We start from the raw sequence: 144,179 nt of genomic DNA, 5'->3' as shown, positions 1-144,179 counted from the left end.
AGCGCATTTGCTTTTCTGTAAAGTTGATTTAACTTACTTTTGCTTTCTTTTGATAGTTACACTAGTATTGTTTAGCATTTTAATACTGACATGGAAACTAAGCAACCCTGACAATCCTTAATGTAAACTTGATGCTTGGCTGGTAAACACTAATGCAGTAAATTAGTTAATGATTGTTATCTATTGATTTTCACTGAGATGAATAAATAAGAAACTACTTTCCATGCTCTTCTATACAGTAACTTTGCTCTCTTGTAATTCTTTGTGTAAAAGGTACTGACTGCAAATGTGGTGTTGCTACTTTTGCTATTGCGACAGTGAGCCCTTATGTATGTAGTCAGCTGATATTTTTTCCATTTCATACTTGTGACAAACACTGACGTAAAAGAGATACATATACACATTGAATGAAAACTACAGTACGTATACCCTGGCTGTGCATTGGATGTCTATGAATACAACATTGCCTGAGACACTTGAAGTTCTTCTGGCTCAGATAATTAGATATATGAATATACATAAATATTTTAAGAGTAAAGGAGATCACGCACCAAATAGCAAAAGTGTTGACTTGTCGACAGGTGGACACAAATTGTTTCCTTTCTGCCAGAACTTTCCTACTATTTATATGGATATTTTGTGTATCGGTATTAGGTTCTGTCACTATAATGTAGAACAACTCAGTTTTTACACACAGGCCTACACCCCACTTTCTCCAAAAAAAATGTGGCTCTCTCACTTAATATGTTATTGCACATTGATAAATTCTTCTGTAGAGTATGAGTTAACAAGCACATAAGATTTCAGTTTCTGTTTAAATCTAAATTTATATCTGTTGGTTTCTTGATATTGTTGGTTTAATGAAAAAAAGATTTTTATGGCTGAATACCTCATTCCTATCTGTGTGTCACTTTAAGGCTGAATGAAGGGTAGTTTACTTTTCTAAGATTGTATTTCAAATTGTGATTGTTTATTGACAGCAAACTTCATAATGAATTAAATGCACTAACATGTAACAGGGATATTTACCCTAGGCTGTGACTAAGCCAATTTTCTGCAACATGCTTTCTTCCAGGAGTGCTTATCCCCCCAAGTACACAGTAGAAGTTCAGTGAAATTTGAAAAGTAGGAGAGATATGCTGGACGAAGTGAAGCTATAATGGTAGATCGTGATTTGTGCCTGGGTAGCTCCATCAGAGCATTTTCCGTGGAAAGCAAAGTTCCAGGTTAGTGACATGGTCAGGCATGCATTTTTAATCTGCTAGGCAGTTTTGTATCAACATACACTGCTCTGCAGGATGAAAGATTAATTCTGGATGACATTGCCTACTTTATTCTGTTGATGGCTGTGTGCTTGCCATACTCTTCTCCTAACTAGTTAATTCAAATTTAGTATGAATATTTTCACTTTCTAACTGGAATCTTTTGCCTCAATTGTTCACATTTGAGTCACTGGGCTTTGAGACATATTCAGAAATGTTCTGTCATGCATTAGAATCCTTTGGTGTCTGTTTTAGGTCTAGAAAAGATATTTTCACCTTGAGAAATATTTGATTTACCATCAAACGTTGTTTAATGACTGCTAAACAAGTTGGTTCACTGTATGTCACTGGTGATCCTCTATGTGTAAACCTTAACCCCACTGCACATTTACTTTATTGTTTGTAATCCAGGCATCCAGGGATCGTCTTACAATGGTATAGGATTTGTCATCATAATACAGTGAAAATAAATAGCTCAAAAATATACATACACTCAGAATATACAGGGTGTACATAAAGTCCGGGAATACTTTCAGTTATTTACTGCACAAGAACCAAACATTGTACAGATGTCATACATATGTCATTTTGAAGAGGAACTCTGAAAGGTTTTTTTTTCCATGTATACCGCTGCAGTGTAGTTTGATAATTTGCTGATAGTCAGCGCTAGTTGCAAACGTGAGGAGTTCAGTTCAGTTCACTTCATTTCACTCGCATATTGACGTCTGCTTCTCTTTGCTGGGCACAAGCAACCTGTCATAACGAGTTTGTTGTGCCAGTGGTAAATGGCCTTCCTTGTTGGAGGCTTCTTACCGTGCTTGGTTCTAAACATCTGTTGAACAGCTGTAGCACACTTGCTTTTGCCCAACTCCTACTCACAGAAAGATCACTCCGCACTTGAACTTGCCATGTTTGTGCCTAGTGCTGACTATTGGCAAATTACGAAACTATGCTGTTGTGGTATAGATGGGAAAAAACTTTCAGGGTTTCTCTTCAAAATGAAATATGTATGATATCTGTTTGGTTCTTGTGCAATAAATGATTGACAGTGTTCCTGGACTTTATATACACCATGTATAAGTATGCTTGAAGAGGATAGGACAGGTGGTCGGCGATGGTCTTCATGATGGACCCATCCTGGTATCAGCCTGAAGTGAGTTAGGAAACCCAAAATCAGGATGGCTTGATGGAGCAAGCTCCAGCCTCTTGATACCTCATTTGGTTGGCTTTTATTGTACAGTGTTATTTTATATAAAAACAGTTTCGTTCTTTGTTGCTGCACACTTGAAGGATTCCCACTGGTGATCTGGAACTGTGAACTTGCTGCCATACCCCTCACACTGTCTCCAGGTTTGTAAACATCTAAGTCCAATACACTAGAAAAATGAGTCAGCATCCCCTGATGATGAGTGAAATGTTGAACTGGAGAGACTGACAAGATGTTACTGTTATACACTGTAGATCTTGGCACATGATTTACCTGCAAAAGCATTACAATATTTTTCTGTGACATGGTGATGTAGTTATTCCTTTTCATCATTAACTACTACGCTGAATCCTCTTAAGTGATTTTTGATTGTGCAGTATGCAGTACTTTTAAAGAACATTGTAGCTGCTTTTTTTATTTATATGTTTTAGTAATTCTTTTCATCTCCTTTGGCAGCTCATAATAAAATTTTATCCTCAGATATAAATCACTGTTTTGAATTTTTTGTTTCCTTGGTAAATGTAAATCCAATTGGCTCTTGTTCCACATTATGTATAGAGCTATTAGTGAAGTATTTAGTAGGGTATTCTCTGATAAGCTAAACATATTAGTAGAGGTACTCACTTGGGTCTATAGGAATGTTTGATATGAGTTGTTGGCTTTGGCCAGTGATGTTATGTGAAAGGCAGCTGTCATGTTACCTTATGGTGCATATAATCACCATTTTGTTATTAATTGTGAAAACCAATGAATGGGGAGGGGGGGGGGGGGGCGGACAAAGAGAGAGACTGGTTCTGGTGACCCACTGATCCATAGTTGCCTAATGTGACAGTCATTTTCCCTCTTTGTATGTTCAACATGAATTTACTACATACTGCCCATTTGTAAACATCCTTGAGAGTTTCATTTGCCTTCAGTATTAGAAGGCCCAGTGTTTTATCTGTGGCTATAATGTTGCTGATGACAGCAAATAGAATTTTTTCTCTATGTCTTATATTGTCTGGAAAGTCGATGTATGTTAAGAACAGAATTGCAGCCAAAACAGTGCCATAAGTACATCTATGTACATGTGTTTCTTAACTGACAACAGTTTTACTAAAAACTGACTTCCACTGACCTGTGAACTACTATTATGGTTTGGACCCTATTTTCCAGACAAGACTGGAAACACTTGTTTACTATTTCACTAACACCTAGTGTGGCTTGTATGTTTAGTAACATTTTATGGTCAACAGTCTAACAATGTGCCTGCAACACAATTGTCCTTGTCAAGAGCTTCAAGCACCACTTTTGTGAACTTCATTAAAGAAGTTGTATTTATTCATGTATGCCTAACTCATTAGTCTATTCTTTATGACTGAAGGCAGCAGTGAAACTGGCCTGTAGTTTCCAATTCTCTCCACATCACCTTCCTTTAGTAAGGACACAAATTGTGCATGCATGAAGTGCTCTGGAAAAATACCTGAACTAAATGACTCATTTGTTATGTATGTTAATGGGGCTTGTATGTGCTCTGTGCATGTCTTAATAACACGAACTGGAACCTCATCTGTACTTGGTGAGTTCTGTGTTGTCATCACGACTTCAAGCTCTGTTGTGGAGAGCATCACTGTTCCTGCTGTGTAAGTCATTGTGGGTGCTACATGGGTGTTAGGAAGATTTTGCTGAAATTTTTCCACAATAAGAAAGGGAGTCCCTAACAAAATTTTCCAGTTCCTGAGGATTTTCTATTCAACTTTCTCTGATTTGACTTGTATGTTGTTATACTTGTATGCCTTTTCCAATTTCTTGTTTTATGACATCACGCAATAATTTGGTTTTATTTTCACCATTATATATTTTGTTATTGATTGTAATGATGCAGTGACAACAGCTCAGCCGTGCTCATTTTTGTGCCACTGGTTACAGAAGCTATCATACTGAGGCCACCAGTTACATTAAAAGCCCTGTCCCTATCCAAGCTGTTCCCCGTACCACCCACTGTCACTACCTGATCAACTTTAGTGAAATCCTTACACAAAAGCCGCATACTTTCAGTTACGTGATTCAGCACTTGGTTTGAAAATACAGATACTCCTCCCTGAACTTTTCTTGTAATGGCTTCCATCAGTTTGCAAAATCAAGTTAATAGCTCTTGTGTTAACACGATAAAGCATCTGCAGAAGATATGCTCTCCCACTCTTCTTGTCCTGGGTAGTAGCAGTTGGCTCTTGCATGGTTACATCTGTTCTTTCTACCTGCAGGTTGTTTGTCCTCCCAGATTTAAGTACCTGAACTTCTTTCTGGAATTGGAGTCCCTTTGTCAGTTTCTGAATTGGTTTGGGAGGCCTTCGGCCATGCCTCCGTGCTGGCCAGGTTTTCTCCCTCCTTTTATTTTACATTTTCTTTAGTCTTCGTACCATTTTGTTTCGTCTTTTGGTGTGCCATCTTCCCCTGTGTTTGTTCCCATTGTTGAATGATGGGTTTCGGGGTGGATCAGCGGTATTGCCTGCACTGCATTGCGCGTAGTGCCTCTGGGGCACCTCGTGCTCTCGCTCCTACCTCCTCCTGTTCTTTACTCTTCTTGCCACCTCAATGTTCATTCTGCCTCTTTGTTAACCCAACAGGACTGTGCTTTTGGTGGTGGTGTTCCTTAGTTTCTGCCCCCTTGGCTCGTGGGACCAATGATCTTCCCCTCTGTCCCCCTACCATCCACCCCACCCCCCCCCCCCCCCAGGGGGCTCACTCACTCACTCACTCGATGAGGTAGCCAACAGGTAGCCAATCAGTGTGGTGGTGGGACCCTGTTATCTACCCATCTGGCTGAGCCCTGCGGATCTTAATGCTTTTGCTCAACTTTGCGATGTCACAGTGTCCATTACTCCTCACTAGTCTTTGAGTATAGTTCAGGGAGTCATTTTACATAGGGACCTTATCCTTCAAACTGATGAACTCGAGGGCAATTTGGAATGACAGGGTGCTCATTCTGTTTGGCAGGTTCAGAAAGGTCGTAAGGACAATCACACCGATTCCGGCACCTTTACTCTGGCTTTTGAGGGAGATACCTTCCTGGAGAAGGTCAAGGTTGTGTGTTATTGATGTGACATGAAGCCATATGTCCCACCATACATGAGGTTCTTTCAGTGCTTGCATTTTGAGTATGCGGGTTCCCGATGTACGGCGGACCCTCTTTGTGGTGAATGTGGACACCCACTCCATGAGGGGAGCCCCTGTGTTCTACCACACATGTGGGTTAATTGTCACGACCATCACTCTCCATGCTCATGTATTGCCCAACATACAAGGAGGAAAAGAAGATACAGGAGTAAAAGTCCCTTGATCATTTATCTTACACTGAGGCTTGTCAGAAATTTGACAGACTTCACCCTGTGTTGATAACTTCTACCTTTGCCTCTATTGCATCTTTTCACCCTCCTCCATCTTCCTTACCCCAGTCCCATCCCCCTTTCCTCTCCCATTCCTCTGCAGTTCCCATGCTCTCCCCTCTGGGTGCCACACCCCCTCCCTGGCCGAAGAAGTGTCTCCTTCTTCAGCACCTATCAGTGATGGGGAAGTAGCAACAGCATAAGCCCCAGAACTAGACTTCCCCCCAGAGGTGCCATCCCCTGCTTGCAATCTTAAGTCTGACCTCTTATTTATGGATGTCATCCCATCCTCGTTGGTGATGGATGTTGGCACGATTGGCTCCAGCCCGTATGCCTCCTATTTGGCTACCTACTCCGTGATTATTCAATGGAACTGTAATGGATACTACTGTCACCTCTCAGAGATGAAATCCCTTAATGCCTTTTACTCAGCAGCTTGTGTCATTATCCAGGAATCTTTCTACTGATGCTCACTCACCAACCCTTTGTGGGTTCAGTGATTTCTGTCAGAACTGTTTTTCTCTTTGAGGGCTTCAGAACTGTTTTTCTCTTTGAGGGCTTCTGCTGGTGTTTGTACATTGATTCATGTGGACATCGTTAGTACATGGATCCCACTTCACATGACATTGGAAGCAGTTGCTATCTGGGTACACTTGGACTGTGTGGTCACTGTTGCAATCTCTATCTTGTTCCTGATGAGCCACCTACACCTGCTGCTCTAACTGCCCTCCTTCAGCAACTCCCACCGCCCTTTCTCCTTCATGGGGATTTTAATGTCAGTCACCCTATTTTTTCATCTTGTTCACCAATTTCTTGCAGACCATGACCTGTGCTTTCTTAATGATGGTTTCCCTACTCATTTTAGTGCTACACGTAGCACTTTCTCTGCCACTGATCTTTTGCTTTCTTCCCCTCGCCTTCTTCCTTCCTTACACTGGTCGCCATCTGATGACCTCTCAGATAGGGACCACTTCTCGTTGATTCTCTCATTCCATTCCTGCCTCCAGATGACCAGGTTACCCCACAGGGCCTTCCATCATGCTGGTTGACTTCTATACACTTCCCAGGTCATGTTTACACCTTCTTTAAGTTGTATTGATGAAGTTGCCTGTGATCTGTCCGATAAGATAATCTCCACTGCTGGTGTTGCCATTACCTACTAGACAGGCCCTGTTAGCCATCAGCTAGTTCTGTGGTGGAGCATGGGCACTGCCACTGCCATCCGTGATTGTCATTGCGCTTGCAACATTTTAAGTGGCACCCGTCTTCTGCTGAATTGTTATCTTTAAATGTCTTTACACTGAAGCCCTTGACTTAATCAAACAGAGCAAGTGAGTGTGTTAAGGGTATGCTTTGTGTCTCTAGATTATTCTGTCCCTTTGTTACGGGTGTGCGCTACACCATGCACCCTCCAAGGTTGTCAGCAGCAGTCTTATTCCGGACCATGCACTTCCAGGTGGCCTTTGTACACATCTGTCACTACTCGCAGAATATCTCGCGACCTGTTGTCAGCATCAGCCTCCTATCCAGCTGCCTTCCTCCTCCAGAAGCAGCAAGCTGAAGGTTCCCACTTATGTTTTACCCCTTGTCAGGCAGAATCCTACAATGAACCTTTTAGTGAGCTACTTCTGGACATCTCTTCCTTCCTTGATTCAGCCTCTGGTTCTGATTCAATCCATAATCCATTGCTTCAACACCTCAGTCCTCCACAATCACAATATCTCCTCTGGATGTTTAACCATGTTTGGCTCCAAGGCACTTCCTCCTCTCAGTGGAGAGATAGTATTGTTGTATGTGTCCTTAGGCCTGGCAAGTATCCATTGTTCCTTGATAGTTACCAGTAAGTCAGCCTGACAAAAGTCCCTTGAAAGTTACTAGAATGGACAGTGGCTCCTCAGCTCATTTGGGTCTTTGAATCTTGGGACCTTTTGTCTCCTTACCAGGGTGGCTTTCGGGAAGTACAGAGTCTGACCGATCATCTGCTTCAGTTAGAAACCGCAGTTCAGCAGGCTTTTTCTCAGCACTGCCATCTTGTTGCAGTTTTCTTAAATCTTCGTAAGCCCTATGACACTGCTTGGCGCCATCACATCCTCCATACACCCCACGAGTGGTGTCTTGTTTTTTTTTTTTTTCTTCACAAGTTTGTGTCCCACTGGTCGTTCAGAGTTCAGGTTGGCACTGATCTCAGCTCTCCACAGACCCCAGAGAAAGGCATTCCACAGGGCTCTCTATTAAAGTGTCCTCCTTTTCTTCATCACTATTAATAGACTTGGTGCCTCTGCCAGACCGTTGGTCACCCCTGCTCTATAGGTGGGTGATTCCTGTATTTTGGCTGACTCCCACTCGGGAGGCCTCTGTGGATTGACAGTTCCAGGATGCCATCTGGTGTGTTTCGAGGTGGACACACTCACATGGATTTTAGTTCCCGCTCCTAAAAGTTGAGGGTGGTGCATTTCTGTTGCCTTACTGTTGTACTCCTGATCCAGAACTCTACCTTGACATACAAAACCTGACTGTGGTCCTCCACTTCCGTTTCTTGGGTTGTCTTTTTGGCAACAAGCTTACTTGGTTGCTCCATATCCATTATCTAAAGGTTGGCTGTTTTCTTGAACTCGATGTTCTTCGCTTCCTTGCCCAGGCCTCTAGGGGCGCAGATTGTTATGCCCTTACTGGGCATTAGTTCTGTCTTGTCCAGAGTGTTTGTCAAGTTTATGGATCAGCTGCCCCTTCCACGCTGCTCCTCTCAAACCTGATTCATCGTCCTGGTATCCATTTAGCCACCAGTGCCTTTAGCACTAGTAGTGTCAGAAGTCTTGTGGCTGATGCTGGGATCCCTCCCCTTTTGGTTTGGTGGTCCTAGCTCCTGGTTTCCTATGTCAGCACTATCTACTCTTCCCTTGTGCGCCCCTCCTTTTCTATTCTTTTTGTGGTTTTGAGCCATTGCCCTCCTGCTGCCTGCCCTTGAGTTGTTTTACTGGTTGGACTCTGCCTCGCTTCTGTCCGCTGTGGGTTCCAACTCCCCTCCTTGTCCTCTTCCCCACATTATATCCCGACCACCCACCTTCAGTTAGTTCTTCATCGCTAGATTTGGATGAGTCTATTCCAGGGTCTGAAAACCTCCCTCCGTCCCAAGGTATTCTGTTATCTGTTCCGAACACTCTTATGGGATCTTCAGGTTGCAATTGGTTTTTTACACCGATGGCTCTAAATCTGCTGATCATTTGGGATATGCCTTAATGTCTCCTGTTGGCACAGAAGACTGTCTCCGGGGTGCCACATGTGAGGTGTTTACTGCATAATTGATGCCATCTATTGAGCCCTCTGTTTTATTAAATGGTCCTACTTCTCCCGAGTTTTGTTATGTATGGACTGAGTGACTAGCCTTCAGGCTATCGCTTGGTGTTTTTCCTGCCACCCCTTGATCTCCTCCTTCTCCAACTTTCTCATTGATCTCAGTGATGCTGCTTGTTTGGTTGATTTTCTTTGGCTTCCTGGCCATGTAGGTATCTCAGGCAGGAACTTACTGATTGTCTGGCTGTGGGGGCGGCCACCTATCCCCTGTTCTCCGTGACACCACTGGGGAGAAGGCAGAGGGCAGAGTTTTTGGCATTACATCAAATCCCTTGTCGCTCAGTCATCGGCTGACTGTTGGGAGGATACTCCACACTCTGATAAACTTCGCACAATCAAGGATTCTCCCACCATGTGATGTTCTTCCCTCTGCCTCACCTGGTGGTATCTACCATCCTCTGCCGTCTTTGTATCAGCCATACTAGATTGACCCGTAATCTTTTACTATGCAATGAGGCGCCCCTGTTTTGTAGTTATGAGCGCCCCCTCAGGATCATCCATATTTTGGTGGACTGACCCCACTGTTTGGCCTTGAGCACTAAATTAGTCCTCCCACCTTCCTTGTCCAGGGTGTCAGCAGACAACCCTCACATGGTTGTGTTTGTCCTCGGTCTTCATCACGAAAGTGGTTTGTCCTCTAAGGTTTAAGTCCATGAATTTTCCACAGGAATTGGGAGTCCCTCATTTTGCATTCGCATTGGCCTTGCCTCCACGCCGGTCAGTTTCTCCACTCCTTTTCCCTTCGTTTTGTTTGACCTTATGTGGAGTTTTTTCCCCGTTTTCTTGTGTCCTTTTCTCCTGGTGTTCTCCCCAATGTGTCATGTTCACGGTATGGTGTGGGAATTGGGAGGCACTGGTGGCAGTGCTGGTGACCCACCGCACTCAGCGTTTCTGTGGCTCTCTTGCGCTCCCCATTTTGCCCCACATCCCCTCTTGTTCTTTCCTCTTGCTGCTGCCCTGTCGTACCTTTTACCTCTTTGTTTGCGTGTTTTCCCTTCCCCTGGATTGGACTGTTTGCGTTGTTCCTCCCTTGATGTCTGCCACCTGCGATCATGCGACCGATGACCTTACTGGTTGACCCCCCCCCCCTCTTCCCTTTTACAGTCAGCCACCAAGCCACCTCCCCCTGCAGGTCCGGGTGTTAGAATAGGCCCGAGGTATTCCTGCCTGTTGTAAGAGGCGACTAAAAGGAGTCTCACACGGTTCGGCCTTCATGTGATGGTCCCTGGTTGGGTTTAACCTCCATCTTTCGTAATTTTTGCGAAGAGCGAGCCAATTGGGAAAGAGTGCCTTACATGGTGCATCGTGTCCATCATGCATTGAGATCTTTAGCCCACTTTCTCGTCAGAGCATTGCAGTCCCGCTCATTCTCCATCTCTTGGGCGAGGGCACCTTCCTGGGTTCGTTTTCCACCATGCACTATGCAGTGTCGTTTTCTGCGCTGACAACGACCATGGAATTCTTTGCACCTCATATCCAGCATGGTAGTCAGTCCATTGTGGTGTGGCCACCATGTACCCTCTTGGTTGTAGCCCTCTGACAACACAGGGATCACTGTGTTGATGCCTGCACCGTTAACTCCCCATGTATGCCATGGAGTAGATGCCCATCTCCCTGGGGCATCGTTACTTCCGGCAATGGCCACCCTGTCAGGTGGCCCTTGCTGAGGCTGGGTGGCACCCATGGGGAGGCCCCCTGGTCGGATTGGGTGGCATCAGGGCGGATGACACACCATGAAGTATAGTACGTCATTTCTTGCTGGTGGTCCGCCGCCAGCAGTCTCTAAACAGGCAAAATCTAACTTCAATGCTAAGAAATATGACCCAAAATCAGTCCCCTCCCTGGCCACACCATAGGAAGAATGTCAGGTTAAGGATGGCAGTGAAGCTTATTCGCCCCGGTACCTCGTATGTACGAGCGTTGATGGAGAATCTTTCATATCCATGAAGCCTCAGTTTTTTTGTGGAGCATTTGGAGGACAAGTTTGGGGAGCTTGCCCAAAATGCGCTCTGGGTCTGTCTCGATAAAAGCAGCATCCTCTGCCCAGTCATGGGCATTACTCGCTTGTGACAAGTTGGGGGATGTTTCTGTTACCATCACGCCCCATAAGAGCTTAAATATGGCCCAGGGTATTATATTCCACAGGGACCTTCTATTGCAGTCTGACGATGAGCTGAGTGCCAATTTAGAGCAGCGAGGTGTTCATTTCATCCGGCACGTCCGTCGGGGCCTGAGAGATAATCAGGTTGCCAGCCGTGCCTTCATCTTGACTTTCGAGGGTGAAACATTGCCCGAGAAGGTAAAGGTGGTGGTCTGCTGCTGTGACGTCAAGCCATATATCCATCCCCTGATGCGGTGATTTAAATGCTGGAAGATCGGCCATATGTCTTCCCACTGTACTTGCAGCATCAAATGTCGAGATTGTGGACATTCATCACATCCCGATACTCAAAGTGCCCCGCCTCCCATCTGTGTCATCTGTGGAGAGCATCATTCACATTGCTCGCCAGACTGCAGGATATTACAGAAAGAGAGGGAAATCACAGACCATACGACTATAGACTGAGTGACCTACCTTGAGGCTAAGGGGAAAATTAAACTGCTATATCCTGTGGCTATGACCTCCTCTTACGCCGCTGCTATGAGAACATTTGTCGCCCCATCAGATCCTCACATTCCTCTCGCCTCTCTCAAAACCAGAACACTACAGCTGCCCCCTTGACAAGGGGGGGGGGGGGGGGGCACTTCCTGGTGCTCCCACACCACCTACTTTGGGAGCAACACCCCCCCCCCCCCCTCCCGCTCCCAGCCATCGGGGATATTAGTCCCCACTTTTGAGCCGTAGAAATGTAAGTCTTCTTCGGCTCCTCTAGGTAGGAAGGGGTCTCTTGGGTCACTCTGTTCCCAGGTGTCTGCTAGTGGGAAAGATGACTCCCTTCAGTGGCTGAAGAGCCCAAAAGTAGCTGGTTGTAGGGCTTCACGCTCATCCTCAGTTCCAGAGACTGAGCCAGTGAAGTCCTCCCAGCCAGAGAAACCCAAGGAGCATCGAGAGAAATCCAAGTAGAAGGTCCCCAAGACCAAGGCAATTGCAGTGGCACCCACACCACCGCTACCTACAAGCTCTGCATCTGTAGATGAGGTGGAGATTCTGGTGTCCACTGGGGACCTAGATCTCGGTGGACCCTCGGACACAATGGATATAGACTGCTCAATCAAAATGTCGTGGGCAGCAGGAGACTCTGAGGCGTAAACTGCCTCATTCAATGTTCCATGCCTTCCCAGTCTCATGATCATGTAATCCTCCAGTGGAATTGCGCCAGTTTTTTCCACCGCCTGGCTGAGCTACGGCAACTGTTAAGCTGTACACCTGCTTTCTGCATTGCCCTTTGGCAAACCTGGTTCCCGGTACTGCGGACCCCTGCCCTCTGTGGCTATAAGGTATACTGCAGGAACCATAGCGATTATAATAGTGTCAGGTGGAGTTTGCGTTTATGTCCTAAACTCAGTCTGTAGTGAACCTGTGCCACTTCAAACCCCTCTTGAAACTGTGACTGTCAGAATAAGGAAGACACACGAAATAACTGTCTGCAATGTATATCTTCCTCCAGATGGTGGAGTATCCCTGAATGTATTAACTGCACTGATTGGTCTGCTTCCTAACCCTTTCCTACTTTTGGGAGATTTCAACGCCTGTAACCCCTTGTGGGGTGGCACTGTGCTTACTGGCCGACGCAGAGATGACGAAATTTAACTGTTTCAGTTCGACCTCTGCTTCTTAAATACTGGGGCTGCCACACATTTCATCGTGGCTCATGGTAGTTACTTGGCCATTGATTTATCAACTTGCAGCCCAGGACTTTTCCCATATATCCACTGGAGAGCACATGTTGACCTGTGTGGTTGTGACCACTTCCCCATCTTCCTGTCACTGCCCCAGCGTCAGGCTCGCGGACGCATGCCCAGATGGGCTTTAATGGCGTGTTATCTATCGACGCAAACGCGATTGCCGAGCACTTTGCTGAGCACTATGCTCGAGCCTCTGTGTCGGAGAATTACCCCTCAGCCTTTTTGCACTCTCAAACGGCGGCTGGAAGGGAAGTCCTCTCTGTCAGTACACGCCACATGAATCCTGTAACGCCCCATTTACAGAGTTGGAGCTCCTCAGTGCCCTTGCACATTGCCCTGACACAGCTGCTGGGCCAGATCAGATCCACAGTCAGATGACTAAATATCTCTCATCTGATTACAAGTGACATCTCCTTGTAATCTTCAACCGGATCTGGTGCGATGGCGTCTTTCCATCGCAATGGTGGGAGAGCACCCTCATTCTGGTGCTCAAACCTGGTGAAAACCCGCTTGATGTGATAGCTATCGGCCCATCAGCCTCACCAACGTTCTTTGTAAGCTGCTGGAACATATGGTGTGTTGGCGATTGGGTTGGATCCTGGATTCACGCGGCCTGCTGGCTCAATGTCAGGGCGGCTTCCACTAGGGTCACTCTACCACTGCTAGGGTCACTCTACCTCTGATGTGTCCCTCGAGTCTGCCATCCAAACAGCCTTTTCCAGACGCCAACACCTGGTTGCCGTCTTTTTTGATTTACGAAAAGCCTTTGACACCACCTGGTGACATCATAACCTTGCCACATTATGTGAGTGGGGTCTCAGGTGCCTGCTCCCGATTTTTATCCAAAATTTCCTGTCGCTTCGTACTTTCCGTGTCCAAGTTGGTGCCTCCCATAGTCCCCCCCCCCCCCCATATCCAGGAGAATGGGATCCCACAGGGCTCTTTATTGAGTGTATCTATCTTTTTAGTGGCCATTAACGGTGTACCAGCAGCTGTAGGGCCGTCTGTCTCACCTTCTCTGTATGCAGACACCAGTACTGGTGTTGCTGAGTGGCGTGTACAGGGAGCCATCCACAAGGCACGGTCATGGGCTCTAGCCCACAGTTTCCAGTTTTCGACCGTAAAGTCGTATGTTACGCACTTCAGTCGCCCTCGTACCGTTCATCCAGAACCAGAACTTTACCTTAATCATGATCCACTCACGGCAGTGAAGACATATCGATTCTTAGGATTGGTTTTCGACACGTAATTGACTTGTCTTCCTCACCTTCGTCAGCTTAAGCAGAAGTGCTGCAGCACCTCAATGCCCTCTGCTACCTGAGCAACACCAACTGCGGGGCAGATCGCTCTACGCTGCTGCAGCTCTACGGGGTCCTTGTTCAATCCCACCTTGACTATGGGAGTGTGGTTTATGGTTCGGCGGCGCCCTCAGCGTTGCGTTTACTCAACCCAATGCACCACTGTGGCGTTCGCCTAGCAACAGGAGCTTTTAGGACGACTCCAGTGACCAGCGTCCTTGTTGAGACCGGAGTCCCTCCATTGCAGGATAGGCGTGCACGACTGCTGGCCAGTTACGTTGAACACGTTCTTAGTTCTCCTGTGCAACCGAATCACGTCTCCTTTTCCCACCGACGGCGGTTGATCTCCCGCATCGGTGGCCCAGGTCAGGGTTTCCAATTGCAGTTTGTGTCAGATTCCTTCTTTTCGAACTGGAGTCCTTGCCTTTGCCACCTGTACTTGAGGTCCATTCACGTACACCTCCGTGGTCTACACCTAGGCCGCGGCTTCGCCTGGACCTTTGACATGACCCTAAGGACTCAGTTAACCTCGCGGCTCTCCACTGCCACTTCTTTCGATTCTTGACATTTACCAAGGCCTCAAAGTGGTTTACACCGACGGCTCTATTGCTGATGGTCACGTGGGTTTCGCGTATGTCCATGGGTGACGTATTGAACAGCATTCCTTGCCCGATGGCTGCATTGTTTTCACTGCCGTGCTGGTGGCTATACCTCGTGCTCTTGAGCACATTCGTTCATGCCCTGGGGAGTCGTTTCTTCTGTGTACTGACTCCATGAGCAGCCTACAAGCTATCGACCAGTGCTACCCTCGTCATCCTTTGGTAGCGACCATCCAGGAGTCCATCTATGCTTTGGAATGGTCCGGTCGTTTAGGGGTGTTTCTCTGGACCCCATGTCACGTCGGGATCCTAGGCAATGAATTTGCCGATAGGCTGGCCAAACAGTCCACGCGGAAACCGCTTATGAAGACCGGCTTCTCTACAACTGAGATGCGTTCAGTACTACGCTGCAAAGTTTTGCGGCTTTGGGAGACGGAATGGCATAACAGCACGCACAACAAACTGCGTGCCATTAAGGAGACTACGAATGCGTGGCAGTCCTCCATGCGGGCCTCTCACAGGGACTCTGTGGTTCTCTGCCGGCTCCGCATTGGCCACGCTTGGGTGACACACGGCTACCTCCTGCGCTGTGATGACCCACCTCAGTGTCGGTGCGGCGCCCAGCTGACAGTGGCCCACATCTTGGTAAGCTGTCCTTTGGTTGCCCTGCGACGGACTCTTCAGTTACCGGACTTCTTGTCATTAATTTTAGCTGACAACACCTCATCGGCTAATTTAGTTTTACGTTTTATACGTGATGGTGGGTTTTATCATTCTATATAAGTTTTAGCGCATGTCCCTTGTCCCTTTGTGTTCTCCACTCTAATGCTTTTAGGGTGGATGTTTTAATGTGTCGCGGAGTGGCTGGCTTTTCCATTTTATTTTCGTAGTCGGCCAGCCACGGTCATCTGCTTTCGTTTTTACCCCTTCTACCTGTTTCTTGCTTCTCCTGGTGGTTTTCTTTTCCTGTTCTGTCCATAGTAGTATTGGTTGCCCTTCTGCCGTTCTTCTGGTTTTTCCTTTCTCCTGTTATTGTGCTGTACGTCTTCTTTCTTTTCTTCTTTTCCTTGTGCAATTTTACCGGGAACAAGGGACCGATGGTCTCGCAGTTTGGTACCTTCACCCCCCCCCCAAATGCTCCCCCCCCCCCCCTCTTTTAAACAAACCAACCGTACATCTTCCTGATTTTGATCTCTTGTATGGCTCCACCAATGCTGTATATTCTTAGCCTTCTTCAGACAAAGAGATTGAATTTCCCTTCTGTCCCTGCCTAAGAATAAAAATATCATTGTATTCTGTTCTACATTATCTAAATTTTTTCCAAAACCTCGAAAGCAGTGTCTTGTTTTGCTTAAATCTACCGTTTGCTATGAAGCTATGTGGTACAGTTGCTATTAGTGTGTTTCTGCATCTCCTGAAACCAAACTGAACCGCGCAGTCTTCTTGCCCTTTCCCTTTTCAATTCTTTGCTAAGTTGCTCTCGTGAGTACTTTTTACGTACGCGACTTACTGTTGGCAAATGTCAGAACATTCTTCAGCGAAGTCGGACCCAGTAATTTCTGAATTTTTCGGCAAACTATAATTATATACCTTCTCTTCTTTAGGGGGTTTTTCCGCAGTTTTTGTTTCGTTAAGTTCTCCTTTTTTCCAAGCACTATAGAGAATTTTCTTTCCTGTAGAATAATTCCCCAGACATTCCGTTCGCATAGGCGCCGCATTTTGCTAATTTTGGCAGTGTTCCAAGGTTATATTGCAGAACTCGATAGTCAGTATTTGGATCTCGGTAAAACTGTCTTATTATCCTTGAAGTTACACGCGACTCTGCTTTAGCGTTTCGTATGCTGTATCAATGGCAACAAGTACTATAGCGGCTACTTCGTGGCAGTAATTAAAGTATGTAAACAAATTTTTATTCATGCTATTTGCGTAATAGAGCTTTTATCTGGGTCGTCTTTATCTAAAAAACCTAGGTCGTTCTAACCCAGGACACTATCTAAACTTGGCTTGACGAATTAAAATTCATGGCTAGTTGTCATACCGAACCGGGTTCCATATAGTGCAGTTGAGAAGAAAATTTCACAAGTATACGACATCTAGTTTTGTAAAAAAAAAAAAAAAGTCAGGTTCGACATCCACGTATTGTTTTTTACTTATGCATGTACATGGGTACTCCACAAGCCACCTTGCGGTGTGTGGCAGAGGGTGCTTTGTGTACCACTGCTGTCACTTCCCCGTTTTTCTGTTCCAGTAGCGAATAGTTCGTGGGAAGAACAATTGACGGTAAGGCTTCGTACTGACTCGAGTCCCTCTGATTTTATCTTCATGGTATTTTCGCGTGACCGACGTAGGAAAAATCAGTATATTTGGTGACAGTTCTTGGAACGTACGCTCTCAGAACTTCAACAATAAACCACACCGTGATGCAGAATGCTGCTCTTGCAGCGGCTGCCACTAGAGTTCATCATCTCTCTGACACTTTCGTGCTTACTTACTAAATGAACCTCTTCTCTATTTCCTTTATCAGTACTGCCTGGTACGGATCCCATACCGACGACCAGTATTAAGATGTGGTCGAACGAGTTTTCTGTAAGCTACTTTCGTTGTTGGAGGACATTTCCTGAGGATCCTTCCAATGAATGTCTGGCATCTTCCTCACTCGTTACTAATCTTGTGTGGTCGTTCCACTTTGAATCGCTCCCCAAGCGTGCTCCTAAATATTTTATGGAAGTAACCGCAATTGTATAATCATACAATGAAGAGTCTCCCAGCGTATGTATACCCAACATGTTACATTCATGTTGAGGGCCAATTCCCAAGCACTGCATCTTGCTTCGAACCTCTGCAGGTCTTCCTGCTTCTGACTGCAATTTTATAGCGTCGCGACTGCTCTTTATACACTGAAGAGACAAAGAAACTGGTACATCTGCCTAATATCGTGTAGGGTCCCCACGAGCACGCAGAAGTTCCGCAACATGACGTGGCTTGGACTCGACTACTGTCTGAAGTAGTGCTGGAGGGAATTGACAGCATGAATTCTGCAGGGCTGCCCATAAATCCGTAAGAGGATGAGGGGCTGGAGATCTCTTCTGAACAGCACGTTGTAAGGCATCCCAGATAATCTCAATAATATTCATGTCTGGGGAGTTTGGTGCCAGTGGAAGTGTTTAAACTTAGAAGAGTGTTCGTGGAACCACTCTGTACCAATTCTGGACGTGCAGGGTGTCGAAATGTCCTGCTGGAATTGCCCAAGTCCGTCGGAATGCACAGTGGTCATCAATGGATGTAAGTGATCAGACAGGATGTTTACGTACGTGTCACCTGTCAGAGTCGTATCTAGACGTATCAGGGGTCCCAAATCACTCCAACTGCACACGCCCCATACCATTATAGAGCCTCCACCAACTTAAACAGTCCCCTTCTGACATGCAGGGTCCATGGATTCATGAGGTTGTCTCCATACCCGTACACGTCCATCCGCTCTATACAATTTGGAACGAGACTCGCGCTACCAAGCAACATGTTTCCAGTCATCAACAGTCCAGTGTCTGTGTTGACGGGCCCAGGCAAGACGTAAAACTTTGTTTTGCAATCATCAAGGGTACACGATGTTTCGTTGAATAGGTCTCACGCTGACACTTCTTGATGGCCCAACACTGAAATCTGCAGCAATTTGCGGAAGGGGCGCACTTCTGTCACTTTGAACGTCGTTGACCCGTTCTAGCAGGATCTTTCTCCGGCCTCAGCGATCTCGGAGATTTGATGTTTTATCATATTCCTGATATTAACGGTACACTCATGAAATGGTCGTACGGGAAAATCCCAACTTCATCGCTATCTCGGAGATGCTGTGTCTCATCGCTCGAGCGCCGTCTATAGCACCACGTTCAAACTCACTTAAATCTTGATAGCCTGCCAGTGTTGCAGCAGTAACCGGTCTAACAACTGCACCAGGTACTTGGCTTATGTAGGCGTTGTCGACTGCACCGCCGTATTCTGCCTGTTTACATATCTCTGTATTTAAATACGCGTGCCTATACCACTTTCTCCGGCGCTTCAGTGTACAACAGCATCATCCGTAAAAAGCCTTATGGAACCTCCGACGTTACCTACAAGGTCATTTACATATATAGGGTGATTACGTTTAAAAACCTCTGAAGCGACGTAGATGACGCTGGGACAAGTAATTCAGTATAAGACACATGGGGCCACAAATATTAGGAAATACTGCAAAAAAAAAAATGACAAATGTTGAACAAGTGATGTCGCCAGATGACGTGTACGTCGCAGCACGTACAGTGGTTGAGCCTATCGATCTGTCACACCTGGTCATCCCAACTCAAGTTAAGTATTCATTTCGTTTTGGCTACGGGCCTACGTGTGCAACTTGAGCGCGTGGGGTTCAGGGTTTGAGTCTTGCGTCTGGCAGGCAGTGCTTTTTTCATTGCGCTAGACAGTTAGATGATTACATTGAGATAAGATTTATTATTTTATTTACCTGTCTCGCGGTCTCCGCTAGTTTATTGTGAAGTACAGTGCAAAAAAAAACCTACCATATTGCGCCACAAATAAATGGCTACAAGCTTATCAATTTAGACGTCACCATTAAATGGACCTAAGTTTTCTTTGTCAAATAATACCTGTAAACAAAAAAGTACGAAATGTAAGAAACACAAAATAAAAACAGTTTTGCGTGGTTACTGCGGGAACAGTAATTCTGTAACTTTTTCTTTTACAACAGATCAATCTTACAGATGGTGTTCAAAATTTGCACCTTCGTGGAGCGACGTTTAGCACTGTCCAAACGCGGAGTGTTGGATCGAGAATCCCAACCGCTGCACGTACAGCGAGGCACATCACCTGGTGACAGATGTTCAAGATTTATCACCCACTTTTGGGGTATTTCCCGACATTTGTGGCGCCATGTGTCTTATATTAAACTAACTTGTCGCAGCGGCATGTACGTCACTTCGGATGTTTTTTCAATGCTAATAAGAATCACCCTATACACTCTTACGTTACTTTCATGTCTGAAGGCTTCTCTCCGTTCAGAACGACATGCAGTGTTCTCTTCGCTAGAAACTCAACCACACACGCAGTTGTTCTGATATTTCGTACGTTCGTATTTTGTTCATTAGGCGGCAGTACGGAATTGTATCGAATGCCACCCAGAAGTCAACAAACGCCACGTGTACCTGAGCGCCTCGGTCTACCGCCTTTCTGGATCGTATGGATGAACAGAGTGAGCTGGGTTTCACACGAGCGTTGTTTTCGGAACCCGTGTTGGTCCCTAAATAGATTTTCGAGCTCCAGAAATGTCACAATAAAAATATGCGCCAAAATTCTACAACTGGCTGACGTGAGAGATACAGGCTTATTGTTTTGTGAATCTGTTGGACGATTTCTCTTGGAAACGGGAATAACCTGTGCTTTTTTCTATTTATCAGGAACACTCCTCCAAAGACGTACGGGACGCTGCTGCTAGAAGAGCATACTCTATGTAGAAAGAATCGTATAGGTATCCCGTCAGATCCAGTGGCCTTCACTCGAGCGATTTCGGTTGTTTTTCTATCCTGTGGTCATTTGTTTCTAATCGGTCATTATGTCGTTGATGCGACGGCTTAAAGGAGACACTGTATTGCACGATCTTCCTCCGTGAAACAGAAGACGTTTATTATTTCGGCCATTTCTGTGTCGTCATCCGTTTCAGTGCCATTATGGTTACAGTGTGTCTGGACAGATGGCTTGGAGCCTTTTACAGGATTAACATAAGACAAAGCTTCTTAGGATTTTCGATCAAATCGGTGGACAGAATTTCTTTCGAATTAGTTGAACGCTGCACGCAGAGTTCTCCCTTCGCTAATTTTGTACTCGTTTAATGTTTGTCTGCGAGGCCGTGGCACTTTTAAATTGGCCGTGAAGTTATCTTAGCTTTCTTCGCGGTATTGCAACACGGTTGTCGAACAAAGGCCGGTCTTTTCCATTCTCCAAAACTCTGCTCATACCTGTCTAAAGCGCGGTATACAGTGCTCTTAAACATTTTCCATTGATACTCGACGTTGTTAGCGCTGAAGATGAAATTTTCGTGCTGACAGGTCAGATAATCAGAAATCTTGTATCTTGTCAGAAAGATCTTCGTATCTGTCTTTGTATTCCTCTTTATAGCAGTATTCAGCGAATCTGTAACGGCCTTATGAAAGCGGATTAGCGAATTCCCTTTCCATGCTGTGTCGAAAAGTTCGGGTCTGTTCGCACCAGCAGGTCTTACATATTATCTTCACGAGTTATTTCTCTGATCAATTGCGCAAGGTAATTTTCGGATAACAATTTCTCATGATTCTCTGCCCCCACTATCCGTCCTAATCACTCGAGTGTCCCAGTCTGTAGCTGGTAAATTAAAAATCTCCTCCTAAAACTATAGCATGACCAGGAAATTTACGCGAAATATTCTTCCTAGATTCCCCGCAATTGTTCTCGACTACTGCTGCTGCTGAGGCAAGGGGTCTATAAAAGCATCCGACGGCCACGTTGATCCACCTTCAACACTTGTTTTCAATCAATTTATTTCGAATTCGGAATCTGTACTAACCTCACTAAATTTGTTGAAGGACATACATGTAAGATCTTCGAATTCACGTGTCAAGCATTTTGCACGCCTTGAAGGATGAATGAGACAAAACTTTGCTCGCAAAACTATAAATTTGATGCTGTGGTGTCGAGTTCTTTAGATCATGCAGGATCTGAATCCCACTACAAATATTTTCGAATCAGAATGTGTTTTAGAAACCGGGAAAACGCAAGATGTGAATGCTTTCATTAGTCCTATGCAAAAGGTCGTTGATGTTTTTGTTGTGTGGCTGGTAGGCTTTCGCGACGTCCTTCGTTTTGCCGTCAATATAATTTTATGTTTATTTTGTTTCTCTTACCGTCTACAGGCGCCGGTGGTTTCATCAAGAAAAATGGGCAGCGTCAGACATAGCTTAGTATCCGCCGGCAAGTTGGCCCTCACCCGGAGTTGCAAAATACATCACGGTAAGTACCGTACTTAATTACTGTTATTTTTTCATGAACTGGCTATTCGTAACTCTTACAGCAGAGCTGCAGATGGTTCTCGGTGCACTAGTCGAATGTACCGCGGTGAATGAACTTAAATCTAGCGCGCGGTCTTGTACAAGCCTTTCCTGATCGATGCCAATGGGAGGTTTGCACATATCGTCTTACAGCAGTCTTGTTCAGGTACCTGCAGACGTGTTTCCTACGCCGTTTCGCAATGTGTTTGGAACCTTGTTCCATATTAAGGTCTGTGACGCACACTGGCAGCAACGGTTCTCGTAGTGTTTTCGCACCGAGAAGCCGCTTACGCACTGAATTTGCAATTTCAACAATGTTTTTGGCTTCTACTGGGTGGCCGATGTTTCCAACATGTTTCGAAACACACAAACGACTGTCCGTGGCAGTGTCGGCACAGATCAAACGAAACGTTGTTTCTGGCCAGCTGCCGCACCATCTTCGCTGTGCGGTGCTACTTGTGTTTATGTAACTAGTTGTGCTTTCATTGACAAGTAATGACTCTGCTCCGCAACCAGTTGGAATGAAGAAGTTGATAAAAACTCGACGAAACACACATTTAACTAGATTTTTTTCATTTAGTTACATTTATACAAACCTGTAGAACTTTCACCAGTGATTCAAAAACTTAAAATCTTATTGCGTACATTTTCGGCCCACGACGCCGACACCGTTTTCTTCGGATCTTTGAATCATAGTGTATTAATAGTGCAGCGCCACACGCCAATGTATCGTCCGTCACTAGGCGTAACGTGGCAGACGATGCGAGTACTATTACGAGAATGGTGGTGGTTATGGTGGTGTCATCGTTGGTGTTGCCGTCGGCGGTGGCTCGACAAATAATAAAGATATGTAGTAACTGGCACATAGCCTTCCGTATTGAATGGCTCCAGTGGCCACCTGTAGCCAAACATCGCCACCCGACAGACAGATTACTAGCAACAGGGTTACACTCCCTTGGTCAAATGGCTCTGAGCACTATGGGACTCAACTGCTGTGGTCATCAGTCCCCTAGAACTTAGAACTACTTAAACCTAACTAACCTAAGGACATCACACACACCCATGCCCGAGGCAGGATTCGAACCTGCGACCGTAGTAGCAGCAGCGCGGCTCCCGACTGGAGCGCCTAGAACCGCACGGCCACCGCGGCCGGCTGTTACACTCCCTTACCACGGGAGACACCGGACAGAGGTTTGGAATTTAATGCATGACTTCGTCGTAGACTCTGATGATCAGAAACTGTGCGCAAAAATTGGCAATGAAAATGTTTTCACCACGGGGTTTCTAACCGGCTCTCTGGAGTCTATCGCACAATCGTACGTTAGCGACCTTAGCTACGGAGGCAGATGTGTGTCGTGGTAATACACGGGATGTGCATACCGCAGGATAAGTCTGAGTCAAATTCCGAATATACCATTCCTATTTAATCTTCGCTAGTTTTGCCATCATTTGAACGTGGCACTTACGAATAGACGTCACGAAGGCCTCTGTTACGAGAAGCTAGTTTGATAAGTATTGTAAAAAACGAAGAAAAAAATGTTTCATAAACAACTCCCTACTTCTCGACAGTGTCCTTTGAGGGAGAGATATATATGTATACTCGTAACAGCGTTTCTCCAGCTTTGTCATCCATCGGGAAAAAATGGTTCTGCCAAACTCTGCAAAATACTCGCTCACTGAAATTATCACTTTCTCATTTGACGATTTTTTCCCCCAGCAAGCCAAAGTTTCAAATTAGGGAACAGGAAGAAGTCACTTAGGATTAGAAAGAAGTCACTTGGGATTAGTTCTTGTGAATAGGGTGAATGAGGAACCGATTCAAAGCCCAATTCATTCACTTTCCACAACGTTATCGCTGATCTGTGGGATGGTGCATTACCTAGTCTTTCTTCAGCCAACGCAAGCTACAAACGATCCAACAATGAAGCATAATCGAGTCCAGTTGTCGTTCTGCCTTTTCCAAGTAATCTGTTAGGATTATTCCTCTGGAATCTCAAAAAGCATTAGCTATCACCTTACCAGCTGACAAAATGGTCTTTGTCTTCTTCGGTGCACTTTCACCAGCCTTTGTTCTGACTGCCGTTTTGACTCAGGTGTGTAATGCTGGATGCAGGTTTCATAAACAGTCACATATGGGCGCAAAAAGTCCTGCGGATTGCGATTAAACACTATCGGGCATGGTGTTGAGATATTGTCGGATATGCCTTTGGTCGACTGTGAACAATCGCAGCACCTGCCTCGCACATAGCTCTTCACGGCCAATTCTCCGTGCAGGATACTATGCACTCGCTGAGTTGAGATGTCTACAGTCTCATCAATCTTACGAATATTTATTCTACCGTTTTGCAACCATGTCATGGATTTTTTGAGTGGTTTCGTTTGTCGTGATGATGACAGCTGGACGGCCAGAGTGCGCTTCGTCTTCGTTGCTTGTCCAACCAATTAAATTCACTAATGGAAAAGTAAATGGTCTTCAGTGATGGAACAGAGCCCGCGTGAACTTCACCCAATTCTGTTTTGATCTATGCAGCAGTCCAACCCTTCAAATGAAAATGTTGAATAACAGCATGAAACTCGACTTTCCTCATTTTCATTCGCAACCGACAAATTGACTAATGCAGACGACTGTCAACAATGAACCGTACGCTTTAAGTTTCCCCGTTCATTTCAAATCCTACTCACTGCCTTGCCTCGCTATAGACGAGCTGTTAAATTTTAACTACAAAGTAGTAGAAATTTCGATATACAGTTGTAAGCAATGCTTTCCTTAAATTTCTTATGAAAAGGTTTAGTCCCTGAGATTCCATTATCAGATCATGTTAGCATTGATTTTTGTTCATGTAATCTTTTTCTCAGGAAATGTTTGATATTGATTTGCAGTAGTACGCGTACAACGATTCTCTGACTGGTCAACATCCTCGTAGTTCCTTCTGTCGCAGTGAATTTATACTAAATAGAAATATAAAAGAAAAGCATTTTAATCATGCAGAGGAACAAAATTACTTTAGATGTGTATCCAGCACAATGGTCGAATTTCAAGTCGTGAACGAAATTGTAAAACGGGGCAGTGAGTGTGAATTTATGAGTTTGCTTATGATTAATAGAAGTTGACTTATCTTAAAAAAAGAAAGAAAAAAAAACTTTGCTAACAATCTTTGAGAGGTAGGTTAATATCCTGAAGAGAGTGTGTCATAGTTTTCATGTTAAGACTTCATCAGGCTAACGAGAAATCCAGAAATGAAAGGGGAGTCAAGAAAAGGAAAACAAACTATAATGAGATGAAAATAGTAAACAACGAACACCTCACAAAAATCTGTACACATTGTCGGAGAATTCATAATACCAGTTTTTGTGATGGAGTTGAAAAGAGTGGTCCGAAGGATAGAAGAAGAATTAAGTAGGAGAGTAAAAATGATTGCAGTAGTAATTAACAACGTTATTATTGCACTTGGAGCTCGAGCACCGCCTATTTTATGGCCCATAAACGACTTAGAAGTTACTATGCAGCTGTCTGTAGTACCACTCTCCGCAACCGATGTTGGTGACACACGCTTGGACATTATCAGCAAAAGGTAAGCCGAGCTTAAACTCGGTTTACCTTTTGCGACACCTAATATTCACTCCATTGAAGTAGTGATAGGTGGAAAAGCTTACGAGACACAAGGAAAAAAAAAGGGAAAAACGTGAGATGGTACAACTATTGTAGGGTCTGCTACAAGTATAGTTGATGGAGCTATGATGGTACAATTACTGTGTTGGTCTACTAAAAATATACTTTATCGGAGCAAGTGATCTTTCGTGTAATATAGTATAGACATTATTTTCGTATCTCATGTTAACAAGTTCAGCTATTAATCAGTCATGACATGATATGACCTTGGCTAATGACTGCTGTCCGTGACACAGGGTAAAATTTTCGGTGAGTAGCGTTTATAGAACACACGTTGCAATCGCAGCAATGGAAAAGTGTCGACCTGCCGAATAATTTTGGAGATGCCACGGCCCTTCATTCTAGGTCATACAATATTATGTTGCCCACGTGAGTTTAGTTTGTCATTAACAGCCGATTATGTCTTCTTATAAAGTTAACACGGTACTCAGCCAGGTCCGCGCATTCGTAAGCCGTTTAATGTTATTGGATCATTTCATGGAGACACTTCACTCTATCAGCCTCGTTATAACTCTACGTTAATACCTAGATTTGGCGATCTGAAAGAGTAACATGTCACATTCTAGTAATCAAATCACTTACCTCCTTGTTCTTAGACGGACTTTACTGTGTGCAGTTAATACTATAGTTTCTTCGGAAACATCCATTGCAGTTCCAATCCATTCACGCGCGAAATGTTGTTTTCGGTATCTGTTTGTCTTGTCTGTCGTGAGGTTTCCGAGTGTATAATTTCGCAATAAGTAAGTTTCTTAGCATTCGGAAGACTATTTCTTTTTTTAGATGTTGTAAGTTTCGTTGGGGTTTCATTACAGTTGTAAAAGCAAACTATGTTCTTTAAGGAGTTGTTTCTTAAAGTATGATTTTTCTGCGGCTATCGCAACGCGAATACATGTAACATCTTTGACGCCATTTCATTTATATCACACTTTAGACGTGCTTAGCTTACGGCGTGTAAATTATGCTGAAAATAATAGTTTGAATCGATGTGATGTCTTATTTGTTTCGCGCCTGTTTGTCTGCCGAGAGTGACAGTGGGATGAGACTAGCATTACAATAGCCAAATAATAATAAAAAAGTTCTTCCCAGTACCAACCTTTGTTGAACCTCGGACGACTTGCTTGCTTAAACTGGGATTTGTTAAATCACCGTGCATCATTGTTTTAAAACTGCTAGTCTTTGTGAACGTGTTCTGTGGCCTCATTCTGCTTTGGAGTACTGGTTGGATTGCGACAGGGTCGACTGCGTGGGAGTGAGCATGTGGCAGCGCGCCAGCCGAGGCGAGTCGAGTGCATTAACCAGTCGCGCACAGTTGCTCACGAAGTTGGACGCTATCAGCGAATCAAGCGTTCGTACTATAGCATGGGGATTCACGAAGTCCCACCCACCCCTTTCTTACTTCCTATCCCCATTCTCTGTGTTATACAAATGCATCCACCTTTCTTGGACTGATTTTCCTTGCAATTTGAAAGCACGTACAAAAATCCTACTTCTAAACCATTTTCAAGTAGCAAAAGTTATTTCGAAACTGGTACTTATTCAGAAGTAATATAAAGCTTTAGAAAATTCATTTGATTTTAATGCAAGACTCTTCCAAAGAATACTCTGAATCCAGGATGAGATTTTCACTCTGCAGCGGAGTGTGCGCTGATATGAAACTTCCTGGCAGATTAAAACTGTGCCGGACCGAGACTCGAACTCGGGTCCCGAGTTAGTCTCGATCCGGCACACAGTTTTAATCTGCCAGGAAGTTTAATACTGTGAACGTTTTGTGGTGCAACTCTTACTATCAAAATAATTTCCTATACATCATATGCGCCCTCATTTACAAATTCTCTATCATTTGTCGTAATATCTTCTGCCAGTTTTGCATTTGCTCCCTTTCACACACGCAAGAACTCCTTTTTCAAATCCTTTGAATAGCTGAAAGAAAAGCCGCAAGGATAACGTTAGCTCACGGGGATTCTGCTGAGAACTTTGATGTCTACTTCAAGCAAATAATCACTAGAATTTACTTACAGAATTACTGGAGTTTAATGAATGAACAAACTATCGGGATTTCCATTCCAAGAGGCGTTTAAAGTGCATCTGCTACTAGTCACCGCTCCAGGAGATGTCAAGCTTATATCTTGTAACACACTGCATCTGTCCTTCGTAATTACTTTATTTGGGCGAGGTAATGTGTCTGAAAGTTCCTTCAGGTACATGTGTCATATCCAGTGGAAGTCACTCATTTAGGATTAGATCTTGTAGAGCTATCAGATTTCACGGATGTTAATTACTGAGTTTTACCCGCTGTTCCAGATAATCCCAGACTTTTTCTGTGGAATAGAGATCGGGTGATACAGCGGGCCATTCGAAGTACAATACGGAGTTGAGTTTTCGTCAAAGTAGGAACGTATGCGTGCTGCTCTGGAAGACACGAGTGTCCACAGCATACTCATCATGAAAGAACGGCAACTCTTGGTCCCGGAGAATGTTGAATTAAACATCCTGGTTCATTTTCATGGTAACTTGAATGAGAGCCCTAAGACAGGATGCGAGAAACACACCCAAATCATCTCTGAACCCCCTCCACCGGATCTGCATCTTCCATACTCTGCAGGTTAACGTCTTAATAGATCGTTAGTGCACTTGACGTCTCGTATCACTTTAACAGACTTAATAGCGACTCTTCGGACCACATTACACGCCTCTACTCCGCGGCTGTCGATGTGTTCTTTGGCCAGCCGAAAATGTGCACCTGTGAGCAGTACCCTTTTGCGTGATACCCATCTCCAGAGATCCTTTGCATGTAGTTATCTTTGTCAGTCTTTGCTTGGAATCTGGTTGAGATGGTCTTGCATTCCCTGACAGCAATTGCTGTCGAGTTTGAAACTGATTGTCATTGACAGTGACACTCGTCTCCGTGTCCCTGTCGGTTAGCATCTTTTTAAACCACTGTTCTTATGGCGTATTAGATGTCTGCGAGTGGTACACCTTTCTTGTAGACACTATGATACGCAAACTGGACAGATTCACACATAGTGTGCTCATCGTCATGTCCAAATACGGTAGCCGCATTTTGCCATTCTGTCATATCTTCACATTAACCTATTTCACTGCGCCAGTTCTATACAACCGAGCAGCACTTCACTACCATGGCTTACATCAGTGATGAAGGGTTACATGACCGCCTGGCATCAGTTTTACTTCGTCTACGGCTTTCCAAAGCGGCCAGTGTGTTCTTTTATATTTTTGTCATGAACTTGCTTCCAGTGTGAGGTGATAAATCATTTTCTTCTTCTTCTTCCGCTTCTCCTTCTCTCAAAATGCTAAGCCTTATCTCTACAACCACAGCTTCCTCTATTCGGCAGTCCTCTTCATCTCCATGTATGAAGAATAGCACATATAATTGGATTCCACTCTCTTCTCTCATTCTTGCTGGTTAGTGGCAACATTTTTTTTCTTCTGTGTTATCAGATAAATATAATGGGCCAAGTAATTGCTCGTCTTTTCACTCCTCGCGTAGACGGCAAGAAGTGTGTGCCCTCGACGGTCCATTGGCCTTGACATGCCTTAATCCTGCAGCGTACCTGTTCGGCCTTGGTATGTTTTTCGGTGTCAGTAGCACATACAGCTAAAGGTGGGTAGACGCTGGTGGCCTTATCATGTGCGGATGGAGATGTACTTGATACTATACTGTTTTTGATGACCAACTGAATAAGTATGAAGCTGGTATCTGTATAGACATCATTGGTGATCTTGGAGCTCTCGAAGAATGAAGTTATAATTAAATCTAGACCTTTCGTTGCTTTGCTCTATTATGAGCGTAAAAGGTCGCAGTAGCTTTGTTTTGCTCCTGCTGCCCATGTTCTTTTATCTCTTGCGCACCATCCACCGAAAGATGACGTGCATTTCCTTTTTTTTTTTTTTTTTTTTTCGCCGTGCTTGCTTCATTTTCGTGGAGCTGTATGGTGCTAGCTACCTCGTGCTACTTTTAAGTTGGTTATGAGGCAACACACACTATTTAAATGCGACGTTTGCTGCAATTTGTCAGTGCAGGCTGGGTACTGCGTACTCTGTCAGCAGCTTAAATAGAGGATGACCCAAAAGTCCGTTAACATTTGAAAATGGACTAACTCACGGAATAATGTAGGTAGAGAGATAAACATACACACGTGCGTGAAATGACGTGGGGTTTCATTGGAACCAAAAAAGAGCGCGAAACTACCCAACGGATGGCTCTGAACAGCAAGTTAGTGACACCGCATGAGAATCGTGTATAAAATGAGCCCAGTGAGAGGGCGAGTCAGATCATCCCTAACGTGGCTGATAAACACCTGCTGGAAGGTACGACTATTATACAGAATGGCGCTCCACCCCATACTGCTTGCACGTGTGAAAGAACTCCTGCGCACATTGTGTGACGAGGATCGCGTGCTTGGCCTACCAGGTGCCCCAGACTTCAGTCCCTATTATTATTGGTTTTGGGTTTACCTGAAGTTAACATCCGACCGCAATTTCTCACCATACCTACAGATAAGCTTCACAGTGTTGGTTGCAAAATTCCCTTCGACTACAGGTTGATGAATGACGGCCGACATGTTGAGCATTTGTTATAAAGAACATCGTCTTTGCTAATAATCAGTTGTTATCCTAATTATTCCTTTTGTATCAAATGAAGCTCGACCTGTTGTTCATTTTTTGCGCTTTTCGTTTCAATGAAACACAAGTTATTTCAAGCATCTGTTTCAGTTTTTTCTTATCTACCTACATTATCCCATGAAGTATTGAATTTTCAAATGTTACGGACTTTTATGTCACCTTGTACTTCTTTGTAATTTTAGAGAATCATTCCCTTTCATGTTAGAATCTGCAACTATTCTACTTTAATTTGTATCTGTCGTCGATTCAACGAATTGAGACACGAGAACGCCAAATAACAGCATACGCATTTCATGCTCTGAGTTCACGAAGGAGGTGCATTTACTGCTGCATTTAGTAACATCTCGGGGTTGGATCGGTGTTGATCTAACATTTCGCTGGAAGGTATTCATGCCCAACATTTCATTCAGTGGGTACCGCGTAGTCTTATCGTAAAAGTTCTATATTTGGAGTTTAGCAGATGGATGACTGAGTTTTAATTCGTGGACATTAGATCTATAGCCATTGTTCTTAATGGAAGCTGTACCCGATTTACTCAGACAAAATGAATTTTTTTTGTGGTTTTAGGGCGCACAACTTCAATGGTCATTAGCGCCCACGAAATGAAATGGCAGTAGTGTGGACGTCCCCCTACGTAGCTCGTCCAGTAGGATATTGTAGAACGATGACCTTTCTATGCTAGACAGCGCTTGGTCACAGGGCGAACAAGATATTGGTAGATTTTTAATAAAATAGTTCCGAATCGACACATGGACATCAACCATAGAGCACAGATCCTTTCCCTCCGCACCCCCTCCACCGGGGATTATTCCTCTTTCTTCTAAAACACAGTAGAGTGCATCATGGGCAGAAGACAAACACTAATCTGGGACTGCGAAGGTTAGTCTTGAAGTTTTAATTCTCTGAAAAAACGTCAGGCCTGACGGTCGAGCGGTAAAGAGCGTTCCTAGGAAAAAAAAAAAAAAGTTGTGGAGTCGAATACCGGCTGGGCCTTGGAAATTTTCAGTCTGCCTTTACCTTTCACCGATGTGAGAAGTCGTCAGGAACGACACGTGTTTCGGATTCCACGTCAAAAAAATTCCTTTGCCCGGTTTGTTAACTGGCGTAGACTAGGGACGAACAAATCGCCGCAATGGCGTCCAATTGAAAGACTTGCAACCGGCCATTGAACAACACGAAATTATTATTACCTCGAAAAAATCAAGTTGCGACCACGAAATTTGGTGATGGTGTTAGTCCTTCCTTACACATTCACCCTCCAATGCGAGAAGTTTTTCCCGACGATGGATGGCTTAGCGGAAATATTGCTTGTAGAAGTCTGCAGTTTGGCTGTTCAGGAATCTTACCGTGTTGAAAATCGCTTCGGCGTCGTTCTGGGAATGGATGCCTACAGTGGAAAAGAAACAAGTCACTGGGTGCCATATCAGATGAATACGGGGGAGGGTTGTTCCTTACAAGCATAGTTTCTTAGTTCGTGGTGCTTGCAAAAACATGCTCTGCGCCACCTAGCCCAATGATGGTTGCGTCTTCGCATTTTTCAGCGTTGGTGAATTCACGTTTCCACTGCTTGGTTTGCTCATTTGCCTTGTGGTTGTAGTGATCCCTGTAGCATTTGCCTTGTGGTCGTAGTGATCCATGTAGCACACGACCAAGGTGATTAGCTGGCTCGCCTGCTTAGCTGAGTTGGAACGGGCTTGCTTCACATGCACTGGGCCCGGGTTCGATGCCCGGCGGGGTCGGATATTTTCTCCGACTGGGTGTTGTATTGTCCTCATCACCGTTTCATCCTCATCATCGGCCGCAAGTTGCCCAGTGTGGCGCAGACTGAAATAAGACTCGCTTTTGGCGGCTGAACCCGAATGGGACATCCTGGCCAACAATGCTATACGATCATTTCATTTCAGCTGGCTAAAGAAGTAAATTGGATTGGCATGACACAGCTGCTACATTTCCAATGCTACCTCAGTTCGGCGAGCCTTTCGGATGGTTGTTGAGTGGTTACGGAACACATCGAGCTGTGACTGCCATGTTCCAAATGTCATGCAAGAAGCTGAAATCTAATCCATAACCGATTTTCACTTTTTCGCTTTAGCCTCGATTGTGATGACCGGTTCTTCATAGAGAACTTCGTTCATCTTCCAGTCTTTTTGACAACGGAATCGTGTGCGTCACGTTATCAGTATATCGTATGTGCATTGTTTCTGTATGTGACATGAGGTCTTAAATATACACCATTACCATGGCTGTTAGTACTCCCCAATATTGCCCCTCTAAATCCTCCGACGACAACAAGCAGTAACACGTGATATGATGAAACTCGAAAGACCTCAGCGACTTCCCAGTTCATGAAAACATAGAACAACTTACTGCGCACCCGATTAATATCTAGAGATCCAGTGTGGATAAACAGTGGCCAACTCGCTCCAGAAAGCTATAATCTAAGAGATTACTGGAGTAATCAGTTGATGTCCTTCCATTGTTATAAGAAGTTAGTTAAAATAGATCCGACCGTCCAATCCCGGGACTGAATCAACGAAGAAAAATATGGAGCTCCCTCAACCGTATCAGAACTGGCCACACAGTAACCAGCGCTACACAAGCGTGCAATTATCGAAGTTCTAATGCGAAGGCTGGACGTCGGAACAAACACTGGAGGAAATTTTGAAGACTACCCAAAAAGAAAGACATCATAACTGCAACATGTGCAACAGTCAACTGGCTGGAGTATTTGGATATCCAACTATAATGGAAAATAGATCTCAGCTTCTTTTAGCTACCGCTTGTTCTCCAGCTTTCATTATTACCTATAGATACATATACAAGGTGAAGACAAAAGTGCCGCACTTGGAGGTCGGCATGCGATTTCTCATCCCAGTTCAAGACAAGTACCGCCAGTAGGTTTAATAGAAACTTGATTTTAAAAGCGAGGGTCTGGCAACGCTGTAACTGCCCGCAACGTGGCCAAGAACAGGTGGTATGAACTCTGCGCTGTGCCGAAGCTGTGTCATTAGCTCAACAAAACGAGGCAATGCCATGGGGAACGGGTATGCAGACGAAACTATGTTCGAGTCACGTTCGCGCCGAACATTTTTTTTCTCTGTTAAAGCATCAAATTGTATCCAGTTTACACGTATTTCTTTCTGTTACTGTTACCTTTATTGAAACATTAAGACATAACACGAACTTCTTACAGAAGTAAACGATCACTTCGTTTCGTCCATGACACAAATAAAGCCAATAGAAAATGATAGTGGATACAATAACATCATCTGTGTCCAATGAGGTACAAAAACCACAATAGATAGACTACACTGGATTGCACATTATGCTACGCACGATAATTCCATTCTGTACGTTTGGCGTCTAGGCTTATCTTCAGAGCCGGTATGTACACGTGTCTAGCAGCGTTCGCTTTAGAGATTATCAAAGCGACCACCTTGCTTCTGTAAACAGTTCGCCACTCTCTGAATCATACTTTTTTTGCTGGAACTTAAACAACACACCTGTATCCACCATTGTCGAAGCGGCAGGCACACGAGCTGTTAGGTCGTGTCCATCCATTGGTGGAATATTATAAACTTATTCATTTAAGTGTCCCTCTAATAAAATTCTAGTGGATTAACGTACGGGGAACGTGGAGGTCAGAACACTGTACCTCCACAGTAACCCATTTCCTATGAAACACTTCATGTAAATAGTTCTGCACATTCATTCCAAAGTGTGGTGGTGGTGCATCATCAAGCTGAAACCATAGCTGTGGCCGAACATCAAGTGGAACGTTTTCTAATGCGGGAGGAAATGTATTACAAAGCAACGTACGATACAGGGGAGCATTCAGCTTGTCCGGCGATAGGTGACGGCCCAAAAGCACATCTACCATGATTACAGTTCACAGGTTAATACCAAAGCGTGCATGAAAGCCACGTTCTTGGGTGACGTGCGGATTGTGTTCTGACCAATAATGGCAGTTGCGGAGGTTGAAAGTTCCTTCACGAGTGATGCTAGATTCGCCAGTCCATATCACATTATTCATAAGAAGTTTGTTACCTTCTACTTGGTGCAAAAGCCATTCACAAAGCTGTACTCGTCGAATGCGGTCTTCTGCCCGCGAGTGCTGAGTTAACGTGTTGTAGTATGGATGCAGTTCTTCGTCGTGCAGCACTTCAACAACCAGTCTTTGAGACGTCTGGAACTATCTTGCAATATCACGGGTAATTCGCTGAGATGATCGGTCGATGGTTTCGAAAATGGCGTCCTCTGAGTACTTCTAGACGTTGCGCTACTTCTGTCCATTACTTGTGGACGAAGATTACTGGTTTCCCCAAGGATTTGCACCAGGCAACGAAAAACATTCTTATCGGAATGACGCCTTTGAGGGTACCGTGCAGCTTACGAGCAGCAGCTTGGTTATCATATACACCCAGCACCAAAAGCATATCGACATATTCGTTTGCGTACTCCGTTGGGAGGACACCCTACGTTAATGTGACAAGACTAGTGATGGTTGTGCACTACGCAGGTAGTACACACACACACACACACACACACACACACACACACACACACACACATATATATATATATATATATATATATATATATAATGTATGCAGTTTTACTGATCCCTCTGTCATGTGATGGGCTATTGTCATGTGACAAAATGTCTTGTTTATAAACGACGAGAACTAGGGAACAGACGTTTTAAAAATAGGGAAGGAACCTGAAGAGGGTTCGAACCGTAGCTCCATGGTGAATGTGGGTTTGATATCCCAGCAGTCTACTCAGTGAGCTACGACGGTTGGTACGGCAGTGCAGGGTGAGTCACGTACCTCTGTACATTCCGAAGCGCTGCACGGTGTTGCCGGCTCCTCGTTTTGATACATTGTTTCCAAAATGAACCCGATCTGATTTTGCCAGATAAACTTTTGTTTTGTATCTGGTTGAGGAATCGCGTGCCGACCTCAAAAGTGCCGAATTTTTTCTTCACCCTGTGTATAGTTCCACCTGTTTGTATTGCTTCGTATCCTTTTATCTTATCTTGTATGCACTTGTGAGATATAATTTTGTAAGCCGTGCGCTAAATGTAATCCACTAACTCACGCAACGATTGTTGCAGCATCGCTTCGAATGCAGAAAATGAATTACCGCACGATAGGCTCTTGCTCAACTTTATCAATGGGTTGTGCCATATTTTTTTCTCCTCTAGTGGCGTGCTGCGGCACTGTGACGCAGAGATATCATATGTACTAGGACTAAAAACATGTTCTTGGAAAGAAACGAAAAATGAGTAAAGTAACTTTATTTTTTTGACGTGATAATTAAAACATTGAATATATCTTGTGACTACTTATAAATTGTAACTGTATGTTTTTACATGTAAATTTCTACACGTTTATCTGCAGAGTGTGTCGATTATAAAACCAAATGCATAAGCAATTTCTAAAATTTTTGATTGTCATCGAAAACTGCACCAAATCGATATTTGCAGGAGGTATTTACTCCTGCTTGTTTTCATTTCACGGAAAAAAATAATTTGTACCCTTTTCGAATTAATTTGGGACTATACCTTACAGACAGATTAATAGAAAATATCTTAAGAGTTGAAGGGACCATCGACATAGAGGTCGTCGTTGGAGACGGAACACTACCCCATTTGGACAAGAATGACGAAGATAATATGTGTGTGAATTCCTAAGGGACCAAACTGCAGAGGTCATCGGTCCCTAGACTTCATACTTCTTAAACAAACTTATGCTAAGAACAAAACACACACACACACACACACACACACACACACACACACACACACATGCTCGAGGGAGGACTCGAACCTCCGGCGGGAGGGGCCGTGCAAACCGCATAGCTGACGAAGATAATAGACTATTACATTGTTGAAGGCACAATCGTAGTATTCGAGTGAAGTGACTTTGGTAAACAAAGGGAAATCGAAATCATAACGGCAGTCAGGGACTTGGCGCGTACTTAGTGAGTTTGGGCTTGTGAACTACCCCTCTACCCCACCTGCACGTCAGTAGTCAAGGGCGCCGTGTAGCGAACTTGCGGCGAACCGTACTCCGTATGAGAAGGGCTTAACGGAAGGTACGGCTGGGACTTCTTTATTTTTAATAGCTAACTGATAAGTTGCTCTTCAGGTTTGATACCATAACTAGTTTCTCGTTACCCTGCGCCTGACAATATTTCTTCTTACGTCTGAATAGCATATCGTTTTGTCATTGTGTCCGACGCAGTAGGATCATTCTAGTGCAGGCTCTGGTTGTTTGTCTCGCAAACTCTCAACCGATTTTCGTCCACAGTAAGCCACTTACGTTGTCTAGAGCATCCTCTTAGAAACCCATCAGTGGGTGTGAGTTAGTTGAATGTTCTAATTTATTCTGTGTTTACACTCAGGCCATGCAAAGTTGTGAGCAGTCATTTGAAGGTGGTCTGTTATGTAAGCGACTAAACTGAGCCGGGGGCCAAGTTATGATAATTGGACAATAACTCGTTAGACGCTAATCATTTCTTAAGTGGTCACGTCCGAGTTGCTTGCCTACACAATAATGCATGAAGCGGGCGTGGAGACTATTCGGATGCTTACCGATGCGCGCAAATGGCTGAGAAACCAGCAGCTATATCGTTACTTTCGGCTAATGCGTGAAAACATACATCGCGAAACTCTCATTTCAGCGTTTCGCTGTATCATGACCTTGTCGCCTCCTTTTATGTAATCTGCAGCAACTGCGCACGGTGTACGTTTATCTGCTCCAGTTTAGGGTTTCGTATCTGGACCAAGCCTGCCGTGTATTCAGAAAACAGGTTTTCTGCGCAGTTTGAACAACGAGCCATTACGAATTTTTAGCAGCCTTGATGTTTTCTCGGCAATTTCACTGAGTTTGCTTTAACGTCGGGCACTCGTATCTTACAGAATTTGCTGCACATTGACGAGTTTATCCCGGATCACAAAAAAGACTGTAAAACTGTAGATTCCACTATAATATCATATTTCGCTTTGGGAAGTGTGCTAAAAATACATTCCCCAGGAAACAAGAATTTGTTTTGTCCATGTGCTATTTGATTGTACTGAAACGATGTCACCCGTATTTAATACTACCAGTTGATTCTTATGATCGTCTTCATTTGAGCTCTGGATTCCTATCCTGAATGAGCGCTGTCGGACATCGGTGGAAATTAATTTAAGTTTAACTCTTGTGACATTGTCTTCGCTTACTTTTTGATAGGAATCATCTGCCCTCTGTTTGTGCTAAAACTTAAGGACTAAGTAGCTCATTTAGGTCGTCATCCGCTGTATTTGTAACTAGTAAATAAAGCTGTTGTGCGATAACATTCTTCATTTGAAGAAAGAAAAACACTTCACAGATTAATATGTTGCCTTGTTCTGGAACATATAGATGCGTGCGTTAACCAGAATGCCAGACAAAGAGGTATGTTTGTAAGAGTCTTCATTTGTTTACAAAAAAAAGCCAATTGAGACATCATTGACATATAATATTAACCCCACAGCTGACGGCTTCTTCACTGATGTTTTGACTTAGTATCAATGCATAAACGTATATTAAAAGAGAAACGCCTGGGGACTTTACAGCATTCTCGAGTGGAATAGGGAAGGCGAGAAAAAATATTGGTACGAAATGTTCCCTCCGCTACCCTCTGTAAGTAATTGTCAGATCGGTATTGGCAATGTCCATTAATCGTAGTTATGGCCTCATTTCAGAGAGAGAGAGAGAGAGAGAGAGAGAGAGAGAGAGAGAGAGAGAGAGAGAGAGAGTACACAAATTTCTTAAAGTATGCCATATCCAGCTGAAGCTGCTAGTTGATCATTAGATGATATGGAGCTACCAATTCTCAATTGATTGCTGCGTTTCATCCACTGTTCCAAATAGTCCCAGACATTTTGTATGGGGGTAAAATCGGGTGAGTTAATGAGCCAGTTGATGTGTAACATGGTTCCCAAATGCTCACTAAACCAGGAATGCTTTCCAGCAGTCCTAATGTGGCTGTCCTCAACTTTGAAGACGGAGGGAGTTTCCCATCATACCCATCATGAATACGAAGAAGAAAGGGCAACACTTGGTCTTCGAGAATGTAGAAAGAATCATCCTAATTCATGCGAATGATAATCTGGGTAAGTGTACACAAGTCACGGTAAGAAAAACACCCCCAAAACATCACAGAACCACCTCCGGCCTGACCTGCATCCTCCACAAACTGTCCGTTAAATGTGTCATTGGGCTGTTAGTGCACTCGGTGTCTTGCTTCATTTGAAAAAGAAACAAACTCTCCAGATCACATCACATACTTCCAGTCGGCTGTCGTCCAGTATCTGTGTTGTTTGGCTTGTTAAAGAGGTGCAGCTTTATTTGCTGCTGTGAACCACCGTATTTTGCAAGATACACGACTCCAAATGCCCATTGCATGCAGTTCCCTTCACAATATTCGCTCGAAAACTGATGGAGATGGAACTACATTCAGTTCGAAACTGTCACTGACTGCGCGTAACTCTTGTCTCCATTCCGTGTCAGTATGTTTTTACGACAACTATTCTTACATTGTATTACACAACTGCTAGAGATTCACCATTCCTTATAGATGCATTGGAATGTTGACTTTGATACACCAACAAATCGGGCCACTTCATTAACGCTACAATCACGGCCACTTTCAAACATGATTGCTCCTTTCTCCCATATTGCCACGTCTCCTTATTGACAAATCTTCCTGCACTGATTCCATATAGTTGGCTGGCACATCTGAAACACTTTGTTACTACGATGTACAACAGTGGGATAGGGTCAGATTAGCATCTGGTACAAGTTTGGCGCCATCTGCAAAGAGCCCAGTATGCCCTTTTAAGGTGGTGTCTGATGGTATGACCAGGGAGCTCGTTGTAGCTCGAATATGCATTGGCCATTGTAATTAAATCAAAGCTAGCCAACTGTGAGCTAGTTTAGTTATGTTCTATAAGTGCAAGAGCTTTAATCATGTGATGCTTGGGGACACTAAGTGTGTGATTTTTGTTGTCAGTCATTAGACATTTACTGCTGGATAAAAGCCGTCTCTACATTCTCCCTTCCCTTTAGCTAATGTACTTTTTTTAATTTCATCCACTATCATCCATTAGGATGTCACCTCGGTGTTTTCTTATCTCAGGGGACTTGTTCCAGAACTTTTTTTATTTCGTCTAGTCAGAGTGTGTCGAGTCCACATCTACTTTCTTTTCGTTAAAGTCATAATTGTAGTTACTACTCCTGTTTTTTACCAGATTTGTTTCTTCCCTCTCCCCAAGAAATTTCCAGTATGCATTCATACATTATTCACTGAGTAACTTTATTTTTAAATGTTTTTCACAATATGTGCTCATGCTTCACTCTGGTTTCAAAACATCACAGGTATTTAAAAAAAAACCAACCCAGTAGATTTTCTTTTTACTTTTTTTGGATTTCTTGGAGTTGACCAACAGTTAGATTTAAATTCATATGATTCATTTATTAAAAAACACTAACTCATTCTTGCAGCTACTTTACTTTAAATATGTAGAAATTGTAACAGTACACCGAAGTTCCTGCTAATGTTAGCAAAATAATGGATAATATATTAGTTTTTAAAGAAACCACTCATCATCTGACTACCAGTAGTGGTTTTTAGAGTCCTGTGCCTTCAAGTAAACAGTACAAATGTTGCACCAGCTGTTGAACTATGACTTGAGCATTTAGAAGGTCCTGATATAACCCTGTAAGAATGTAACTAAAAAAATGAAGGAACAAGCAGTAGAACCCTTGCAGTATCTTGCTTTTACTTGTATGTTACGTCCAAGGTTCAGAGGGAGAAGATTAACTGATGAACAAGAAGAAGGTGAAGAAAGCTGTCTCATATAGATGCATCCATAGTGTATTACAAGTATTGTTTTTTAGGACTACTGCTTCCGATTATTTTTCAGCCACTATATATTCTGAAGCAATTATGACACAGTTCCATCCAAACAATTGGTGAAAGATAACGTAGCTGCAAACAAAATAAATAAAAAAAGGAAGCTTACCGGCAGGAATTATTAGTTTTGTGGAAAGCCTCAGTTTTTAGCCTCCTAGCACTTACATGCATTGAGAGAATCTTCTCCACATATTACAAAAAACTTAAGGAGAGAATGAGTTGCTTACAAAAAAGCCTAAATTGTACTGTACAGCTATTAAAATTCTACATAAAGTTAGTTTTTTCTGTAGTGTAAGTGTTAGTTAACTGTGTTTCTTGTATTGGCAGAAAAAGTTGAAACACAGTAAAAATAAATAAATTATTGTGATGGTAAACTGTTGCCTTCAATAAATATCATTGCTCTCTTTGTGTAAGGCAAACTATGTAATATTTTGTATGTTAAATTTTCATAATTAAATATGGTTGGGTTCTGTTGGGTTCTTTGGTGGGTTTTTAAAAGTTCTTTAACTCATGGTTTTGTGGATCGCGTTAAATTATGTCAACCTGCTTTCGCTGCCGTAAGTGAAAACTAGTAGTAAACACCAATTAGAAATTTCCGTGTTGTGAGATTTACGTGAAGCTTTGTTTTGAGAGCTCAGTTTAGCTTACCAAAAACAATCCAGGTCATTTTAAACGTTCTGTTTATTTTCTTAAGATACCTCCAGTCATGGCCTTTTTTTTCCTAAGTACAAAACCTCACAACTAGTTCTGTTACTTCATTGTTTGTAAGTAGTTTCCTTTTGGCATGCGTATTGCACGCCATTGTATTGTTACTATAATTGGTTTCAGGTCTACTTTGGACTTGATTTAATTAACATTTTTAATGCTGTCCTCGAATGTTGGCGCTATATGCAACTTAAAAAATGCAAGTTATATTTTGCCCTTCCCATTTTAATAAGAGGGTGCCGATGGTGTTCTAAAATGCACTTACTTTTCTTCTAGTGAAGCCTTTGTTCTGGTTTTAACACCGAGTGTTTATCAACTAGCACATCTAAAAAGAGCTGCAACCAGCAGAATTACACACGAATGGCATAAATGTCACTTTAAGATAATTTTTGTACCTGTCAAGTTTATTTCCTGTTCTAAATGAGTGTACGTGACACCACGTTATTACATGTGAATAGAATTGAGAAACAAAGCAAAATAAAGCATTTTTGCTGTCAATGGATACACACTTAAATGAGAAAGCTTGTGCCAGAGCTTTAAGAGCAATAACTGTCATGTAAATCACCAGGTGGATTGCATGCAGTCTCTGCATATCTTCACTACATTCAGGTGCTTTGTTCAAGAAAGTGAACAAGAAAATTGGAAATGTTCCCAGTTTTCTTAAATTGATACTCTTCTGTCCCCTCCTCCCCAACCCATCACCACCACACACGAAACTCGTTTGCTCTGGGCGGTAATGCGTTACACATTTATGTAGTGTATTTTCAGTTTGACTCGTGGACTTTGTAATCTGTGTGCCGCCTATTAAGTATTGTACGGACGTTGATGTATCGGAAGGTTCTTGTTTGGGTGCGAATTACCTTAAGTAATTGTGGAATTAATGTGAAAGGCGGCCAGAAAGTATGAAAAGTCGATCATATGTCGTACAACTGTATGAACATTTGAAATTACAGCTCTATTTTCAAGTTCCGTGAAAGTCATTAATTACTTTTTTACAGTATCTGATTACATGACATTGACCAGTTACTGGTACTTACCTTGACACTACTCAATCATCCCACCCCATCGGAGACAATAGGGATGAAAAGCCCTCGAGACTCACGAATCAGCCAGTGACCCTGAAGGCCTTTGGCTTTGAGACTAAAATGATTTTTTTACTACCTCTTCCAATCCTCAAGCGTAAGGATGCTAGGTATACCTTATCCCTATCGGTTCCTTTTGCAGGCAGTAACTGATAATGCGTGTACAAAGCTTGGATTAAGCTGCTCCACACTTTTCACACTTGTGCTTCACATGTGGCTCCTTTCTCGCACCACATGCACACCTGGAGGTCAGTTGTCATCAGTACTATTGCTATTGAGCTCAAAAGCTCCGGATACTATGGATTCGACACTAATATTTGCCGTTTTCGATTATATTTGCCACTTTCTTTCTACTACACTTATTTCCATCAAGCCTCTAGGGGTGAAATGTTTAGGAACTTTCACGAGTCAGCCTTGAAACACCAAAAACTGTGTACAGGGTTCCCCAAGAAAAATCGACAGAAATAAGTAAAATACTCGTATGTCTAATAAACATGGGTTCTCAAATGCATACCTTACGAGGTATGAGCATTTGTTTATCTTCGATACTATGAAACATCTCTTCTACTGCAATGTCTTTGCCTTCCTTATTTTGGGAGGAGGAAGTATTGACGAAAAAAACGTGTAGTAAATATGGGGTCTGAGTGCATACTTCGATAGCTAGGAGCAGTTGCTCATCTTCGGTAGTGTGAAACACCTCTTGTACTGAAAAAGTGCTAATAACTCGTAAGGTATGCATTTTAGAAGCCATGTTTATTAGACATATTTTTTCCTGGTTTTAGTCCATACTATTTCATTTTTCAAAGTACGAAAAGCAAAGAGCCTCCCTGAAGTTCGTCGGTGTTTTTTTGGAACACATTGTATCTTTCCACATAGTAATTCACACACACACACACACACACACACACACACACACACACACACACACACACACACAAAACGTGCATTGTTTGGAATGTATTGACTAGTGGGAGCAGTTAGAGCACTGTTTTTGTTTACGGGGCTACGTTGCAGGGCTGACTGAGGACGCGACAGCGCGCAGAAGTCTTGTTAAAAATAGCGGCGCGAGTGTTGGGCCAGCACTTTGGCAGGTCTGGCGGCGCACACGAATGCCTCGCGCGTAACGGCTGCACGAGAGGTGCCAGTGTCAAGGCCGCAGCGAACCTGCGTGATAAGCGCCGAGTTGCTTTACGTAAGGCAGACAAACACGCAGTCTCAATAGCCGTGCTGATCACACCTGCACTTCCCGACAGGCCTGTTACACTGCTAGTCGCGTCATGTTGTGACAGCAGGAGGAGGTCAAGCAGTGGGCTCGTACGCTGGGTAACTGTTCCGGTTAGTTGACGCTGATGCAGATCCAGCTTCGTTGCCGCACTCTGTGTGCGCTGTTTAAGTGTAATAAGTACGTGAAAAAGAAAAAGCATCTCGCCCTCCTGCACGTCGATACTTCTAGGTGTCCTCATGAAGCTGTGTTGGAATTCCCGGGGCCGATATCTTGCCAGTATCTATATCGAAAACAGGCAAAAATTGTTGAGATTCTCGAGTCTCAGAATGGGTGAATTATACATTTTAAGTTTGCGCGGAACCCTAAGTGTGAGAGCCCTACTCGCACTTGGCTAATTTTTAATTCCTGCACGTTGGAAAATATCGAAAATTGTGCGCAGTGAAATTTATTTAAAGAGTGATGGCAGAACAACCGGTTTGTTAATAACTAGTGAGTCTGAGCCTTGGCATCGTTTATGCTTTCATTGCAAGTATGAAAACTGTACATTATTAACAGAAAATTATCTGCAGAACAGTAAGTGTTCACTTTACAGATGTGATGATGCAAATTTGATCGAAGTTAAGAAGATGTAAAACGATCTCATACAACGTCACCATGAAGGCAATCAATCTACAAGTTAAATCGACGGTTCGAGGTGATGTTCTGTAGCTGGCATAAGACTCATTGGCCACTGAAAATCAGCACTTGCTGAATAAAATTTGCAGCTCGTTGCACAGGCATTCGTTCAGTCACCCAAGGAATTTGCAAGAAGAGGTTGTAAAGAACTACAGTTTTCCGACAGAAGTTTAAGGAGAATTTTGAAAACATTACATATGAAGCCTTATAAGCCTGCATTACTACACACTCTAAACGAGGATGGTACAGATCGAAGAGGCGAATTCTGAGACTGGTATGTGTCCGCAGTGAAGGTGATCCTAACTTTTATAAAAAAAAAAAATCTTGTGGTCTGATGAAGAAAGGTTTAAGTTTAATGAAAGTTAACAAACACCATTGCATGTATTGGTCTTCCGAAAATCCACGATTTGTTATTGAGGAGGAGTTAAATGTTCCTGAAGTTACGGTTTGTACTATCATATGTAGCAAAGGAGTGGTAGGTCCGTAATTCTTCAATAGGACCGTGACTACGGAAAAGTACCTTGAAGTATTAAGAGAAGTTGTTGATGAATTACACGATAAATTATCAAATTAGACAATACCCTTGTAGTGAAATTCTACAAAAGAAGCTCATTTGGCAGCAAGACTGTGCTCGACAGCACTAGGGATTAGACGGGAGGAGCAGCAGCAGCAGCAGCAATAGGTGGTGGTCGTGTGCGAAAATAGCGTGCCTGTTCTGCATTGAATACGTGGCTGTGTGAACGATGATCATTGAGCTGCGCTATTCTTCATACAGGGTGTCTCATTTATTGTGTTAGTGTCATCTGACAGTTTATGTATTCGGGATCAGTGTGTTCTACCGCAATCTGTGTTAGATACGGCGACTGCATTGACGCCTGAAAATTACGTACTAGATGTTCACTCTCGAACAAGGGTCATACTTTAGTCTTTCTGTTTGTAATTTCTTATTCTTCAAGTATTAACCGACAGCTATAATAGACAGGCTTTATGCGCGAGGATTATACCCAATTGTGAATGATTTTTCCAAACAACTTACCTCTCAGTTTGGAGAGCCTCTCTTCCCATGCGGTTTCTTTGTTACTGTTAGGATGTTAAAAATCTTCTTGTTTATCAAAACTTCAGTTTCATTGCCCTTTTTGCTATAGTCGTACTATATAGTTCTGCCGTGCAGAATGGAATGACTGAAACTTTAGTGCCAGTGGCTGTGAAGTCTCAAGCAACGAAATCCTTGGATAGAGTAAGTACTTAAATTCAAATGTTGGAATATCTTGAACCGAGTCGGGAATGAACATGTAGTTTTTTATTGACATAAAGTTACATCTAATAGTAACAACTGAAGATCATAGCTCGTGTTCAGCCAGTCTCAAAGCATGCATTACAAATAATCGGTTGACAGTCGTACACTCGGGTTCAAAATCATTACCTGCATACAACTTTTATGGTCATGGTGTATTTGTTGCTCCAACAGTGTCCTGATTTCTCAGAAGTGTAAAAGTTGACAGGTGTTTGTCCACGAATATTTTCGCACACGATCTGATTCCATTGAAGATTCTACATTGAAAACAATTCCACAGGTAAGCCTCCATACAGTCCCGTCACTCTCCACACGGTTTCCTTGTTTTTGGAGCTCTGAAGACAGAAATCGTGGCCGTCGATTTGCTTCCCACGACGAGGTGCACGCCTGGGTACGATTATGGTTCCGTAGGCAAGGGTTTCCCAAACTGCATTCTGTGGAGCACTAGTGTTCTGCAAAAAGTGAACAAGTGGTTCGCGAAAAAGTGTTAATAACACGGCAGTTTGTTCCCACATTTTGACGATGGTAATTAATTTTTTAGATTTTATTATGATTTCCGTGTTATCAGTTACGATTTGAAATGGAAGTAATCGCTGATAAAACCAGTTTTTTCTTATTTGTTTCAAATTTTATTAACCTTCGAAATAAACAGGGTGTTCCACCAAAGTACCAGAAATCTCTAAGTGTTATGCCAGAGGAAAAGTTTCAGAATGCAAACATTTTTCCACTAAGGCACTGACCGTTTTGTCTCACAATGTATAAATGTGTTAAATTATGTCGATACTTTTGAAATGATAAACAGTGTACTTATATTTATTCCATATCTCTTGTTTTGATTGTTCCTTACACTATACATGCAGTCTTGATGCTTAAGACTGCTCGTACTGTAGATATTGTGTGTGGAGCAATAGGCCAGCATTTCGAATAATCAGAATACTATAATGTTGCTCCCAGCATCTCCCCACGAAGTGTTAATGTAGATCTGCACAAATTGTATCCTCATTGGAGCACTGCAAAGTGAAGCACAGCATAGAGTCCTCACTGAATAACGTGTGTGGGAAGAGCAGTAGTGGTGGGGGTCATGGGCAGACTGTAAGGGGGGAATGCCGACGGCCGGAGAGGAAGTGCCGTTCTAAACTGAAGCCTACACCCGCATTTTTTGTAAATATTAATAGGGGCCCCCACCCTCCGCCCCTCATGCTGACTCTTACATGGTAACCATTCAGAAAGATCTGTCTCCACTGCTTTGGTTAGTATCTAAAAAGAATTTTGCTGAAAATGCAACAAAAATAGCGATTTAATTTTCGCCTGGCCTGTAAGAGCACTGTCATGAGTCGCGAAATTTGAGTAAAACCTACACTTCTCTTCTTGCAATGTTAAAATTTGCTTGTTTTGCCAAAGCACGGCAGTGTTTACACGGTGTCACCTCACTAACATGTGTAGATTCAGTTGTGTGAGAATCCTGAAACAATGGTTATAGTGAGAAACTCAATTAAAGACAGTAACTTATGAAAAAGCACATCCTCAGCACAAAATAAACGTGTAGTGACTCCACTTATTTTGTTCCAAGTCCACAGCATTTCTTGTTTCACCATCTATTGAAGGCCTTTGAAAATTCTTTCATTCAAAAAATCTGCAGTTAGTCAAATTACGCTGTAGGTAATGATGTGTCCTGATAACTATATGGTAAAATATTCTCCTCATTGCATACCATAATCTGCCAAAATCTCATTTCGATTTCTCAAACTCTTTATGAGGAATATTGTGGCTATTTCACTCTGACTTTATCGCTGGCATAGCGCGATCACAACTGAGAGTGTGCCACATCAGATCAATTTTCTCGAGATTGATGATAAAATTCATATATTAGCTAAATTTCATACACAGCAACATATAATATGCACCATGCGCAAAATCATAGCGACACCCGTTTTCTCTGCAAACTTTTTCGAATTTCGCGAACTGTCTTACACCATGTAAACATCACAATAACTATGACCAGTAACAAAATGATGGGCGTATCATCATGAACCTGACTGCAAAAGTGAATTTTTTTGCCGAATAATTTCTGTGAAATCGTTTGAGAAACATTGCAGGACGTGCCCTTAGATTTTCTCATCGTCGACAGGACGAAAGGTAGCAAACACCGAAGGAACGAATGAACTCGACCAGTGCTTTGGACGAAAATTGGTCACTGCGCATCGGCCACCGTACCCTGCGCGGACGGTACCTGTGGCTTATATAATGTTACGACACACAACACTGCCTGGTCGCTAATGTTGGCAATTCCTTCGTGGACAAATGTTTGTCGGGCCCATATGTCACCAAGGTTGTTTCGCTATCGTTGCAAAAACGCCTGCCACCCAGCGCTTTCATCATTCTAGGAAAGAGGAAGAAGTCACTACTGTAGGTACCATGACAGTTGGAGTACGGGGGTGAAGCAAATTTTGATAGCTCAAAGAAGCAACCTGTGTGACTGCTACGTACAAAATGAGATGTGCAGTTTCCAACGATTCGTATTGACGGGCTCGGTTCACCTCGTCAGGAAGTTGAGGTAGTGTGCTCCTGTAGGCACTCAAACAGCACAGCACATCCAGCGTGTTTGTTGCAAAACTCTCGATGCAGTTGCATTTTGATTCAGAGTTTGACTCGGAACTCAATTTTTTAAAAGTTTTTCTTTGTATATAGCGCACACATGAGCAGTGAGAGGCCTCCATGGAGTATGAAGTACATACAGAAGCCAAGAAAATGTGACGTACGTGTGTTGTCTACAGTAGTTCCTGATCAACTATCCATGGAAACTTGCCGACTAAAAGGAGAAAAATTCGTAGAGATTCACATGATGATAGAGAAAGACTTGGAAATAAAGTAACTTCCGAAACGCTGTTCCTACTAAAGAAAAACAAGCTATATGATTTAGATACACTTCTGGAAATGGAAAAAAGAACACATTGACACCGGTGTGTCAGACCCACCATACTTGCTCCGGACACTGCGAGAGGGCTGTACAAGCAATGATCACACGCACGGCACAGCAGACACACCAGGAACCGCGGTGTTGGCCGTCGAATGGCGCTAGCTGCGCAGCATTTGTGCACCGCCGCCGTCAGTGTCAGCCAGTTTGCCGTGGCATACGGAGCTCCATCGCTGTCTTTAACACTGGTAGCATGCCGCGACAGCGTGGACGTGAACCGTATGTGCAGTTGACGGACTTTGAGCGAGGGCGTATAGTGGGCATGCGGGAGGCCGGGTGGACGTACCGCCGAATTGCTCAACACGTGGGGCGTGAGGTCTCCACAGTACATCGATGTGGTCGGCGGAAGGTGCACGTGCCCGTCGACCTGGGACCGGACCGCAGCGACGCACGGATGCACGCCAAGACCGTAGGATCCTACGCAGTGCCGTAGGGGACCGCACCGCCACTTCCCAGCAAATTAGGGACACTGTTGCTCCTGGGGTATCGGCGAGGACCATTCGCAACCGTCTCCATGAAGCTGGGCTACGGTCCCGCACACCGTTAGGCCGTCTTCCGCTCACGCCCCAACATCGTGCAGCCCGCCTCCAGTGGTGTCGCGACAGGCGTGAATGGAGGGACGAATGGAGACGTGTCGTCTTCAGCGATGAGAGTCGCTTCTGCCTTGGTGCCAATGATGGTCGTATGCGTGTTTGGCGCCGTGCAGGTGAGCGCCACAATCAGGACTGCATACGACGGAGGCACACAGGGCCAACACCCGGCATCATGGTGTGGGGAGCGATCTCCTACACTGGCCGTACACCACTGGTGATCGTCGAGGGGACACTGAATAGTGCACGGTACATCCAAACCGTCATCGAACCCATCGTTCTACCATTCCTAGACCGGCAAGGGAACTTGCTGTTCCAACAGGACAGTGCACGTCCGCATGTATCCCGTGCCACCCAACGTGCTCTAGAAGGTGTAAGTCAACTACCCTGGCCAGCAAGATCTCCGGATCTGTCCCCCATTGAGCATGTTTGGGACTGGATGAAGCGTCGTCTCACGCGGTCTGCACGTCCAGCACGAACGCTGGTCCAACTGAGGCGCCAGGTGGAAATGGCATGGCAAGCCGTTCCACAGGACTACATCCAGCATCTCTACGATCGTCTCCATGGGAGAATAGCAGCCTGCATTGCTGCGAAAGGTGGATATACACTGTACTAGTGCCGACATTGTGCATGCTCTGTTGCCTGTGTCTATGTGCCTGTGGTTCTGTCAGTGTGATCATGTGATGTATCTGACCCCAGGAATGTGTCAATAAAGTTTCCCCTTCCTGGGACAATGAATTCACGGTGTTCTTATTTCAATTTCCAGGAGTGTATATATCACATTCAATTTTTCTCTCAATGTGTATGACTACAATAACATTCCGAATTAGTTAAAGATATCGTAGATGAAGTAGTAGTATTTACATATGATGATGATGATGATGATGATAACGGTGAGGACGAGGACGATGAAAATGAGGATGAGGACGAGGACTCAGGGGATGAGAACAGTGAGGAAGATTGATATGGAATCATTGATGTACATATTACTTCCCCTTCTGTTTCAGACACAGTCTGAAACACTTTTTGCTTCATTGACACTTAATAAGCTTTTGGCATCTTTTCTGTTGTAAGATACATCGGTATGAAAAATTGATACAAAGAATCGGTTTCCTGTTTAATCGCATTCACACATGGAGTTCCTTAATTTTTATTTTTTTATTTTTTTAGCTGTCTCTTAGCAGTTGTGTATGCCCTCGAGTATCATGCCCAGTCCAGTATCGTCACTTTCATGAATGATGAAGAAATGATGAGGACAACACAAACACCCAGTCATCTCGAGGCAGGTGAAAATCCCTGACCTCGCCGGGAATCGTTCTCGCTTCCCAAGCACGGGGTCCCGGGTTCGATTCCCGGCGGGGTCAGGGATTTTCACCTGCCTCCAGATGACTGGGCGTGTGTGTTGTCTTGATTTCATCATCATTCATGAAAATGACGATATTGGACTGAGCAAAGGTTGGTAATTTGTACGGGCGTCGTCGTCGTCGTCGTCGTCGTCATCATCATCATCATCGAGTATCATGTTATGGGCGTCTGCTTTGTTAGGCAACAACGGTTCTGGTTCGTCCAATATTTCATTTCTTTGAGTTTCAGTGATGTCATTCTGTCATCATTTGTAATGGTCGTTGTATTATCAATTTCTATCATGTTTCTTGATATGTTTCTGTTTGTTACATTTTGAACTAAAAATGCCATATGGTTTTGGTAGGTCCATGGGCAGATTGAAGTTGCTGCTTGCAACAACTAATATTTATAATTTTGATAATGCAATTCCGTTCCTGTCTTCCTCTATATTTATTCCTTCAACTTTCCCGCGCGCAGTTCGGCTGACTGGTATCGTCTACCACTGGATTTTCCTTAAAGAAAAGAATTAGGTATTCCATCAGTAAATGATTTTTATGTGAACAACGAAAGTGAACTGTGGCTGCAGACGCGCATACTGCTGCCGAAAGCTCAGTACTGGTAGAACGTTGCCTGACGAAGCAGCTTACGCAGACAACCTGTGCGAATTACAAAAGCCGGGGCCCCTCCTCTCTCTGCTGCGTGCAGTGCGCGGCAGGCCGTAACCGTTATGTGCCTTACGAGCATAACCTGTCAGCAGCCGTCAGTGCCATCACATTGCTCCATGTTTGTCTCCGCCATTTTCGGCGGTCGTGAATTGTTTCCACTGCTTGCTTCGCTCCTTTGTGTTGAGATCATAGTGAGACACCCAGCACTCTTCGGTGGTGATTAGAAGGCTAAGGAAGGCATCTGCATTGGTGTGACACAGCTGCTGCATCCCAACTGCTGGTTCCGTGGGCTTATTGTGTGGGGGGTGAGCAGTCGCGGACTCCAGCCGATGGCGAACTCGTGTCACTTTCAAAATGTAGTGCAGGATGTTTAATCCGTCGTGATCTGAAAAGACTTCGAGTCCTACTTTATTAAAAAGAGCATAAAATATTATCTTTCGCGATAAACCCGACAGGACTGCTTCGCCCCGTTTATTCTGAGTTTGGCAAATTGTTAACATTTTGCAGAACTTTTGCGGATATATTATTCGTGGCGCCTTGCGTGTAGTTAGTTGTGAGCAATTCTGTGCTTGGTTTTGAGTCTTTACCGTGACAATTTGGTCTTCATATTTTTATCCCAGTTTCGTGATAAATTTGTCTATGCTAGTAACTGTTTAGAAGCCAAAATATTGAAGATATTTATAAATTTTTCGTTTAAAATATTCTGTACTTATTAGTCCCGTAAGGTCTACAGTTTCATGTTTTTGCATGGCAGGCCATGACAAGAAAAATGGAAGATACGGAGGTAATGGAGTTACTCCAGAAGTTTTCCCCATCTGATACTGATACACCACATCAGGAAAGCAGTGATTCTAAAAAAAGTTCTTGAGCAATTCGATAATGATACCGCGCCGTATGTCATTATCAACAGAATATTTCCACTTATTATCCAGATGCTGAAGAAATTCGATTTGGAGATGGTAGTGATAAAAAGAAATATCATCCAATTACTTTCGAAACAATAGAAGAAAGAAGGGGTTTGTAATTTGAACTCAAAATCATGGCGTTCATGGCCAGATTTTACTGCTAATCAGGGAAAATGTAAAACCTGTGCTATTTACAGTACAGAATCGGGAACGAAATCATCATTATCAATCAGAATCAGGAACTCGTTCAAAGTCTTCCTAATATAAGGTGTTTTTGTGTGTCAATGAAAGATAAAATTGTTTATCAAACCCAGTTCTCAGGAAGTAATATTTATCGATGACTGGACCATTTTTTTGATAAAATCAAATAAAAGACAAAACATATATATTTCTTCGGTTTTGTTTGTATTAAAACAATGTCCTTCCTGCCATAATGCCATTAAAATATTGAGAATTGTCTACGCTAAAGAACAAAAATTTAGGCCGTAAAGGGTTAAAACTGCTCTATGACTGATACTGAGGTTTTCCACCATAGCGTCGAGTGTGACACACCGTTCTTCATGCATCAGGGCATCCACTTGTTGTTCAGTTAACGGTTCTTCAGCGGAAGATGTCATGCGACTTAGTGCTTCGTGAAAGTAAAATCGTATGATATGAACGGGTGAGTGTCCCCAAGAAGGATGTTCAGCTGCCAGTTTGCAAGGTTTTTCAATTCGACGCAACTGCGGCGTCTTCCGTTGCTTTAACGCAGTGGGGAAGGGTAGCTACCGTTCAACGTAGAACTGAACCACGTGTCATTCCTGCATATACTCACATTATTCAGAGGTGAGGGCTAGCTAGTGTAAAGGCTGAAATGAAAAATTCCAGTGTCTGACCGAGATTCGATCTCGCGACCAGGCTCTACCACTAGACCACCGAGCCAGGCAGTTCTTCGTTCTGAAGGCCGCGCGCAGAGTCGCGCTTTGGGGTGGCCTTGGTGTTCGGTTTCTGTTTGAGCTAGGAACAGGGGGAAGAGAGTTTTTGGTTTAGGTCTGACCAGCGGCCATTATTGTAGCCTTTCGAACAATGTCTTACTGTAGTTATGTTCCAGTATATTAAGCAAATTTTGAACGACGAATCGGAGCTGGCATCCATGCAAATTGTAATAAGCGATTAATTCCCCTTGCAAAAGATTTTAATGGGGCTGAAATTTATGCTGAACTAATGACTCTATTTGTATGTACACCGTTCGGATTTTACATCCAAAAACATGCGAAAAACATGTTTTCTGGGAGATTCTTGAGGCGCTCCATTTCTGTACTTTAAACTTCTACGAATGGTTCAAAGTTTTCACGAAAGTAGATGAGTGTACAAAGTCACAACCAATTTTTTCCATCCAGCATACTTTATTCGTTGTCGAGATAAGATGGTTTAAAGTCGAGCTACATGTAGCATGTAAAATTCGTTCTTATGCAAACTGAATGCGCTGAACCAGTTTAAAGTGAATGAAAAAAAATAAAAAATTCACTCTTACGATAAAATGGGAAACTCGCTTTCAAAACTCTATAGTCATTCGGTTTTTACGTGCAAAAACTACATTAGAGCTTTGTACGCGCTCCACTTCTATGTTTCAAACTTTTGCGAATCGGGTCAAATTTTATTAGAAGGTGGAAAAAGAAATCCAGTTAATGGTCGTCCTGTTTTGTGAGAGTGTGATCCGTTGCCACGATATAAGCAACTTGGTTCGAAAGATAATAAAAGAAACTTGTACCGGAGCAGTCGTCGCCCAAGCAAACAAGAATCACCATCGCTTTCCAACCTATGACGGTGTAATGTCAAAATTATGATAGAGTAAAAGTTGGGAACCATAATGAACAATACTTGAACTAGCTTTTCGAGTTATATGTCTACTTCAAAAATATTTAAATCGAAAGATCTTGACAGATTCACGCTTTTTTACGAGTTAATCCTGCTTCCCCAACACAGTGAGCTTTCTTAGACCCACCCTTTGCTACATGTATGGTGAGGGGTGTAAGAACAAGTAGACAATAATTTATGTGCTTGTGGAGAGTGGGATGCATCTACAATATGAAGTATCTGAGAGTAGATGTGCACCTATAATAGAAGTATTCCGGAGTGCGGATGCATGCATCTTAAACTTTAATGAAGCGTTGTGTCGCATGACGTGACAGATATGTTGGATGACATAATGCCACGTGTCATGTTGTACAAGACATGACATTATGTATCATGTTACTTTACTACACTCTGCATTATATTATGTGACATGGGTACTAATACTAACTATAAAAAAAGCGCGAATATGTCAGAATGTTTTGATTTAAGTGTCTTTGAAGCTGCCAGGTAAATCAAGAAGCGAGTTCTCTTATTGTACATCCCTAACTGTGCTCTGGACGTATTCGCCTTTTCTGTGCTGTGGTAGGAACATTTTTCCTTCTGGCTCATACATGTTTGACCACACTAAAAGCGTCTGCATCACCAAGGTGCATTGTTGCCGTGCACTTCAGCCAACTCAGATTGTGTTATTGCAACGTCGTTCACCTTCAAATGCAGAAAACTAATTACTTCGCGATATTCCACTTTGGAGTGTGCAGCGCCATTTTGTTTTTTCCTCCTCTAGCAGCGTGCTAATGTATCATAGTGCAGGGATTTCGGTGTATGCGAGGACTGCAGACATGTTCCTGCAAACAACCAAACATATTAATTATGTAACTTTAATTTTCGAGGTGATCATTATAACTTTGGCCACTGCTCGGCCGGCCGTTGTGGCCGTGCGGTTCTAAGCGCGTCAGTTTGGAACCGCGTGACCGCTGCGGTCGCAGGTTCGAATCCTGCCTCGGGCATGGATGTGTGTGATGTCCTTAGGTTAGTTGGGTTTGAGTAGTTCTAAGTTCTAGGGGACTGATGACCTCAGTAGTTAAGTCCCATAGTGCTCAGAGCAATTTGAACCATTTGAGCCACTGCTCGTTGGCGTTATGGATAGAAATTACGTATATAATTCATCGTATTTACAAAGGCCGCCCACTTTTGTTACTACTTGTCCATTAAGGAACAGAAACTATCTTCATTGTCCTGATTGTGAGCAGCTCATCAGACATGCCGTTCCGCGAAATGAGAACGAGTACGATAACACGACCACGCAACGCTCGCTGATACAGCAGTCGCCAGGAGGCGGGGAGGGTGTGTCGCAACGAGAAGACGCTACGGCTTGCGCCTCGGTTGCGATTGCTGTGCTGGCGTCTGGCGTTTCGAACAGCGTTCGTAAACTGCCACCGCTTGCAGAAAAACGAGAAATCAACTGAGTATAGATCTCTAGACGCCGAATGCCTCGTATGTGGAACGTTTTGGTACAGGTATATTCTGTAACCTACACTCTGAACAGGCCTGCACATTGGATTATTTTTCGGGTGGGGAGGATCGGAAAGCTGATTTTACCCAATGAGACTTTTATGTTATAAGTACAGACTCGATTAAACCTTTTAACAGATCAGACAGGCGGACGAAAATTGATTTGCTGTTTTCATTTGCCTTAAATCATCCATAGAAGTGTTAATACCTCAAAACTGCTAGGTAAATATTTATTTAATTTACAGCAAGCAAATACGTGGAAAATTATAAGAAAATAACATGAGGTTACAAAGTAAAGTCGAAAAAAATGGCTCTGAGCACTTTGGGACTTAACTTTTGAGGTCATCAGTCCCCTAGAACTTAGAACTACTTAAACCTAACTAACCTAAGGACATCACATACATCCATGCCCGAGGCAGGATTCGAACCTGCGATCGTAGCGGTCGCACGGTTCCAGACTGTAGCGCCTAGAACCGCTCGGCTACTCTGGCCGGCAGTAAAGTCGAGATCATTCGTTTTCTTCCACCTGAAAGGCATCTATTTACATTACACAAGTTTTCGAACAAAGATACTAACCTTGAGTCTGTTCTGTTCTGAAACAGCCGAGACGCAGCATTGTTGCACCTAAATTTTTCCTTGTATGGCTAAGTGTGGCCCTGGGACTGGAGACAAAGGAAGCTAATAAGCTCAAACCTGTCCTTGGGTAATCTATTTTCAATTACACGGAAATCTTAACGCAAATACAGATTTAGTAATGTTATGAAACTGTTCACAGTATACTCTGCTTTACGAGAGTTGAAGTCTCGTATACTTTCGTGAATCTGTCGTGGCGTTTTTTCATCAATTCCTTTACATCTCAGACTTATTTCACTTGACTTTGTCATAATGAAGAATGAATAATACCTGTACAGAAAACTGGAATAGAGATCAACATAAACATCATTTCCGCCCCTTTTTATTGCTCATGAAAACCACATATTGCATGTTGTACCACCATACAGCGAGACCTTCAGAGGTGGTGGTCCAGATTGCTGTACACATCGGTACCTCTAATACCCAGTAGCACGTCGTCTTGCATTGATGCATATCTGTATTCGTCGTGGCATACTATCCACAAGTTCATCAAGCCACTGTTGGTACAGATTGTCCCACTAGTCAACGGCGATTCGGCGTAGATGCCTCAGAATGGTTGGTGGGTCACATAGTCGATAAACAGCCCTTTTCAGTCTATCCCAGGCATGTGCGATAGGGTTCGTGTCTGGAGAAGATGCTGGCCACTCTAGTCGAGTGATGTGGTTATCCTGAAGGAAGTGATTCACAAGATGTGTACGATGGGGGCGCGAATAGTCGTCCATGAAGACGAATGCCTCGCCAATATGCTGCCGATATGGCTGCACTATCAGTCGGAGGATGGCATTAACGTATCGTACAGCCGTTTCGACGCGTTCCATAACCACCAGCGGCATACGTCGACCCCACATAATGCCACCCCAAAACAGCAAGGAACCTCCACTTTGCTGCAGTCGCTGGACAGTGTGTCTAAGGCGTTCAGCCTATCGGGTTGCCCCAAAACACGTCTCCGACGATTGTCTGGTTGAAGGCATATGCGATACTCATCGGTGAAGAGAACGTGATGCCAATCCTTAGCGGTCCATTCGGCATGTTGTTGGGCCCATCTGTACCTCACTGCATGGCGTCGTGGTTGGAAAGACTGACCTCGCCATGTACGTCGGGAGTGAAGTCGCCCATCATGCATCCTATTGCGCACAGTTTGAATCGTAACACGACATCATGTGGCTGCACGAAAAGCATTATGGAACATGGTGGCGTTGCTGTCAGGGTTCCTCGGAGCCATAATCCATTGCAGTAACAGGCCTCGGGGGGCCTGAGCGAGGCATGTCATCGACAGTTCCTTTGTCCCTGTATCTCCCCCATGTCCGAACAACATCGCTTTGGTTCACTCGGACACACCTGGACACTTCCCTTGTTGAGAGCGCTTCCTGGCACAAAATAACAATGCAGACACGATCGAACCACGGTATTGAACGTCTAGGCGTGGTTGAACTAGGGACAACAAGAGCCATGTACCTCCTTGCTGGTGGAATGACTAGAACTTATCGGCTGTCGGATATCCTCCGTCTAATAGGCGCTGCTTATGCATGGTTGTTTACGTCTTTGGTCGGGTTTACCGACATCCCTGAACAGTCTAAGGGACTGTGTCTGTGATAAAATATCCACAGTCAACGTCTATCTTCCGGAGTTTTGGGAACTGGGATGATGCAAAACGTTTTTTGATGTGTGTATTAAGAAAGCATTTTTATACTAGAAAATTTCTTTTGTATCTGGTATAAGACCTTTCTTTTATATCTAGTGTAGGCCTGACTCTTTGAATGTAGACACTTCGACGGGCTGAAATACTGTGAGTATAATAAGAGAATGAGGTTCTTCTATTCACTTGGGTGATTACAGTTTGTATTGCGTTATTTCCTTAACTGACTAAAAATTTCCGATTGTGCAAAAGTCTGACTTCTCCACAGGGTGTCTCAAGAAGATTGCTAGATTTCATAAGACCTCATCTTCCACGTGAATGAAGATAGAAACCTGGGGTGAATACTTACCTGGGCATCGAAGCTAAAAGGTTACCTTGGCGACATTTGTAATTCGTGGTTCATGTTGTTGCCAGTATGGGTTTCCCTTTCCAAAACATTTGGGTGAACTGCTACGCCGCATAGCAGTGCCGGGGAAACACAGTAGCTCCAGACATGTTTGCAGCAGTCTGGATGTTCGTCTCGCGTACTGTGGACAGAATGAACATTTGTAAAAGCAATGGAAACTTTGAACCTAAACGTTATCGTGAAAAGTACTCCAAAGTTGTAAGTGCTTGCATGTAAAAGAAATATCTATGTAAACTCGGGTGCTTATTTTTGAAAGTAAAAACTTGTATGCGTAAGTTAAAATTCGCCGCAAGTTACTGTTTTCATTCGTGTAGAAAATATACTTTTGTTTTGGAATGTCTTTAATTTTAGGAGACCCCTAAATGTACGAATGCCGTTTTTTCCCGTAGGTAATCAACTGACTGACTGTTGGTTATCAGAATAATCCAACGTAATTAATTCAGTGCTACGTTTAGGGATGAATACGCATACGTCGTAGATGCTAACTGAGACGTTTTGCACGATTCAGCTTGTAGTAAAAGCAATACTTTCGCTAATGTTGGAGATGTATAGCTGCACCAAAGCGGTCAATAAATGTTATATAATCTTCACATCGGCAGCTGGGTAAACAGGGTGGTGTTCTTGAAGTTCATGTATCACAGGATGCATTTGTTCATCATTTGAAGACTTTAATGTTTAAAATGACGAAAGATAAATATTTTTGTACTGTTTTATTAAACCAAGAACCATAGTCAATGAGACAGTTGGTTACTGCTTGTTTCTAACAACCTTTTTTATTTTACGTAGTTTGCATCTTGCTGAATTGGTAGCAGATGAAGGAACTTTAATGCCGAAAGAATTAGACTCCAGTATTTCATTTATTAACCACCGGATGATTATATAGACACATGCTTGACGTACAACGAATATGAGCAGTATGCACATGTTCTCCTACCTCACTTCCACCATCAAGAAAATTTATCGCCAATATAACTTCCAGGTTATAACTGCTGTCACTTTTTGCCATAATATAACTTCGTAGGAATGACCTCTCGGAAGGAAGATTGGGATTTAACGTGGGCATAGCGGTCGTTAGAAATGGAGCACAAGCTCGGAATATGTCAAGGATGTGAAAGGAAATAGGCCTTGTCGTATCAAAGGAACCATCCCGCCATTGACCTCTCGGGATGCTGTTAAGAATTAAAACTGAGTAGTGATGCCTGGAATGAAGCCTGCCGTTCAGTTCCTCTTCATCATTGTTGAAACGAAATCGTTTCTCCGTTCCACTGTGCTCACGTTGACTTTGGCGTCTCTGAGTATTTCTTCTAATGTTAAATTTCCCTGCAGAATAATTGAGAGATCCATATTTATCAGATGCCTTTCCGGCTTTCATCATACGAGTTGGGGAAGTGTTTACTGTTCCGAAAAGGAAAAGTTAAAATGTCACCCCCGATCTCAGTCATTTTGTGGTTTTCTTAAAACACTGAAGTCGACAAAGCTACGACCATTTCGTTACCCGAGCCAGTGCTGGGACAACGGAGCATTTGTTTCGTTGTTTCACAGAGTTATGTAAAGTGACAGAAGAAAGTGCTTTCACCAATTTTCTTCAGTGTAACAAGACAACCGAGTGTGAGTATGAATGTGAGAATGTTTTTGTTCTGTAGATCGGTACACGTAAAATGCTAGGTAAATAATACTTTGTCTTGCTAATATGGTGGAATGACAGGTTCGTGATCAGGAGTGCGTGCAAACTGAAGAGCCAGTGAAGGAGACATAGTGTACGGCAGTCACGTAACTTGTCTGGTCGCAACCATCCCACTGTTTTCAGTGGCTTTTTCAGGTAATGGGTTGTAGAAGACTTAGCCCACTTTCGCAACTTCTTTCGGTTGCAAAACATCGCATTCAGATGCCTCTTGGATAATTTTATTTCCTATTGGACCACCACCCCGGCTACTGTCAAAGTGCAGCTGTCGATTCACCTTTCAGTTTGTCGCTGAGCCTGTAGGCACATGCGATGTTGGAACAGATACCTTAATTTTGCCGGTAAAGTGGTTGTTTTGGTTGGTTTTTGGGGAAGGAGACCAGACAGCGAGGTCATCGGTCTCATCGGATTAGGGAAGGACGGGGAAGGAAGTCGGCCGTGCCCTTTGAAAGGAACCATCCCGGCATTTGCCTGGAGCGATTTAGGGAAATCACGGAACGCGGGATTGAACCGTCGTCCTTCCGAATGCGAGTCCAGTGTTTAACCACTGCGCCACCTCGCTCAGTTTGCCGGTAAGGAATTCCGATCTTGGTTGAGATGCAGATTTCGATTTAGTTCTCACTGCGTGATTGAAGAATGGTAGTTACCTATCATATTTAGCTCTGTGACATCTATTTGACAATAATCTGTGTAGAATATCTTTCAAATTTTTGTCACACTTTGCTATTACGTAACTGGATAAGGGAAATTCACTTGCCGCCTGTCTCCATAGAATTGGTAAAAACCAAACTGAGGTGCTTGTATGCCGCTATTGGAGTAGACAGCAAGCTATGAACCATTCTGTCTGCTGGCTTAACGCCAGCAGCAGCAGCAACAACAAGAAGAACAGCAACACAACAACAAGAACAGCAGCACCATCAGCAACAGAGAAATCTGAGTGTGACCTTAAGAACAGCTACATAAAGTGGAAACACAGAGAAGACTGATAACAAATTTAACTGATAGCAGTAAATGGCTTACATTATCGTTAAAAGAATCTCATCGAGCACTGGCAGCAAATAACTTTCGTAGATAGCGTTATTTATGCTAATACACTGCTTATTTTTCTTTACCTTACACCTTTGTAAGATCCGCTTGTAGTCCAGATAGTGAGAATTTTTTATTTTCAGAAGGTCGTGGAGATGAATGTTTCAGCTGCGTTTTGCTGCTACAGAAGTTGTCACCTGAGCCCTGTCAGTTACTAGGAAGCTAGAATAATTTCTCCTCTCGTTCCTGGCGATACTAAAATTTATGAAACGACAGTATGTCGATTGCACCCTTCGCTCTATTGCACCAATTTTAGTGGTTAGTGTGAACAACTAATATTGTCTATGAATACTTCTCCTGCATTATCTCTGAAAATATTTAGTTTTGTGACTATGTTCAGTGCTTCTCCCTGCATGAATGTAATGACATGAATGTAAACTAGACGTTAAATTCTAACATTATCTCCTTCCTTATTTAGGTTTTTTTAAGTGCCATGTTGCTCGTTTTTACATGTTACAACTTCATACCAACACACATTTTACAAGGTTGAATTGTGTTCGGAAGAGATGGAGATGTTCTACTGCTCTAGAAACCGGAAAGAGCTACATACAGATTGCTTACCTGTAGGATAACGTGAAGGAAGCAATATTAGGATTTAACGTCCCGTCGACGATGAGGTAATTAGATTGCATTGGAGAAGAATGTGGACGGAAATCGACCTTGTCCTTTTCATAGGAGCCATCCCTCCATTTGTCTTTGGCAATTTAGGGAGACCACGGAAAACCGAAATTTGGATGGCCTGACAGCGGTTTGAAACACTGTCTTAGAGTGCCTAACTGCCTCGCTCGGTTGTATGTATATAACGAGGAGTTAATCTTTGCTGTTTTTATACCTTTCTGGGACAGTAGCGCTTATTTGTTGAGGTCTGCGTATGTGGACTTAGACTCTGCTAACTCTGGAAAAATTGCAAGTGTTTTGGACGTAAGGATGGGTTGTTTTTTGTTAATTTCTCTGTTAGAACGGCTATTTCACTGTGTTAACCCGCTTGTTATTCTCGTAAAAAATTCTATGCGGACTGCACAACACCTAGTTAGGTTCTGAGATGCGCTACCAATTGAGTTGCGTGGTGCTAGTGTGTGGGTAGTTCATATTTTGAGCCGTTGTCAGAGGAGGAAGGAGCTTACGTGTAACTGTTTTGCTTCAGGCGCTACTGTGATAAATCTGGCGCCCGAACGGCCGTGGTAACAGCGTGCTAGAGGTCAACACCACAGACGGCCCAAGATTAGTCTTCGGGCCCCCTCTGTGCGTTTGGCATCAGTGCTGGTGAGGCAATAGCTCAGTATCCGCAAGCTGAAACGAGATCAAGAGAGCAGACTCCTCCATCAGTGCGTCCCTCTGCGTCGCCGTGGCATGGACTGATTTAACGCCTTTGCTGTAAACTATATTGTTGTTCGGAAATGAGGTGTAGGAGCCTTAGAGTTTGCCACCTATCGGAAGAGACATGATACAAATACTCACAAAGCCTAGAGATTTGTTACATTGATTATTATCTTGCCACGGTATAAAAATAAACTACATATTCCTTGCCTGCCATTTACTTCTTCGAAAGTACACACGATATAGTATTTACTACAGTTGGATTAATATGAGACTTTTTTCTGTACATTCCCAGCGCCCCTCTCTTCACCCTCACCCCCTCATTCACTTAAAGCCATCCACGTAAAAAAAACTAGCCTTCGTTGAAGGCAGTGGTTACAGTATTATGTTCAGTTTCCTATTCTGCTCGGATCTGATTGAGGATACCTCTTGAACCTAGCGAGAAATGAGAAGCTTAAGTTAGCAGCGCTTTATCGACCAGTCGCACACTGTTGTTTTAATTCATGTATTTTTTGGTGCTCTTAAAATTCAAGGATGGGTTTTATTTAAAGCGTGAGTGTTTTCAAAGAAGATTATTAATGGGGTACTGGTGATTTATTTTTTGTGGACCTCTTAATTACAGCAAAATAAACATGAAAATGCGTTGCAACAAGGAAAATAACACCCTGCTTTACCAATATATATTAAGCAGCCACAGCCGTGGGAATGATAATTTCCCGATTATAACAGGCTGAATACAATGCGACGCTGTCTACAACACAGTAGAATTTTATGGACCTTGACTCTGGACGCGAAAGCTTACGACGTGTTGCAAGCTAAAGTATCCGTAGACATCTTCTTATCTCTTTCTGAAGCACTGAATTTATTCTCAAAATGCTTCTGGGGTCTCTTGCAAGGAACTCCAGAAAAGTCTTGCAAAGTTATCAATTAACCTGTTTTCCTCAGCACCTGTGTGATATTTTTAATATCATTTGCACCTGTTTTTGGTTTATTGTATTCCCGTCAGTATGGTACCTTACTTTATTATGTTTCTATTTGAAAATGCCGCGTTCCGCCGTGGTTAGACATCATCAGAGTATCGAAAAGAGAAAAACCTTATTACAAAAATTATCCTATAAACATTATAAGCCTTGGTTCTAAACTGCGCCAAAAATTAAATTAAAACCACAAACATTACCCACGTAAAACTGTCAAAAGAAGTTCATTGCGCCAGCTACCAAAGTTGTACGTCAACCACATACACACACAACTGTCTGGATGAAAATCCGGTTATCAGAATAACTAAAGGAACTGTGGGAACATACACAGAAAATTTCTGTGTGTGTGAATTCCTAAGGGAGTAAACTGCCGAGATCACCGTGTCCTAGACTTACACATCACTTAATCTAACTTATGCTAAGAACAACACACGCACCCATTCCCGAGGGACGACTAGAACCTCCGGCGGGAGGGGCCGCGCAATCCGTGACATAACTGAATTACAGGCCATCAAAGTTGGAATTAGTCTGTATATTATCTCTAAATTTAAATCAAAGTAATAATAAATTATCAGTCGATTAGTCGAGTCCTAAGTGCTTCGGCAAACCTATTGAGTTGTTTTTTGTCCCTCTTGGACTGTCAAATTTTGATATAATTTTACTGAACTTGTGACATTCTCTCTATAGTGGTATGCAGGGCTATCTGATGACTTGCTTCTTGATTAAAAGTTCATTCGATGACTGAGAGCTTACAGTGTTTCATCAAATGTCGTAAGCCTATACCATCAAAATAAAAATAAAAAAATTACGACGTGTAATTTTATAGAAGATACGTAGCGTTCCTCCCATGAAGCAAACTTTGTATCGAAGTTGTGGCTCTCACTCATAAACAAAAGACTGGTGGCTTTGGGGTTTTTACTTATTGCTCTTCAATTTGTCGATGTAAGTGTGGTTGAAAATCAAAATCTTCGAGAATCTTCGCTGTGTTTGCAAGTACAACCCATATTCTTATAAGGAGACGTCCCCAGGGATGGACTTTTTTTGAAACCATCTATACGGTGATGTAGGTTAGGGTCCCAGGTATGACAGTCTGCAGCCAGTCGCTCTAAGGGGCTTTAATTGTGAGTGATTGATAAAAAAATCGTAATTTCGCTTTAAAAATAGTTTTATTATTCACGCTAGTGGCTTACTGTAATGATTAAGGTGCATTCCACACATTCAAAAGGTTGTTAGGTTGTGGGTTTAAAACTACTCAGGTGCTTTGAAATTTTTTGTCTTTTAATCCTTATCGAAATGATTTTGACCATTATTTTTATTCATTTACTTGGTTCAAGTGGCTCTGAGCACTATGGGACTTAACTTCTGAGATCATCAGTCCCCTAGAACTTAGAACTACTTAGACCTAACTAACCTAAGGACATCACACACATCCATGCCCGAGGCAGGATTCGAACCTGTGACCGTAGTGTAAGGTTTCAAAAAGTCAGTCCTACCCCGAGGGACGTCTCCTTGTTAGTCCCTGGAGCTGTACGGTTTTCTCCACAAAGGTCTTAATTATAGAACAACAGGATCCTTCGTGTCGAATATCAGTGAGATGTCTATCTTCTAGATGTCTAAAGATGCTGAATATTGTGAAGTAATAACGCCATTTCCATAATTAAGTACTTCAGTGAGTTGAGTTGATTCTTCTTCCTTTAAATGAAGGTTAGGCTCCCCAGTGTAACACACTGCAGCGATTCACCTGGTGGGTCCTCGTTAGCGAGTAATCGAGAACAAATTTCACAATTTCGTGTGATAATCTAGAGCTTTAAAAATAATTTTCAGGCTGTAAACCAATATGTTTAAAAAACAGTGCATTTTGACCAGTGCTTTTATCTGAAATTGAAATGTCTTGTGTTCCATTTCTTCTTAATTTGTGAAACAAGAAGTAAGTCACTGGGCTGTACCACTTCATGGCAACCCCTTCGTGGTAAATGCACCTGATGTCTTCATCGTAACTCCTGTCAGATGACAGAGACGCTGTTTTATGATAAACTTACTTTCTGACGATCTGTCCCTTACGAACATAATCTGTTAGCACCACACCATGGTAGTTCCCAAAAACACTCAGCATCTCCTTGCTCTTTGTCCAGTGATGACTGTATCTCGGCGTTGGAGGAATGACGTTTCCACTGCATGTTTTACTCCTTTGTGTCGCATTCGGGAGGACGACGGTTGAAACCAGTGTCCAGCCATCCTCATTTAGGTTTTCCGTGTTTTACCAAAATCGTTTCGGACAAATGTCGGGATGTTTCCTGTGAAAGGGCACGGGCGACTTCGTTCCCTCCGAAAGGATCGATAACCTCGCTGTTTGGTCCTCTCCCCCAAGTCAACCAACTACCCAACCAACCATACAAACCAACCTACCTAGCTTCGTGTCGGGGTCACACTGCGCTCGGTCGCTGTGATGAGCCGTCACAAAAAGCCATCAGGATTGTCCTGACACAGCTGCAACATTTCCGCTGCTGTTTCGGTTCGGTGGATTTTTCTGAATGGGTGTGAACAACGAAAAACGCAGCGGGTGGCCATCTTTCCCAAGAGCAAAATGTCGTACAAGATGATGTAAACAACTGATTTTCACTTTTTCCACCATCACCTCTATTGCGATACTCTGGTTTTAGAGCAGCAGAGCCTCCAGCTCTTTCGCGAGAGTCCCCGTTCTTCACAGAGAGGTGGTCTGCCACTTCGTTCTCCGTCGTTCGGTATTGTTTGGCAACATTGGAAGCGTCTTCGCCACCCATCCATTGTGTAATATGATGGCTGTTAGCGTACACTTCCACCAACTCGGTACGCATTATTGAAGCGCGGTTCTGTGTCAAATGCAGAGAACGAATTACCGCACAATATTACTGTGTAATTAATCTCGAGGTTAAAGCTCACTCTTATGTCCGTGTTTACATACAAATAAATTTGTTTTTACATAGGTCCATCCTTGTGACGGCACTTTTTTCCTTGTATCCAGATATGTGAATTTTTTATTTTATTTGTTTTACATAACAGGAAGAGAGCTCTTTACTTTTTTTTTGAGCTATCAGTTTTTTGACTGGTTTGTTGCGGCCTGCCACGAATACTGTCCTTGCCAAACTTTTCATCTCAGAGTAACAATTGCACCCTACGTCATCAATTATTTGCTGCGTGTTTTCCAATACTGTCACTGCCACCTTTCCCTTCGCAGTCCCCTCCCGGAGCTCCGAATGGGGGACTAGTCTGGAATCTTTTGCCCGTAGAGAGATCGTAGTGACACGTTTTTCAATTACGGGCCACATTTCCTGTGGATGCACGTTGAGTGTCTTTAATGTAGTGGTTGCCATTGCCTTTTGTATCGCACGCCGTTCAACATTTGCTGATTCGTCCACCTTTTAGGGGCAGTTTCCCACCCCAACGCAAAGATATTGCCCTGAACTTCTGTCCTCTTCTCAGTCCTCTTTGACGAGGCCGTTAGCAGAACAAGGATGAGTTATGATGCAGATGTCTTGCTGATCATTTTTATTAACGCTACTCTTTCTTTACCATCTGTATTTACAGAATTTCAGTTTTTAAGAAAAGTACTCACAGATTAGAAAACAAACAAAATATATTCTTATATGAACCTTGTTAACACTTCTTGTGGGTCTTGTGGCTTTCTATATTTTTCGTTACAGCTTTTTTTTCTTTGTTTGCCATCTGCAACGATAAAGAACTTTTAAAAATTATGTTGTTGTTGTATTCTTCAGTCCTGAGACGGGTTTGATGCAGCTCTCCATGCTACTCTATCCTGTGCAAGCTCCTTCATCTCCCAGTACGTACTGCAACCTACATCCTTCTGAATCTGCGTAGTGTATCCATTTCTTGGTCTCCCTCTACGATTTTTACCCTCCACGCTTCCCTCCAATGCTAAATTTGTGATCCCTTGACGCCTCAGAACATGGCCTACCAACCAATCCCTTCTTCTAGTCAAGTTGTGCCACAAACTTCTCTTCTCCCCAATCCTATTCAATACCTCCTCATTAGTTACGTGATCTACCCACCTAATCTTCAACATTCTTCTGTAGCACCACATTTCGAAAGCTTCTATCTCTTCTTGTCTAAACTATTTATCGTCCACGTTTCACTTCCATAGATGGCTACACTCCATACAAATACTTTCAGAATGACTTCCTAACACTTAAATCAATACTCGATGTTAACAAATTACTCTTCTTCAGAAACGCTTTCCTTGCCATTGCCAGTCTACATTTTATATCCTCTCTACTTCGACCATCATCAGTTATTTTCCTCCCCAAATAGCAAAACTCCTTTACTACTTTAAGTGTCTCATTTCCTAATCTAATTCCCTCAGCATCACCCGACTTAATTCGACTACATTCAATTATCCTTGTTTTGCTTTTGTTGATGTTCATCTTATACCCTCCTTTCAAGACACTGTCCATTCCGTTCAACTGCTCTTCCAAGTCCTTTGCTGTCTCTGACAGAATTACAATGTCATCGGCGAACCTCAAAGTTTTTACTTCTTCTCCATGGATTTTAATACCTACTCCGAACTTTTCTTTTGTTTCATTTACTGCTTGCTCAATATACAGATTGAATAGCATCGGGGAGAGGCTACAACCCTGTCTCACTCCCTTCCCAACCACTGCTTCCCTTTCATACCCCTCGACTCTTATAACTGCCATCTGGTTTCTGTACAAATTGTAAATAGCCTTTCGCTCCCTGTATTTTACCCCTGCCACCTTCAGAATTTCAAAGAGAGTATTCCAGTCAACATTGTCAAAAGACTTTCTCCAAGTCTACAAATGCTAGAAACGTATGTTTGCCTTTCCTTAATCTTCCTTCTAATATAAGTCGTAGGGTCAGTATTGCCTCACGTGTTCCAACATTTCTACGGAATCCAAACCGATCTTCCCCGCGGTCGGCTTCTACCAGTTTTTCCATTCGTCTGTAAAGAATTAGCGTTAGTATTTTGCAGCTGTGACTTATTAAACTGATAGATCGGTAATTTTCACATCTGTCAATTTCTGCTTTCTTTGGGATTGGAATTATTATATTCTTCTTGAAGTCTGAGGGTATTTCGCCTGTCTCATACATCTTGCTCACCAGATGGTAGAGTTTTGTCAGGATTGGCTCTCCTAAGGCCGTCAGTAGTTCTAATGGAATGTTGTCTACTCCCGGGGCCTTGTTTCGACTAAGGTCTTTCAGTGCTCTATCAAACTCTTCACGCAGTATCATATCTCCCATTTCATCTTCATCTACATCCTCTTCCATTTCCATAATATTGTCCTCAAGAACATCGCCCTTGTATAGACCCTCTATATACTCCCTCCACCTTTCTGCTTTCCCTTCTTTCCTTAGAACTGGGTTTCCATCTGAGCTCTTGATATTCATGCAGGTGGTTCTCTTTTCTCCAAAGGTCTCTTTAATTTTCCTGTAGGCAGTATCTATCTTACCCCTCGTGAGATAAGCCTCTACACCCTTACATTTGTCCTCTAGCCATCCCTGCTTAGCCATTTTCACTTCCTGTCGATCTCATTTTTGAGACGTTTGTATTCCTTTTTGCCTGCTTCACTTACTGCATTTTTGTATTAAATTCAGTATCTCTTCTTTTACCCAAGGATTTCTACTAGCCCTCATCTTTTTACCTACTTGATCCTCTGCTGCCTTCACTACTTGATCCCTCAGAGCTACCCATTCGTCTTCTACTGTATTTCTTTCCCCCATTCCTGTCGATTGTTCCCTTATGCTCTCCCTGAAAATCTGTACAACCTCTGGTACTTTCATATGGCTACGAAGTCTTTCGCGACGTATTTCCTGAGTAAAAATTTCTCGGTGTACATGCCGCGTCAAATCAGGATAAATCTCCAAGCTTTCGACCACTACCTCCATGGTCGTCGTCAGGCCAAAAACAGACTGTCGTGAGCTGGCGAGGTTCACACTTTTATATGCAAAGGTCGGCTTCTTATTGGCTGGAATACGTCAGCGATATGGCGCGTAGCGAAGTGGTGCCCTCTACTACCATAGATGTAGTTGCTATCCCGCGTTGCTTGCAGCGCCATCCCTTAAATCAGGAGGTGAAGTGCGAGAAGTTTTTCTCTGCGATTTTTCTTTATCCAGTGCACTCTTCCAAGTGTTGCTAAGTGCATAGCCGGTGTCTCTATTAAAGTTATTATCGCTAAGTCTAATTTCGACTGCTTCCCGGATCACAGAGTCCCAGTAATTCGATGTGTGGGCTATGTTCAGCCACCGCTGATTTTTCCAAATACCTGTATTTCAGGTGGCGTTGGTGCTCGATGCAGCGGTCGGCAACGGTTCTTACAGACTGGCCCACGTAATTCTTGCCGCATTCGCAAGGAATAGTATAAATTCCCGGCACTCTTAAGCCGAGACTATCTTTGACTGGTCTCAACATTTCCTTAATTTTCCTAGGTGGTCGGAAAACTGGTTTTATTCCTTGCCTCTTCAGGACTCTGGCTATCTTGCTCGTTGTAGCACCGCAAAAAGGAAGCCGCGCTATGTGTTGGTCCTCTTCTTGTATGTGGCCGGCATCGTGTCTTACTTCTCGCACTTCACCTCCTGATTTAAGGGATGGCGCTGCAAGCAACTCGGGTTAGCAACTACATCTATGGTGGTAGAGGGCACCACTTCGCTACGCGCCATATCGCTGACGTATTCCAGCCAATAAGAAGCCGACCTTTGCATATAAAAGTGCGAACCTCGCCAGCTCACGACAGTCAGTTTTAGCCCTGACGACGACCATGGAGGTAGTGGTCGAAAGCTTGGAGATTTATCCTGATTTGATCTGGTACTTTCAGTTTATCCAGGTCCCATCTCCTTAAATTCCCACCTTTTTGGAATTTCTTCAGTTTTAATCTACAGTTCATAACCAATAGAGTGTGGTCAGAGTCCACACCTGCCCCTGGAAATGTCTTACAATTTAAAACCTGGTTCCTAAATCTCTGTCTTACCATTATATAATCTATCTGAAACCTTTTAGTATCTCCAGGGTTCTGCCATGTATTCAACCTTCTTTCATGATTCTTGGACCAAGTGTTAGCTATGATTAAGTTATGCTCTGTGCAAAATTCTACCAGGCGGCTTCCTCTTTCATTTCTTAGCCGGATCCGTAGAACGCCAGTTTTCTTTCTCCTGATAACGACGTCGTCCTGAGTAGTCCCCGCCCGGAGATCCGAATGGGGGACTATTTTACCTCTGGAATATTTTACCCAAGAGGACGCCATCATCATTTAATCATACAGTAAAGCTGCATGCCCTCGGGAAAAATTACGACTGTAGTTTCCCCTTGCTTTCAGCCGTTCGCAGTACCAGCGCAGCAAGGCCTTTTTGGTTAGCGTTACAAGGCCACAGATCAGTCAATCATCCAGACTGTTGCCCCTGCAACTAATGAAAAGGCTGCTGCCCCTCTTCAGGAACCACACGTTTGTCTGGCCTCTCAACAGATACCCCTCCGTTGTGGTTGCACCTACGGTACGGCTATCTGTGTCGTTGAGGTACGCAAGCCTCCCCACCAACGGCAAGGTCCATGGTTCATGGGGGGATAAAAATTATATCAATTGATATATCAATAGGAAAATTTACGATTAGGAATGTTAGATTGTTGTCATTAACATTATTTTATTCTATAGGAAGGATTCACTCTCACAAAAGATTGTGAATAGTTAAATGTGTTCTGGGTGGGGGTTTCATCAATGGGCTGCGTCAGTTTGTCTTGGCTCTCTAGCGGCGTGCTGCGGTACGGTGGCTTGGAGATTTAGATGTCTGTGTCCACTGCGGGCATCTATCCGCAAACAACCAAGGAGTGAATTACTTCATCTTTTCGAGGTGATCGGTAACTGTTGACTACTAGTTGTATAAAGAGTGCATACTAATGGTAATAAATTAATCCCTCCTTGCGGTGTAGGGCAATGATGTGAGTTGGTCTACGAGGGGACGCTCAGTAAGTAAAGTAATACATTTTTTCTTAAAGCAGGTTGGTTTTATTCAGAAATCCAATACACCGTATTATTCTTCCCCACTCTTTTGGCTACAAAACTCTATTTTTTAACATACTCTGTTGACTTGCGACGATTTTACGTGACCATACTGTGGAAGGGCCTGTATGCCAGCATGGTAGCCTTCTACTGGTCGACGGCGGAGTCAACGTACTGTTGCATCAACAATTATCACGATCAGCGTCGTAACGCTCTAGCAATTCTGCACAGACGGCTACTCTGTATGATCTTCGGTTAAGCAGCAAGGAACCCAACGGCCACACGCCGTTGAGTATCCCAACTGGTCAACGAGTGTGTTAGCGCTATCAACAGACACTTCCAGTTGTGCAAAGAAGTGTTTGATTGTGATCCGTGGAGCACCTCGAATGAGTCTGTCCGCACATTTTAACATTGCAGGAGTCACAGCTGCGTGAGGCCGGACGGCACGCGGGAGATCAAACATGTTTGCGTGAACTGATTGTGATGATGACGGACGCCTCGCCCAAAGACTCACCGTGCTTTTGTTCGTTGCCAGGTCTCCACAGACATTCTGCAAGCGCTTATGAATATCTGCGATGCTCGGTTTTCCGCCAAAAGAAACCCGATGACAGCTCGCTGTCTGTAACGCACTTCCGTTACAGACGCCATTTCGAAGGCTATTTATAGCGCCACACACTATCGGAACTTCATGAAGTAGGGGGCTTAAGCGGGAATATTCCACTAAGTTCAGCAATAAATTCCGCATTTTTTCAACCGAAATTGTCCAAGGAAAAAAAGTGCTGCATTACTTATTGAACGCCCCTCGTAGTTACACTGATAAGCCAAAACATGATGATCAATGCCCATAGTGTGACGTTGGATGCCGGCTGGTGGTGTTACGGGTGAGTGACATGGTAGATACTGGCTCGCAGGTAGATGCCATTTTCCTTGACTTCCGGAAGGCGTTAGATACAGTGCCGCACTGTCGCCTGATAAACAAAGTAAGAGCCTACGGAATATCAGACCAACTGTGTGGCTGGATTGAAGAGTTTTTAGCAAACAGAACACAGCATGTTGTTCTCAATGGAGAGGCGTCTACAGACGTTAAAGTAACCTCTGGCGTGCCACAGGGGAGTGTTATGGGACCATTGCTTTTCACAATATATATATAAATGACCTAGTAGATAGTGTTGGAAGTTCCATGCGGCTTTTCGCAGATGATGCTGTAGTATACAGAGAAGTTGCAGCATTAGAAAATTGTAGCGAAATGCAGGAAGATCTGCAGCGGATAGGCACTTGGTGCATGGAGTGGTAACTGACCCTTAACGTAGACAAATGTAATGTATTGCGAATACATAGAAAGAAGGATCCTTTATTGTATGATTATATGATAGCGGAACAAACACTGGCAGCAGTTACTTCTGTAAAATATCTGGGAGTATGCGTACGGAACGATTTGAAGTGGAATGATCATATAAAATTAATTGTTGGTAAGGCGGGTGCCAGATTGAGATTCATTGGGAGAGTCCTTAGAAAATGTAGTCCTCCAACAAAGGAGGTGGCTTACAAAACACTCGTTCGACCTATACGTGAGTATTGCTCATCAGTGTGGGATCCGTGCCAGATCGGGTTGACGGAGGAGATAGAGAAGATCCAAAGAAGAGCGGCGCGTTTCGTCACTGGGTTATTTGGTAACCGTGATAGCGTTACGGAGATGTTTAGCAAACTGAAGTGGTAGACTCTGCAAGAGAGGCGCTCTACATCGCGGTGTAGCTTGCTGTCCAGGTTTCGAGAGGGTGCGTTTCTGGATGAGGTATCGAGTATATTGCTTCCCTCTACTTAACCCTCCCGAGGATATCACGAATGTAAAATTAGAGAGATTCGAGGGAGCACGGAGGCTTTCCGGCAGTCTTTCTTCCCGCGAACCATACGCGACTGAACAGGAAAGGGAGGTAATGACAGTGGCACGTAAAGTGCCCTCCGCCACATACCGTTGAGTGGCTTGCGGAGTATAAATGTAGATGTAGAGGTAGATGAACGGATGTATGTAAGCGGAGCGGACACGGACGGGGATATGTCTACCGAAAGAGTGCAAGGCTGGTGCACGCACAAGTTTTTCAAAGCACACTGTTAATCTTACATTGTTGAACACGGAGCTCCGCAACAGACCACACCTGCGTGTTCACATGCTGACCCAACGACATAATCAGTTATGATTTCAGTGGGCACGGGACCATCGGGATTCGACAGTCGATCAATGGAAATGGGTCGGCTCTTCGGTTGTATCACATTTTTGCTACACTTGGTCGATGGTAGTATCCACAAACGCCGTCGCCGAGGTGAACGGCGGCTGGGAATGTGAGAGGGACGCAGGCTGGTGCAAGCAGTATTATGCTGTGGGAGACATTCTTCTGCGCTTGCATGGTACCTGTGCTAGTAATCAAAGACACGCTGACAGCTGTGAACCACCTGCATCCCTTCATGCTTTATCTTCCTCGACAGCAGCACAATTGTCCGTGTCTTTGAGCCAGAACCGTGTTACAGTGGTTTGAGGAGCATTACAGCGAGCTCACGTTGATGTCTCAGCGACCAAATTCACCTGATGTAAATCCTATGGAACTCATCTGGATCTCTATCGCAAATCAGCAGCCCGTTATCTACGCGAATGCCTGTAGACATCTGATGCCCCGTACATCCACAAACCTGCCAGCAAACTGTCGGATCTCTGATACGCAGAATCAGTGATGTCTTTCGTTCCAAAGACGGACCGACAAGCTATTAAGCAGATGGTCATAATGTTTTGGCTCATCAGTGCATATTTGATTCGTGGAAATAGTGGCTTTTCGCAGCGACTGCTAGAATGCTCCATAATCACAGAAAAAAAGTGTAAGGGTTGTTACGTACACTACTGGCCATTAAAATTGCTACACAAAGAAGAAATGCAGATGATAAGCAGGTATTCATTGGACAAATATATTATACTAGAACTGACGTGTGACTACATTTTCACGCAATTTGGGTACATAGATCCTGAGAAATCAAATCAGTACCCAGAACAACCACCTCTGGCCGTAGTAACGGCCATGATACGCCTGGGCATTGACTCAAACAGAGCTTGGATGGCGTGTACAGGTACAGATGCCCATGCAACTTCAACACGATACCACAGTTCATCAAGTGTAGTGACTGGCGTATTGTGACGAGCCAGTTGCTCGGCCACCATTGACCAGACGTTTTCAGTTGGTGAGAGATCTGGAGAATGTGCTGGCCAGGGCAGCAGTCGAACATTTTCTGTATCCAGAAAGGTCCGTACAGGACCTGCAAAATGCGGTCGTGCATTATCCTGCTGAAATGTAGGGTTTCGCTGGGATGGAATGAAGGTTAGAGCCACGGGTAGTAACACATCTGAAATGTAACGTCCACTGTTCAAAGTGCCGTCATTGCGAACAAGAGATGACCGAGACGTGTAACCAATGGCACCCCGTACCATCACGCCGGGGGATACACCAGTATGGCGATGACGAATACACGCTTCCAATGTGCTTTCACCGCGATGTCGCCAAACACGGATGCGACCATCATGATGCTGTAAACAGAACCTGGATTCATCGGAAAAAATGACGTTTTGCCATTCGTGCACCCAGGTTCGTCTTTGAATACACCATCGCAGATGCTCCATGCTGCTGCAAACGTCGTTGAGCTGTTCGTGCAGGTGGTTGTTGTCTTGCAAACGTCCCCATCTGTTGACTCAGGGATCGAGACGTGGTTGCACGATCCGTTACAGGCATGCGAATAAGATGCCTGTCCCTTCGGCAGTCTTTTAATTTCCCGGGCACCTTGCCTTTGATTTTATGCGACGATGTCTCCATGGCTGACAATGTTTTGCATTTTATCCGTGCTAGTCCTTTTTATGGATCCATTTAGGGGGGTCCTGCTTTTTTCCGTTTCTGTGTCTTTTGTCCTCGCGTCTCTCCATATTTGTTGCTGGTTGGTCGACTCTTTCCCTTTTTTGTTGTCGTGGTCAGTCAACCAGTCTCCGGCCATCTTCTTTTCTTCTATTTCTTTCTGTCTGGTGTTCGTCTGTACTCTTCTTTTCTGTAGTGTTCGCTGCCTAATTTGTGTTCTTTAGCACCTGGGGGGGGGGGGGGGCAGTCTCCTTCCCCTTGGGGTTTTATCTGCTCTGCGACTTTGTCTCGCTTGTTTTTGGAATGGGGGACTGATGACCTTAGCTGTTTAGTCCCCATTAAACATCCAAACAACAACCACCACCACCATCTCGACTGCTAGTGATACGAGGCCGTTGGGATCCAGCACGACGTTCCGTGTTACCCTCCTGCTCCCACCGATTCCATATTCTGCTAACAGTCATTGGATCTCGACGAACGCAAGCAGCAGTCGCGATACGATAAACCACAATCGCGATAGGCTACAATCCGACCTTTATCAAAGTCGGAAACGTCATGGTAAGCATTTCTCCTCCTTACACGAGGCATCACAAAACGTTTCACCAGGCAACGCCGGTTGCTGTTTGTTATGCGAAATCTGTTGGAAACTTTCCTCATGTCAGCACGTTGTAGGTGTCGCCACCGGCGCCAACCTTGTGTGAATGCTCTGAAAAGCTAATCATTTGCATATCACAGCATCTTCTTCTTGTCGGTTAAATTTCGCGTGTGTAGCACGTTATCTTCGTGGTGTAGCAATTTTAATGGCCAGTAGTGTACATATTGCATTCGCACATCATGAGATGACTGATTAAGAAACGATTTCTAACGGGAAAATGTATAAAGGAGGAAGATTGTTAGTTATTGTGTGCGAGGAGAAGGGCTGGTGGTGTGTTCCCAGTACGTACTGGACTGGTGTGCCGGGCGCCGTCCGCGTCGCAGTTGCGCGGCCGCCGGCTGGTGGAGGCGTGCTGCCACGAGCAGCAGCTGCCGTCGCGGTCGCGGCTGCCCGTCGCGGCCACCGCTAGCGGTGCCGTCGGCCGCTGCACCAGGCGCATGCTGCGCCAGCTCTCCTGCCACGCCGGACTCGCTGTCACCAGCGAACAACTGGCCAGTAAGCTCCTCTCGCGACAGCCCTGCCCGGGGTCCCATGTACAGCCAGGCTATCTGCGCCGCAGCCACAAAAAAATCTCTGTTTTAATGTTGTGTTGCGGAGCCTCTCATAATCGCAAGAGACAAACGTGGTTTCGTATGGACTTACTCGTCTCACAAGGGGAGGCCACGACGTTTGGAACGCGGATTTACTGCAAATTTCGTACACTCGTAGTACTCTATGAGGACAACAAAATGTGTAAGCAGTAGCGCGTACTTCTCAAGAGTTATTGAGAAAATCGCAAGATAATTTCGGTCGTCGAATATATATGTGTGCGTGGCCATTGTAACAAGTCGTTTCAGGCTCCTTCCAGGTATAAGGGATGGTTCCTCTGATAGGGCACAGACGACTTCTTTCCCCATCCTTCCCTAATCCGGTGGGACCGATGACCTCGCTGTTTGGTCCCCTCCCCCAAATAAACCAACCAAAGACACGTAATTCAAGAGATATGGCGTCATAAACACTGAGATGCGTGAAAAATGCCGCATCATATATGAAGCTTTAATACATTTATTCTTCACTACGAAGACGCTCATACAGTCGAATCAACTTGAGGAAATTTCTGACACATGGCAGCGCTTTTGACAGATTTAAACTGCGAAGTGCAAACGGTTGTAGGCGAAAATAGTACTGTCTATATAGCAATGAAGAGGCGTTGTCACAGAGACGTTTACAAAATCGCGTTGTAGACACGCGAAGTAGTTACGCCCAGCGTACAGAAACTGTTCGGAATCATCTCACACTGAGTCTACTGTAGGATCACACACAAGGTTTCGATTCTAGTAGAAAATTGGCAAAATGAACACCCGGGCAATTCTGGGCTAGTTTTTACAATAAATCGCATCATGATGTACAGCTCTTTTGTAGATGGAAGTCAGACGGTGCTAAATCTGGAATGTATGACCGAGCGAGGTGGCGCAGTGGTTAGCACACTGGACTCGCATTCGGAAGGACGACGGTTTTCCGTGATTTCCCTAAACCGCTCCAGGCAAATGCCGGGATGCTTCCTTTGAAAGGGCACGGCCGACTTCCTTCCCCGTCCTTCCATAATCCGACGAGACCGATGACCACGCTGTTTGGTCTCTTCCCCCAAACAATCCAATTCAATGGAATGTATGGAGGATGCAGTACGGTCGTGAGATTCAGTCTCTGAAGTTCTGCTGTGGTGCCACGTGAAGTGTGTGGTTTGGCATTGTCATGCTGCAGGAAAACATTTCCCTTTTCCTCCCTGACCCTTGTTAGTCGTCGTTTCGGAGTTTGCAGCGTTGTCATGTAACGCTCTGAACATATTGTTGTTCCACGATCAAGGAAATCAACATGGATAACACCATCTGCGTCCCAGAACACTGTGGCCATGATTTTTCCAGCTGAGGGCTGCGTCTTGATTTTTTTTTTTTTTTTTTTTCTGGGACGAGTCTTTGTGTCGTATTCCATAGACTGGCGTTTTGTCTCCGGGTCGTAATGATGTACCTACGTTTCGTCTCATGTCACAATTGAATGGCGAAAGGCGTCATCTTTATTCTCGTAAACGCGAAAGGAGTTCCTGTCAGATTTCAAGTCTGTGCGCTTTCATTTCAGGAGTCAGAATCCGGGGTACAGATCTTGCGATAGCCGAGGAAAGCAATAGTGTGACCCACACGCTCTTGTGAAATGCCGATTGTGCTTGCAGTTTCTCTCTGAGTGGTACGACGATAGTCCTGAATCAGTCTGTCAACATTTTGCTTGCGAAACTAGATGGTTGCTGTCACACGACGTCCAACTCTTTGTCACGCAGGTCAGATGTTCCCGCCTCGATATCTTTAAACATACGAGGGTTGTTTCTTAAGTAAGGGCCGTTCGCGCCTATAGTTCCGTAGTTCGCACGGACGCTGCAACAATCCACCGCGCCACTTGCCGGCATCCTTCCCGTCCACACTGATGCAAGTTGCAGCTCTGTAGCTGACGTGTACGCATCGCTGTGCTACTTTATAATGTTTACGATTATTGACTCGCCCGCCGCGTGTGACATACGGTCAGTGATACGATTTTTGACCGCGAGAAGCCTATCAGCTGCAGAAATTCATCGTCAGTTGACAGAAGTTTATGGCTTGAATGCAGTGAGTGAAGGTAAAGTGCGTCAATGGGTTTAGAGAGTTTAAAAATGGCCGTCAAAACGTCCATGACGAAGGACGCTCAGGCCGGCCCTCTGTGATCACTGATGATTTGGTGGCTCCAGTCGAAACAAAGATTCGTGAGGACAGAAGATTCACAATTTCCACTCTTTCTTTGGAATCCCCACAAGTTTCAAGATCGGTTTTGTACAAAATTGTGTCTGAAAATCTAAACTTTAAGAAACTGTGTTCTCGGTGGGTACCCAGACTCCTCACAGAGGACCACAAAGGGAAGAGATTTGCCACTTCATTGGACTTTTTGATTCGTTACGAGGAAGAAGGGGATGACATGTTGAGTCAAATTGTCACTGGAGATGAAACATGGGTATCCCATATCACTCCCGAAAGCAAGCGACAATCGATGGAATGGCGACACACAACCTCACCCATCAAGGTCAAAGCCAAACAGACGCTGTCAAAGCGCAAGATTATGGCAGCTGTGTTCTGGGAGCGGCGCGGTGTTTTGCTAGTGGACTTTATGCCACGAGGAACGACAATCAACTCCGATGCCTATTGTGCAACTCTAAAGAAGCTCCGCAGAGCAATTCAAAACAAAAGGCGCGGCATGCTGACAACCGAGCAAGGTGTTGCAGTGGTTCGCACATTGGACTCGCATTCGGGAGGACGACGGTTCAATCCCGCGTCCGGCCATCCTGATTTAGATTTTCGTGATTTCCCTAAATCGCTCCAGGCAAATGCCGGGATGGTTCCTTTGAAAGGGCACGGCCGACTTCCTTCCCTAATCCGATGAGACCGATGACCTCGCTGTTTGGTCTCTTCCCCCAAAACAACCAACCGATCAACATGCTGACAAAAGGAGTTTTGCTCCTGCACGATAACGCTAGGACTCACACCTCTCAAAAGACTCGGGATTTGATTGATTCTTTTGGCTGGGAAGTTTTGGACCATGCACCATACAGCCCCGACCTTGCTCCTAGCGATTTTCACCTTTTCCGGTACCTGAAACACCATCTGGGCGGGCAGAGCTTCAATGACGACGATGAAGTGAAAGCGGCCGTGAACTCTTGACTGTCGGAGCAGGCGGCCGAATTCTTTGAAGAGGGAATTAAAAACTTAGTTGTACGGTGTGACAAGTGCTTAAATAAACAAGGCAACTATGTAGAAAAATAGGTAAAAGTGTGTAGAATCAGAAAATAAAAGTTTTTTTACAAAAGTATTTGTATCTTTTTAAAAAAATAAAAACGGCCCTTACTTAGAAAACAACCCTCGTACTTGCCCAACGACGCATAGTACTCATCGCAGCACAATCGCCATAAACTCCTTCATTCTCTGGTAAATCCGCTTTGGGGTGACACCTTCTGCTGTCAAGAATTCAATGACTGCATGTTGCTCAAATCGCATCTAACGATCGTCTGCGCAGGGTTCAATGATTTACACTGTAACAACACAACCGTTCAGTGCTAAAGCTCCCCGCCAACTGGAGCTGTAGAGAAGAGGCTACAGAACAAGCCAGTACCTGCCGCATACCAATGCTGCCAACTGTTGAAGAGTTACGAAGGTGGAGGCATTACTTTTCAGTCAACCCTCGTACCTTGGCGTTTGTATGTACTGCCTTCCGGGTCTCGTGGTCAAACAGTGCGAGCAGGATTTCATACGATCGTTGTTTTCGGAACACATGTTAGTTCCTTCTGTCTCCAGAAATGTCCTAATACTCCATAGTAAAAAATATTCCAAAATTCATCAGACTGTCAGATATAGACAGTTTTATATGTCTTTTCGACAGCCCTTCGTGAAAATGGGAATGACCTGCACTTCTTGCTAATCGTTAGGAAGGTTCGCTCCTCTAGAGACCTACGGTACGCTGCTGCTACAAGAGGGCCAAGTTTTTTTCGCATGCTCTGTGTAGAATCTAATTGGTATCCCGTCAAGTCCAGTTGCCATCCTCTGTTGAGCTATTTAAGTTGCTTTTCCATCCTTGGCCACTTACATCGATACGTGATTTTGTCATTCAGCAACGATTTAAAGAAGGAACTACAGTGCATTTTTCCTTTGTGAAACAGTTTTGGGGAAAGACGTTTAGCATTTCGGCCTTTTCTGTTTCGCCCTCAGTTTCAGTACCATTATGAACACAAGAGTGTATGGACAGATTGCATCGATCCGTTTACTGATTTAACGTAAGGCCAAAGTTTCTTAGGATCAGATCACTGGGCACGGAGGGAGTGTGGACAGAAAAACTAAATACTGTTTGTTATAGAAACTGAAGGCATTTGTAAAAATGGTTCAAATGGCTCTGAGCACTATGAGACTTAACTTCTGAGGTCATCAGTCCCCTAGAACTTAGAACTACTTAAACCTAACTAACCTAAGGACATCACACACATCCATTCCCGAGGCAGGATTCGAACCTGCGACCTTAGCGGTCGCGCGGTTCCAGACTGTAGCGCCTAGAACCGCTCGGCCACTTCGGCCGGCAGCTTTTGTAAGTTTACATAATTGGCTGACTAGAACGAGTTTCAGATTCGCTCGTCAGCGGTAGTGTTTTTAGGGTTAATTTATCGTTTCTATTCTGTGGATACGCTGGTGCCATTTTCTGATGAAACGCATGATGATTATGAAGAAAACTGATGCAACACCGTCTGATTGCGTGAATGAACACTTGATAAAGGAAAAGCACCAGTTTGCTTTTGTTCTACAATATTGTAGAACAAAAGCAAACTGGTGCTTTTCATTTATCATAATGTTGTTCTACCAAGAACCGACGGAAGATTCTGTTAATATGAATGAACACTTGTTTGCGAAAATATGCAGAGGCATTGAAATGTAAAATTATAACGTATCGGTAGGGGAGAACATTGAACGGTGTGTTAATGTAGCAGTTGCTACATAATCAAAAATTACGGCTTTGGAACATAGAGTAAAATAAGTTTTCGGAGATTGCATCAACACGTTCGTTCCACAATTTCATGACCCATTTTGCATTTCTCTCTTATTGAGCAGTGCTGTTTAGCGTTGTGTTACTTCATTTTCTTATAGACATATTTTTGCGCTTTTTTGTTTTTTGTTAAGAACAATGATGCAGGTTTGCGAGCAAGGAATGTACCCACCTTTTTGTCGCACGTCGATTCCTTCCCTACAGTTTTTTTCTTTTTTTTCCTCTAACATCGTTTCTCACTGTCGGTTGTGCACGAAAATCCGACGGATAAGCTACCCTAACCACACAAATATTTCTTTTTTAAGATTCGTATGAAGCATATAAGAGGCATCATACCAAAGCAGCTTCAGCTTTGTACTTCTTTTGCAAACGTAATTCATTTTTTATTCATGTTTTTGCAGGTAATGTATTGATAATACTTCCCACTGTCCGATGCAAAAGGCACATGATGGTCTAAATGACATAGAAACTGAATGAAATAATTTCGCCAAGCTGCCAGAGAACGTGCCTTAGGCGGATCAGCGCCCCTTGTTGCGCAAGAGTCACGTGGACCACAACGTGACATCTCGACCAGCGAAGCGGGAATGCAGACGAGGAAAACAAGCCGCGCCGATAGCTGAAGCGTAACCGAAAACGTTTTGAAAACATTGCGGAGGAGTAAAATCAGTTATTTGAACGTGAGATTAAGCCCAAAACATTCCATTGTCGAAGGGATATTGTTCTGCTATCACTGTTTTATCCAGATAGGTTTCGGTAAAGGATGCAAGTTGTTATGGAATGGTTTCGGTAAAGGATGCAAGTTGTTATGGAATAAATATGAAAATTTCAGTTTTCGATTATTGAAATAAAAACATATTTTTCATGCAAGATAACAAATTTTCACGAGATCATGACCATAATTTTTTCAGTTTGCACCATTTTGCACTTGGGACTGGCAGCAACTTTTAGGTACTTTTGGTGTGACCATGAACTACCATGACTGTAATTTCGCCCAGTATTTCCGTCACGTTCTATACAGGATTTCCATAATTGTTGTTAGTAATTTGAATAAATATCGGGTTTGCTCATCAGGTATTCAGTGTTGAGCACTGGTCGAGATGTGACTTACTAGCTGGTAGATAATTCCTGAACAATTGACGATATCCCAATAGCCGAAATCGGTCCTGACTAAAAATATTTTTAATGGGACTGGAGCTGTTATTTATTCAAATTATGAATGTGGTTTGATAAGTCCTGTAAGAAAGGAAAAAAAAAGTTTTGTTTCGTAAACAACTCATCCTACTTCTGGACATTGTCTCCTTTGAGGGATATAAACTTGGCCCAGCGATTATCCAGCTTTTTTCATCCAGTCGGAAAAATGGAATCTGTCAAATGGGATCTGATGAAAATTTCTTCTCTGCAACCCAAAGTTTCAAGTTACATGTTTCACTTGGGATTAAGTCTGTTGTACAGGGTAGGGTGGACGGGGAAGCAATCCAAAGCTCAGCTGACGCACTTCGCCATTGTTATCGCTGATGTGTGTAACTTTATGCGTACGTAGGTGAGCTAATCCGCCGCCCAGAATTGCTATGAGGTACGGTGTACTTGTACGACTGAACGCTAGCGGCCCTGCGGCTCAGGGCGGACCAGATGCAAGAGGGTCAGCAGAGGACGGCATGTCCCCACATCGTAGTACTGGGAATTATGACGGCGGACGGTCACTTAGGAAGACAGACAATGTTACACGAGATGGCAGAGTGTTAGTCGCAAAGAAGGCTAAAGTACAGCTCTCTTAACTTTGACAACAAGTCATAGTTGCACATTAATGCAAATCTGAATACGTCGGCGATCTCAGGTAAATGAAATGCGTCCAGTGACACAATATTTCAATTTCAATACATTTGGAACTACAGTAGTTAATATTTCACAGTGAATAAACATTTATACAATGAATATCTGAATTAACAACTTTTAATCGCTTTATGCGATTTCAGCAGAAGATTTCTCGGGCGATAGCTTTCACTATAGCCATCTTCTCTGAAAACCATATATATATATATATATATATATATATATATATATATATATATATGTTTCTTTTCTTGATTAATTACGTCTTTTATACCTTTTTATTAGGCAAATGTTTGTCAGAACATTGAATTCTCCACATTTACATAGCAAATGTACACAGCATCAATACCTCATATTGCCATAATTTTGTAGTTGTTTAATGAACAGTTTACTATTTTGCCAGTAACTTTATTTAAATATTGATTGCCCAAGTGCTATTAAACAACTATACTAATTTTAAAAATGGTCGTCACATGTGTTAGCGGACACCACAATTGAAAAGAAAAGCAAAAGACCCCTCTGTGTTGAAGGCATAAGTAATTGTTTAAATAATGTATAACGACAGTTCTGTTGCCATTTATCACAAGTGCACCTGCACAAAAGCACTGACTTATTTACGAGGGTTATCCAGAAAGTAAGTTCCGATCGGTGGCGAAATGGACACCACAGTGAAAACCCGATGAAGCTTTGCACAGATTTGTTGGGTAGTGTCTCTAGTATGACTGTCGGTCGTATCAAGACGCTCTTTTCAGTTGTGAGCGCACTGTGAGCGAGTAAAGGTGCCTAGAACAACGATGTCTCCTGCCAAGGAGCAGGGCCCGCTGAGAGGCTTCGCCTTAATGAATGCAGCCCACCTAACACAACTGCCACGCACTTTCTTCTTCATGGCAATTCTCAGTCGCACTCTGCAGGGGCAGTGAAGACGCTCCTGCAGCCTTTTCGATGGGAAGTGTTCGATCACACACGACACAAGCTTAATTGGCCCGTCCCAAGTATCATCTCTGTTCACATGAAACGCTGGATACGAAGACAACACTTGGGCGCAGGCTACGCGCTATAGACGAGTGTAGAGAATTATTGGAAAGCAGAGGCGGCTGCCTTCTATGACGATGGTGTTGGAAATTTGGTATAACGCTCCGACAAATGTCTAAGTTGGAGCGGTGACTATGTAGAGAAGCATCTGGGAAGTGTAGCTAACTCTTGCAAATAAAATGTTTCTGATTTTCACTGTGGTTTCCATTTAGCGACCGATCGGAACTTACTTTCTGGACAACATTCGCATTTATGGACAAACCTTTGTAATTGTTGTAAATTATCTGTGACAGAATGTTCGTAACATTTCTTACTTTATATATTATTGTAATATATTAGTTTAGAGCACGTAAGTGGCCAAAATTAATCAGATCGTATCAGTAGAACTTAAGGACAGTGTGTTTGTGGTGGGGACGGCCTTCAGTCAATGAAGCAGACAGTAGCGGAACAGTGTGGGAATCAAGTGGAGACTGGGACTTTCCGAGTGACAAGCTTAAGGAAGCAATTCTGCGGTTTCACACGATTTCTGGAAGAAGGCAGACCTGCCTACACGGTAATGTGCGTGATTTGATCGTGGAGGTGTTTGATTCTGGGCAGTAAATGGCCACTACAATGCAACACAAACAGAGCAGGGGTTACTATTCTTCGAATTGCATGTATTTATTTTTGAATCATCATGTTGAACTCTGAACTATTTTGAGCTGGAGAATCTTTTGTGTATCGTAGTCACAAAATGGACATAGTTTTTGTGAGTCTTTGGTGAGTATTTGGTTTGGCAATTTTTGCTACCATACTCATAACGCTCTCAGTGTAATATTATTGCATTTGATAAGGGTATTTTCTTACTGTATTTTTCTTGAATGTCGTAGGACCACTTACTGTTTGTTTATTTGCAACGTCCTTTCTTGAATAAACATTATTCTACATGATTCTCTGCTGTCAGCATCAATTGCAGACATTAGAATAGAACTCTTTTTATTAAAAGTAGTGATTTATCTTTTATATTTCCGTGTGTTTTAGTAATTCGCGTTCCTAGCCAATCCATAGAGTATTTGACTGCACGATCACAACTAGAGATTATTATTTGCAGCAAGTTAGCTGTTGGGTGTGAAAGCAGATGTTCACAACTCGACCCTACAACTACATTGAGCTATTCTTTTTAAACATAGCAGCGCATATCCCAGGTACATACAGTCCGAGTAACCACATGTAAACACGCAGCTGGTTTGCTTGTATGGATTGCTGTTGAAGAGCAACTACACCAACAGTAACCATTAGGTAACGCCGCAGGCGGAAGAGCACTTTTTTGTGTGCCAGCCTTAGTTTGTCTTCAGCCAACGCAAGTTTCAAACGATCCAGCAGTGGAGCATAATAGGGTCCAGTTATGGCTCTGCTTTTTTTCATGTAATTTATGAGGATTATACCCTGAAGCGCCAAAGAAACCGATATAGGCTGCAGGCATGCGTAATCAAATACAGAGATATGTAAATAGACAGAATACGGCGCTGCGGTCGGCAACGCCTATATGAGACAATAACTGTCTGACACAGTTCTTAGATCAGTTACTGCTGCTACAATTGCAGGTTATCAAGATTTAAATGAGTTTGAACTTGGTGTTGCTGTCGGCGCACGAGCGATGGGACACAGCATGTCTGAGGTAGCAGTGAAGTGAGGATTTTCCCATACGACCATTTCACGAGTGCACCGTGAATATCAGGAATCCGGTAAAACCTCAAATCTCCGACATCGCTGCGGTCGGAAAAAGATCCTGCAAGAACGAGACCAATGACGACTGAAGAGAATTGTTCAGCATCACAGAAGTGCAGCCCTTCTGCAAATTGCTGCAGTTTTCAGTGCTGGGCCATCAAAAAGCGTCAGCGTGCGAACCATTCAACGAAACATCATCGATATGGGCTTTCGAAGCCGCCACGAAGCTTTACGCCTCCCCTGGGCCCGTCAACACCATCATTGGACTATTGATGATTGGAAATATTTTGCCTGGCCGGACGAGTCTCATTTCAAATTGTATTGAGTGGATGGACGTGTATGGCTATGGAGACAACTGCATGAATCCATGGACCCTGCATGTCAGCAACAGACTGTTGAAGCTGGCGGAGGCTCTGTAATGGTGTGGGGCGTGTGCCGGTGGAGTGATACGGGATTCCTGATACGTCTAGATACAGCTCAGACAGGTGACATGTATGTAAGCATCCTGTCTGATCGCCTGCATTCATTCATGTCAATTGTGCATTCCGACGGACTTGGGCAATTCCAGCAGGACAATACGACACCCCATACGTCCAGAATCAGTACAGAGTGGCTCCAGGAACACTCTTCTGAGTATAAGGACTTCCGATGGCCACCAAACTCCCCAGACATGAGCATTATTGAGCATCTCTGGGATGCCTTGCAACGTGCTGTTCAGAAGAGGTCTCCACCCTCTCGTACTCTTACGGGTTTATGGGCAACCCTGCAGTGTTCGTGCTGTCAGTTCCCTCCAGCACTACTTCAGACATTAGCCGAGTCCATGCCATGTCGTGTTGCAGCACTTCTGCGTGTTTGCGGGGCCCTGCACGATATTAGGCAGGTGTACCAGTTTCTTTGGCTCTTCAGTGTAGCTTGGGAATCTCAGAAACAGTGGTTATCGCTTTACCTGCTGACAAAATTGTCTTTGCCTTTTTCAGTGCATTTCCCCAGCGTTGGTCCATTGTTTTGACTATGGTGTGTAATGGTGGATCCATGTTTCATCAACTGTCACAAATTAGCACTGAAAGACATGCGGATTACGATCAAAACATCGCCAGACATGGTGCTGAAACGTTGTGCTGGAGTCACCTTTGGTCGATAGGTAGAAATCACGGCTCCCGCCTCGCATACAGCCTCTTCGTAGCCAGTGGTCCATGCTGGATATTATGCACTCCCTCAGTTGAGATACCTCTCAGCAATCTCACGAATTTTTATTCAACAGTCCTGCATTGTATCATATCATATCTTGGTTTCCTTTTTGTGTATCTCAGTTGGACAGGTGGAGTGTGCTGCTTCTTCGGTGCTTGGCGAACCACATTTAAATTCATTGATCCAAAAGTAAATGGTCTTCAATGATGGTGCAGGGCCCGCATGAACTTCATTCAATTCTGCTCTGATTTCTGCGGTTTCAAATGAGAATGTTCAATAAAATATTCAATAACAGTACGGAAATCGGGTTTTGTCGATCTTTCACTCACAGTCGACGTACTGACCAACTCAGACATATGTCAACAACGAACTGTACTCCGTATGTTACTGGAATTCTATGCGGTCCTGGAATAATCAAGCTTACCAACTACGAAGGCACAACAGAAACGTTCCATTCTTTCATGGAATTACCAGGCATCGCAAACCGCCGTCATTCGATTTCTGTACTCCACTTTACTCTGTTCTACTACAGTATAGTATATACTATCCACACCTACCCCCATGAACCATGGACCTTGCCGTTGGTGGGGAGGCTTGCGTGCCTCCGCGATACAGATGGCCGTACCGTAGGTGCAACCACAACGGAGGGGTATCTGTTGAGAGGCCAGACAAACGTGTGGTTCCTGAAGAGGGGCAGCAGCCTTTTCAGTAGTTGCAGGGGCAACAGTCTGGATGATTGACTGATCTGGCCTTGCCGCACTAACCAAAACGGCCTTGCTGTGCTGGTACTGCAAATGGTTGAAAGCAAGGGGAAACTACAGCCGTAATTTTTCCCGAGGGCATGCAGCTCTACTGTATGGTTAATGATGATGGCGTCCTCTTGGGTAAAATATTCCAGAGGTAAAATAGTCCCCCATTCGGATCTCCAGGCGGCGAGTACTCAAGAGGACGTCGTTATCAGGAGAAAGAAAATTGGCGTTCTACGGATCGGAGCGTGGAATGTCAGATCTCTTAATCGGGCAGGTAGGTTAGAAAATTTAAAAAGGGAAATGGATAGGTTGAAGTTAGATGTAGTGGGAATTAGTGAAGTTCGGTGGCAGGAGGAACAAGACTTATGGTCAGGTGAATACAGGGTTATAAACACAAAATCAAATAGGGATAATGCAGGAGTAGGTTTAATAATGAATAAAGAAAAATAGGAGTGCGGGTAAGCTACTACCAACAGTATAGTGAACGCATTATTGTGGCCAAGATAGACACGAACCCCATGCCTACTACAGTAGTACAAATTTATATGCCAACTAGCTCTGCAGATGATGAAGAAATTGATGAAATGTGTGATGAGATAGAAGAAATTATTCAGGTAGTGAAGGGAGACGAAAATTGAATAGTCATGGGTGATTGGAATTCGAGAGTAGGAAAAGGGAGAGAAGGAAACATAGTGGGTGAATATGGATTGGGGGAGAGAAATGAAAGAAGAAGCAGTCTGGTAGAATCTTGCACAGAGCACAACTTAATCATAGCTAACACTTGGTTCAAGAATCATAAAAGAAGGTTGTATACATGGAAGAATCCTGGAGATACTAGAAGGTATCAGCTAGATTATATAATAGGTAGATTTAGGAACCAGGTTTTAAATTGTAAGACATTTCCAGGGGCAGATGTGGACTGTGACCACAATCTATAGGTTATGAACTTTAGATTAAAACTGAAGAAATTGCAAAAAGGTGGGAATTTAAGGAGATGGGACCTGGATAAAGTGACTAAACCAGAGGTTGTACAGAGTTTCAGGGAGAGCATAAGGGAACAATTGACAGGAATGGGGGAAAGAAATACAGTAGGAGAAGAATGGGTAGCTCTGAGGGATGAAGAAGTGAAGGCAGCAGAGGATCAAGTAGGTAAAAAGACGAGGGCTAGTAGAAATCCTTGGGTAACAGAAGAAATATTGAATTTAATTGATGAAAGGAGAAAATATAAAAATGCAGTAAATGAAGCAGACAAAAGGGAATATAAACGTCTCAAAAATGAGATCGACAGGAAGTACAAAATGGCCAAGCAGGGATGGCTAGAGGACAAATGTAAGGATGTAGAGGCTTATCTCATGAGGGGTAAGATAGATACTGCCTACAGGAAAATTAAAGAGACCTTTGGAGAAAAGAGAGCCACTTGTATGAATATCAAGAGCTCAGATGGGAACCCAGTTCTAAGGAAAGAAGGGAAAGCAGAAAGGTGGAAGGAGTATATAGAGGGTCTATACAAGGGCGATGTACTTGACGACAATATGATGGAAATGGAAGAGGATGTAGATGAAGATGAAATGGGAGATATGATACTGCTTGAAGAGTTTGATAGAGCACTGAAAGACCTGAGTGGAAACAAAGCCACCGGAGTAGACAACATTCCATTGGAACTACTGACGGCCTTGGGAGAGCCAGTCATGACAAAACTCTACCATCTGGTGAGCAAGATGTATGAGACAGGTGGAATACCCTCAGACTTCAAGAAGAATATAATAATTCCAATCCCAAAGAAAGCAGGTATTGACAGATGTGAAAATTACCGAACTATCAGTTTAATAAGTCACAGCTGCAAAATACTAACGCTAATTCTTTACAGACGAATGGAAAAACTGGTAGAAGCCGACCTCGGCAATGATCAGTTTGGATTCTGCAGAAATGTTGGAACACGTGAGGCAATACTGACCCTACGACTTACCTTGGAAAATAGATTAAGGAAAGGCAAACATACATTTCTAGCATTTGTAGACTTAGAGAAAGCTTTTGACAATGTTGACTGGAATACTCTCTTTCAAATTCTAAAGGTGGCAGGGGTAAAATACAGGGAGCGAAAGGCTACTTACAATTTGTACAGAAACCAGATGGTAGTTATAAGAGTCGACGGACATGAAAGGGAAGCAGTGGTTGGGAAGGGAGTGAGACAGGGTTGTAGCCTCTCCCCGATGCTATTCAATCTGTATATTGAGCAAGCAGTAAATAAAACAAAAGAAAAATTCGGAGTAGGTATTAAAGTCCATGGAGAAGAAATAAAAACGTTGAGGTTCGCCGATGACATTGTAATTCTGTCAGAGACAGCAAAGGACTTGGAAGAGCAGTTGAACAGAATGGACAGTGTCTTAAAAGGGGGATATAAGATGAACATCAACAAAAGCAAAACGAGGATAATGGAATGTAGTCGAATTAAGTTGGGTGATGCTGAGGAAATTAGATTAGGAAATGAGACACTTAAAGTAGTAAATGAGTTTTGCTATTTGGGTAGCAAAATAACTGATGATGGTCGAAGTAGAGAGGATATAAAATGTAGTCTGGCAATGGCAAGGAAAGTGTTTCTGAAGAAGAGAAATTTGTTAACATCGAGTATAGATTTAAGTGCTAGGAAGTCGTTTCTGAAAGTATTTGTATGGAGTGTAGCCATGTATGGAAGTGAAACATGGACGATAAATAGTTTGGACAAGAAGAGAATAGAAGCTTTCGAAATGTGGTGCTACAGAAGAATGCTGAAGATTAGATGGGTAGATCACATAACTAATGAGGAGGTATTGAATAGAATTGGGGAGAAGAGGAGTTTGTTGCACAACTTGACAACAAGAAGGGACCAGTTGGTAGGACATGTTCTGAGGCATCAAGGGATCACAAAGTTAGCATTGGAGGGCAGCGTGGAGGGTAAAAATTGTGGAGGGAGACCAAGAGATGAATACACTAAGCAGATTCAGAAGGATGTAGGTTGCAGTAAGTACTGGGAGATGAAGCAGCTTGCACAGGATAGAGTAGCATGGAGAACTGCATCAAACCAATCTCAGGACTGAAGAGAACAGCAACAACAACAACAACAAACAACAACAACAACAACAACAACAACAACAACTATCCACTGTTTCAAACTCTGTGTTCCGTAGCACACTTAATCACGTGACAAGTTTCTAATAAAGAAGCATATTGCTTATCAACAATTTCTCCGAGATAATAGTGGTTGGACTCCTTGACTGTTAAATTACTGAAGAAATACAGCAACCAGCCACTTCTTATAGAGCTTTATTTATAGAAAGACCTATTCCGGGGCTTCCATGAATCAATACAATATTTCTGTCGACTGCATTTTGATTGCTGCGTCAGCGTTTTACTGTCTTTTGTAGGTACGTTTATTGGATTATATACTATAGTGTGCAAATTAATGTGGACAATCTCATATTTTACAAGCGATTTAAGGTGGATAGCTGTAACCAATTTTATGCGTCCAATTGTTGGTCGTTCAACGGACTATTGTTGTCATGACTATAAATAACAGCTTTAGATACCCTCCAGTTCAATAGAGTTCTTGTACATGTGGCAGCAGCATGCATAGTTTCTGTGTTCTCGACAGGAACACTTTGTTTTTGTATTAAGCTAGACATTTTACTTAAGAAATGGGCAAAAATAGTTGCTCCACATCATCAAACATCTGTGACTACAAGAGACTGTACCTGTGTTGTTAGTGTGAGGAAATAGTGTTTCAAGACTTATTAAGACATGTAGTGATACTGCCCCATTGTCTCCAAAGAGAAGCGCCTGATTTGGAAGAAAAACAAAAAACCACCCCTATAACTGACCAGATGCTACTAACATGCAGTATTCATCCTCGCAAAACAAATAAGGACCTTCAGAGAAATTCATTGGCTACTGGGGTTGAAATTGACTCTTCAGCGGTATGACGTAGGCTTCTTGATTGTGGGTGGAAGACACGAAAGCCAATAAAGAAACAGTTTTTAACAGCTGCCATGAAGGAAAACGGTTGGCATGGGCCAAAATACATAAATCTTGGACCTCCATTGACTGGAACTACATATTTTTTAGTGATGAGTCACATTTTATTGTTCAAGGATACAGAGCAAGGGCTGTAAGGCAAAGCATCAGTGAGACTGTGAGATTTGATCATCTTGCACAGACTGTAAAATACCCTCCCAAAAATGTTTTGGGGGTTCCTTCATTGCAAGTGGCTCTGGGGCACTATAGTTGGAGTTGCAAAAAATGGTGGTATAGTTTAGACTCGTTCTACGCACCTACATCATGCATTGTCTGACAGCCAATAGGCGTTCAGTAATGCTCTGAGTGCTCTGCTCTGAATGCTGTAGCTAATGCAAGCATTAAACGTTATAGTAGCGAGTTGTTTAGTGACCTTTTATTCCATTTGCTGCTAGTTGTCGAGGCTGAGTTTGGTGGTATGTGATATAGTCTGCATAAGCAAGCGAGATACTTAATTTTCAGGTGGTATGCTTTCTTCAAGCGGAAAGCAGGCGCATGCGTGTACGGCAACTGTTGCTTGGAATCATCAACAACACAATTTCTGTCCATGCCTCGATATGCACCAACCGCCATTGTTCATGGATCGGATTGTAGTTCCAGTTGATGCCATGAACAATTCAACCAAATACATGGAAATCCATTGGCGCAGAATTATGCCCAGTCCTGTAGACCTTTTCAGATGATGGAGGAACGCATCAGCAAGGTCTCGTCCCGTGTCACACTTCTAAAGTAGAAGGTGTTCATGGAAGACAACATTAATGTGCTTCCGTGGCCTGGTAATTCACCAGACTTAAATCCCTACGAGAATTTGTGAAATATTATGAAAAGACATCTTGAGGAAAATGGTCTGCTTAACAAAAAAATGCACTCATATATGCTGGCTGAAGTGACAAATGAAAATTTGTACCAAGGCTGGAATTTGAACCCAGGTCTCCTACTCACTAAGCAGATGCACTAACCACTGTGGCACCCTGGCACAGTGGCTTTGCACAGCTGCACAGACTACCCTAACATGCCTCCCTCCTCAGTCTAAATACTGATTCATGCCTCAGTCCACTCAGTATTCCCCTTAGACTTGAACAGCATTGCAGAGGCTCTCCAACTGTATTGCAGTACCACTTCAGCGAGTAGCGATGGGTACTGGGTGCAGAAAAGTGGGAAAATATTTGAATGAAATAGGTAATAAGAGGAAGAGCATCTCTAAATTGTGAAACCTAAATCAATGATGAGAGTCAGTCATTAGATAATGTCTTATTGTGTTAGAAAGCTGCCCCAAGCAAGGAAGTAAGTTTGCAAAAGTGGTATTGTCTTTTGTCAAATATCTGCCAGTTCTTCATGCTTCCACATCAGCTGCAATATGACTTCTTGTGAATTTCATTCAGTGTTTACATTAAAGTTATATTAATATAGATGACCAAGCTGCAGTTGCTAATGTAATGCAAGGAAATTAACAGGCAATGATATAAAATACTTCCTTGAGGGTGTATAGCAAAACAAATTTGCCTCGTGTTGATAAAAAACATGAAAAGTGTGCCTATTAGACTCATAAATGTATTAAAATGAGTGACAGAAAGGTTCATCAGTAGGCCTACTTAACAGGAGGAGGATCAGCACCCAATATTGCCAATAGAAATACCTAAAATAGATCATAGCATTTCTAACTTTGAGAGCCAGAGATCATATCTTGAAGGAAAAGGATGGTGACATTTGGAATGGGCAAGGGGGTGATGGGAGAGGTACAAGTCGCATAAAATTAATAATAATAAAAAATTAATGGCGCATGTCCTATAATAGGCACTCAGGTCTCGAGTCATACTAATAGCACACTCTGCAACTGGGTATTGGACATCCTCAAAGTTGACAGTTCTATGTATCCATACAATATATTACCAATTTGGTGGTAATCATCCCCTTATAAAAAGCTGTGCACTAAACATGAGGCGGTAGACTAGAATAGTTTTTATTCTGCCTGCAATTTTGTTACTCATTTTGACTGCGATGAAGTTATTGTAGTTGGTAGAAGTTGCTGCCTGGTACAATTTTTACCATGGCAGCAAGTTTAGGGACCTTTGCCTAGAAATAGTACCTTGTGTGTGCCATACAGATAAACAAGGGCTTGTGCCAGTTGGGAGGGCAATGAAAGGCGACAGTAGATCATGAGCTTGAGCATGTCGGGCAGAGAGAATCTCCCGTCAGGGTTTTACTTGAAAAATATGCAGCTCTGGCAAGTACTCTGTTGTGATATTCAAGATTTGGTGATTTGCTAGAGAGGAAATCCTGGAAGTAGTTACTAAAACATGTGTCAAGGGATATTGTGTTAGAGTAGACAAGTTAACCATTGAAACCGAGGCTATAGGGAAGGATGTCTTTGACATGGAAGGGATGACAACTGTCAGGATAAAAATGTTGGCAAGTACTTATTGGTTTGATGTGAAGACCCTGTGAGAATACCTCTTCCTTGGACTCCAGCAGCAGGCGGCAGTTAACGTTGGCAGCCACACAACCTAGAGAAAGACCTGCAGTTTGGGCCAGAGTGCCCTGGGTCATGTCAAACAATGCAGTGAATCCAGCGAGATGGTAGTGGCTCTCAGCAACAGTGTCTGCCCCTGAAAGCAGAGGTGGACAGCCAAGAGTGTGCCTACACAAGTGATGGCAGCTAAGCAGCTGCATAGCCCCAGGCTCCAACTGTAGATGAGCAGGGCTGCAGGCCAGCAGTGGATGAAATATACCTTCAGTAGGCACACCAGTTGGAGAGTGCTAAGTCAAGAGCATTGGACACTGCGTGAACAGCAAGGCCTCAGCTGCCAGCAGCAGCAGACCCAGCTGGATCTCCTCCAAAGCTGGAGGCTGTCGGACTTTATACTTCTGTCTCGAAATTAGTAGTATTTATATGGGCTTGGCCTGTCCATGTTTTGTCTAGGCATGGATTTCTGTTACGTAAGACACGACAGAGCCATATTTTGAATGTGTTGCATTCAAGTCACACATGCCACAGTGGGTCAGCTTGTATGCTGCATTAATGATATTACGACCCTGGTCTCCTTGCTGGGCCAGGCTATGTTGTAGCTGCCCAATGCCATGATGACAGTACTTGATGTATTAGCAGGTTGCTGGCTAATGTAATCACCTGACCCACCTGGTTGACCTGCTTTTGTGAGACTGTTGCATCAACTGTGATGGAATCTTTTTCTATTCAGCCATGCCAAGTATATTGGTTGTGGCACAATACTACCAAAGTGACATATATCCAGTCAGCACCTTGAAGCCTGCCACAATGAGAGGACTAGCATATTTGTCATTGTGTATTTTAGATAGAAGTTAAGTATACAATTCATCAAATAGTTTTGCTTGTTGCAGTGTCAGAGCTGATGCCACATACTTTTCACAGACAAGTATGAGAGTAGGAGAGCATTTCTGTGCTGAATGAGAGAGAGAAGGGAATGGTTATTGGTGGTCTTCCTTCAGAACATGACAACCATGGGACTCAGGTCAAGTACTATTCAAGATGTATTGACTTTGTACCCAGGAGATTGGGAGGAAGTTGAGAAGGTGCGAAATGCATAGAGAAAAGCTAATGATCGATGCTCCCTCAGTTGTTTTTGGGTTGGGACTGATTGATGAAGGTATATTACCAATTGAGCTCAGGGAATGAGTGGCAATCATAAACTAGGCATTGTATTTAAATTTGGTGTGGGACTTAAAGTTAGGATATTCCATAGAATGTATGTGTTTCTAAGATGATGGAATGTGTAATATATAAGCTAGAACCTTAACAAATTTTTCTTTGTTTTCAGGGTCTACCCAGTGTCGCCTCCAACGATGGCTTTGTTCATCAGCGGCAGCCTTGCCTCATCCAGTGCTGAGCCGCAATCTGATGACATCCCCTCAGTCGCCGTCATCCTCCTCTGGACCTGGTAGTGGTGATACAACTATAGGACCTGGTGCTGGGAGTGGCCCCACCAAACAATCACCGCCACAGCCACCACCTTCAACTACTGGACAAGGTTCTGGAAAGGGAAAGGATGGTGGGCAGCTCACTTGCCCCAAGTGTGGAGATCCTTGCACACATGTCGAGACTTTTGTCTGTAAGCATTCTTTGTGCCTTTCATTTCTCAGTGTATAAATGTGCATCAGAAAAGCTGTTTTGCCACTAGAAATAAAATAGCTGGAGGTTGTTTGAAAAAATTATCTAATTTAATCTTTAATCTCACTTAGTAATGCATGTTATACGAATTTATTTTCAGGCATGCTTTCAGACTTTATGTATTGTGTCCTGTATGTAGAGACAACGTAGAGGAACATTTGAAATTATGTACGAAAATTTCAAAAGGACATATTAATATGACACCAGGCACTCACCATTCACAGAATACTTTTGCATCATAGTTACCGTGCCCCCATACAGAAAATAGTTTGAAAGTATTATAAATAAACAGCATCATCACCACTAAGCATTACAAGAGAACTCACACTTACAAAAATTATTGATTTAACAAGAATACACATGACATTGTTAAAAAAAAAAACTAGGCTTTAAGCCAAGAATGCACCTAAAAGGATAGGTACCCAGCAGTGGGATCGCCTTTTTGAAACCATATGTAAGGTGATGTAGGTTAAGGTTCCAGGTATCACACCCTGCAATTGTTAACTGTAGTGGGCCCTCGTTTGCAAGTAATTAATGAAAAAAAAATTGGAATTTTGCATGTTGCTCTAAAGTTCTGAATAAGAGACATAATACATATTGGTTGCGTAGCGTAATGGTTATAGTATGGGCCTCACATGCTGGAGGGTGTGGGTTCGAATTGAAGTGCTACAAATTTTTTATTTTCAAATCTTTATCAGAATGGCTTTGATCCATATTATATGCAATTAATTGGGTTAATTGTAATTTTTAATTTCTTTTCCTTTGTCATAGCATTTTAATCACAATATTACCTTTCTCAATTGCTCCCCTTTTTTCATTATTCTTTTTCCAGTTGCAATCTTTGTGCATTTGATTTTAATTATTTTTATTTACCTATCATAATGTTTAAACATTTGAAAATACTGATCTGTCAGTTAGAAAATGAAAGCTGAAATACTCAATTTATATTGATTGTGGAATAGGGTTAGAAATGTAATTTTCAGTAGAAGATGTAATTTTTCTTGGGTTGTAACTGTTGTACAAACATTTAAAACGTAAGTTCTTGTTTCACTATGGGCAAAATAATGCAGTTGAAGATTTGAATGAAAAAAGTAATTGTAAGTAAAATGAAATAAAAAAGACTAGGAATAGAAATAATGAATAAATCAATGTTAATACATAGAAATGATTAAAATCACATGCACAAAGATTACAAGTGGAAAAAGAACTACAATAAGAAAAAATGAGAGCAACTGAGAAAGTTAATATGGTGATAAAAATGTGTAACAAAGGAATAGAAATAAAAAAAAATGCATTAAAACTAATTAATTAAGTAAAACTAATGATCAGACATCTTGATAAAGATTTAAAAATAAGAATATTTCAAAGCACTTGATGAGATTTGAACCCAAAACCTTGTGCATATGTTACCTGTATTGTAACCATCACCCTGTGCAATCAAAGTGTATGACATTTCTTCCTTAAAGCTGTAGAGCATCACGTGTAATTCTGAATTTTTTGTGGTGATTACTTGCAAATGAGGCCCACCAGTGTGAATAGTTGCAGATGGTTTCATAAAGTCAGTAGCACAGCTGGAGGACCTCTCCTTGTTAGCTGGTATACATACATATATGTAATCACTTTCTGACAGTTCTTACCTGTAAGCCCCCACCCCTCTGCTTACTACCTAATTTGCACCAATCCCAAACACACCATTTCCAAATGCATGTCCTGAATTGATTCCTTCCCCCCTCCTCTCTCTCTCTCTCTCTCTCTCTCTCTCTCTCTCTCTCTCTCTCTCTCTCTCTCTCCCCCCCCCCCCCCCCCCCACGCCCTCCTTTCTCCCTCCCTGCTTATGTGTATAAACAGACTTGAAAAGATCGGAAAGAAATCACCATCAGGTGAAGTATACAAGTATACATTAGTATATTACTCACTTTTTAAAGTTCACACTGAAAACTGTTTTTGTTATACTGTAGAAAACTTGGTTTTTGTTTTCATTGTTACGTATTTTCATTTTTGTTTGGGTATTTGGGTGTGTCAGTGAGTGACTAAAAAATCTATCAGCATATTAACTGTTACCAGAGTGACAAAGACACTCACAGTATGATGATGATGAGTCAAATTCTTGACTTTGTTGTGGTAATTGTAATGAATAACTTCAGTGACATTGCTGCCAGCATCTGATTTCAAATATTGTTCTTTTGCACTCCTAGCACAAAAACATGAAGAAATAATTTTTCTACACAATCATGTTTAATTGTTTTACAGCATTGTATTGTTTTATTTGTGCCCATACACCATCAGTAGCATTGGAATGACAAATATGTGGAGATAGTTGAATGGGATCTTGCCCATGTCTTTTTAGCATTTCATTGATGATGCAGCACTGGAAATGTGGCTTCTTTTGGAACACAATTTCAAGCAAAGCAAAGAACAGAACAGAAATTAGAATAGAGAGAAAAAGAAACCTGCAACCACTCACCTATAGTTTACTGATGTGCCATATAGCCATGTGAAAAACCAGTGGTGAGTGCATTTCTATCTGTTAGAGTGTGTTCAATTAAAGAAGCTTTTGAGCTACTGCCCTTTTCTTGTGTAAGTTTTTGTGTCATTATGTGTGTCTCTGTGGCACACACAAATAAATGGTAGGTGAGTGGTTGCCTTTCTTTACTTTTATGTATTGTTTCCATCTGCATAGTAATAGAATAACAGTTAATTATACTGTACGCAAACTATATTAATGCATATTGCACATGAGCTTAGGAGAGCGCATCAGATTGATATAGTGAGCAGAAACAGATGAGAAAAACCTGCCATTGGCAATATTTTAACTGAACAAAGAAAAACATACATCATGTTGAATAAACAGGTTGCATCCACAGTACTGGTGTTAATAAACTATCGACAGAATTTGACCACTTTTATTTCAGAAGTATCAGTGCACTGAAGAGATGAGACGACTTAATATATTTATACGGCTCAAACAATGGAAAATCCAGGATTGAATGTAACAATGTTATACAGCTCAAACCTCTTCATGTCCATCAGAGCTTTAAAGTTGACTCAATTGCATGAATGAAAAGGTTTTTCGTATGGGATGTACTGTTCTTTCTAGAGCATCTCACAGGGTACACCAACAGCCACTGCCACATTCCTGTCTTGGTGCATTCTTCTAAATTGCAGACAGTACGTTACAAGTCTTATAGCAACATGAACTGATTCAATTCTTCAAATCAAGAATTGTAAGTGAAAAACGCAATCATCGTGGCCGCTTGTAATATTGAAACAAACATATTCCAGTTACAAAATAGGTTATTAAGATATTTTTCATTTAAACTGTTTCTTCATGTTCAAGGGGAGCAAAAAAGAAAAAAAAAAACTTTTAATTCTTTTTTTTTTTCTTTTTCCTGCGAAGTATCTCTTAACATCTTGCTACTTGTCTTCATTATTTAGCCCAGATAAGGAATTAATAAGAATGTCAATTTAATATTATAGTTTTATTTTTCATTATTTAGATTTTCAGTAGTTAAACATGCATATTTACAACACTGTAGATGAATAAAAGAGCCAGATAATGAAAGAGTTTTGTTTGTGTTCCCAACAGCCTCAACAAGATTCGTGAAATGTGAAAAATGTCATCACTTCTTTGTTATTTTGTCAGAAGTAGAATCAAAGAAAACTCTAAAGGAAAATCGTGAAGAATATAAAAACGGATTTTTCAGGAGACCGCCTCCCACACCAAAGAAGGTATAAGCTGGAACAGTATTGATTCTGTTGTGATCTTCCTAGCTCCATCATGCATTTCTTTTTAAGCAGAGATAAATATTTATGTGCCTTGATGTGGTGTTCTTTACAAAACAGCTTCACACACATACATTGGTCAGTTTCTGTTATATTGATTTAGATTTCTAGAAAATCCTATGCCTATGTAACATGCATGTAACTTTACTAATTGTTTTTAGATCTATGACTATCTCAACAAGCATGTGGTAGGCCAAGAGGATGCAAAGAAAGTTCTCTCTGTGGCTGTGTATAACCACTACAAGAGGATTTACAACAACATACCTCTGACTCAGCAGGTGCAACAAAATCAGCAACAGCAGCAGCAACAACAGCAGCAAGTGCCACAGCAGTCGTTCACACACAGAGGTATGTAATGAGGCAATGTTCTTAAAACTACAGAAATCTGTAATGGTGTCTTGCAAGAGAAATGGTAATGAAACAAAAAATAGGCTGTTAGATTTCTTTATAATTAGCAAAATAATTTAAATAACACTTTTCTTAGAATGCACCTAATACAGAAGGGATGATATAAATTTACAGGAATTAAACAAGTATTGGTGCTGTGTGTAAATAAATATATCTGTTAGTTTTCAGGTGGGTGGGTGGGGGGGGGGGGGGACCCAGTTTATTGAAAATAAAATAAATGAATAATGAGGCTTCATGGAGGTGGGGTGAAGAGGGAGGAAGAGGTGGAGGTGGAGGACAATAATAGGCATTTTTATGGTTTATATAAGATATTTGAGATTGAAAGGAAGGGAAAACATAGTTAAACATAACTAGTTGCATCTGTAGTTCGACAAATTAGGAATCGTAGCCAGTACTCAACTATTATGGTGCATCCATCATATAATTAATCAAAACTGCGGCATTTTATGGTTTTATCGATGGACAGTGACATTTCACAACTTCGTGCACAAAAATTTGAAACATTAACATTCGATAGTCACCCCACTTCCATACAATTTTGATTGTTTATGTGGGTCAAAGGCAAACCTGTGATAGTCAATGACTCATTCTTTGATATGATTGGTATTTTAACCATGTGATGTTTGTGTGATCATTGAAGTTGGATTTAAAGCTGGGATAACAGTTCTTCTGTGTAAATCTTACATGTCGACAGGCACTGCTCTGCAAGTTCTTTGTTCTGCTGCGTTCGCTTGTTGTGATTTAACCCTTATTTTTTGACCAAGTGTGAACTAATTACATTTGTTCCATGTGTGTGTGCGTGCGTGTGTGCGCGCGTGTGTGTATGGATAGCACAGTGTTCACTACTTTTTCCCGTGGAATAATACAACAACAGGATACAACTTGGCATTTTTACTGTTCCTTTCATCCGTTGCCAAAGAAAATGGTCTGATGATTTTTACTGTGTGCATATTCTTTGTTATGAGGTTCGTGTCATGTTCATTTAATGGTTTAAGACTTTGTGTGCTTTGACATGTTTCAGTGAAGTGTCTGACTGCCTTGAGTGTTTGTTGTATTTTTATTCAGTGATCCGGATTCCTTTCGATATTTCAGTACATATTGAGACATTTGTTCTTGGACATTTTCATCGCTTTATTCGTATTGTAGGATTCATTAATAGATCCAAAAAGAAACGGTACCTCCAAACATTTAAAGAATCACGTTCTGTTGATTTTCCATGCATACTAAAATCAAGAAAGGGAGAAAAAGTTGCCTCTTGCACGGTATCTGGATGTGATATTAATATTGTACCAAATCGAAGGAAAATAACAGGAAAATCAACACCTTTTTAGCCAAGTCTGGAAACATTGAAAGTGATGTGATTAGGGCCGAGTGGCTGTTTACTTCTTTTTGGTGGAGAACAATGTGCCCTTAAGTGTGACTGATCATGCTGGTGATTTATTTAAGATGATGTTCCCCACATCAGAGGTTGCAAAGGAATATAGCTGCGGTCACACAAAAATTGCAAAAAATGTATCATCTGAAGTTGTTAAGCGTCTTCAGGTCAGACCATTTTCTTTGGCAACGGATGGAAGGAACAGTAAAAATGCCAAGTTGTATCCTGTTGTTGTATTATTCCACGGGAAAAAGTAGCGAACACTGTGCTATCCATAACAACGTTAGATGGGGGCTCAACAGGGTGAAACATAGGTAACCTGATGTTATTGCATCTGAATTCTCATAACATACAAATTGAAGACTGTGTGGCTTTCTGCTCCGACAATGCTCCTGTTATGATAAGATGCAAAAGTGGGTTTTCAGCAGTTCTGAAAGTAGTTCAACCAGGTATTGCCATCATAGGCTGCATTTGCCACTTCATTAATCTACCAGCTGAAAAAATTGCTGGAAGGTTACCACTTAAAGTGGATGAGACCCTTGTTGATATATTTTATTTCTTAGAGAGGAGTGTGAAAAGAAGAGAACACCTTCAGAAATTACAGAACTTGCACCATAAAGGCGCAAAGAAAATTCTGAAGCATGTATGTACTAAGTGGTTATCTTTTTAGGCAGGTGTTTGGATAGACTACTGGACCTGTGGGATCCACTTCTTTTCTTTCTTCAAGGAGGAATTAATATTATGTGTCCAAAACATTTCCGCTAGCTTGACATCTTTCAGAGTACCTAGAGTTGAACAAAGTGGATCCAAAGAGTATCAGAAGAAGAGAATTCTTGATTCTGCTACTGCACGTGCCCCTAAAAGAATAGTATATTCTTCCAAACATGACAAACCCATCCTAAAAAGTAAGACTTCTTGTTCGACATATGAGAAAAAATTGCTTATGTTCCTGTCCTCAAACTTGAACAAGGCCTTTTGCACTTTCCTTCATGTGACTATTTCTGTATTTGACAAATTGAATATTGTCCTTCAGACTTCTTCCTTATAAGTTCACTTTTTATTAGAGCTGCTAATGGACTCGCTAAAGCAGCTGTTCAGCAAGTCTGTTAAGCACAAAATTGTCAAAAGCTCCTCATTGCTTGAAGTTGTTTACAACTTGATTCAAAATCAAAGAAGTGATAATGAGCTAGTTATTTGCATTCAGACTTTGAACATAGTGAATGATCTCAGGTTATACAAAATGGAAGATCCACAGTTTTCTTCCACTCATTTTTTCTTGGAAAAGTTTCCCCTTGTGTTATCAAGGAGGTGAATGAAACTACAGATGAGGTGGTGAATGAGATTAAGAGGCAGTTCACAACTCTCCAGGTAGATGACTCTTTGGCTTCAAATGAAGATGCTGCAAATGATTCCAGTTTGGTCATAAATATCAAGAATTTGTGGAGCTGATGGGCTCCGTAAATATAACTGAATTTCTAGAGCAATGCTCTCTATTTGCACCATACCCCATAGTAATGCAGAAAGTGAACATGTTTTCAGCCTTGTGAAGAAAAATAGAACAGAGATCAGATTGTTCATGTCCAATGAATCTCTGGACTCAATTTCTATTTTGAAGACAAGGAGTTCTGGTCCCTTTTATGACAAAACATTTTCTCAAGACTTTTTGCAGGAAGCTAAAAAGGCCGCAACTACGACTTTAAAGTTGAACTAGCATGTCATTTGCAGTGTTTATTATATTATTTCTAGCCTGCATTATGTTAAACAAGTTTTATTGTGCAAGGCCTTTTTCAAGTATCGCATATCTACGTAATTTCTCAAGAAAGTTCTGTTATGTATGCTACAAACCAATATTCATCATAGCTGCTGCTGTTTAACATGGATTTCTTCTTGATTGTTATGTTCATCTACGAGTCATTGGCCTATGATGTAAGTAGATGTGATTTCATTGAAATATCCTGTTTAAAGCATGAAGTATTGTATTTTGTACCACAGAAGTATTATTATTTTCATCAAGCCAGGGCAAGTCAAAAATCATTAGATTTTTTGTCACACGTGAGTTTTACAGATAGCCCTTTTCAAAAGTTGGCAAAGTATGTACTATCCTGATTGATTTGGCATCAGTCAAAACACTAGAGTCCAGTGATTTTTTTGTATTATCTACCAGTACCATGGTGGCTTTTTAGAAATGCAAAAAAATATCAAATATTTTCAATTCAGACAGTTATTTGTTAACACTGCGTTTCAGATGTTACGAAGTCATTACAAACATAGGTTTGAACTTCATTCACCATTCATTTGGTGATTGAAGCTCAGCTCTGCACTAATTTACAAGATGTTTCTAACTGGAATGAATGGTCAGGTGGCTGTTGTAATGGATGTTATTGCATAGTTTAGTGGATGGATTGAAAATGAGCTCAGGAATGGAACTAATCGTGAAGTAATAAAGGAAATTAATATTGCAACTTTGACAGTTCTCTGCAATAATCTGCACAATAATTCATAACACAATTTGATAATGTCTTCAGGATTGTTTCAAAATCATGAATTAGACGTGGGAAAGGAAATTGAAAGTCACTAGATTTTTGAGCAAACTGTCAGAATACCTTTCATCCATTCCTATAATTTGTCAGAATATGAAGACTTGGGTATGTAAATTCTGATTAACACTTATGTTCTTGTTATCTAAGTTTTTAACTTTTCCAGCAGATAGGCCACTAATAGTGGTCTCTGAAGTCAGTAAAGTTACATAAATTGTGAATAGTCCATAGAGTAAATTGTTAAATTTATAATTCTTCAGTCCACTCCACTAATTACTATACTCCATACAACAAGAGAAGATCCCAGACATCTGAAAGTTACGTTGCCAGCATACAAGCATGAAGTACTAACTGAAAATCCATAAAACCATAATGATCTGGAAATGCAGCAACATTGAGGTCACAGTAAGAGATATGTTCAAAAAATTCCAGAACTTCGTCCACAAAATTATTCTGCGTTTACCTTTTACTACTTATGCATAGTCTCCTTTGAAATACTCTCTTTCACAATTGGTACATCACTCCCAATGCCGTTTCTTCTGGAAGCTGTCTTGTTATATCTTTTGCTGGATCGCGCGGAGCGCTGTCTGCAAATTTTCTTTTATCTCGTCTGTTATTGCAAATCTTCGTCCTTTCATTGGGGATTTCAACCTTTGGAATAAAAAGAAGTTTGCAGGGGCCAGGTCTGGAGAGTATGGAGGATGAGACAGCACAGTGACTTAGTGCAATAGTCACACACCAACAGGGATGAATGATGTCTTGACTCATGAGCCATAAGAAAATTTTGCGGCAACATGGTGCATTCCAAGATGCTGTGTCAGGATGTCACGGCATTATCCAGCTAAAATGTTATGTTCTTCTGCAATCTCTGTCAGTCAGTCAGTCAGTCAGTCAGTCAGTAAATCTGTCTTCAATTGGTATGCGCAATTTTGTTTCCTGACATGAGCGTCATCGGTAGTTGTAGAAGGGTGTCCTGGATGAGGACCATCTTTCAGTACCATCTGGACATTTTTAAACTGTGTGAACCTTTTGTAACATTGAGTACGGCTGAAGCACTCGTGGCTTCCTGCATCATTTGGTGTGCCTCTGTAAAGATTTTATTGAGTTTCACGCAAAATTTAATGCAGATGTGTTGCCCCTCTAACTCTGCCATCTTGAAATTGCAAACTGAGGAACTCAATGTTCTACTCAATGTAGCATTGAATAATAACTAACAGATATACAACGATGAAACTTCCGTCAGTTACACATTAAACACAGGCGCGTGCAGGAATGCTAACCGCATTTCCCACCAACACACCATTGGCGCAAAAATATGAATGTTTCAGAATTTTTTGAACAGACCTCGTACATGTGTGAAGCAGCCCTACCAAGCCGATTTTAACTGGCATGGATCTTCCGTGTTTGAATGGAGTGTAGTAAGTTTGATTCTGTCTCATCCCTTGCTTATGCATTAGCTTGAAGATGCATTTCTTGGCTCATTTTTCATGGATGGTACTTGAGAAAGTGTTAGACTTGAAGGGAAAGGACATTGTACAGATGGTGCCAGCCATCAGGAATGCAACGGTTAACTTGATATTACATAGTTTTTAAGCACTACTTCCACCTTTTTACAAATTATTGTCTATGAAAAAGTGAATGATTTAGTCTGATTGCATTTGATCCCAGTGTTGTTACTTCAAATTAAAAATATGAAACATTGTTGACAAAAATATGTATTGTAGCACGGCTAGCGACTAATTGATAGTTATATTGATTTTTTATTTTTATTTTCAGATTTAATGCATATCTCTGGCATTGGACACACCTCATCATTTGGTGTGGGGTTTCAGCAGCCAATGTCTCCTGACCCTGTGTCTCGAAGACCCTCCTCAATGGCTGTAGGAAGTGAGATTCTAGATTGCACCACTCATGAATTACGCCTGGAGAAAAGCAATATCTTATTGTTAGGTCCTACTGGGTCAGGTTAGAGCACTTCAGTATTTAAATTTTAAAAATAATGCATCCCAGTCCCCTCCATTTCAGGTAGGCTGGAGTCAGTGTTTTGTGTTTTTCATATTTGTTGTGGAAGGAGAGTATGCCAGTCAAAATCACCTTGAAATATTCAGTTTATGCACGGGTTTAGTCTCTTAAGCTGTTAATCTCTATTAATTTTGGAGCTGTGGACTATACTGAAATTAGGTTTTCAGCAAAGGCCAGTACACTTCCGTACTGACTGTGAGAGGCTGCAGCACATCCTCTGCCTGTTTTGCGAGAAGTCATACTTCAAACTTAAACAGGCATAAAATCACTGTTCTCTTTATTTTGAAGCCTGTTATGTGTTTTAAAAAAAGTACATAGTTCAATTTTTGTTGAAAACCTTGCATGGTATCTTCATTGATGTCAGAAATATTTGAAGCTATTGGATTTCATGGCACTTCACATAATTTCGAATTCAGGTTTTACATAATAGTTGTTTTTTGTGCTCTGTCTAAAAAAGGACTGCATGAAATGACATGGTTGCACATAAATTGAACATAAGAATTTAAGAAACATTTTAGAGGATAAGGAGTGGACAGTGGGGGTGGTGGTAATGGCAGGCAAGTGGAAAAATGGTAGAACATTAGAAAATTAATATGTCAGATAATTAAAACCTAGTGTAAGTGCTCTGTACACATCATTAATTAATGAAACCAGATCTGCTAGGTACATAAGGTTGAGATCTCAGAATTATTTAATTTCTGTTCATGTTAAACCATGTATCAGATTTCAGAAAACAGGTTGATTTGTTGACATGTTATGCAAAAATGTGTTAATATTTCTATAAGGTTCATTTGGTTTGTGTTATTAGTTTGGTAATCAGACAATAGGTCTTAACGCAATGAGTATTAGTGTGCTCCTGTACCTCAACATAGCACTATATTCAAAGACCATGATACTGATATTTTCCAACCTTTCGAGTTTTTTGGATTTTTCAAATTTTCTGACTGATATGTAAAGTAAAGTAAACACCACTTACACATTAGGCTGTAGTCCTGTTCTGACTGGCAGACTGCTGCCTGGTGCCTGCAAGCCAGTATGAGCAGAGATCTACGATCGTGGGACACATGATCAGCATGTCGCCAATCCCTCCAGTCGCTATTGCCAGTAGATGAATCCAGGTGATGCCGTTGCTTCTTTATTCAAGCTGCTGCTCATTAGGCCTCATAGAGTGTAAGTGTACCCCATACCAGACCTCCCTACCTCAGAAAAATATCTGAGGAGGTACTGGGAATCCTTCTTGAAGGCAGCCACACTAACCATTTAGCTACGTGTATGGTCTGACTGATACATGTTTCTGCAAACCACAGTAGCAGTAGTTGTTTCTTTATATGACAGTTAATTCCTCTTGTGTTGCATTCCCAATTGGAGTGTGTAGAAATGACTGCATGTATTTGCAGCCTACACACATTCATTGAAGCCCATTTCAAGCAGCTAAAACAAACATGTTGCATATCAGGAGAAGAACTGGACATAAAATTTGAAGACCCAGTTTTCTAAGTGGAGTTCAGAATAATATATCACTGCTATCCACATACATATTGTGTTACGAATATGGCAGTGATGTTGGAGAATGATTGACTACTGTCATGTAAAATGGTTGTTTCTCTTGCATGCAGTTCACAGATGGAACTGTATGGTAGGAGTAATAATACTTGTGCAGTATGTACACCATTAGTGGATAAACTTTTCTGAACATTATTACAAAAGAAACGACAAGATTTTTTAAAAATGTCTCTGTATTTAATTGTAATTATACATCACTGAGAGGTGTAATAGTCATGGCATTGAAATCATTTTCAAGGGTAGAGGAATTCAAAGTATTTTCTGCCAATGGTCTTACATGATTTCTACAAATCCTTTAGATGATTATTGAGATGGTTTGTGCAGCAAGGCTATGACAGGTATTTTCTTTCCAACTGAGCATATGTTGGTTGCTGTACAGTCTATGAGCTTGACTACAGCCGAAGGGAGTGACTACACTACAATTTCCTTCTCCTCTTCTGAGTATGGCATAAAATCTGATTTTGTTGTATCATATAGATTGTCTGAAGTAAAGATGCACATGTGAAAACCCTACTTGGTCTTTTTAATCTATAGTTTAAATGCTTCAGATCTTTTATTTGATGTGATAAACTTGGATAATTCTTATTCGAAATTATATTTTGAATTTTAATCTATCTTTCAAGTAGATTGCTGTGAAAACTGATTGCATCGTGAATATTATCAGGTACTGTGAGTGAACAGTTAATGTTGCTTCATAGTCTGTTTGAATATAATAAATACTGTAAAAAAAAAATATTGTTATAAGGTGTGTTAGAATCTACATCTCTCTCTCTCTCTCTCTCTCTCTCTCTCTCTGTCTCTGTCTGTCTGTCTCTCTCTCTCTCTCTCTCTCTCTCTCTCTCTCTGTGTGTGTGTGTGTGTGTGTGTGTGTGTGTGTGTGTGTGTGTGTGTGTGTGTGTGTGTGTGTGACAGCACCCAGTTTTGTGAGAGACTGGGAGGAGTTTTACATTGTGTGACACATTATGGAGATGAAATATTAACTGTGGGATTGTTGTTTCTCCATGTAGGAAAGACTTTGTTGGCTCAGACAATTGCCCAGTGTCTTGATGTGCCATTTGCTATATGTGACTGCACTACACTAACACAAGCGGGATATGTTGGCGAAGACATTGAGAGTGTTATTGCAAAACTCTTACAAGATGCCAACTATAGTGTTGAACATGCTCAAATGGGTAATGTATCAAAAATTATATATGCAGTTCTACTTTTTTAACTTGTCTACTGTTAGTATCAATAATGTCAATCAGGAAGTTGCTAGTATTTGATCTAGAATATTCTTCCACACATTGGTTTAAGCTGTTCATCAAATTTTAGAGACTAAATACAGTATGAAATTTGTTTTCATAGTCAGTGACATGCAGAGTGGTTCTTGTGTAAAGGGTGCCTGCAATTTTGGTGCTCATTTTGAGCAGCTTGTAAACACACCTTTGACATGTGTGGCACTCTCATTTTTGCACAGTATCTTGTATGATGTAGGTAGTGGCTTAGTAACCTGCACGATTTGCAGATAGATGAGACATAAGTGTGATGTGCACAATATCCCACACATCCAATGAAGGCACCTGTTTTGGGAATACAGCATATACACTTGGCTAGTCACATGAGCTTACATAGTGGGCCAGATATAAGGCTGCCTCGTGACCATCTCTCCATCAGTTGCTGTTATCAGATTCATATCTACCTGTTGACTCCAAAACACCACGACTGTTTGCTGTGTGCTTACTGCCTAAAATCGTGAACTAGTAGTTCCCACCTCTTTGTGCCTGTATGAAACTTAGAATACTAAATACATGTTGTCTGGTTAAGTCATTCCTGGACTTCATTCTTGTACTCGAGAAAGAACTCGTAATAATTTCTATTTGTAACTCCTAAGAGTATTTTGCCAAAAACTATTCCTGTGTAGTTCACATACTAATTGACAGTTTACGTTGTTGGAAAAATTATTTATGTTCAGTAAATGTTGTGACTCGAAGTGAAGCTTAAAACATTATTTGAACATAAATATCCTCTGTAACAACTATGTAATTTGTCAATTAGTACGTGAGCCAAACAGTGATATTTAATGACAAAATATTCATAGTTTTGTATACGCAAGAAGTGACAGAAACCATAAGTTTATATTTGTGGCAAAATAAGTACACAGTAAACAATTATGAGAGTCCAGAGTTCACAGGTAGACGTGAGTCAGATAATAGCAACCAAAGGAAAAACCAGCCATCGGGCTCACGTGACTGGCCAGGAATATATGCATTGTTCCTGCCACAGGTCTCCTCAAGGCTGTGTATGACATTACACACACTGATATGTCTGTATTGTCCATCTGCAAATCAGACAGGATTAGCAAAAATAGTTTATTTTGAAATTTGGAAATGTGTGTTACCCCATAGTAAGTGGGATTTGCAGGCAGTCTTTGTAGCTTGTTCTGAGTGCGAGACTTGAGCTGTGCGAGACTTGAGCTGTGTGAGGTAATGAAAAGATGAATTTGATTTATGGTTGATTCTCCACATCTAAAAACAAAGATGATGTGACTTACCAAACGAAAGTGCTGGCAGGTCGATAGACACACAAACAAACACACACATACACACAAAATTCAAGCTTTCGCAACCAACGGTTGCTTCATCAGGAAAGAGGGAAGGAGAGGGAAAGATGAAAGGATGTGGGTTTTAAGGGAGAGGGTAAGGAGTCATTCCAATCCCGGGAGCGGAAAGACTTACCTTAGTGGGGAAAAAAGGACAGGTATACATTCGCGCGCACGCACACACACACACACACACACACACACACACACACACACACACACACACACACACATATATATATATCCATCCGCACATACACAGACACAAACAGACATTTGTAAAGGCAAAGAGTTTGGGCAGAGATGTCAGTCGAGGCGGAAGTACAGAGGCAAAGATGTTGTTGAAAGACAGGTGAGGTATGAGCGGCGGCAACTTGAAATTAGCGGAGGTTGAGGCCTGGCGGATGTCGAGAGGAGTGGATATACCGAAGGGAAAGTTCCCATCTCCGGAATTCTGACAGGTTGGTGTTAGTGGGAAGTATCCAGATAACCCGGACGGTGTAACACTGTGCCAAGATGTGCTGGCTGTGCACCGAGGCATGTTTAGCCACGGGGTGATCCTCATTACCAACAAACACTGTCTGCCTGTGTCCATTCATGTGAGTGGACAGTTTGTTGCTGGTCATTCCCACATAGAAAGCTTACAGTGTAGGCAGGTCAGTTGGTAAATCACGTGGGTGCTTTCACACGTGGCTCTGCCTTTGATCGTGTACACCTTCCGGGTTACAGGACTGGAGTAGGTGGTGGTGGGAGGATGCACGGGACAGGTTTTACACCGGGGGCGGTTGCAAGGGTAGGAGCCAGAGGGTAGGGAAGGTGGTTTGGGGATTTCATAGGGATGAACTAAGAGGTTACGAAGGTTAGGTGGACGGCGGAAAGACACTCTTGGTGGAGTGGGGAGGATTTAATGAAGGATGGATCTCATTTCAATTGAAATGACTCCTTACCCTCTCCCTTAAAACCCACATCCTTTCGTCTTTCCCTCTCCTTCCCTCTTTCCTGATGAAGCAGCCGTTGGTTGCGAAAGCTTGAATTTTGTGTGTATGTTTGTGTTTGTTTGTGTGTCTATCGACCTGCCAGCACTTTTGTTTGGTAAGTCATATATATATATAATAGAGGGAAACATTCAACGTGGGAAAAATTATATATAAAAACAAAGATGAGGTGACTTACCGAACGAAAGCGCTGGCAGGTCGATAGACACACAAACATACACACAAAATTCAAGCTTTCGCAACAAACTGTTGCCTCATCAGGAAAGAGGGAAGGAGAGGGAAAGACGGAAGGAAGTGGGTTTTAAGGGTGAGGGTAAGGAGTCATTCCAATCCCGGGAGTGGAAAGACTTACCTTAGGGGGAAAAAAGGACAGGTATACACTCGCACACACACATATCCATATGTATTTAGAACAAGACCTTTTAGTTGAAATCTCGTGTACTTAGCAATCTTTTCATTGTGCCTGTCTACAGCTGATAATCATCTCTGTCTGGTGAATAGCAATCTGTCCTATTTGTAACATAGACATTAATGCATAAATGATTTTCTATTGTTTTAATCAGTCAAATGATGTGGAAATAACAAAAATTCAGTAACTGGGGGTTCAGGCCAAGAGATTAAACATTCTGGAGGAATCAAAAGAATCTGTGCATTTAAGTTTGGAACTTGCTCATTATTTTAGTTTGTGAGCTGCATTACAAGTAGTTGCAGTGTAGAACTATATCACCGTAACATTAAACAATTGTATTTACTTGTTTCTGTATAATTTTGTCCTGCTCACTACAGTTGTTTCACTGTCATTGATATTGTGCTGTATTTTTGTAATATAATTAATTATATAATTTGTGACTTGCATATGTAATAAAAATATGTGCAGAAAATGCCATTTTCAGGATAAAAATAAAAAATTCCTTGCAAATGTCTTTAGTACACATTCTGATGTCAAATCGGGAGAGAGGTTATCACCAATTCTCTTCACACTGGCCAAAAAAAAGTAATCTAACATATCTGACACATAAATGGGGACCCAAAAAATTAACAAATGAGGACCACAAAATAACAAATAAAATTCAACTGTTACTTTATACTGACAATGTAATATTTCAGTAGACTATAGAACAGAAATTGTAACTCTCACATAGTAGTTACTAAAAGCCTTGAGAGGAATTGGTTTGCAACTAAATACAAAGGAAACAAAATACACTCTAAGACAAAAAGATGCACCACAAAGGAAGTAAGCAAATGGGACAGAAATCAGTGGATTTGATGTGTAAGAACAGACAGACAAACTATTACCACTTCAGAAAAATTGGATGATTTATTCAAGAGAAAGAGCTTCACCAATTGAGCAAATCAGTAAAGCCTTGGTCTGCCTCTGGCTCTTAAACAAGCAGTTATTCAAATTGGCAGTGATTCACAGAGTTGTTAGGTGTACTCCTAAAGGATGTCGAGCCAAAATCAGTCAAATTGGCATACCAGATCATAATAATCCCTAGCTTATTGGAGGGCTCTGCCGAGAAACATTGTTTGATGGCTGCCCCCTTACCACTCGACTAGCTAAAATACCAATTATGAAGTTGTGTTAAACAAAATATAAATTTGTTGGTTATGAAATGACCCCACACAAAAGCAAGGTGTCAAATTATGGTAGAATAATTCCCAGATAGAAAAATATATATATATGACCAAAATTGCAGCGCCCGGCATTTTTAGATGATGTGGAAAAAGACCAAATTGTTTTAAAATTACCAACTAGAGATACTTGTGAAAAGAAGAAAGTTTGCCAAAACATTGTTGGGCAATGAGTTTATGTAACTTCCATTTGCATAGTAGTAGTAGTAGTTGTTGTAGTAGTAATTTTATTCATTTATTGAGATTTTGCTTTACACGAAGGTCTTCAACAACACAACAAATACCTGAAAATTATTACATGTGTTACATAAGATCTTAATTTCCGATTTTGTGTATCATCTTCCCATGCACAAGTTCTTCTCATTGTCAATTATATATTTTGGAGCCAGGTGGTCATAGTGGTCCTCTTCTTTCCCTCCAGTTCCCCTTCCAGGATAATGTTTAGTGTTCTGGCTTCCTCCATTCTGCTTACATGCCCATACTATTGTAATTTCCTTCTGTCCATCTCACCATGTATTCTTTCTCTTGCTTCCATTCTGTTTATTGTTTCTTATTATCTCTTTTCTAGAAATTCTTGCTGATCTTCTCCAGAAGTCCATTTCTACTGCTTGCAGATGTTTTTTTGCGTGTTTCAGATTAGTAGTCCCTGTTTCCATGCCATACGTAACTATGCTCTCTAGTATCAATTTACATATGATTCTTTTGGTTCTGTTTATTATGTTTCTGCTCCGTAAGATTGATTTGCATCCCAATGATCTTCCATCCACTGACAATTGTTTTATTAATTTCTACCTCTGATTTTCCCTACACCTCTAAAATGGATCCCAAATAACAGAGAGTCTTGACCTTCTCAATTCTCTTTGCTCCATGTATAAGTCACCTGGATCATTAATGAGGTATTTTGTTTTCTGATAATTAATCTTCAATTGCCAGTTTCTGCATTCCATTGCTAACTGATTACATATATAATATGCATCCACTCCATCTTGTGCTGCAACTGCTTGATCTTCAGCAAATAGTAAGTGATGTAAATAAACTCCATCTTTAATTTCCAGCCCCATCCCATTGCATTTATGAGATGATGCCTTGAGACCCGATATTTTAAATAATTTTGGTGACATGGGGCAGCTTTGGAACAGACCCGTTCTTGTTCTAAATATCTGTGAATGTTTATTACCCATTTTCACTTGACATATGTCTTTACATATTTCTTGTATTATTTTATTAAATGACCAGTTATGTTTACTATATGTAAAGCTTGCCAGAGTAGTTTTCTTGGGACAGTATCGTGTTTTTTCGAAGTCTGTGAAAGTTAATCCTATGTTTTTTTTGTTTTTTTTTCTCCCTATGTTTCTCTAAGATCTGTTGTAATGTGGAAATATGCTCTTACGTGTGATCTACTGTCTGCGAAGCCACCTTGCTCTTTCTGGGTTTTAAAATTTATTTCCAGCTTTTTAAAATTATTTACCCAAAAATTCTCATTAAACTGTTTATAACACAAAAACCTTGATTTTTTGAGCAGCTTTTGTGATTATTTTTCTTAAATATAGTATTAATATATCCCAGCTTCATTTCCTTGGGTACTGAATCACCATGTAACATTTTATTGAATAACTGTGTTATTAGTTTCACAATTTTGTCACCACCATATTTTAAGAACTCCAGGTTGATACTGTGTGGTCCAGGTGATTTATCCTTCTTCCCTGCTCTTAGAACCTTACTCGCCCACTTTGGATCTCCTCTTCCTGTTCCTTTCCTTCCACTGTTCCTTCCTCCAGATATTATTATCCACCCTCATTTAATAATTTCTGGAAATATTCTTCTCACTCCTTTTGTGTTACCAGTTGAAGATAAGTTTTGGCTTTTGTCGAGACCTTTTTATACTGACTACGCTTCATTCGCACTCCCAAATCCTAGTTTGTTATTGAAGTTGGCCCGTGTCCTTACCCGTACTTCATTCTTTGCTAACCTTATTGTTTTCATTTTTGCCGGCCACGGTGGTCTAGCGGTTCTAGGCGCTCAGTCCAGAACTGCGCGACTGCTACGGTCGCAGGTTCGAATCCTGCCTCGGGCATGGATGTGTGTGATGTCCTTAGGTTAGTTAGGTTTAAGTAGTTCTAAATTCTAGGGGACTGACGACCACAGATGTTAAGTCCCATAGTGCTCAGAGCCATTTTTGTTTTCATTTCATTCTTCTTTTCCTCTTAGATTGTTCTTGTTGCTTATGATTTATCATTCAACCACTGGTTAAATGCATTCCTCTTTTCTTTAATTACCACCTCTGTTTCCTCTGACCACCATTCTGCTGTACAGGTGTGGTTGTTTCCCCTTGTGCCCAGCATCTCTGTTGCTATATTTGTGACATTGGTTTTTATGTATTCGTATATTTCCTCTGTAGTCCTTCACATGATTCTTCAAATGTCTTTTCCATTCTAGCAGCAAAGAATGGTCGTATACTTTCATCTTGTAGGCTGTCAGTATTGAATTGTAGATTTTGAGCTTTCTTGGCACAGCTCATTTTAGTGTTGTTAGTATCATTCTTTGCATTGTCCCTTGACCAAAAATTCTTTGTTTTTACTACGTAATGGTCTGATTCACTCTGGGCTCCTCTGGAAGATTTAACATCTGCTTCCTTGAAATTACGTGTGTGCTTAATGATAATATAATCTATTATAGAATGTGAAGTACTCTAGTGTTCTGTTTCAAAGTATATGAATATCTGTGTTTAAAAAATGTGTTGCTAATTTTCAGATCAAACTGTTCTCAAATTTCAGTCAGTCATTCTCCATTGTCATTATATTGTCTCTCCATGTTTTCCCACTATCGTATGCAATTCTCTAATTCCTACTCTTCCACTCATATCCCCCATTATAATCAGTTCCTTCCTCCTTGGGACTTTTTCTATAGACTCTGTAAGGATTGTCCAGAAAGTATCTTTCTCCTGGTATCGTGTGTCATTCGTGGGTGCATATACACCAATAATTACAACTTCCCTGGCAGATAGTCATTTCCACCATAGTAATATGTTCATTAATAAATTCTCAATTTGAGATTGTCTTTCTCGATGTTCTCTTTATTATAATTGTGACTCCTGCTTGGCTCTTACTGCTTTGGACACTCCACTCCAAATATGTGCATAATTACAAAGTTCTTTACTTCCTTTGCCTTTTGTCTTGGTGTCAGAGAGTACATCCATTTTGAATCTGCCATTTTGCAAAGATAACTTGCACATTCCAGCATCCAAATGTCATTTTCCTTTTTTCTTCGCCAGTTCATTGTCCAAGAGTCCAGTTTTTCAGAAGCATATTATTAGTTTTTTTTAACATTTTAATTTTTTCATGTGAGTGAAGAGCTGGCCCACTGCACAACCCCCAACCTGGGGGACCAGGTAATTTATTCCCAAGGTTTTCTTCCTTTAGCCTTTGATAAGCCAGTATCGCACTGCAAGGTAGCAGCCACTAGTTTTGGACTGCCGGGTATCTTATTTCCCTGGTACCCACCATATCTAGTGAGTATTCTCCTTTAAGCCACCTGGGGTGGTGTCCGATGGGAGACCAGCAAAGCCACATGATGATGATGATGATGATGATGATGATGTGTAATTTCCTGATTGTAAAATAACTCATATTCTGCTTTATTATAGGCATTGTGTTTCTTGATGAAGTGGATAAGATAGGGGCAGTTCCTGGAATACATCAGTTGAGAGATGTTGGTGGAGAAGGTGTTCAGCAGGGAATGCTCAAGGTGAGCTAATAGGACATTCACTTGTCTAACTGATTTCATGGTAATTTTTAAACACCAGTTGCTATTATGGAATATATCTGTTGTTGAAGAGATGTTAACTAATACTGTATGCAATATGGTGTACATCTGGCTATTCCCTGTGTATTCAGCATTTGAATGAAAACTGGCTTAGAAGTAAGGTGATACAGGTGTAAGAAACAAAGTTTAGACAATGGTGGCAAATACACCACCAATGCTAGCATTAAATAACAAATGAGAAAAAGTACTATTATTAAACATTGTTTAAAATGTAATATTGTGATGATGTTGCTTTACTGTTTTCACAGCTGGAAAGATTCAGAGAAAATATTGTTCAACATTATGTGTTGGCTATTGGATATAAACTCAGAATCCAATAAATTACTGAACGATTTAGTACTGAACACATACAGTTCAGAAACTTGTAATGGAATTCTCCTTTACTTGAATGCATTTTTAACTCCAAAGAGAGGAGGAGAGCACTTCAGAAAGTTCAGATAGTATCAGTTGAGATATTAGGAACTCTGAAGCTGTCAGTAATATGACTCTAAAATGGAGCACTTCTAGTATTTATCTCTTCTACTTATTGCTTTTCAATGCAAAAATTCATGAGGAACATGTGGTTATGAAAGAATTTTAAAAGAGTTTTAACTGAAATGACTTGCAGAAACGTAATTAATTTGGAAATATGTGACCTAAAGAATGGAGAATTGTCCCTGATGTGGAAAATATAATGATAATTGTTATAGAGGCTATCTGTATCAAAACTAATTACGACTAACCCCAGTTCATTCAAAAAATTGAGATATATTACTGAATGCTCCCCAGATTAATGCAAGCAATCTTTACAAATTACCAGTCCAACCATAGTCCAGTCTGCGCAGTTACTAACATGATCCAAAGAGTAAACACCTGTAAACTAATTCCATAGCAAGAACCAAACCAGGAGACAACTGGTGCATATTTCCATTGCGCTGACGCTGCCATTAATAACAACTGACACAGACCAGCACTGGACCAGCTTACATGTGGCATTCTGGTAAGTGTGGACCCATCAGTGTGTGCTCCTGGTGACAAGTGGCACCTGGTACCACTGTGGCTAGCAGTAATGTTGGTACAGCTTCTAGGTTTCCATAGGAGAAGTGGCAGGTGAATGCGGTTGGGCGGGGTTGCTTTTGGGAGGGCTGGCAGATTGGTGTCCTTGGGCATTAACTATGGAGGGCTGAGGCAAAACAATGCTCATTGTGAGACACCATGAGACCTAGAATCCACCAGGGTCAGAGAAGAATGTGGCTGCTGGACAGAATGGTGGAGACAGTTGATTTTGATGGCACCGCTGATAGCTGTGGACAGGTACCAAGGTATACATCAAGAACCTAAGGTGGGCGGAGATCATCTAGGGAGGGTAGCACATGAACTCTCACACTCACACAGGGCTGCTCCCTGGAAAGGAGAGGCATCAGAGATGACATGCGCAGGTGGCAGACATAGCATGTCCAAGAGGGTGCAATAAGGACAGCTATGAAGCTGCTCTGCTGGGCTGCAGCCATTATTCAGGCTGGCCCTGTTGTCAGAGGCCTACAGAATGAGTTAGCAGTGTTGGACATCATTTTCTTATGAAGCTAGCTCTTGAAAGTTTGTACAAGGCGTTCTGCATGACTGTTGGAAGCCAGATAAAGAGCGTGATACTAAGGTGTTTAATTCTGATACGGACACAGAAGTGTTCGAAATCTGAGGTGAACGCAGTCGTGGTATCAGTGTGGGGGTGGGTTCATGGCAAAGATTTTTCTGAGGTCATGATGATGATGATGATGATGATGATGATGGCAGAAGTGACTTGGGACAAGCAGAACAAAAAATGAAGTGAGAAAAGGAGCCAGAAATATCAAACCTCATGGAGCCATAAATGGCTCTGTGACATCTAAGTGAATATGCTCTGCAGCTTCAGACCAGGGAGAGTGTTCCTGTGGTCTGACAGGTGGAACATTGGTGAACAAGGTCTGAGATCTTTGAGCCAATGTTGTGCCAGAATACATGTTGTCACATCAAACTTTTTATCTGGGATATACCCCAGTGGGCAGTGTGCAGAAGGTTCAGCACTTGCACTCGAAGACAGAAGAACCAGGACGTGGCAGTAGTCCTCATCTGAGACCTCCAACAGAACCCCTAGGTTTGTGTGCAGTTAATATTGTTGTGGCCAGTAAGGGCAAAAACCAGGGCCAAGAAGTGTGTCTGACAACTTGTGTTATAAAAAGTGAGTGAGACCTCTTAACATTGGGTCATTGCAGGGGGAGGCCATGGCTTCGCACATTAAGGGAAAAGCTGAAATGACCAAATTCTGATCTGAATGAAGCAGAAAACACTCCATTTTGTGTTGGTCAGAAGTTGAACCGAGTCCCATGGGAAATTGGGAAACAGTGTCCACATTAGCATGTAACATTGCTACCCAGTAGTGGATAGGATAGTGAAAATTAAAGTGCCTAGCACTGTAGTCAGTGGGTGGTTCTGTCTACCAAGTTATGCTTAAGACGAATATGGTGAGCAGTGATTAACAGTCCATGTTGGAATAAAATTTCTGTCCATAAAGAAACAATTTAGATTTCTGGACTGTGTAGGTGACAATGAAGACACCCCTTTCTGTTTGAATGTAGTGTTGCTGGGAGGTGGATAGGGTATTAGAAGCATATGCAGTAAGGCCGGCAGTGGTATTGGGTTGTTAGTGGGGCAGGACTCCACATGTCCCCATGTGGGAGGGGTACGCTGATTGCTACGACCAGCACAATGACCATACGAACTGCACTTCCTGCCATCATATGTTGTTCAGTGGATAAGAAAGATCAGCTATGTTTGCAGTGAAGTGGCCAAAATAGTTGAATTTGCCCTGAAACGCTTGTTCGTCTTGTACATTCATGGCTGGCTACAATTTGTTGATCACTGCTACATGATCTTTCATTAGTGGAGTCCACCAGCTTGGGATCTGAACCCCTAAATATGGGAAGGTTGCTGGTATGAGGGAACACTTGCGCAGGTTGTGTTAGTCCTTTTCCTGCCAACCTGTGGAACAAGTCCCACTGGGAGTGAATACTGTTCATTGAGGAGCAACCCATTGATTTTTGAGGAATAGGCATTAATACATCTTCATGAGTGAGTTGAGTCTATCCAGCTCTGTTTTGATGGCATCCCTTAGAGCCAGTGGCACCAGACGAGATTTGATGAAGCATAGGGTAGCTGTCACCCTAAAAGTAATGTGAACTCCCAAATCAATTGTCTTCCGTAACTCAGATGAGAAGATTTGAGCATGTCTGTTACAGATAATTTTAAGGGTGACACAAGGTTCGTTGGTTGCATGGCGTGTATTGTTTTGTGATCCGATCAACCAAAAAGTGGATAGAATCTACCCAAAAAATGTTGTCCACATGTCAGCTAATGTAAGAAAATTTATTGGAGGTGTAACTCAGTTGCAACTGAGTAAAACTGATAGTTTTCATAGCAAGAGCAAATGATGGTGTCCAGAGGCCATGCTTGCAAGTGACTGACCCTAAATTTAAGCGAGTAGGTTTATCAGGAACACAGAAGTTCCAGGGTCAAGGATTAACTTCACTGAGTGTTTGCCAATGAATACATCTAAGTCTTGATCCACTTTACATGGTCGGAGTTCACAGTCTACAATTTTTTAATGGACATCATATTCACCATTGACTGCAGAAGTTATTTGTTTCACAATTGCAGTTTCAGCCTTTGAGTTGTTTTCATGTGATACTGAAAAGGCTAAAAAGAATACGATAATGAAGCACAGCATGTATATACAGGACTGCAGAAACATGTTCTGTACACAGTAGTAATTACAAAAATGGTGAAATTAATACGTCAATTACATTTTACTTCTGCACATGTCGGACATAAAATCCTCCTACATATACAGGGTGTTACAAAAAGGTACGGCCAAACTTTCAGGAAACATTCCTCACACACAAAGAAAGAAAATATGTTATGTGGACATGTATCCAGAAACGCTTACTTTCCATGTTAGAGCTCATTTTATTACTTCTCTTCAAATCACATTAATCATGGAATGGAAACACACAGCAACAGAACGTACGAGCGTGACTTCAAACACTTTGTTACAGGAAATGTTCAAAATGACCTCCGTTAGCGAGGATACATGCATCCACCCTAAGTCGCATTTAATCCCTGATGTGCTGATGCAGCCCTGGACAATGGCGTATTGTATCACAGCCGTCCACAATACAAGCACGAAGAGTATCTGCATTTGGTACTGGGGTTGCGTAGACAAGAGCTTTCAAATGCCCCCATAAATGCAAGTCAAGAGGGTTGAGGTCAGGAGAGCGTGGAGGCCATGGAATTGGTCCGCCTCTACCAATCCATTGGTCACCGAATCTGTTGTTCAGAAGCGTACGAACACTTCGACTGAAATGTGCAGGAGGTCCATCATGCATGAACCACATGTTGTGTCGTACTTGTAAAGGCACATGTTCTAGCAGCACAGGTAGAGTATCTCGTATGAAATCATGATAATGTGCTCCATTGAGTGTAGGTGGAAGAACATGGGGCCCAATCAAGACATCACCAACAATGCCTGCCCAAACGTTCACAGAAAATCTGTGTTGATGACGTGATTGCACAATTGTGTGCGGATTCTCGTCAGCCCACACATGTTGATTGTGAAAATTTACAATTTGGTCACGTTGAAATGAAGCCTCATCCGTAAAGAGAACATTTGCACTGAAATGAGGATTGACACGTTGTTGGATGAACCATTCACAGAAGTGTACACGTGGAGGCCAACCAGCTGCTGATAGTGCCTGCACACGCTGTACATGGTACGGAAACAACTGGTTCTCCCGTAGCACTCTCCATACAGTGACGTGGTCAACGTTACCTTGTACAGCAGCAACTTCTCTGACACTGACATAAGGGTTATCATCAACTGCACGAAGAATTGCCTCGTCCATTGCAGGTGTCCTTGTCGTTCTAGGTCTTCCCCAGTCGCGATCATAGGCTGGAATGTTCCGTGCTCCCTAAGACGCCGATCAATTGCTTCGAACGTCTTCCTATCGGGACACCTTCATTCTGGAAATCTGTCTCGATACAAACGTACCGCGCCACGGCTATTGCCCTGTGCTAATCCATACATCAAATGGGCATCTGCCAACTCTGCATTTGTAAACATTGCACTGACTGCAAAACCACGTTCGTGATGAACACTAACCTGTTGGTGCTATGTACTGATGTGCTTGATGCTAGTACTGTAGAGCAATGAGTCGCATGTCAACACAAGCACCGAAGTCAACATTACCTTCCTTCAATTGGGCCAACTGGTGGTGAATCGAGGAAGTACAGTACATATTGACGAAACTAAAATGAGCTCTAACATGGAAATTAAGCGTTTCTGCACACATGTCCACGTAACATCTTTTCTTTATTTGTGTGTGAGGAATGTTTCCTGAAAGTTTGGCCGTACCTTTTTTGTAACACCCTGTATACATGACATCATCAAAAAGAAGCCATTTCACTGTAGAAATACAGTAGCATCTGAAGAGTATGAAGCTCTCTCTGTGCATTGTGAAATGATGTAAATTATGTGAAGTGCCACCAATGTTAACACACTTCACATAAATTGCTACAAATCAATGTCGTAACACACTGTTTACAGGTGAACAAAGGCCGTTGGTGCTAAAATACATTCACAAGTCTGACCGTCTGTGCACTAGTCAGAGATAGTACATTCCAGTGATAACAGTTGTAAGCTTCGTATAACATCTTTTGTACATGTATTGAGAACATACAGTTTCTGTGTGATGATAATAGTCATAAGGGGAAAGGGGACAGGATAGGAAAAGTTATTTGTAACAGTGGTATAAAAATACATATGTTCTACTCTAAAGGTCTCTTAGTGGCTTGGGTAGTCGTACAGAACATGGTAGCAGTAATCTTACACATTACTTTGTCGGCGTATGCAATGCAACTGATGAAATACATAAAGCCAGTGATACAGCCAACAGGCTATGTTTCTGCAGTTCTGTATACACACTGTACTTCATTTTTGTGTTCTCTTAGCTTTTGCAGTACCACTCGAAAATGAACCAAAAGGTGAAACTGTAATTGTGAATTTAAATTACTTCTGCTGTCAAAAGCGAATTGGTGTTTTTAATAAATATGTAAGTACCTTCACTGCACTACATTCTACAAGACTGAACTTCTGTATGTTTCACTTCCACTGGTTGTGACTTGTTTGTGGCGTAACTGCTGAAACATAAATCTTGCAGGTGTCCGTTTTTGCCACACCTTTGGCACATTGCATACCAGTGGCAGCACACTTTGTGTATGTGATAAAGATAGCAATGTTTACGGCTGGACAATGTTGCTGTCACTGATGTAGCCATCACTGCTGGTGTTGTTGATGGGATTCTCCAGACTGTGGAGAATGTTAGGCTTCTGCCGGAGGTGACGTGATGTTTCATATGACCAGTATCAGAGAGATGATTGCCACAGCACTTTTCTGTTGTAGACTCTGCTCTATGTGGACAGTTTCATAAGTGTGAGCTGTTTGAATTTCCTCCTTCACAGAAGGATCAGTCTTCCTCAGTATGTGGTTCCTCATTTCTGAGCAGGAGATAAGACCCACTATAACAGTGTAGTTCTGCTCTCACAAACATTCTAAATAGCAGGTTCTAAGTAGTCCATGTGTGTAGATGGCCTAAGCTGTGCAAGATTTATTGTGGCCCTGTTTTGTTGCAAAAAGGCAGTCACAGTAGAGATGCAGTGTTGGCGTCCTTGCGACATTGTGGCTATGTCGGGCATCTCACCCAGAGTAGATAAGTATGGCAGTGAGCCTGCAGCTTGCAGTTTGCCAGGTGCAAGATGCTTCAAGGCATGTACTGTGAATCAAGGACTCCTTGGAGATTCGTAGGTGTCAGTTGATAACAGCCTGGAGAAGGCCTCAGTTGGATGACACCAGTTAAAGTCCCAGCAGCATGAGATCTAAGTGTTGCACGTAGACCAGTGGCTAGTGGAGGCAGCAGCTAGTTGTAGATGCAACTAGATGACTCGGACTGCTGTGGGACAGTTCTTGGCATAGGCAGTGGTCGAAGACAGATATTGTCAGGTCGGAACAAGCCGTATTTAGCCTTGCTCAGCCAGGTCCTATTATGAAAAAGCAGTTGAGGGGTAAGAGGTGCAGTGTGAAGGAATCTAGCACTCCACTGTGCCAAGCTGGTGGCTTGCGTTATATCATTTCAGCACTTTTATGGGCCATACATCAGAATTATGCATGCAGCAGGCTGCCCAGGGGTTGCAAAGTTCACTAGAAAGGTATTGGTGCAACGTATAAAACTGCATGTGATAAAGAGGCCACAACTGTGAAACAGTCAGCTGCTTTATAATGTTTCCAGCAAACTAATTTAGCCATTCTTTCCTTGAGATAAAATGTGGGTTCCTCATTAGATAATATTGATTTGTGCAACTGATTTGATTTTGAAATTTTAATCATAACAGTGTATTGTTTACTTCACTGTTCTGCACTTACCTCCAGTTCCTTTCTCTAGGAGAAAAAGGGATAGATTGAGAAGGGTTGGAAAGAAGGAGTAGATCACTCAGATGTCAGAGAGAGTACAATATCAAATATAGTACATATCTCTCTCTCTCTCTCTCTCTCTCTCTCTCTCTCTGTGTGTGTGTGTGTGTGTGTGTGTGTGTGTGTGTGTGTGTGTGTGTGTGTGTTCGGTTTTTCCTTTTTCACTTTCCTCCTATTTCGTAATTGACTAGAATTTCACATCCATGTTCTTTGGAGAACAGAAGTTTAATATTGCTGGGGGCATGGTCATAGTAGAACATTCTTGAACGTACTGTGCAAGGATTGTCATGATGATCCCATGCCAAGGGAGAATGCAGTAGGTTTGAGCCTGGACTTTTACATGAAATGGCTTCTGTCCAGCATAAAGAACTTGTCAACACATTGTGGCAATATCATTTTGATAAACACTGCAGTTGAAACACTAATGTGTTACCCAACAGTGAATAAGGTCCAGCACCTGCGTAAGAGGCTGAACCACAACGCTGTTAAGAAAAGGCTCTGTAATGAATATTAACTCTCTCAATTAGCATCTGCTGTGGTCGACTTGATGCTGCGTAGTATACCCATATTATGAGTAAGACTGTGATGCCATCATTGTGAAAACTTTATCATGATGGATTAGTTTGTTTCCATCAGAATCATTCTCCAATTGGTAATGGTGCAAGAGTGGTTTGCAGAACACAAGGATATTTCTCTTTTTGTTCTGGTCCCCCTGTCTCGGACCTCAGATGTATAGAAAAGGTATGGGCTAAGACTATGAAGGCTGCCATCACATATTTGCTTTCCAACCTGCCAACTATGCCACTGAGTTATGAAGACGTACTAACTGCTGCCAAAATGAGATATTGCTTACCACTGTTCCACTTTGAATCTTACGTCAACTGTGTTTGCCATATCTGTAATGCCACGAATTATGCTGCCCTGGATGGTTGTATGGTTTTAGAAGGAATATCCTTGTTCTAAGTATCAAGATGCTGCTGACTTGTAATTAGAAGTGTTCTGTTCTTCTATAAGCAGTACTGTACAGACTCTAATGTGATTAGCTCCTACTTAACATGGTGAGTAGTTAAAGTTTAAGCTTTGAGCACTTTTTGTGGTGTACAGTGGATTGCAGTGAATTTTGGCTGTATTACAAATAAATAAATATAAATATTTTACTTATGTGCAGATACTGGAGGGAACCATAGTAAATGTCCCAGAGAGAAATTCACCTCGTAAATTACGTGGAGAAACTGTCCAGGTTGACACTACAAATATATTGTTTATAGCATCAGGTGCCTATAATGGACTTGATAGAATTATAAGTAGGAGAAAGAATGAAAAGGTAAACCAACTTGATTATTTGCTAATGCCTTTCTAACAACAATGTGAGAAATATACTGAAGTTGTGCATTTATTTCTAGTACCTAGGTTTTGGAGCTCGCAGTTCAGAATCACCAGGCCGAAGAGCAGCTACACTTGCCGATCAGGCAAATCAGAGCAGTGTGTCATCAGTGGAGGAAGACAATGCCGAAAAGGATGCATTCCTGAGACAAGTGGAAGCGCGAGATCTCATTGAATTTGGCATGATTCCGGTGAGTAATTCCTGTCTCCCGAAAAGAATATTCTCCTCCCCCTTCCCATCATGCATATGTGGAGATGAATCTTTTGAAATAATTTTATTTGAAATTGACAGTAAATAATTATATTTGTATGTATAAGTTGGGACCAAAATCTAAATATGCCCATTGATAATACATGTTTTACTTTGACAGGAATTTGTTGGTCGGTTTCCTGTTCTTGTAGCATTCCATTCATTGAATCAGGAACTTCTTGTTCGCATACTTACGGAACCAAAAAATGCTATGGTTCCCCAGTACCAAATGTTATTCAATATGGACAAAGTAAGTTTCTTAAATTCTTGTAGTTTACATATAGTTTACTTCCACAGATAGTAGGATAATAACAAGTATATTTTAGTTTTGGTTTGCATTGAGCCACTGTCTGCTATGTTTCAGATAATTCCTGAGATTTCGAATGGTGTATAAAACTATCAAATTATAAAAATTATGATTACATTGTATTGCAAACGTGTATTGAAATTTCTTTACTTTTCCCACTTTTCGTTATGGTAGGCCCATTCTACACTTAATCAAGTGTTGCCACACATTTATCCTCCTCTCTCCCCCTTGCCTTCTCCCATTTCCAGTATAAAGTTTCTTTCACATGTTGTGGTCAAGAGTCCTCATGCTTCATTGCATTGTTCCAGGTTGATCTAACATTCTCTCCAGAGGCTTTAAAATCTATTGCAAAACTAGCCATGGAGAAGAAAACAGGAGCACGTGGCCTGCGGTGTATAATGGTGAGCGAACTAGTTGCTTTATTATTTAACAGTAATTAATTGGATTTAAAAATTTTACTGACACATTAAGTAAAAAGTGGGCGCAATCCCATTGTTTGAATGAGTATTTTCTTAAAGAAATATGAAATGCAGTAAAATAATGATTATCTCTCGAATCTTTGCATTAGCAGCTGTGTTTTATTGTTGCCTACTAAGGCACTAGTTCACTTCTGAATACTCACATTTCTTCAAGGGTAGGAAGTGCTGAAGTGCTGATTGTTTGTTTACTGCCCAATGCAGTATGATTTCTGTTATAAACTGTGGGTAGCAATGTGTGATACCTGTTATATATACATTTTTTTTTCCAATTACACGCCCCCCCCCCCCTCTCTCTCTCTCTCTCTCTCTCTCTTTCTCTCTCTCCCTTTCTCTCTCTTAAAAATTTTGTCTGTTAGGCTTGTTAACTGTTGCTAGATTTTGCGTTAATGATAGATTTTCTGCTAAATACATGGCATCATCATTAGTTTTGAATAATTTTTGAATGACTGAATAAGATCTGGGACCTGCTGATTATTTTGTGCTTATTTTGTGCTTATTTTCTTGTTCACAGGAAAAGTTGCTTCTCGACCCAATGTTTGAAATACCAGGTTCAGATGTTCTCAGTGTGCACATCACAGAGGATGCTGTCATTGGAAAGGGTCATCCCATATACATTCGCGGCAAACCTGTTCAACAAGTGGAGGAAGACCAGTCAGTAGAACTAGAAGCACATGCTGAGGCAAAGTAGTGACATGTGAAACACTTAAGATAATTTTCCACACAGGACTAAAGTGGCAATAGGCGGTTAAGTGAGGCAAAACATTTAATATGATCATCTGTTTTCATAGTGCTAAGAGGTTACAACTACAGTGTGCAAAATTATCAAGTTTTTATTGATATCTCTGTAAATAGTATTGGAAAATTGGTTGTTATGTTTATTGGATTTTGCTCTTAGTGGTACCTGAAAGTCTGTTAGTTTGTTTGTTTTTCTCCTTGTTTGTGGTTCCTAAGGTGTGATTGTTAGTGAGGTTCTCAGACTCGAACATGTTGACAGGAAATCACAGTTTTTGTGTGGTCCCCATGAACATAACTATTCTTGTAATAATAGTTGCTTCAAACTGTATCTGTTGCTTGTAGCTTTCACAGACTACCTTCATTTTAGTTGTTAGGAATCATATGTACCACTATAGAAAATTCTGTGATAAACTGTGCTGAATCAGTTGTGTGTGTACATGGACACACTACATTGTTCAGATAAGTTTATGTTCATCCTTACAACTGTCTTTGGTGTGAGAGATTTTATGTCTGAGGTTGAGTCGTGAAATGTGTTTGTAAGAGTATTTTGCACAGATTGTTTAGCAGTGAGTTTGTGATCCATAACCATCAAACATGGCTATTGTTTCAGAGGAAGTTGACGTGACTTCAGTTACAATAGTGATCATGCAGGCAGTCATTGAAAGCTCTGACAACAGCTTAAATTTCATTTAAATTGTGTGTGTGTGTGTGTGTGTGTGTGTGTGTGTGTGTGTGTGTGTGTGTGTGTGTGTGAGAGAGAGAGAGAGAGAGAGAGAGAGAGAGAGAGAGAGAGAGAGAGAGATGTCATGTGGGTTTGGGTTATATTAACTTCTCAGATATGTGGTCCTTGTGGCTTGAAATGTTTTTACTGAGTATTACGACAAGAAACTGTTGACAATAACAGATAATTTCATAGTTTTGAGTCATTTTAAAGGAATGGTGCATATTTCTTCCTTTGGAATGTGTGACATCTCAGTTCTGAACTGAAAATGTGCTGTTGTTGAAATAGCTTTTTCATGTTGTTTTAAAGACAGAAGTGTACACAGACGGAAAAGAGAACTTTGCTCCCACTGTTGAGAAATGATGAACTTCAGAAGTTATGTTATTTTTGTAATAAAACTGTTTACTAAAATTGTGAGTTTTTAACATTTTCCCCTTCTTCCCCCTTTTACATATTTTATTGCGTTTTCCCGTATGAAACCAATCTGTACTAAAACCAGTTAACAAAATCTTATGAGTGTACAAGTATGCAAATTTCTGAAGACACAGTCAGTTATCCATAACCCCTTCCTGTTTTCCTATTTATCACTCTGACTGCTTACTGCCCATGACTTCATCACAAATCTTTTGCTTGTGATACAGATTTAGTTTGGGGGGGGGGGGGGTTGGAGGAGGGGAAGGAATTAGATGGGATGGCTGCACACATTTTTCTACTGACCAAAGAAAGACTCTTAGCAGTCTTTATTGAAAATGTCATTTGATATCAGTAAATCATTCTGTGTGAATGATTGGCTGTATTTTGCTGCAGATTTATTCCCTGTGTCTTTTATAAACACTCTTGTGTATTTTGTTCATTCCACTGCTGTTGCTGGGCTAATAATTTACCTTCTTGCCTAACTTCTTTTCAAAAGAGAATGAGAGGACTTGGCTTCCCTTTTGCTTTGAGCTATTATATTAAGTTGTAGAAGAAGTTGTATATATTTGTGATTCCTGTAGTAGATGTTGCTATTGTTTCCATTAGTCAGATTTGTCTCTTTTTTTATTTTTTTTATGTATCTGTTTTTCTAAATACACTTTGAGTGCTTCAGAGGTGCATTTGGATAGAAAACCAAATCTGAACTATACCTTGTAGTTATTGGTTACTGTGGATTTCTCTCTTATCCCTATGTTTATAGTAATACTTACTTTTCACACCTCAGTTTATATTATTTGTGAATCAGCATTGTAACAATTTTGTAATATAGTGAGAAAATGTATGTCTTATACAAATCATTTATAAGGGTTTTTTTAATTGGTAGGAGCCGCCAGAAGAAAAATTGATCAGAGCATGTACCAGTCCATTTTGGAGGTTTATTATAACACTGCTAATTTTATTCAAGAATATGTCATTGTCAAGATGACCTGCAACAATATAAGTTTTATTGTAATGGTTCTGTTATTTTATGTGCACTAATTAATAATTTCTGTTTGCTCATTTGCTGTTCGTAGTGTATTAATCTTCAACAGCAACATCAAGTCTTAGGACACTGAGGGAACAAATATTATGTTGGCTCTGTCAGAAAAGACTAATTTTGTGCAATTTATTAGTAGGAAATTGGATACAAATGGTGTCATTGCGGGTGAAAACATTCTACACGGCAGTTTGTTGGAGATGCTTTATGGATTGCCGAGTATACAGCTGAAACTATGTTTAAACAGCATAAAATTATCTGGTACTATTAACCATTTCCCTAGGAATATTATCTATGAAATTAATTGTTACGTATTGTGTATAGTTGTAGGCATTTCTTCTGTTCCATGGAAGAATCCAAAGGGTTGAAGTAACACAGGTGTCTATAAATATTTCTCTTCTTCGTAGTAATATTGACATGGCATATAATAAACCATCAGCACAAAGCTTTATCAAACGTAGAAAGTGTGTGTAAAATTGATAATATTCACCTTTAACAACTATCTAAATTGAAACTGAAGTCTGAAACAACATAGACAACAGGATATCGTTTTCAAGTTTTTTTGGTGCTATTAGCTTGTGGACAATTTTATTTCAAGACTGGTTGTACTGCCAGTTTTCCAAAGATTTCTCTAAAATGGCAAAAAGAAAGATACTTAATTCTATAATACCGGTAAATTAATGTTTGACAACCACTATGGAGGGGTAAATTTCAGGTGTTGGTAAGGTTGTGTGCTGTTACATGTGTGTATGTGTCACTCATGTGTCATCTTCAGGTGAGTGGTTGTTTTCCCTAATTTTTTTAATTGTTTCCACCCTAAGATTTCCTTTGTTGCAATAGAATGACAGTTCAAATTTACACTTAAAAAAAATGAATAACCAGGAACACATGTTAGACACAGTTTGCCTGTATCAAATGTTATTACAACTATCATTGATACCGTCAGGACATTATTAACAGCTTATTTCTGGATGTGTGTTTTTGTTCCTGTTGGCCTCTTATAATGCTGGGTATTTTACATTGAGAGAAGTTTTCTGAAGATTGCCTGTGACAACCAAAACTGTTTCTGTCTGATCAAATTTTATTTGATGCTCCAATGAATCCAAAATTTCAGAATCCTATTTGTAGTAACAACTTCAACAGTGAATGTGCGACATTGTGGAAACTGTAAGATGCATTTAAAGCATCATAGTATTCTTGAACACCTTTATTTCAGACAAAAGATGCTCTTTTGTGCCCAAACTATCATCTCTGTAGTAGTTCTACCATTGTAGTAATTTGTGTATGCTTGTTACTGTTAAGTTTTCAGGTGCTAACAACTTTCTTCGTCAAACCCACAAGGAATATGAGTGTGCATTAACTGTAGATGTAAAACGTTCTAATTAATAGAAAGAATTTTAAATGAAAATAACTATTAAAACAATAATGAATATGTCCTTCCATTTTTTGCCCTGCCCTGGGGGTTAAAATAATCAACACTTGCAGTGACATGTGCATTTTCTACAGAGGTTATTCCTTCATACACAGTTAGTGTTCTGTAGTAGCCCTCCCACTGATGTGTAGCTCAGTAAGTCTTGGGCTATCACAACTCTATACAGGTTCTATACAAGTTTCACACATAATATCTAAAGTTTAGCAGTCTTTTGGTTGTGTCCATCTGCGATTCAATGCCGCCTCTATGTGGTTAGTAGAATTCTATCCTTTTTGTATTGTTGTTAATATTTAGTACTGCAATTCTAATTAATTGTGTTTGTGTAGTTACTGAGTGTCTGGACAAAACATCATAACATTTCAATTCCCTGCAGATGGAAATCTATTCTGTTAATAGTTACCGTGGTGTCATGTTAAACTAAATTACAGTTACATATGCTGCAATGCAACAGATATATCACTTCACTTTTGTCACATTGTTTCTATATTACTAGTTAAATATAGTAAAGCATTTGTTCATGTTCACTGTTATTTGTATGTCACAGCAGTTGTTCTCTCACAATTGGTGCTGCTGACATCTATTCACACCTCCTCCATCTTCATTCCTATTTATGTTGTTTGTTACAATGTTCGATAACCTGCATGCATCAGTGTTCATAATTAACAACTGTGAGTCATCCTGAAGGGTGACCTAGCTTCCAATTGTAGAAACATGCGAAAACCACATGCTCAGAGGATCCTAAATCACCACAGTTACACAATGCTGGTTCCCTCTTTCCTATCTTGTGAAGGTATTGGGGCCAGTTCTTGTCATAATATGAACCATACCTCTACCGGAGTTGACGGGATTTGTTAGTAGTTTCTCCCTGGTGTTGGGGCTGAGACTGTATATACAGTGACCTGGATTTCAACTGTTTCAATCCTGCTGCCATTAGTCAAGTGTCCGGTGTTGTGGTGAGATATCTTACTTTGATGTTAGCAGAAAGTGTTCCCAAAATGACAAGGAGAGCCTCTGCTTGTGTAGTGAGGCTCCCTTGCTGTGTGTCTCTTACAGTGGCTCTGTGTTACATTGGATGGGGCTTGTGAACCAACTCTTGTGGTGCAAATCCCTCATTGATAGTCACTATTTCATTGTGGTATAGTTTTAAAACCTTCAAGGGTAAGTTGTAACTGGTAGTTCGACACTGGAAACTTTGTGCGTGGCTTTAGCCATCTTATGACAGACTGTATCTCATGTGCTGAAAAGTTTCTCAGGTAGTTGTGTATAACGTGCAGACATGTGCACACGACACTGCAAAAGAACCTTATTTATCCACCGCTCATGAACCTGGATTTTCGATTCATCTGTTTTTTTTCTTCCTTTTTTTATGAAAATGTGTAGTGTACAGTTGGTATGGTATAATATGTGTACAGGTATGATGATGGCACCACAGCTAGCCTAGAGACGGCCAGTCCCATGCTTCCAGCTACATACCATTATTATGCTCAGTGTGGATCTGTTCCTAACAGAGTTAACAAGCTGTCCAGACATTATTCTTTTCCTCGTGTTCGTGTTCGCGTGTGTGTGTGTGTGTGTGTGTGTGTGTGTGTGTGTGTGTGTTTGTGTGTGTGTGTAATGGCTTTGAAGCAAAAGAAAATGGTTCGTTTGATGGACAAAAAGTTGGAAGCTCTAAACAAAATAGACAATGGAGAACTGCGGAATGATATAGCTTCAGAATATGATGTAGGGATATCAACTGTGTCAGACTGGGAGCAAAACCAAGAACAAATTGAAGACTTCTATTTCAGGACGATGGCTAAAGACAGTTTGCAGAACTGCAGTACAATAAAGAAAGCAAGAAATAAAATGGTGGATGATAAGTTATTTGTTTGGTTCAGTGAGAAAGAGAGCATGTTATGCCAATACCTGGTCTGACACTGCGTGGAAAGGCGCCGAAGTTAAACAGCAAGCTATCCAGTGGCAATACTAGCTTCACAGCCAGCCGAGTTTGGTTGGTAAGGTGGAAAGCTTGGCATACACTAGCTTCAGTGATGGGTGAAAGTCTTTTGGGATACCTTGTGTGCAGGAAATTTCAAAAAGAGTTCTTTGGAAAACTTGGAAAACACAATGCCGGATTTATAATGCAAACTTCATCATATGCTACCCAGTAAGACTCTGGCTTCTAAATTGGATGACTCGGCAAGAGGTATAAAAATTTAGTTACAATTATAACTTGTAGCAGTACATCAAGAAGATAATTCCCTTTTCCTGTTGATGGGAAAATCAAAAACATGAGGATGCATTGAAACCCATTAATTATTCATGTCTTCCAGTTATCTACAAATTGCAGAAAATGCTTGAGTGGACTGTAGTACTTTAAAAACCGATTTCATGATGTGATTTTGCCTAACGTGATGACGTATTTAGAGGCAAAGCATGCTGTGCTGAGGACCATATTGTTTATTAACAAATGAACTGGCACATCTGGGAATGGAGCAGTTTGTCAGTGGTGACATGAGAGTGAAGTTCTTCCCTCCTTCCATGATGGCTTTTCTACAACTGATGGTTCGAGGTGTACTGGAAGTCATCAGATGTGTGTACAGATGACAGCTGCATGGGGAACTAATTGCAGAGGAGTCAGAAGTTGTCACTGAAATCAGTAAATATCAAAGATGTGACTTTTATGGTAGCATCTTGTTGGGATCAAGATACTGGATTGCTGATTCTGAAATAATTGAAAGCAGTATGGCCTGCTAGTTGTGGTTCCACTGCTGAAGTTTGTGAAGTTGTTAACAACTCTGAATTCCCCGGAATGTTAGCCACATTACTGGTAATTCAGATATAGATAGTAGTCACATAGACACCTGGTTTCAGAACAGTGATGTCAGCCACAGTATGAGGATTGATAATGAAATTTATATTGCTGCCAGTTTTACTATAGAGAAAGACGGTGCTGGTGAAGTGAACAACGGAAGTGGCATTTCAGGAGGAGAAATAATGCCTCATGCGGAGGCAAAGATCCAGCTGGAAAACTAGTGGTTCATCTAGAATGTCAGCCAGAAACGACTCCAGCCGAATTGGTGTTAATGGAATGTCTATACAAACAAGCTGCTCTCAAACACCGCAGAATTTGAAACAAAAGAAACTTGTGCACTATTTCAGTAAATAAACGTAGTTTCTGTAGGTTTGAGGTTTTTGAGGGATATGTTGACAACAGTGTTTTATGTTTGTTTAGGTTTTTGCTTTTATATGGGGTATTGGGAGGAAGTTTGGGGGCAGGAGGCAAAATGTTTAGTACTGTTGATAGGCACACATGTAAGTAAGAAGTGATGAGATTATCCTAACTTTCGGAACTATTAGCTCCTTCCTTGGGGAGTGTAAGGGGATAGAGTGGGGAAGATAAAAGAGAAAGACAGATCAGTCAGACCCTTGGATGATACAGGCTTACCTGTAGTGAGAATGAGGGTCTACTCTTGTCCTTGCTACAGGTGGATGCCTATCATCCTGAAGTTGGAGTGTCCTGCTGCCTTTCCCTTTTTACCTCCAATATACCCCATAATGTTTGCACTGAAGTCATTTACATTCCACTTCCTCCTCCCTAGTGATGACTGCTCCAATTGTCTGCAAGAAAAATATCCCTATCTCTAGCAAAACCAAATCCCTCACTCTGCTTAACCCATGGAATTTCCCCCCTCCTCATTAATCTAACCATAAAAATTCTCTTCTCTGAATGTGATCCCCCCTCCTTTCACAGTGACCTTCAGTTCTTCAGATTCTGGCGATACTCATACCACACTAACCTAACAAATTTCCATGGTGCAGGCATTCCACAAGATACTGTTGCTCTGCAACTCCCAACTACCTACACATCTCACAAACTGGAACTTTTGCCCTCTGACACATGGGAGAGCACTGCCTCCCAAAAACTGTCAGATTTATTGACATCCTATTCCTGCTTCAGAGCACCACCACCGTCAACACCTGTCCTAACCCCATGAACCCCAAGACAACCTCCCATAGCATCCAGACCCTGCCTTACTGATTTTTTTCCATCTGCAACGTCCCCCAAACTTCTTCTCAATGCACCACAAAACCAAAACCTAAACAAACACAGAACACTGTTGTCAACATATCCCTCTAGTTCTGTTCAAAGGCCTCACCTTCAGCCTCGCACCCATTTTCATCCCTGCTGGTCTTGCCAAAGAGCTACTCTCCTTTTTCCAGTCGCCATAGTGGAAACACACTTTTGCTCCCAATGCCTCCACCCACAACCAACCTAATCCCAACATTGAACTTTGTCTCCCTATTTTAACTATGACCCTCTCACTCCTCTACATAGCCACCCTCAGCTACCTCCATGGAATTCCTTACCTCCAACTGGACGTCACCCCTCCTTCCCTAGGCCCTTTACCACAAACACTAAACTCTCTACGGGAGCAAAAACAGCCACCTGCAACCTCAAGACAGACCTTGATTTAATCATCCTTTCTGTAGACAAAGGCTCCACCTCTGTCATGATGAAACCATAGTGATTAACTGACGACAAAGCATCTGCCAACTGTATGAGTCCTCCACTGTCAAGCCCTGTCTAGATGATGCTGCTCGCATAACCTCTGATCCTTACTGAAATCCTTAAGCCCATCCCAGAATATGTCCCCTGAATCCATCTACCTCCTCACACCAACAAGACCCCCCACAATCACCTTCTACATGATTCCCAAACCCAGTAATCTGAACAAACTACTGTGTCTCATTGTAGCTACTTACTATGCTCTTGCATAAAGAATTTCCACTCATTTTGATCAACATGTCTGACCAATTGCTTGTATCATAGCGTCTCATATTAAAGATACAAATCACTTCCTTCACCGACTCTCAACTATGTCCACCCCATTAACACCTGGATCTGTACTCGTCACTGTTGACACCACCTCCCTATACACCTATATACTGACGTCCCTCGTGCCCAAGGCCTTTTCACTGCAGAATCCTACCTTTTAAATTAGTCTGTCTCTGTACACACTATGTCATTCCTTACACATCTAGTTAATTACATCCTCACACATAACTGCTACTCCTTTGAGGGACAGATATAAAAAACAATTCTGCAGCACTCTATGCCAATCTGTTTACAGGCTCCATTTGCTGTACTTGGTCCTCTTCAACACAACATGCCACCCTCCTGGACATTCACTTCTAGCTCTCTGATAGCCCAGTCCGTACCTCTGTCCCTTCTTTTATTGGTCACTATGAAATCCAATTCCTGGATAATATTGTGTAGCATTATTTACTATTTGTCTATCATTCTCTTATGCCAAAATTGCAACATAGCATTCTAATGATCCTTATTATGTGATACACATCATGACTGTCCATTGTTGTAACTCTTAATTTTTCAAGGTATAAATGAATCGAATCAGTGATAATGCACTTGCCTTGTGGGGTGCACGTATCTACTGTAACAGCATGTTGGTTGCATAGTTGTGTGACTTTGACAAGATGACTGCAGTTATGAATGTTGAGTACTGCCTTGTCATCCTGTGCCCCACTATTGTGAACACTTGTCTTGAGAAGTGGAGATGTTTCATATTACAAACAAGTGGATCATGGACTAACTTAACAACACCCAATTTCACAATACATAGTTGAGAGATAAGCCACATACCAGAAATGCTAATATGCCATACTTCTGCGACTTGTTAGTCATATACACTTTACATTTTACACAGCATCGAAGACTCACATATCTTAAATCGGAGTGATATATTGAGGAAGAAAGAGGTGACCACAGTATTTTTATCAACAAGAAACTCAAACTGTGGATGTTCTGCAGGATGAACCAGTTTTTTTATCTTAAAAGGCCATTGACAGATAATAACTGACTCAGCCAATTATTGTCTGACTACAGCCATTGAAGCTGAAAACCAGTTCATGAGATAAATAAATATTTTAGAACTATATTGTTGTTCTAAGCATTTACGGTAAAAATCTTCATTGAATTGAAATTTTCAACATGCAATTATATCTTGAAAAGTAGAACTGGGCAATTATATCTTGAAAAGTAGATCTGGGCAGTTGGCACATACATAATATTCAAATTAATGTAATTTGCGACATGTGGCAAAGGAAGTTTAAAGGAATTTTTTTTATTATTCATTAACTATCAAATTTAGCTTCCTTTTACTACACAGGTTAGGAATAATAGCAAAGCCCAAGAGTATTCATTGTATTCACTTTGACTTTTTCTAGATGGCATTAGTGTTCTGTCATCACAGGCTATAATAATAAGACCAGACATGTCAATTTCATCTGGTGTAAAGTAAATAATGAGAAGCATTCAGAAAATGTGAGGGTGCTGTCACACTTAAGTTAAAGGGGGAAGTGAAATCCAGTCATTTAGTGGCTCATGCAACCTAGTATGTTATTAGTAAGTGTATTATTGGGATTTGTCCAAGAGAATATTTTACTCATAACCTTCATTGATGCTGGTGCAACACCAAGTAGTTTAGAAATTGCCGTTTGATGTCTCAAATTTACAAAGTGTTTGAATAATAAACATCCAAGAAAGGATCAGCTTAAATTTCCTTTTCCAAAAACTATTGATTAAGTTCAGACATATGTGGAGTAAGCGTAGCAGTCGAGCTAAATTATCAATCAAGTTACAAAGCATTGACTGGAAGAGAACCCATGTACAAGCTGCTGAAAATCATATATGGGTATATTACATTTACTATTGGATTACTGGTGTCCTACTACTATTATAATGAATCTGTTGCTGAACTCAGTTTGCAGACTACACTGCTGCTTATTCATGATGTTGGTAGGTACAACAATTTGAATGTGGATTTGAGAACCAATGGTCTGGTGTTAGTTGTTGAATACTTGACAAACATTGCTTAATAGTTTGGAGACCAAGCCCGCGCATATCTCGGGCCACAACTTTGTGTGACTGGTGCTGTCTTCTATTTTCAATTTCTAGAATTATTTCAAAAGGAACATTAGCAAACATAACATTTGCTGATGTGAATGCCTGAGCCATTATGATCTCATTGATGTAATTTCATGTGCATACTCATTAGGTTTTGCAATTTACTGTAATTCTGCTACAAATATATCATGTTTCTTGAGTGAGCTAGAAATTTGGAAGCTCAAGAGGAAGAAATTGCTCAGAAACTCACCTCACAGTTTACTCTTGAGAGGATAAGTATACTTTCTGTCATTATTTTAAGATTTTTAATCTACTTAAGAACTGAAGTAAATATGAAAAATATAGCTTGAAGCATGGCCCTTTTTTAGTATTACTCTTGAAGACACATCAGTTACATACATGCCAATAACACTTTTAAAAAAACATAAATAAAAAAACAGCATAAATGGCTGGTTTCCGAGGCCCATTATTCTTCTAAGTGTCCAGTCTTCAATGTGTTACTTATATGCGACATAAATAAACACACGAAGCTTTTAACAACAGCTAGGTTGTGTGAAAATCCACCTTTGTTTCTTATCTTGACTGTAAGAAGTTAATCAGCTATCATAACAAGCACTTTTATAGCATCAACTTAAATAATCAGTAGCTTAGAAAATGACTTCTTGAGCTAGTACATAGTAATTAGTTGTGTAGCCCGTTGGCAAAATGAACTTCGCAGTGTGTTGATGTGGCTTGTTGGTAATCGTGTAGATCACATGTGACATCCATCTAGATTGGCTGGAAGGAGGAGACTTTCATCCCGCACCCCCACTGCCGGATCATATTGCGATGACCTGTGGCGAGATTGATTATTGTCATCAGATGCAACTGAAATAAAATTTAATTAATGTCATTAGTGAGTATAAATTTGTATGTACACATTGTGGACAGTTTAATCTGCCAACTGTCAGCTGTAGCTGTAGCTGTAGTGTTACTCCAATCAGAAAGGCCACAGTATTTCTCTTTCGTCAGTTAATTGTAGCATCCTTTCTCAAAGCTGCACATTTGACTGTTAGTTTCCACCTAACCTTCTTATAATGGCTTCATGAGTGAATTAGTGACTTGTTCCAACACTTCCTCCCAATTCCCTTGCCAGCTCACAAAGTGTTTCCTTACTTTTTGTGGACACTGGAGCTCCTAAAACCCAATGACTAAATAACTAATTATTCCAGTTGTAGTGTAATGATGTCAGAAAGAATGTAGAAAGTGAGCAGTTCTCTGCTGGAGGTGGGGGGGGGGGGGGGGGGGGTAGGCTAGAAAGTGAGGCAGCCAAGTATTGTCAAATCTCTTTGTTGTTAACCATAAACAGATGTAGAGCAGTGTATGCGCAATTAGAACAGGCAATGGATGGTGAATCAACTATTCTGGTATGCTGTCATAAGAGCTTCTCAAAGAGGCAGCCTGTTGATGAGCAGCTGTGGCTACCAACGCATTCCAATTGTTTGGCTGCACTGAATCAGGATTGTGACAGTGGCGGTAGCGAAGCAGACCGGCAGCCAGCTTAGTCGGAGATGGTGGTGATGAATGAATGACGAACTTTGGACTGATGGTTGGTATGCTGCGTTTGGAAGCATTGAACGCCAGCAGTGTGCAGTAGCGAGGAACTTGGTTTGTACCTCGGCAGCAGGATCCCTGGCTGGTGGTATTATGGGAACAGTGGCAGAACAACGGCATGAAGGTGACCTAATGGCTTGGCTCTCAGGAAGCAGTCATCAGTCTGAAGCTCAGCTGCATCAGTGATAGTTGGGTTAGAAGAGTGTTCAGGACCCAGTGGCAGAGAACAGCACATAGCTGGCATCACTGCATAGTCCAGCCATGCTGATGACCTGCTCGGCTTGCGTGAGGGCGTGTATATATGTAGCCAAAGTGGGCTTGTTAATGTGTAAGACAAGTACCGCCATGTACATCAGTGCTTTAAAACTTCCTGAAGGCCAGGCCATTGCCAGGAGAACTGCGTCGCTACTCGGGAAGCTGTTAGTATGGCGAAATGCCAAGTTGGCTGGCTGCAACCTGCGCCTAGAATACAGCTCTGGGCTTCTTTCTGGACGTGTGCCCTTACAGTGCATAAATTGCCCTAAAATGATTCCCTGCATCTTTTATGCTAACCAAAGGCAACAAACCAGACCTGCATCTGTTGGGCAAATATGTCACCAGGGTGGTCAAAAGCTTCTGAGATAGAATATTGGTAAGACACAGGTGTGTGGCAAATCAAATCCCCTTCTAGCTATCCAAATTAAGGTTGTCTGTCAAAATCAAACAATGGAAAAGCCAGGATGGAATGTAACAATATTATGAAAAGGATAGTTGCTAATCACCTATAGTGGAAATGCTAGGTCACTGATAGGCACAACAAGAAGACTGTCAGAAAGTGAGCTTCCAGCCAACAAAGCCTTCATCGAAAATAGGCAAAACACACACACACACACACACACACACACACACACACACACACTCATGCAAGTGCAACTCACACACACATCACCACAGTATCTGGCTGTTGAGACCGGAATGCAAGCACGAGCAGCAGTATATGACAGGAAGGACAACTGGGTGGTGGGGGTAAGGAGGAGGCAGGGGCAGCTAGGGCGAGGGATGCAGGATAAGTTTGGGGATTGGGGGGGGGGGGCAGTAAAGTGCTGCTTGTGAGAGTGAGAGTGTACAGGGACAAGGTGAAGAGACAGTAGGGCAGCCAGGTGCAGTCGGAAGGTTAGATGGAAAGCGGAAAAGGAGAGAAGTAAAACCGCTGAGGATGTGTTGGTGGATAGAGGGCTGTGTAGTGCTGGGATGGGAACAGGGAAGGGGCTAGATGGGTAAGGACAGTGACTAACGTAGGTTGGGGCCAGGGGGGTTACGACAATGTAGGATATATTGCAAGGAGAGCTCCCATCTGCGCAATTCAGAAAAGCTGGTGTTTGTGAGAAAGATCCAGATGGCACAAGCTGTAAAGCAGTCATTGAAATGAAGGACGTCTCGTTTGGGCACTGTGCTTGGCTGTCTGTCTGCACGAATGGCCCACTGACAATCTGTGGCCAAAAACAGCCAGACCCCCCCATTACTGAGCACACGACCCTACATGATATTCTTCATTTCAATGAGTGCTTCAAAGCCTGTGCCATCTGGATCATCCTTCCCACCAACATCAGTTTTTCTGAATTGTGCAGGTGGGAACTCTCCCCACATTATATCCCGTGTTTCTGTGACTCTCCTGGCCTCAACTTCAGTCTTTTTACTTTTTACCTCCCCCCACCTCTCCCTCCACCCTCCGTATAACCTCCCAACTGCACCTACTTGCCCTACCATCTCTCCACCTTGTCCCTGTATGCTCCTGCAAGCAGCACTTTACTGTCTCCCATCCCTATCCTACTATCCCTCCCACTCCCCACCCCAGCCTCCCCCTCACCCCCACTATCCAGTTGCCTGTCCCACCATGTGCTGCTGTTTGCAGACTGGCCTCAGCAGCCAGAGACTGTGGTCAAGGGTTTGCAAGTTGGTTTGCATTTTTGTGTATGTATGTATATGTGTGTGTGTGTGGGGGGTGGGGGGGTGGGGGGGGGGAGAGGTCTATTTTTGACAAAGGCGTTGTTGGCTGTAAACTCACTTTCTGGCAGTCTGTTGTGCCTGTCTGCAACTCAGCATCTCTGCTATATAGTGAGTAGTAACTATCCTTTTCATAATACTGTTAAGGTTATCTATGATTTCCCAAAATGACTTGAGGCAAATACCAGGATTGTTACTTTAAAAGGACACAATTATTTCTACAGTTGAGTGTGTGTTCCGTTTCCAATGACCCCATTGTTGATGGGATGTTCCTACCTCATTGTTGAGAAGCTCTTTGCATATGTTTTCCATTTCTCTCTGAAAATGATTTTGCACGTCATTTGGCTCTAAGGAAGCACCATCTCCTCAGCATCACAATTTTTGTGTGCGTTACACATGTCTAGTACTTACGATTCACATGTGCTTAATGTGCTCATCTCTTTCATATGATATCTTCACTCATTAGAATATCTCACTTATGCAGATGGAAGCTACGGACATGGTCCATGATGTGTCGACAGAAGTGCCGACACAGTGTGGTTTGAGGAGACCGAAATGCACGCTATAAGCTCATGCAGGATGGCGTGAGGTCTGAAACAGGATACGTAATGAATGCTATAAAGAAAAGTACGTAGCTTCTGGAATACTTAACTTTAATCCATCATTTGTATACATCGTTCTTGATGAGACATGCTTCATACGATAACTATCAATTGCTATGGCACCTTGCTAGGTCGTAGCCATTGACTTAGCTGAAGGCTATTCTAACTATCTTCTCTGCAAATAAACGAGGCTTCGTCAGTGTTGCATCGCTAGCTAAATCGTCCGTACAACTGGGGCGAATGCTAGTAAGTCTCTCGAGACCTGCCGTGTGGTGGCGCTCGGTCTGCGATCACTGACAGTGGTGACACGCGGGTCAGACATATACTAATGGACCGCGGCCGATTTAAAGCTACCACCTAGCAAGTGTGGTGTCTGGCGGTGACACCACAGTCCAGCTGTAGTGTATTGAGATATCGGGATATGTTAAACTAATTGTGATTTATTAGTCTCAGAACATATAATTTGTGTGGAGGAGAGAAATTCAAACTTTCTCATAAAATTCTATGAAAGCATAACAAATGTTCCATTTTCTCTCTGATCTATATTTACTTGTGCATCTACATCAGAACCCCGCCACCCACCTTTTCCTTTTACATCTGGAAATGGCATGTGGAAAGAATGACTGCCAGTTCAAAATTTCTCTGATTTTACTGGCGTGGAATTTTTCCTATGAACATGTGGGAGGAAGTAATGTTTCCAGATTGTTCGTGAAGTTTTAAAAGTGAACCTCTCCATGATGCACAATGTATCTCTTGCAGCATTCACCACTGGAGATGGATGTGCATTACTATACACTCTCATGCTTACTAAAAGGACCTATAATGTTATGTGCTACTCTTTGCTGGGTCTTATCTCTATCCCGCTAATCCTACCGGGTAACAGTTAAAGCACTCGTAGATTGCTCAGGTGTAGTTTTGTTCTGAGGGCAAATTGTAGAGCAATTTTTACCAGACTTATTGATTTATCCTGGTTCACCATTTGGGTGCTTTATGAATTTTTCTATATGTGCTGTCCACTTTCCACAACCTTCAAAATATATTTACATGGCTTTTCTTCTGACAACAGTGCCCTTCTTCCATCAATGCTATTCTTGTTTCAACTGCAATGAAGACACACTCTGATCCTATTGAGGTAATAAAATGTCTCTTCCAGTTTCATAATTAATCAGACAGTGTTTTTTAACCACCATTCAACAGTATTATTTACTATATTCAGTACTATTGCTTCCACATTACTCAATATGGGCAGCAGTCTACAGATGGGCTTGAGTACATTTTCCTTGATTGAAAATCTGGTAACATTGTTGCATGTAGTGTTTCATGTGGGTATGTGGCTGCAGGGCATTGATGACTGTGACAGTCCTATTGGTCCATACAAATTGTCTCACAGCTTGTTTTTATTCAGGACTGATGGCTAGAGTTTATGTATGTTAGTTACTACATCCCAAACTTTGATGATCAAAATTATGTGGATGGTAGAGGAATCTAAACAGTAGTTTGAGATATGGGACTGATGGTTGCAAATGAGTATTCAGTTTTTTGCTGTCATACACAATCCACATCTTTATTGCAACAACTTGAGCTCATAGGACCTGCTTATTAATGACCACCAGTCTGTCCCCATGCATTACAACTGTGCATAAATATACCTATTTGTATTGTTTTACAATGTTGCACCGCCACAGTCACTGTGGAAGATATTTGGTATGAAGGAAAAGCAGTCAACAAACACTTCTCACATGCATGCCTCAGTCAAGATCATGTAGAGGGTGCACAGAATAGCTTGGCCTCTTATCTGTGCACACGGTGTAGAAGGAGAGGGCACAGCGGTAACAGTAGGGATTCTACAGAGACAGACCTCCATGTGGTAGGAGAGTACAGCTAGTTAGTCTCCAAAAGACTGTATTAACTAGTTATGACAGTATGTATCCAACAGTCCATGACTAAACACTCGATACTATAATTAGTGAGTTGGCCACTTCTAATGAGCGAAATGCACAGCTTAGCAGATAACAGCAAACAAAAGTAGTCACCCCTTTGAAATAAAGGGATAGAGTTGCCAGTAATGAGAATGATAATGCGTTTCTATGGATAGGTTAAGTTATATTGTATCAGCACTAGCATCTGAAATGTTAGTTTCCAACCACTGATTCCATATCTCAGAATACTCAGCCTTACTAGCATTGTTCATCGTGGATCTGGCACTTGTGTCTACACTTGAATACTTTTGCTTAATATGAGCGATTACTGCAGTATAGGATGTTGCAAAAATATGCTGCTGTCATGACACTGATCTAAAGGAGGAACCTTTTTGTGAGAAACTGTCTAAAATCATGGACGAGCAGACCATCGTAGCAGACAAACTTAAGCTTAACCAGGCAGGGTTATTCAATCCTAGTCGCCTTCTTTCCTTCTAAGCAGGTGCTTAATATGTTACTCTATATGAGCAGTTTTAAAGATGTACACTGGTGAATT

General features: G+C 42.0%; 1 protein-coding gene across 1 annotated transcript; it reads left to right on the top strand.

Moving 5' to 3' along the window:
- The first annotated feature begins 70,731 nt into the window (after positions 1-70,731).
- On the top strand, positions 70,732-129,008 carry LOC124622859 (ATP-dependent Clp protease ATP-binding subunit clpX-like, mitochondrial). Its single transcript, XM_047148652.1, has 13 exons — positions 70,732-70,736; positions 75,593-75,831; positions 95,261-95,551; positions 99,197-99,339; positions 99,555-99,741; positions 105,490-105,678; positions 108,306-108,470; positions 116,150-116,250; positions 125,031-125,186; positions 125,266-125,436; positions 125,617-125,745; positions 126,111-126,203; positions 126,793-129,008. The coding sequence occupies exons 1-13, from the start codon at positions 70,732-70,734 to the stop codon at positions 126,967-126,969; spliced, it is 2,046 nt and encodes a 681-aa protein (XP_047004608.1). The 3' UTR covers positions 126,970-129,008.
- The last annotated feature ends 15,171 nt before the right edge of the window (positions 129,009-144,179 follow it).

This window comes from Schistocerca americana, chromosome 7 (assembly GCF_021461395.2).
Source record: "Schistocerca americana isolate TAMUIC-IGC-003095 chromosome 7, iqSchAmer2.1, whole genome shotgun sequence".
Lineage (NCBI taxonomy): Eukaryota > Metazoa > Arthropoda > Insecta > Orthoptera > Acrididae > Schistocerca > Schistocerca americana.
This window is presented reverse-complemented; position numbering and strand designations above follow the sequence as displayed.

What these genes read in the sequence shown, in the direction of transcription:
- LOC124622859 (XM_047148652.1), top strand. An exon ending in CACCAGCGAACAACTGGCCA is followed by an intron (nt 75,832 to 95,260) that starts GTAAGCTCCTCT and finishes CTTTGTTTTCAG; the next exon opens with GGTCTACCCAGTGTCGCCTC. An exon ending in TGTTATTCAATATGGACAAA is followed by an intron (nt 125,746 to 126,110) that starts GTAAGTTTCTTA and finishes GCATTGTTCCAG; the next exon opens with GTTGATCTAACATTCTCTCC.